Source organism: Eucalyptus grandis, chromosome 11 (assembly GCF_016545825.1).
Source record: "Eucalyptus grandis isolate ANBG69807.140 chromosome 11, ASM1654582v1, whole genome shotgun sequence".
Classification (NCBI taxonomy): Eukaryota; Viridiplantae; Streptophyta; class Magnoliopsida; order Myrtales; family Myrtaceae; genus Eucalyptus; species Eucalyptus grandis.
Window position 1 is genome coordinate 17,614,320 of NC_052622.1, and position 141,889 is coordinate 17,756,208.

The 141,889-nt window shown below is 39.8% G+C and overlaps 11 protein-coding genes and 1 non-coding gene across 21 annotated transcripts; 7 read left to right on the forward strand and 5 right to left on the reverse strand.

Moving 5' to 3' along the window:
- Positions 1 to 24,313: 24,313 nt before the first annotated feature.
- Positions 24,314 to 28,607, forward strand: LOC104416169 (alcohol dehydrogenase-like 2). Of its 2 annotated transcripts, none has more exons than XM_010027604.3 (11): positions 24,314 to 24,485; positions 24,609 to 24,748; positions 24,861 to 24,907; positions 25,517 to 25,693; positions 25,849 to 26,003; positions 26,105 to 26,187; positions 26,902 to 26,977; positions 27,145 to 27,209; positions 27,311 to 27,406; positions 28,053 to 28,214; positions 28,353 to 28,607. In XM_010027604.3, exons 1-11 carry the CDS (start codon positions 24,437 to 24,439, stop codon positions 28,467 to 28,469), a joined length of 1,167 nt encoding a protein of 388 aa, XP_010025906.2. In that variant the 5' UTR covers positions 24,314 to 24,436; the 3' UTR covers positions 28,470 to 28,607. The 2 variants fall into 2 exon arrangements, with proteins under 2 accessions (XP_010025906.2, XP_010025911.2); XM_010027609.3 differs by having other exon boundaries at positions 24,365 to 24,485; positions 24,574 to 24,748.
- A 1,427-nt stretch (positions 28,608 to 30,034) lies between these two features.
- On the forward strand, positions 30,035 to 33,775 carry LOC104416204 (cytochrome c oxidase subunit 6b-1). Its single transcript, XM_010027632.3, has 5 exons — positions 30,035 to 30,203; positions 31,116 to 31,442; positions 31,533 to 31,615; positions 31,711 to 31,792; positions 33,382 to 33,775. Exons 1-5 carry the CDS (start codon positions 30,162 to 30,164, stop codon positions 33,433 to 33,435), a joined length of 588 nt encoding a protein of 195 aa, XP_010025934.1. The 5' UTR covers positions 30,035 to 30,161; the 3' UTR covers positions 33,436 to 33,775.
- A 748-nt stretch (positions 33,776 to 34,523) lies between these two features.
- LOC104416216 (O-fucosyltransferase 7) lies at positions 34,524 to 40,577 on the reverse strand. 3 transcript variants are annotated; one of them, XM_010027644.3, is made up of 12 exons: positions 40,102 to 40,577; positions 39,689 to 39,784; positions 39,348 to 39,447; positions 39,198 to 39,265; positions 38,305 to 38,393; positions 38,014 to 38,194; positions 37,757 to 37,885; positions 37,532 to 37,665; positions 37,207 to 37,420; positions 35,894 to 36,078; positions 35,688 to 35,783; positions 34,524 to 35,069 (listed from the first exon to the last, which is right to left on the reverse strand). In XM_010027644.3, the coding sequence occupies exons 1-12, from the start codon at positions 40,345 to 40,347 to the stop codon at positions 34,919 to 34,921; spliced, it is 1,689 nt and encodes a 562-aa protein (XP_010025946.1). In that variant the 5' UTR covers positions 40,348 to 40,577; the 3' UTR covers positions 34,524 to 34,918. The 3 variants fall into 3 exon arrangements, with proteins under 3 accessions (XP_010025946.1, XP_010025951.1, XP_010025942.1); XM_010027649.3 differs by having other exon boundaries at positions 39,689 to 39,787; positions 40,192 to 40,576; XM_010027640.3 differs by having other exon boundaries at positions 39,689 to 39,787; positions 40,102 to 40,576.
- Positions 40,578 to 47,482: 6,905 nt separating this feature from the next.
- Positions 47,483 to 48,484, reverse strand: LOC104416238. Its single transcript, XM_010027659.3, has one exon. The coding sequence runs from the start codon at positions 48,454 to 48,456 to the stop codon at positions 47,821 to 47,823; it is 636 nt and encodes a 211-aa protein (XP_010025961.1). The 5' UTR covers positions 48,457 to 48,484; the 3' UTR covers positions 47,483 to 47,820.
- Positions 48,485 to 54,318: 5,834 nt separating this feature from the next.
- LOC104416249 (protein FAM91A1) lies at positions 54,319 to 66,044 on the forward strand. The gene is made up of 12 exons (XM_010027665.3): positions 54,319 to 54,781; positions 55,019 to 55,161; positions 55,476 to 55,593; positions 55,996 to 56,092; positions 56,442 to 56,548; positions 57,343 to 57,465; positions 57,655 to 57,808; positions 58,119 to 58,179; positions 58,263 to 58,642; positions 61,262 to 62,861; positions 64,559 to 64,954; positions 65,659 to 66,044. Exons 2-11 carry the CDS (start codon positions 55,034 to 55,036, stop codon positions 64,803 to 64,805), a joined length of 3,015 nt encoding a protein of 1,004 aa, XP_010025967.2. The 5' UTR covers positions 54,319 to 54,781; positions 55,019 to 55,033; the 3' UTR covers positions 64,806 to 64,954; positions 65,659 to 66,044.
- Positions 66,045 to 66,877: 833 nt separating this feature from the next.
- Positions 66,878 to 74,641, forward strand: LOC104416273 (protein FAR-RED IMPAIRED RESPONSE 1). 7 transcript variants are annotated; one of them, XR_005547707.1, is made up of 13 exons: positions 66,878 to 67,480; positions 68,067 to 68,168; positions 69,469 to 69,520; positions 69,864 to 69,937; positions 70,141 to 70,222; positions 70,713 to 70,800; positions 70,891 to 72,964; positions 73,055 to 73,179; positions 73,245 to 73,310; positions 73,411 to 73,473; positions 73,564 to 73,608; positions 73,708 to 73,817; positions 73,967 to 74,641. XR_005547707.1 is itself a non-coding variant. In XM_039304786.1 (13 exons), the coding sequence occupies exons 7-12, from the start codon at positions 72,412 to 72,414 to the stop codon at positions 73,795 to 73,797; spliced, it is 942 nt and encodes a 313-aa protein (XP_039160720.1). In that variant the 5' UTR covers positions 66,887 to 67,480; positions 68,067 to 68,168; positions 69,469 to 69,520; positions 69,864 to 69,937; positions 70,141 to 70,222; positions 70,713 to 70,800; positions 70,891 to 72,411; the 3' UTR covers positions 73,798 to 73,817; positions 73,967 to 74,641. The 7 variants fall into 7 exon arrangements, 2 of the variants coding, with proteins under 2 accessions (XP_039160720.1, XP_039160721.1); XM_039304786.1 differs by having other exon boundaries at positions 66,887 to 67,480; XM_039304787.1 differs by having other exon boundaries at positions 66,887 to 67,480; positions 72,368 to 72,964.
- A 2,853-nt stretch (positions 74,642 to 77,494) lies between these two features.
- On the forward strand, positions 77,495 to 93,437 carry LOC104416288 (isoamylase 3, chloroplastic). The gene is made up of 25 exons (XM_039305505.1): positions 77,495 to 78,045; positions 78,269 to 78,399; positions 78,775 to 78,829; positions 78,939 to 79,007; positions 80,952 to 81,109; positions 81,616 to 81,709; positions 82,218 to 82,454; positions 82,720 to 82,824; positions 83,376 to 83,480; positions 84,134 to 84,268; positions 84,388 to 84,474; positions 85,321 to 85,372; positions 87,007 to 87,070; positions 87,548 to 87,647; positions 88,837 to 88,937; positions 89,164 to 89,215; positions 89,925 to 89,987; positions 90,577 to 90,666; positions 90,738 to 90,810; positions 91,133 to 91,212; positions 91,442 to 91,546; positions 91,625 to 91,723; positions 91,818 to 91,879; positions 92,300 to 92,408; positions 92,904 to 93,437. The coding sequence occupies exons 1-25, from the start codon at positions 77,929 to 77,931 to the stop codon at positions 93,015 to 93,017; spliced, it is 2,457 nt and encodes an 818-aa protein (XP_039161439.1). The 5' UTR covers positions 77,495 to 77,928; the 3' UTR covers positions 93,018 to 93,437.
- Positions 93,295 to 93,375, reverse strand: TRNAL-AAG. The gene has a single exon. It is a non-coding gene; the product is annotated as a tRNA-Leu (tRNA).
- A 19,535-nt stretch (positions 93,438 to 112,972) lies between the features above and the next one.
- LOC108954977 (classical arabinogalactan protein 10) lies at positions 112,973 to 113,413 on the forward strand. The gene has a single exon (XM_018861761.2). It carries the CDS (start codon positions 112,973 to 112,975, stop codon positions 113,411 to 113,413), a length of 441 nt encoding a protein of 146 aa, XP_018717306.2.
- Positions 113,414 to 119,131: 5,718 nt separating this feature from the next.
- On the reverse strand, positions 119,132 to 120,091 carry LOC104416327 (blue copper protein). Its single transcript, XM_010027733.3, has 2 exons — positions 119,851 to 120,091; positions 119,132 to 119,768 (listed from the first exon to the last, which is right to left on the reverse strand). The coding sequence occupies exons 1-2, from the start codon at positions 120,014 to 120,016 to the stop codon at positions 119,347 to 119,349; spliced, it is 588 nt and encodes a 195-aa protein (XP_010026035.2). The 5' UTR covers positions 120,017 to 120,091; the 3' UTR covers positions 119,132 to 119,346.
- A 4,929-nt stretch (positions 120,092 to 125,020) lies between these two features.
- LOC104416317 (29 kDa ribonucleoprotein A, chloroplastic) lies at positions 125,021 to 126,887 on the reverse strand. The gene is made up of 4 exons (XM_010027724.3): positions 126,417 to 126,887; positions 126,196 to 126,294; positions 125,572 to 125,859; positions 125,021 to 125,471 (listed from the first exon to the last, which is right to left on the reverse strand). The coding sequence occupies exons 1-4, from the start codon at positions 126,816 to 126,818 to the stop codon at positions 125,337 to 125,339; spliced, it is 924 nt and encodes a 307-aa protein (XP_010026026.1). The 5' UTR covers positions 126,819 to 126,887; the 3' UTR covers positions 125,021 to 125,336.
- Positions 126,888 to 136,407: 9,520 nt separating this feature from the next.
- Positions 136,408 to 138,638, forward strand: LOC104416305 (RING-H2 finger protein ATL54). The gene has a single exon (XM_010027715.3). It carries the CDS (start codon positions 136,889 to 136,891, stop codon positions 138,125 to 138,127), a length of 1,239 nt encoding a protein of 412 aa, XP_010026017.2. The 5' UTR covers positions 136,408 to 136,888; the 3' UTR covers positions 138,128 to 138,638.
- Positions 138,639 to 141,889: the final 3,251 nt, after the last annotated feature.

Consider the following 141,889-nt stretch of genomic DNA (forward strand, 5'->3'; position numbering starts at 1 on the left):
CAATGTGCTTGCTTCTTCCATGTAACACCGAATTCTTGGAGAGTTTTATTGCTGAGTTATTGTCACAAAAAAATTTAGTAGGTTCCGGTTGCTTGAATTGTAGCTCCTAAAGAATTCTCCTTAGCCAAATAGCTTGACAAACACTGGCTGTTACAGCAACAAATTCAGCTTTGTACTTGACAATGTGACAATTGGTTGCTTCTTGGATGATCACGAAATAACACATGTCCTAAACATAAAAGCATAACCTGAAGTGCTCCTCCTATCATCTTGATCTCCTGTATAGTTATTATCAGTAAATCTCAACAAATCGGACTTTTCACTCTTCTTGTAAAATAGCCCAAAGTCTCTAGTTCCTTGCAAGTAACGAATGATTCTCTTGGTAGCTAACAAATCTATTTTTGTAGGATCCTCCATATATCTACTGATTAAACTCATAAAATACATTATGTCTAGTCATGTTGCACTTAAATACATCAAATTGCCCACAATTTGTTTATAAAGTGTGTTGTCAACCTTCCTCCATTCATGGTCTTTGTATAACTTTAAGCCAAACTCAACTGGAGTGTTTACAAGATTACAATCCTTCATCTGAAACCTGTCCAAAATTTCTCCCACATATTTCTTTTGAGAAATAAAGATCTAATCATCCGATTGTACCACTTCTATGCTAAGGAAGTAATGCATCATACCAAGATCAGACATTTCAAACTCATCCATCATAGATTTCTTGAACTCTTCAAATATGCCATCACAATTTCCAGTAAATATAAGATTGTCAACATACAAGTAGACAATAAGCATTTTCCCTTTATCTCCAATCTTGACAAAAAAACGTATGCTCATAGGACATTTTGAAAAACCAACTTTAAGAAAATAAGTTTCAATACGACTATACCAAGCCCGAGGGGCTTGTTTTAGCCCATAAAGAGTTTTTTTCAATCTATAAACTTTATACTCATTTCCAATCTTGACATAACTAGGGGGTTGCTCGACAAATACATTTTCTTCCAAGTACCCATGCAAGAATGCCGATTTGACATCTAGTTGGAAAATAGGCTAAGAATTATGTGCCGCCAATGTAACCACCAATTTGATTGTGTCATATCTTGCAACTGAAGAAAAAACCTTTGTATAGTTGATTCCATATTGCTGCTTGTATCCCTTGGCTACCAAACGTGCTTCGTATTTGTCAACTTCACCATTTTCTTTCAGTTTTGTTTTAAAGACCCACTTTACACCAATGACTTTTTGTCCATTCGGAAGATCAGATAGCTTACAAGTATCATTTCTTTCAATAGCATTAATTTCATCATCCATCGCGACCTAAATTTTCTTTCAACAGCATTAATCGGGTTCTCAAGCCCATCCATCGCGACTTAAGTCTAAGTTTTTTTAAACATGCAAAAGATTATTATCTAGGAGTCGCCACTAATCGGTTTATGGTAGGTCGATTAGACACCTAAGTAAAATAAAGGAAGATTTATTTTACTCCTACGAACCAGAGACTAAAGGTACGAGGACTTGGTTACACTAGAATTTTCTAATGCCCTTTCGGTACCATTTCTTTTTAATTTTCAAAAATATTTTTGAAAGCGGCTTGGATTTATTTTAACCTAAATCTCTATCATGCAAAGAGCGATCACACGCGTGTTCATCCATTATTAAACACTCAAATAAATAAATTGCGCAAGCAATTACTTTGAGCTTTTTGAAATTGGAAATTTTTTTATAAAACATGCATCTTAACTAAATGACCTAATTTCGCTAATAAATGAATTCTAATTAAATGAACTTATTATGCAAGCACTAGGTGACGAAAATTTTATAAACCTAATCCTACATGTCTGATTTATTAAACCTACATGCTTTGATGCAAGATTTTGATTTTTATTTTTATTTTTATGGTTTTTAGCATTTTTTTTAAGATAAGCAATTATATCTAAACAATCAAGATATTAATCAAATAAAGAATTAAAATAATCGAAAAAATAACCTGTTGTCTCACATGTCAAATTAACGATTACTCTAACCCTAAACATCACGACAAAAGATTCAAAATAATTAAAAATCTGATCCGAAGTCTCACGGATCAAATTAATAATTATGATGATTTAACAATTAAAATATTATCAAAAAGCACAAAAATTAATATAATTAAAAAAATGATCCGATGTCTTACGGATCAAATTAATAATTATAAAATTTATGGACAAAATCCGTACGGATAATGCCTACAAAATTCATGAAATCAATATTGACATACTAAGTTCTAAAACAATAATAACAAAACTTAAAAAATGATAATAAAATAACATAAAATAAATAAAAAAAGAATAAAACTAAAACTAAAACTAAACTACCTACAACGGGGACTCAACACCCTTTGTAGAAGGTGTGTTGTATTGAGTGGGTGGACCGGCGGCGTCAGCGGGCAAGCGAGGTTGCGGGCGGAGGCGACACGGGCTGAGGAGGTGCCGCCTTTGTTGGGCGATGCGAGTGCGAGGCGGCGCGGACGGTTGGGCGTCCTAATTCAAAGCGCACAATCCAATTCGGACTCAATGGATGACCGACGGCGGCTCATGGTCAAGAGACTCACATCGTGTCGTTGATCTTCCATTAAAGAATGTATATAACTCCACACGCTTAAACTCTTCACGATCTCCCGGTCAAAAAGTAATCCTTCTTCTTGCATGAAGTAAAATCACAAAGCCCACGAATTGTCAAATCTAGACAAAATTCAAGAGAAGACAAATCCACCGCTTTTGCCCTCACTTGGCGAATTGTGATTTTTTTACCAGAGTTTGAGCAGTTACTTTCTTCAAGCTCACCAATCTTTTTCACCCATGGTTTTTAACTTTCTTCTCTTCTTGAATTCGTGGGAGGCCACGGTTTCGTTCTTGGTCGTGGACAAAGGCACCGGTAAACCATGAGCAGAGAGTTGGTCAGTGGTAAAGACACGAGAGCTGCGGCGGGTGTGAGAGCATGTCGACGATTCACGCTCGTGAATGGCCGATGAGTTGGTGGCGCAAGGAACAGGCGAGGTTTGGGGGTTTGCGGCACGGAGGATGGCATATGGCTAGTTCTTGATTTGATCATCCGCTAGTCTCCTTCGAGATCCTTTTGAGTGGACGCCCCCCTTCTCTTGTCGTCTCTCTCTTGTCAATTATGGCGGAATATGGAATTGTGTGGCCTTTTGTTTTTGTAAATACCGAAAATATGGAGTGAATAGCACTTTTATCAAAAGTCTTTGGATGTAGGGTCATATGTCTCGCATTTGCTGGAATTAAAAACAAGAAACAAGAATAAAAAAGTTGAATAGCAAATTGAATCTCCAAACTTAAAAAAGGGAGCTCCACTTACCTCATGATGAATGTGGGATCAAGAGGACTTCCATCCAATAGACCAATCGGAAAATTCTCGAGATCGTCCACCACCCTTTTTTTTCTCTCGATTTTTCTTTGCTCTGAAAATTTTTCTAATGCGGAGTCAACCCCTTTTTATAAAGAGATTGCAATCAGCTCGATTTTTCGCTTCTTCATTTTTCAAAACTTCAGCGCTTGCATTTTGGTGCATACTTCAATCAAATCAATTTTTCCTTTTTATTTTTCTTTTCAAAATGCAATTTTATTTTTCCAAAATTAGGTGTCAACAATCGCTTTTCGCCATTTTCTTCTTTGATAGCACTCTCAAAAAGTTGTACGGTCATAGTCTAAAAAACAAGGCAAAGTGAGTTTGATTCCACTTACCTGAATCTTTTGGGGCATACAAGGTGCTGAAATTGACTTCAGCGCTTGTTGGTGAAATTTTATGTTCAACATAATTGTCATAAAAACTTGAAATTTGGTTCAGCATCATTGTCATAAAAAACTTGGGTAGCTTGCCTATTCCAATCCCAAGTGTTCTCTTCATCAAAAACAACATCCTTGCTAATCACAATCTTCTTTGTTAGTGGATTAAATAATTTATATGCTTTGGATGCTTCACTTACACCAACAAAGACACATTTTTCAGCCTTGTCATCAAATTTCTTCCTTTTTACATCCAAGACATAGGCATATGCGATGCATCCAAAAATTCTGAAGTGATCTATAGTCGGTCTTCTCCCACTCCAAGCCTTTTCAAGTGTCATATTCTGAATGCAAAAGTTGGACTTCTGTTCAAAACATGAATACTCCAATTTACTCTTTTTGACTAGAAAGTCTTTGAAACTCTTCCTCTTGCCAATAAGCTTCTCACCAGGTTGAGAATTGTTCTATTTTTTCTCTCAGATACACCATTTTGTTGTGGTGTATATGCAACAGTAAGCTCTCTTCTTCGAATGTCATGCTCTGCACAAAAAACTTCAATTTCTTTTGAGCAATATTCACCACCACGATCTATTCAAAGAGTCTTAATGGTCTTTTCTACTTCATTTTCAACACAAGTTTTGAAGTTTTTAAATGTGGAGAAAGCTTTTGATTTTTCCTGTAAAAAATAAACCAAAGTTTTTTTGGAAAAATCATCAATGAAGGTAATTAAGTATATTTTACCTCCATAAGAAGATGGGTTTATAGGACCGCAAATGTCTGAATACACCAGCTGCAAAACATCATTTGCTCTCCATGACTTTCTTTTTAAAATTGAGAATGATGTTGTTTGCTAACAACACATTCTTCGCGGACTTGGGAAAGAACAGTAATTTGAGAAAGACTTGTCATCATGTTTTTCTGTTGAAGGGTCTTCAATCCACCAAAACTCAAGTGACCATAGCGAAAATGCCACAGTCATAAGGGATCTTTCTTTTCAGCCATTAAACAAGATTGCATATTTTCAATCTTTAATGGAAACAATCTATTTGAACTCATAAGAACAATTGCAATAGCACCTCTAATAGAATCATAAACTTCACAAGCACCCTTCTGAATGGTGATTACATAACCTTTTTTTTTTTGTAATTGGCTAGCACTCAATAGGTTACTTTTCAAGTCAGGAACATACAATACATTAGAGATCGTTTCCACAAAACAATTATTGGTTCTTATCTTAATATCACATTTTTCCCATCACTTTGACAGTAGAATGATCCCCAAAACTCATAGTGGAATGAAAATCTTCATTTAGATGAGAAAAAGAAGACTTACTTTCACTCATGTGGTTACTACAGCTTGTATCCACATACCAAATATTTGACTCGCACTTCTTTTCATCTTGAACAGCCATCAACAACGTTTTTTTTTTTTTTTTTTTTTTTTTGGTAAAGGATAATGATATATTGAGCTTTAACCAACGAATATACAAGATCCGGCACCATAAAACTTACACTCAACAAGACACAAACGTCTCATCGAGTGAAAGGGCGCTGGACACAAAACACCGCAAAGCGGTCAACTCAAGCAAGGGCTGAAACAGGATGCCTAAGAAAACAGCTACGTAGGGCTGAGACAACAAACTAAAAAAGACAAACTAACCAAAAGGCCACGTAGGGCCATGAAGAACAACCCGCAAAGTTAGACTAAGGCGACCTAGGCGGTCAGCATAGGAGAGCTGAAGATAGACGAGTCAAGGCCCCAGTTTCTTTGTAACCTCCTATTTCTCGGGCAATCTTCCACGCTTTTGAAAGTTAAGGCTTTATCATTCACAACTTTAATAAGATGCTTCTTAATAGCCGCAATCACAACCGGATGCTCTCTAAAGAGGATGTCGTTTCTATAATTCCAAATGAGATGGCACAGAGCTCCAAAAGAGAAACGACCAATGGTGTGATAGAAATCCTTACTTGAGAGGATTCTCATCGCTCACTGAAGATTTTCTGTCCAAGTCCCATTTCTCCATGGGAGGTTGCACCTGGCCGCCCAAAAGTAAGCCATACTAGTCGTGATACAGCAACCAAAGAAGAGGTGGTCAATAGAATCCAGTGTGAGCTTGCAAAAGGCACATACTTCACTCCCAATTCTCCCATAAGACATAAGAAAAGCTTGGGTAGGAAGCTGGTTCTTAGTGATCAGCCAGAGATTGAATTGGTATCTCGGAGTGATGGCCTTGTTCCAAATAAAGGATGACCACACAACCCTGTCTTTCCTTCTTCTGAGTACATGCCAAGCTGAGGCGACCGAGAAGACACCGGAAGGATCATCCCTCCATATAAATCTATCCAGAACCCATGTGAGAACCGGAAGGGGCTGGTTCCAGGAATCCATCAATGACTTGAAGTCCTGACCTGCCGAAGAAAAAAGGTCTGCAACAACTACATACCAAGGCAGCCTCGAATAAGAGATAGCCTGCTCTGAACAAATAAGATCCAGCGGACCTCTCTGATGCCAATGGTCAAACCAAAGTGATGTCCCCTGGCCATCTCCAATCTTCCAATGGAAGTTGAGGTAGAATTCGGATCTCAGGTGGAGGATCCTCTTCCAAGCCCACGAGCAGCTGCCCGGCATCTTAGCCACCCAAAAGTTCATCTTTCCCAGAAAAGTAGAGTGAATACATTTGCACCAAAGAGACTCCTTATCCGTGAAGAGGATCTAGATGTGCTTAAGCATCGCTACCTTATTGTACTCTCACAAACTTCGAATCCCAAGACCCCCTTCTTCCCTTGGGAGACAAACATCCTCCTAGGAAACCTTAGCTCCTCCCTTACTAAGGCTAGGCCCCTTCCATAAGAACTGTCTAAAAATATGCTCGATACGATCCAGGATTGTTACGGGAATAATGAACACACTAGCCCAATAGGCTTGGATTGCATGGAGCACTTACTTTATGAGCTAAACTCTTCCTACAAAGGAGAGAAATTGATGGGTCCAGGATTGCACCCTAGCCATTATGCGATCGACTAGAGCTACACAATTCCCATTGCCGAGTCTTGAGGATATAATAGGCGCTCCTAGATAACGTACCGTCAATTTTCCTTCCGCAAAACTGAGGGTATCATTTATCTAACTTCTCAAGTCATCCGATCCCCCTGCAACAAATACCTCACTTTTGCTGTTGTTCGGCTTGAGTCCACTCCATTCCGAGAATGTATCTAGCCCATCCTTCAGCAGCAGGATGGAGGCCATATCCGCATGGCAAAAGAGGAAGACATCATCCGCAAAGAAAAGATGAGATAACTGAGTGGCCTTGAACCTCCAAGAGAACTTGAAGCCCGGCTGCTCCGCACGAGAAGTAAGGATTCCTGAGAAGACTTCTATAACCAGTGTGAAAAGATAAGGAGACATGAGGTCACCCTATCGAAGGCCGCGGCTACTAGAGAAGAATCCATGGAGATCCCCATTCAAAGAGATAGAAAACATAGGAGTACGAACACATATCATGATAAGACGAATGAAATGGTCTGGGAACCGAAAGGCACGAAGAACCAATTCAAGGAAATCCTAATCCACCGTATCGTACGCTTTCTGAAAGTCTACCTTCACTGCACATTTGGGGAGATAAGGCTGCAGGTGAAAGCCGACGAATAACTCCTGGGCCAGGAGAATATTATCCCTAATCCGCCGACCCTTTACGAATGCATTTTGAGAAGGGCTTATGGCGTCCTGAAGCACCGAGGCGATGCGGTTGGCCAATACCTTAGTAATACATTTGTAGATCATATTGCAGCAAGCAATGGGCCTATAATCATTTACCAAGGTAGCATTAGGAATCTTAGGGATCCATACCAGGATGGTGGAATTAATCTCCCTTAAAAGTCTCCTCGTAACAAAAAAATCTTTAACTGCTTCAACTGTCAAAGGCCCAACAAGATCTCAGTTACTCTTAAAGAATTCGACACCAAACTCATCCGGCCCCGAGGCCTTCCCACGTGCTAGAGAAAAGATAGTGTCATTAATTTTCGCCTCCGAAAAGGGACGGCCAATAGAAGCGATCTGATCCTCTGAGAGCGGACGCTAGATAACTTGCTGAAGGTCTCCGAAAGTCGGTCCAATAGGAGGAGATCGAGATGCAAACACCTCCTTAAAGTGAGCGACAAATGTATCCTGAACAAGGCTCGGTTCAAGACAAGGTCGCCATTCCTATCAAGAACCAATATAATCCTATTCCTCAGCTACCTTGTAGTCACAAAGTGATGAAAGTACTTAGTGCTTGTATCACCCATCTCAAGCCAACGGATTCTGGATTTCTGTTTGAAGAAAGCCTCCTCCTAACTCCTCAACTCGATGAAAGTCCTACAATGACTTTTTTCTAGCTCCGCTAAGAGGACATTGGTCTGGTCGTGCTGAAGGTCCACTTGAGCTAGTCTAAGAGCATTTCTGGATTGAGCCACCATCTCGGACAGGTTAGAGAACGAGTCTCTATTCAGTTGCTTAAAACGCCCCTTGAGCGCTTTCAATTTGGTAACCAGCCTGAAGATAGGTGCTCCATCACCCGGGGCCTCCCACACATGGGTAAGAATATCCTGAAAAGATGGGTGCTCCATCCAAAAATTAAAGAATTTGAAGGGCTTTCTTCGAAGAACTAGCTGGATCACCTTGACCACCATAGGAGAGTGGTTTGAAATACCGGACAGTAAAAAGGAAGCTTCTAAGAAAGAGAAATGCAAGGTCTAGAGAGCGTTAACTAGAACCCGATCGATCTTCCTCGCTTTCCGATTAGCCACCGAAGACGTCGACCAAGTAAGCCTAAGTCCAACATATCTCAAGTCCTCAAGCTCTGCCTGACGCAGACACTAATTAAACTCATCAAAAGAGGGCGGCCAAGCGTTAGAACCCCCTAGCCTATCAAACGGGTCTCTTAAGGCGTTGAAGTCACCTACCACCATCCAAGGTAAGTCGAAAATACAAGAACTCATCCTAATCAAGTCCACCCAAAGAGGTCTCTGAGAAACAAAAGAATTATGAGCATAGATTACCGAGATACAACAACAAGAACCCGTCAAAATTAGTCTGACTCTTCCATGAATAACTTGACCATTGGAGGATATCACCTCAAAGCAGACCAGCGAAGGGTCCCAGCCGATCCACACCCTGCCCCCCGGAGAAAAATCATAGTTGGCAATCCACGTCCACCCCGATAATAGAACCGACGATAGAGAGCCAAAAAGATATTCCGGGACCTTAGTCTCCAATAACCCGACCAAGCACAGGCCACTAGAGAGAGCCCACTTACGAACCTGGCTCTCCTCAAAGGATCCAAGAGTCCTCTAACATTCCAATAACCGAATAACATCTACAACTATGTACAAAGCTACTTTATACAGCGAAGAGTGAAGGGCAGTAAGGCTTACCTCCGTTTCTGAGGCTTGCGGTGCGAAGCTCCGGATGCCTTAACTGTCTCCACCAGCTCCAAGTCAGGGACAAAGGAAAGCAACCTGTCTTGGATTGTCTCGACTGATGTAGCTGCCGAGGGAGGAGGCTGAAACGGCGATCCAGGGGAGGAGATATCATCATCATCCGAGGAGGAGATAGTCACTTCTGAACCCTTTCCACGGTCCTTTAGAGATGGGGCACGGCAGGTCGGGACCCAGCCATGAGGGAGAGCACGACTTTAGGGGGGGCACTAGCGCCCTAGACCCCTTGCGAGCAGAGGCGGAAGGAGGGGGAGCGCAATCGGCGGTCTATCCCAAGAGGACTGGTCAGGGACCACAGAGAGAGAGGGTTCACCTGTCTTGGGGCCCTTATTCCTCTTCCTCTTGTTCTTCACCTTTCTCCAAGGTTGATCCTACTCGGGCAGAGGAGTTGGAGTCGATTGAGGAGGGTCGTTGTCCTCTACTGGAGGCATCTGAACAGAATCCGGGGAGGGCTGAAGCCGAATCGGAACTAACTCAGGTTGAGGTGGGATGGGGACATTTGCAGCTCGAGGCGGAACAGGAGCAGCTTATGGCCTGCTCACTACCTATTCCAACGCAACAGCCGGAGGAGGAGTGGCCGTTCTTAGTGGAGTTGGAGCATCCACAACCGACGGGGGAATGACCGGTTGAGTAGGAGCGATCGAAGTCTGCCTGGCCGGACGACGAACAACTTGTCTAGTATTCGGGGTGCGCCTAGTGGGGTTTTCCCAAGGAAGAGCACGGCAGTTATGGCCAAACATGTTGCAATCCGAACACGCAATCGGGAACCATTCATATTCAATGTTAATGGACCGAGAAACACCCTTCAAGGTGACTTTGGCCGTCTCAACTCTTGGCTGATTAGCCGTGACCTCAACACAAATTCTTGCGAAGGAGAGCATCTTCATTTGATCGATCCTTTGATCAATAGATAGCGGCTTCCCCGCCGCACTCGCTATCGCGCTCATTGCCGGCACCGTCCAACACTCAAGCGGCAAATTCCGCAGGCGAATCCAAATGGGAATGGCGGATTGGGCTTCTCTCTTTAGGTCCATGAGAGGCTTCCATTGCCGAAGTATTAGTAGCACTCTAGTAATCGTTACCAACCCCTCTTCAAGGATCTTTCTCCTAAACCCGGGGTCCGGGATTTGGAGGAAGAGGAATCCACAATCGTCGGCGAAGATTTCCCCATCTTGGAGCCCCATGTCTTCCTCAATGCTTGCTCCAACAAAACGAAAGGTAGCCTCCTTCTCCCAACCAGATATCTAACCAAGCAATCATGCCACTTCGGATCCATGGCATCGAGAGCTTCATCCGGGAGGTTCACAACAGCTTCTCCATCCTCAAAAGTGGGCGGAACAAATGACAAGTCAGAGCCTTTCACCGCTAACCGAGCCACATTTGCCCAAGAACGCGCCGGAGCATCATGGTGACCAGTTCGGGGCTGCGCCGGACGCTTGGAGACCGATCTCCTGCGGCTTCTTCCCCTGGATTGGTGTGGCCTTGAGGACGGGCCCTGCGGGCCTTTCAGCTTGCTGTTCGAATGAGGATATTCGGAAGAGGTGGCCATATCCACTCATGGCTGAACCGAAGGCTACGCATCCCCAAGAGAGGGGGACAGATGCCCCAAAGGGCCAACAGCCAATGGACGGTTAGAATGAGCGTTTCTAGCCAAAACAGATTCTGCAGACATTTCTACAAACACCTGGCCTGCATTCCACTCTCAACCGAAGAATCTGACCATCGTGCACTAGGGATTGAGTCTGCCAAGTTCCAGTCACCCTTACCCAGTCCAGAGAAGCCAGCCAACGCCACAAACGTAGCAGAAAACACACCAGCACAGGAAACCCGCACCAGCACAGAATCGAGCAGAACCAGTGCAGCCGCTACAAACAGATAAAGGAAGGATCGACTGACCTAGACTAAGTTGAGCGACGCCCCTAGGCTTGGTGAAAGATCAATCTCGGAAAGCAGAACCAACAGAAAATCATAAGAACACGAATCAAGAAGCTTGCTGCAGCAGATCGCAGAAGTCCGCGGAAACAAGGAAATCTGAAGCTGTAGGCCACGAAAAGAGACGCCGTTCAGAGGGTCGAATAAGGGATCCTATATGACCACCCTGTCCAAAAATGAGGCCAAACAACCAACCAGAACCAGCATAACATGAGAAGAACTCGATTCTAGAGGCTTGTTTGCAAAAGCTAGGGGTGAGCGGTTCCGGTTCGGTTCGGTTCCGTTTGGAAACTGGAACCACCTCCAGGGTACGGGTTCCTCAATTTTGGAACGGAACCTACCCGTTAGAATCGAGAACCAGGAACCTACCCTCGTCACGGGTTCCGGGTTCCAATGTGTTCTTTTTTCTTTTTTTTTTTTTTTTTATTTCATTTTCGTAGTCGGCGAATATTCGGAAGCCGAAATAATTCAATAGTTGGCCCTCCATTTTCAATACTTGCCAAAACACAGCAATATAAATCTTTTACATCCGAACAGACAACTAAATTCATAGTTTTCTAGAGAAAACATTGTCTAATGTATAATTTGGCCATGTTTCATAATAATAACTACGAGGCATGTTGTATGAGCATAGGCTTGGCATTTCGCTCTTGATTTGAGTGGGCAGAAGTGGGTGCCATGTCGAGCGAAACTTTTGGTCGCCGGAGCATCGAAAACAATACAATAACCGAACAGAATTGAAAAAGAAAGAAAGAAATGAAATAATAGATTCGATCAGAAGAAAGTAAAAGGAAGCTGCTCAGGAAAATCCAGAGACGACCAAGGCTTGCAACAATGGCGCTAAGTTTTTGTGCCCATTTTTGTTGGAGGGCTCACCTTGAGAAGAGGAAAGTCTTCACATCATCAAGTTTTGGCGAGATTCAAGCGATCCGATGTGTAAAAAGGAAACGACGACGTTGAAGAAGACATCCAGACAGAGTCTTGCAAAAGCCACAAAATCTATATGGATACGATATCATATTGTCTATCTACTCACAAGCTTAACCTTGATTCCCTTCTCTTTCTGGTAATCGGAGAAGAAGCTCAACGAGCTTGTCTCTAAGAACCAGCCGTCGGAGAGGAAGCTCAATGCGAGCAGCGTCTTGCCCCTGTTCGACGGCTTCAAGCTCGCATCGTTGAGCCCGACCCACTTCGCCCAAGCCCTCCACTACGCCTTATGATCCGTGAGGCACTTTGCGAAAGCCATGGCTCGCGAGATGGAGGTGGCGAACTGGAACCTCGACGAGGCCATCCCATTCATCAAGCCACAAGCGAGGTTCGCGGCCCGGCCACCGGCACTTCGCCATCGAATCGTTTGAGGCCGATCGATCTTCGAGGGCTTCAACTTCCCCGACGGAGGAAGAGCTCGGTTTTGGCGGAGGCGGTGGCGGTTTGGAGCAACGACGGCCTGGACGGCCGAGCAGCGGCGGCAAGAGGTGGTGACGGTGGCTTGGGGACGGCGGCGAGGGGCGGCGCGGACGGCGCGATAGCTCGTCGGGCTCAACGGCGAGATGGCTTGTCGGACGAGCGGTGGGTGGTGGTGGTTCGATGGCCAAGAGGTGGTGGTGAGTAGGGCGTGGGGCGGCGGTGTGGTGGTGGGTGAAGCGAGAGCCAGCAAGAGGAGGAGGAAGAAGAAAAAAAGAAGAAGAAGAAGAAGGGGTAGGGTTTCGGCCGAGAGAGGGGGAAAGAGAAAGAGAGAGAGAAGAAAAGAAAAGTTGGGGGCAGGAAGTGACGTGACGAGGGAAAAGGAGAAAAGAAAAGAGAGAGAGAAAAGAAAGGGAAAGGAGGGGAAGAATCTGTAGGGGGGGAATCTTGCGGGGTAACGTTAGGATTTTTTTTTTTGAATTATGACCGGTTCCGATTTTCTGGGAACCGGAACAGTCTCTTTAGAACCGGGAACCGAACCGGATCCTCCTCCGGTTCGGTTCCTGATTCCTACCCGGGAACCGTGCTCACCCCTAGCGAAGCAATTCGCAAGAGGTCATGAAAATAATGAAATCCAACGTTGTAGGGCACGAAATGAGATGCCGTTCGGAGGGCCGGATAAGGGATCCTATACGACCTCCCTGTCCAAAAATAAGGCCAAACAAATAACCGGAACCACTCAAACCAACAACAGCCTCAATAGACAGTCCAGGCGAATGGTTTCTGGAAAAAGGCAGATTTCGAATTCTAGCTCGACCCAACCAAATTCCTTTGGTGGGATGGAAGATGGTAGTGAGAGGAAGATGTCCTCCAAAAATCAACCCATTCCGACCAGAGGAGCTCTCGTGGGATGAAGAAAACCAGAAGAAAAGCAGTGCAGAAACTGGTAAAAACGAACCAATGCTAAGGTTGCGGATATATTTTGATAGAGATCATCCCATCAAAAATCCTTCGGTGGGATGGAAGATGAGTTTGAGAGGAAGCTATCCTCCAAAATCATCCCATTCCAACCGGTAGAACTCTCGGGGGATCCATAAAACAAAAACAAACCAATGCAGAAACCGAAAAACGAACCAGGGCTAGGGTTGCGGATATCTTTTGATCTAGATAAACTCTTAGAAATCCCTTCGGTGGAGATGTAGAGGAGAGTGAGAGGGATCCTCCCTCCAAAAATCAGCTCATTCCGATGGCTAGATCTCCGGGAATCACCATCTCAACCGGCTGATGAACAGTAGCTCGAGAAACCAGTTGAGAGAACAGCCTGTGAACAGTAACCCACCATGATCAACAACGTTTCTGCTTCCTTTTCTTCAACAAAATTTGAACTCTCTGTCTTTTCTTTATTATTAGGTAGCCTAGTATAACATTCAGATGTATAATGACCAAATTTATGACATCTAAAATACTCTACCTTAGATTTGTTAGGATCCCGTCATCTGCCTTTGCCTTGAAATTGGTCATTATTGGCTTTGAAATTCCTGCCAACATTTCTATTTCCTCGATCTCCCCTTTCTCTACCTCTACCTCTGAAATTATTGGAATGAGTATTGGTAGAAGCCTTCAACGCTTGCTCCTCTACTGTTGAACTTCTATTCATCTTCTGTTCATTGACCAATAAGGAGCTTTGCAATTCATCAAGAGAGAGCGCATCTATGTCTCTCGACTCTTCAATTGAGCAGACAACATAATTAAACTTTGGTGTCAAGGAACGCAAAATCTTCTCCACAATGGTGACATCGTCCATCTTCTCGCCATGGAATCGCATCTTGTTATTGATCTCCATTGTTCTAGCACAATAACTAATGACAGATTCTCTATCCTTCATCGCTAATGTCTCAAAATATTTTCTCAAGACTTGAAGCTATGCACGCTTCACCCTAACAGAGCCTTGATATTTCTTCTTCATAGAATCCCAAATATCCTTGGAAGTTTCTTTGCAAAGAATAGTCTCCAAGATGGGACGATTGATAGCCTGAAAATAATAATTTTTTGCCTTCAGGTCCTTCAACTTTCTAGCTTCCAATTCTGCTTTTTGGGGATCTGTCAAAGCCATGCCTGCTGGTGGCTCTTGAATTCCAGATTTGACAACCGACCAATACTCATTTGATCGTAAAAAATTCTCCATCAGCATGCTCCAATGATCATAGTGACCATCAAAGCGTGGAATTACTAGTTGAACAAAATTGTCGGTGGCCATTGGAAATATTGCTGCTACAATTTTCTCACGAAAGTATCTCACACCTCTAAACCTTCTTTATATATATTTTTTTAAAAACTCTCACGCTTCTCTCAGGCTCTGATACCACTGTTAAATTGCTAAAGAGATGAGAGATGAGGCTGAAACTTCATCTTACATACAAAACAACCAAGTCTTTTACAAAAGATAAAATACATAACGCAAAACACACCATAACTACCCATGTTCTGCATAAAGCACTTACCCCACTAACACCTAAAAACTAGGATAACCAACACATATGACTCCACTAACTCTAATAACTAAAAAACCAAATCAGCAACATGTGCAAAAGGAAATAACTATTATATCAACAGTTGCCATATTCACACCTAGTGTAATGGTCAACGCATCAACGGTCAAATAATAAGAATGGTCCCGTTCGGTTGCTTACCCAAAATTTACCAAATTACCTCGTATTTCCAGGAAAAAAGAAGTCGTGTACACAAAAATCTTATGGCTAAATCTCTCCCTCCTCCACCGCCAGCGTGGTTTGGAGTTGCCGGTTCTGTTCTCGCCTCGCTTGTCGGTCGATTATACCATGTATCTGTAACACGTCGATAAGTCGGCCAAGAGATCATTGGTGGATTGGTGTCAAGATTCAAAATAAGAGAGATTTTTTCTTCGCCGGAAAAAGATGGAAAATTGGGTTGGAGTGGTAGTACAAGGACAATGCGATGGATTGAATACACTACGTCAATCGTGCAATCAATGAATAAAACTAAGGATTAATATCACCAAAAACCTCAACACAATACATTTGCAACACATTTATTCAAAACTAATTTTTGCATCACCTGGAACACTCACGCCACATTTTCTTCAAACTAATTTTTCTGTCACAAAAAATTTCAAACCAATAAACCAATAAAAGATTTACCTTAAATTGATGTATTCAGGCCATAGTTATCCCAAATTATGTTAATCTGAGATTTGTTTGGGTAAATGTAGCATGGATATACCGATTTGAATTTCTTATAGCATAAAAATTAGTTCGGGATGGAAGCATGTTGAGTGGATCCCTCAAGTCCAAGAAGGTGGTTAATGTTAGCATGCACGTTACTGACATTTTTAATTAATTAACCATATTTGGGATAGGTAAGGAAGATACACGAAGAAGCTTAAGTGAGAAGAGACAATAAATGCACACATTAATGACACTGATAAAAAATTAGAAATGAGCAGCATATGGGGAAATAATTAATCGACACGCGCAATTAATTATTTGAAATTGTATAATCAATCGTGCAAGTGTTCTAATAATAAGTATTGAGCCTTTACTTTGCGAAGAGCGTTTCAAGCAATACTAGTCCCGATGATCCTGTAGATATAAGGAAGATATACGAAGAAGTTTAGGTGAGGAGAAAATTGTTAGGGAAATCCCTTATGATGTTTTGAAGATGACAAAATAAATCAAAGGCTACTAACATGTTTAATAGTTAAGTAATAGACCATGCAGATAATAGAACATGTAAAGGATATTGTCAAAGTCTGAAGACTACCGTGTCAAAGTCTGAAGACTGCCAGACTTTAGTGTCAAAGTCTGTTCTACATCAGAAATCTGCTCATTCTGACAAATTCCAGACTAAACATGAATGATGAACCAGAAGATAGACTCTATGCTGAAGCTGAACCAGAAGACAGACTCTATGTTGGAGCTGAACTTATTCAAACGGTGTTCAGACCTTAAAGCTAAATCTGTTCAGAAGCAGATATGTTCAAACCCAGATTGTAAAGTCTACAGACTCAGATTGTAAAGTTTATTGCTCTCAGACTTTACATCCAGATTCGATGAAACATAACTCAAGCCCAATCATATAACGGCTAGTGATCTGGTTTGGATTCAACATCAAGATTGATTTGATTGACTCAATCTATTTAATTGACGATTGGATCTTGAAGACAAGAACTTTCTATACGAAGAAGCTTTACTTATGGAAACCAAGATTCCGTTTGTATGAGCGATCGGAATCAATTTGGGATTTTACCTTTGTCACTCAACGGCTACCAAATCTTCTAGATACAGAGCTGTCCAATGGGTATATTGGAAGACGATTCTTCGGGATACTGTCCAACGGCTAGTTTGGAAGTGGAGGAGTATTTAAGGAGATGAAGGACCGATCAGCAAGTAAGAGACAGCGTAAAATTTATAATTCCAAAGTCTGAGCGACTTTCGATTATATACTTGTCTCTTGAGAGCTTAAACGTTTGTGATCGTGAGAAAAATACCAAGAGAGTGATTTAGTGAGATAGTGTGATCTACTACTAAGTGTTTGCACTCAAAGTTGTAATCTCTTATTGATTGTATAGTGGAATCCGGCCAAGAAGGCTGTTAGCGTGGGAGAGTGGACGTAGGCTTGAATTAAGCCGAACCACTATAAATCTCGTGTTCTTATTCTCTTCCCTAACTCCTTTATTTTACTTGAAGTTTATTTTATTCCGCATATATTTGCCAAGATTTATTTTATACACCTATTCACCCCCTCTAGGTGTTCATACTAGCACTCTCAATTGGTATCAGAGCCAAGTGCTCGGTTTATAAAAATGTTTTTACTTTTGAGCTAAAGATTCTTTATGGCTAGTATATTGGTACTGGGACTTATAGAAGGGCAAAGCAACACAAGGCCACCATATTTCGATGGAAGAAAATACAAGCAGAATGGCCAGAAAAGAACAATAAAAAAGATGATGAGCAAGGAAATTTATGCTTGATGGCACATTCCAGAATCGAGTCGACTCAAACACAGACTCGGAATCGAGTACGACTTAGACACGAGACTCAGAATCCGATGAGGAAATTGAGGAAATAAAAGAAAAGAAGAAGTTGGTAAGGAATGTTTTTGGGCACATAATTCTCATTATGCTTGAAATTTGATAAATCATTGATTGATTCAGATTTTATAATGATCATATTTTGTTTTATTGAAGAAAGAATCGCATGATTTGTTTTTGTGATTCGAAATTTAATTTGATACGTGTGATCATTTTTGATATTATGCTTAAAGACAAAAGAATTTATTTGGTTTAATTTTATACTCTCAGATTTAGTCATATTTTGCAAAGTGAAAATCTGTTTTACGTGATATTAATTTATGATGCAAAATATTATTGTACATAATATTCTTTCTTTGAATACTTTGTTATGATGAATTAAGAAAGAATATTTGATTATGGAGATTTCATATTTTATTCTAACGTCAAGGAAGGATCCAAATTGATGGATACCAAAAAGGAAATGAGTTGATTGCAGGAAATTCTTTAAGGGAAGGATGATTGCGAATCTACGCAAATTTTGGTGCAATCAGAAAATATCTCCTGCGACAATTGGTAATGATTTTTTTAATCAATGGTATATTGCAAATATATACCTTGGGTAAGAGAATATTTTTATCATCCCGCCTTGCAAATCTCTACGTGCATTTTGGATGATTGTTTATTATATTGTGAATATCTTCTGTCATAAATATAAGGTATTGCAATTGTGGCACGTGACAGAAATATTTATTTTCCTTTTGCAAAATGCATATCTGAAATTTATGCTCAAGGAAATCTCTTTGATCTTGAAAGATATTACTGCATATTCATGGATATTCTTGCCATATTCTTAGAAGATATATTATATCTAGCAAGTTTGATCCGCAAATCAAAGGAAGATATTACGTGACATTCTTGCAAAGATTATTATCTGTTATATAAGAATTTGCTGGTCACAAAAGAATCTTCCATATGGATTTTGGAAAACTCAATCAGAAAATCATGGAGATTCTATACTATCTTCTAGAGGTTCAAAAATATCCTTCCTTGTGCAAAATGTTTGCAAATTGTTGAGGAAATCCCTTATGTGTCATACGTAAGGTTGAATAGTTCTGAATTTTAATATTTGATAATTTTATATATGCTATTCAATTTATCTATTTGAAGAAAAGGGTATTCACATGGATATTATTACAGTTTATTTGTGGAAAAAGTTTGTTAAGTTGATGCAGGTTGAATTCGAGAAGAGCTTGATTGAAGAAAATAAATTTTTACCTCGAATTTCAAAATGCAAGTGATCATTGCGGATATTGTTGCTACAAAGGAAATATTGGAAAAATATTCTGTTCACCATGCACAAGCAACAATTCTATTCGCAAATATTGTCATGATCACAGGGGGAGAAAGCAAATCCAAAAGAAAAGGAAAAGAATCGTGATCATCTCAAAAATGCAACAAATTGAGAGGGAGAATTGATCAATTATGGAAAAATCTTTTTGGATTGATCGTGATCTTATTATGAATAGAAGGAAAGGTAAATGTATCAGAATTTGTTCTAAAAATCCGGTTAGTGCATTTTTTATTACCTTTTGTCATTAACAAATCTCTTATTGATATTATCATTTTATTATGACAAAAGGATAAGTGAATTTTATAATGCATCCAGGATTTTTATTGAATATTTGCTGATATATATGATCGAAGTGAGCTATATTGTATATCTTTAATATTCGACTTGCTTTATAAAAGCTGATATTTAGAAATTATGCAAGACATATTTGTTATCATTCTTTACGTGAATCCATTATTATCGCTTTTTGATTATGACAAAAAGGGAGAGAAGATATGAATATGCATATGTGCTGATTGGTTGATATTATTTATTGCATAATATTGAGCTGCGACTATTTCTCTATATATTGTTATGCTCAATCTATTTGTTATCTTATGATATCCTTTGATTTAAATTAATATTTTTAAAAGCGTGTTTACAAATCTGCATATTCAGATATTATTTTGTCATCATCAAAAAGGGGGAGATTGTTAGGGAAATCCCTTATGATGTTTTGAAGATGACAAAATAAATTAAAGGCTACTAACATGTTTAATAGTTAAGTAATAGACCATGCAGATAATAGAACATGTAAAGGATATTGTCAAAGTCTGAAGACGCCCGTGTCAAAGTCTGAAGACTGCCAGACTTTAGTGTCAAAGTCTGTTATACATCAGAAATCTGCTCATTCTGACAAATTCCAGACTGAACGTGAATGATGAACCAGAAGATAGACTCTATCTTTGAAGCTGAACCAGGAAGACGAGACTCTATGTTGGAGCTGAACTTATTCATACGGTGTTCAGATCTTAAAGCTAAATCTGTTCAGAAACAGATATGTTCAAACCCAGATTGTAAAGTCTACAGACTCAGATTGTAAAGTCTATTACTTTCAGACTTTACATCCAGATTCGATGAAACATAACTCAAGCTCAATCATATAACAGCTAGTGATCTGGTTTGGATTCCACATCAAGATTGATTTGATTGACTCAATCTATTTGATTGACGATTGGATCTTGAAGACAAGAACTTTCTATACGAAGAAGCTTTACTTATGGAAACCAAGATTCCGTTTGTATAGGCGATCGAAATCAATTTGGGATTTTACCTTTGTCACTCAACGGCTACCAAATCTTCTAGATACAGAGCTGTCCAATGGGTATATTGGAAGACGATTCTCCGAGATACTGTCCAACGGCTAGTTTGGAAGTGGAGGAGTATTTAAGGAGATGAAGGACCGATGAGTAAGTAAGAGACGGAGCGTAGAATTTATAATTCCAAAGTCTGAGCAACTTTCGATTATATACTTGTCTCTTGAGAGCTTAAACGTTTGTGATCGTGAGAGAAATACCAAGAGAGTGACTTAGTGAGATAGTGTGATCTACTACTAAGTGTTTGCACTCAAAGTTGTAATCTCTTGTTGATTGCATAGTGGAATCCAGCCAAGAAGGCTGTTAGCGTGGGAAAGTGGACGTAGGCTTGAATTAAGCCGAACCACTATAAATCTCGTGTTCTTATTCTCTTCCCTAACTCCTTTATTTTACTCGAATTTTATTTTATTCCGCATATATTTGCCAAGGTTTATTTTATACACCTATTCACCCCCTCTAGGTGTTCATACTAGCACTCTTAAAAATAAATGCACACATTTTATAACACCAATAAATAAATAGAAATGAGCAGCATATGGGGAAATAATTAATCGACATGCGCAATTGATTATTTGAAATTGTATAATCAATCATGCTAGTGTTCTAGTAAACAAGTATTGAGCCTTTACTCTATGAAGAGCATTGAAGCAATACTAGTCCCGATGATCCTATAGGTACTGCTCTTTGAAAAACCCTAGTCATCTCATGTCACGTTCATATGATTGTTGGGAGAAGCCGCGTTCAATGTAGAGATTTGGCCGAATGCAATCACAACTATCGCTTGTGTTATTCCTAGTTACAATTAATCCGATTTATACGAAACGGGCGTTTGTCCGGTCATGAATTTGCTTTGAGAGAAGACCCACCCTTCGTCTTGTCGAAATAAGAACTCGAAGCTGTACATATATGTCATATGAATCCAATTCTTTGATGATTGAAGGAGGCTTCGAGCATGCATGCGCGCATAAACTTGCCAATTGGGACTAACAGTAGAAGAAGGATCAAATCGATGCATCAATCAAATCAAACTAGACCCGAAATGGGCTTTTCGGGTTGAGTCGAGGTAAAAAAAAGGGTCTGGGCCAATGGATCTTGTTCCGTGTGACGAAAGAGATTAAGCAAAGGCCCTCGATCCCAAAACATTGCAGAGCGTTCAGGACTGGCGACTCACAAATCAATTCTTTTATAGGGTTGCATGGGAAGCTACCTTGATTGAGGGTGCTAATTGGAGATAATATTTAAAGAAACTAAGATTTCAAACACCATTCTCACATTTCACTCACCTACCACATTGCATTCCTAACCTCTACCGTGAATAAATGTTGAAGACTTCCCGTTTCTGGAAATGAAAGTACGTGGCCAAAGGGAATTTATTTGAAGACTACTCGATGGTTAAAAGATAGGAACAATCAACCAAGATCAAAGTAATGACGACTTTGAATCAGTAACATATGGTGAAAAATAGAGGTGATGTGGTCAAATTAAAATGTCAAAAATGACTTAACCATGTGGTTCCAAAGTAGATAGTTGATTAATGACCAAGATATAAAATAAATCGGTACATAGACAAGAAAATTAGTGGTTGTTCTAAATGTTCATAAGTCAAAAAAAAAACTTGTTGAACCCATTAAAAGGGATAAGTACACTATTAGTGCCATAAGTTATGTACGGCGCTCACTTTGGTGCCAAAAGTTTATATCAGATCACTTAAGTGCCAGAAAATTTGAAAAACGATCATTTTAGTGCCAACTCCGATCTAGAAATCCGACGTGGCACTTTTTTATTAATTTTTTAAACTGATGTGACTCGCCGGATGGTACAATCAGCATTTAAACAATAAAACAACGCCGTTTGGCGTGTCTCTCCTAATTCAAAACCCTAAATCTTCGGCCAGTTGCCATTCTTGACGGCCCCCGCGCTCGGCAGCCACGACTTCGACCCCGTCCTCGACCCCGACGACGGCCACTCAACGGCCAAGTTGAAGGCTGTGATCTGACCGGTGCTCAAGGAGGCCGCTGATGAGTGTGCCACCCCCGATCTCTCCCTCTCCATCTCTGATCCCCAATGAGTGCCTGGCCTACGTCTTCCAGTACCTAAGCTCCGGCGACTCGAAGCGGTGCTCCCCCATGTGCCGCCATTGGCTCGCGATCGAAGGCCAGAGGCTCACCCTCCACGCCCACTCGAAGCTGCTAGACGCGGTCTCAACTCGAAGAATTTGAGGACGTTGAAGTTGGTGAAATGTTACCGAGATTGGGACACGATGCTACGACGACGGAGGTCGAGCGACGGAGGCTAAGTGACTTTGGCCGAGCGACGGCAGCCAAGCGACAGAGGCTGAGCGACTTTGGCCGAGTGATGGCGGTTGAGCGACGGAGGCCGAGTGACAGCGGCCGAGCAACAGTGGCTGGCGTTGGGCGAGGATCGGACAAAAAAACCCTAATTTCAATCCCAAAAAAAAAAACCAAATGAGTTGTGCAACGTCGTTTTCTCAAGGCCATCCACTTAGGACAGCAAAACAACATCGTTTTCTTAAGAAGGACGGAAAACGACATCGTTTAAAGGCCTTGTCGATTTAAAAAAAAAAAATAGCCACGTAATCATTTTGGCCGGAATTTCTCGCCGATGGCACCAAAGTGATCGTTTTTCCTCCGATTTGGTACTTAAGTGATCCGACAGAAACTTTTGGTACCAAAGTAAGCGCCGTACACAACTTATGTCACTGATAGTGTACTTCTCCCCCCATTAAAATGTGCTGTGAAGTTTCCAAAAACTTGAAGAATGATAACTTAGTAAATTTTTTCCCCATCACATATTCGATACGTAAACTTGGACCTTTATCAATCTGCACAAATGTTCCGGAATTTAATTTTCTGTACTTATTTTTGCTTTCTTAGGTTAATATTATTTTTAGGAAAACTTCATTCGGAATTCACCTTTTGCTATATATCTCTATGATTTTTTTTTTTGAGCAAATATATATCTCTATGATTGACGAAGCATAATTTTTTACTTTCTTCTTTCCCTTTATCAATCTTCGACCTCCTAACATTACAATAAAGATACGAACGCTACAGTTCAATAACCTCGGCTCCTTATCACATCTCCTTTGACTAACATTCTCAACAATTCAAAGCTATGGAAAAGATATGCCTGCGTGAAGCACGAGTCATATATTACTTGATGACAGATCCAACTTAAAATCTAATGTGTAAAGATGATTTATCATAATTTTTTTTTGCAACCAAAAACTTCAAAATTAATACATTTGCGACAAATTTATCCGATCTTAATTTCCATTAAATTTGATTAATACCGTGAAAAACCACAAAATTAGTACCCTGTGACAAACTAAAGGTAAAACTCAAAATTGGTAATTACGTCAATTATCACATATCATCTAATTTAGCAATTTAACAATAAAAGTAACAAAAACTAATGAAAGGTAAATTTATCATAGGTATATTAATTTGAGATTTTTTTTTTGTGGTATTAACCCTTACACAAAAAATAAGTGAATTGCAAAATGATAAACAAATAAAAATCCAAAATGAATCATTTCATGATTATAATCAAGTTAAGAAAGAGTATGAAAAAGCATCGGCGCGCTTGCTTTCCACTATTATCGAAAATAAAAAGGGACTTCCCATAATTTAGATACAGCAGTTGTTCTCATTGCCACATTGGTATTATTATTATTATTATTATTATTATTATTATTATCAAGTGGTTGTGGTAGTAGTTAGTGGTCGTTGGTGGTGTCAAGATGAAAATTGTTCGTAAAGCTAGGCACGGGGGGATGGCGATGACGGGACGAGACCAAGGCCACAGCAAGACGACAACGGATCAAATCGACCGCCACCGAGATCCGACCGTGGGCCAATGTTCTTTTGGCTCCTGCAACCGGTGACTTCGCTCATTTTCTCCCCCCTAATAATGCTCTCCGTCAACTAAAGTACCAAACCAATCAGTGCATGAAAAGATTAAAATATCTTGGGGACCTATAACAAAGGGAAGTGGGTGTCGTCCCATCATCTTCCTCCTCGACCGGGCTTCAGCCAAGCAGAACAACTCCATCGTCCATGGAGACCAACGCATCAGGAACCGCAGGAAAACCCATCAAGTGCAGAGGTTCGCACTCTTCACGCACATGTTTCCTTCTCCTCCTTTTTTCTCTCGCTTTACTTCCGATTATGGTACTGGTGATGTGCTGGAATAGTTGAAATCTTGTCCTGGCGGAAAAAAAACGAGCAGCTGCAGTGTGCAGACGAGCAGGAGAGCCGCTGGTGATGGAGGAGATACAGGTGGAGCCGCCGAAGGCGTGGGAGGTTCGCATCAAGATCGTCTGCACCTCCATTTGCCACACCGACGTCACGTTCTGGAAGATGGACTCCGTAATGCGCACCATCTTTTGTTGGAAACTGTGTTTCTGTTTGATTAGAAGGTATTAACAAGATATGAACTTCAAGATGATGATGGTACAACGTGCTGCATTATTTTGTTCAGGGTCCATTCGCCCTTTTCCCGAGGATCTTGGGTCATGAAGCCGTCGGGTACGTATTTGTTCCCTTCTTTGCGTCAACCCTACGCGTTTTCCCCTGCCGTTTGCACCTTGTTAACTCGATCAGAATCATAGAAACGTCGCCTTCCTTTTCCCCTCTGTTTTAGCACTTGACTGTCGCTTTTTCTCTTTTTCCATGGGGGAGGGAGGGAGGGAGAGAGGGAGAGAGAGAGAGAGAGAGAGAGTAAACTCTTGAGTTCATTAATTAGATGATATGGGGACATGTCTTAGCTGGTCACATGGGTTAATCACAAGAAATCGTTAACGTAAGTTATATTAAATTCGGGATGCGTTCGAAAGTTGCTGTAGACAGCACATATCGCGAATTTGATACGAAGTGGATAGATATCCTTTCCTTTTTCCCTAAACGGGTGTGCCAAATTAATGTTTTTAACATATTCTTGTCCGAGCGGCAAAATGATACTTCGATCGATCATTAAAGTTAGTAGGAAAAAAAAGCAAGGATATAGCCGATATTTTAGCGAACCCAATCGAAATCAACCGGGTTTCTTGGAAACGAAGGTGGGGCGAAAGATGAAGGCGGCCCGGTTCGTGTGATGTACATGATGAATTTGAGTGCTGAAAACATTTGATTTTGAAGGGTGGTGGAGAGCGTGGGGGAGGAGGTGGAGGAGGTGAAGGCAGGGGACACGGTGTTGCCTGTGTTCTGGTCCAACTGCGAGAAGTGCAGACATTGCGAGTCCTCCAGAGGCAACAACTGCTCCGTTTTCGCGAACCGGCCTCTCGGTCCAGGAATGCCGAGGGACGGAACCACCAGGTCTTCTTTCTCCTCTTCTCTCGCCCCCTCTCTTCTCCCGTTTCGATTCCCGTTTCTTCTCGTTCTTCCTTCTCCTCTCCGTCCCGCCCGACTCGGGTTTCGTGCGGGCGGACGTGGCGGCCTATGGATCACTAAAGAAAGTGGTGGACCAGCAGGTTTAGTGCGGCCGAGGATGGGGAGGCCATACATCACTTCTTGGGAGTGTCCAGTTTCTGCGAGTACACGGTGGTGGACGTGGTCCACGTTGTCAAGATCAGCTCCCCCATCCCCGTCGACCGAGCCTGCCTCCTCAGCTGTGGTGTCTCCACCGGTGAGTTCTTCCTCGCCGTGCTTGTTTGATGTGGCCGTATAATATCCCGAGTTCGGAATCGTTTGAGATGAATTGATCGCCGTGGAATTACCGATTTGCAGGAGTTGGAGGTGCATGGAAGGTGGCCGACATAGAGCGAGGCTCCTCCATCGTCATCTTTGGTCTCGGAGTGGTTGGACTTGCGGTAATCTCTCATTGCCTTTTCGTCCATCGTCCATTTCCACGCTCCCTAAGTTATGTGGCTCATGACCTAAGTTGACACTTCACGATATGATCATGGAGATCGACGAGGATAATGCGTCCTTTTTGTCCCTTTTCCATTTCCACGCGCCATAGGTTATATGGCTCAAGACCTAAGTCAATACCTCATGCCATGATTTTGGAGATTGATGACAATATTGCGTCCTTTTTTATATGGCTCAAGACCTAATTCGATACTTCATGTCGTGATCGAGATTGATGATGATATTGCATCCTTTGTGTCCCTTGTCCATTTCCAAGCGCACTATAAGTCAGACGGGTCAATTCCAAAGCGAATAATTCATGCCGGGATCATGGAGATTGACAATGATATTGGGTCCCTTTTGTCCCTTTTCCATTTCCACACACCCTGAGTTATATGGTTCAAGAACTAAGTTGACACTTCATGTCATGATCATGGAGACGACAATACTGCGTATAGAGTAACCAGTATTTTCCTAAATTCAGGCATTGCGTGCATATATTTTCCTTCTTGATCCATATATAATAGCCAATAATGGTTTGCCACAGCTAGCATTTTTGCTCATGATAGAGGCAATTTTTCTTTCGTTCTTTCTATTTTGTTTTGTGAATCTCAATTGGGTTTATCAAAAGAACATCCCAAGTGCCATATCTCACGGATTCTTGAACATTATAGGTAGCAGAAGGCGCGAGGCTGAGAGGAGCTTCGAAGATCGTTGGAGTGGACTTGAATCCTGGCAAGTTCGAAATAGGTCAAGCTTTTTGATAGTGCTCCTCTCTATTATTAGTGATACCTAGAGATTTATCTATAAAGGGTAAAATAGTTCCAGTTATGTCAGGCGTCATCTACTCTCTTGACGCGTTAATTTAGGAAAATTGAACATACCCAATTGATATTTTTTGGGGGGGTTAATGCCAGGAAAGAAGTTCGGGGTCACCAATTTCGTCAACCCCGAGGCTTGTGGAGAGCGGCCAGTCAGTGAGGTTGGTGCCAATTTTTGGAGTCCTTCATTGTTCTTATACATATGGAGGATGAACATGAACGAGATCGATGTGCTTGAAATTCTAATGCTTGCCGTGATCAGGTGATTAAAGAAATAACGGATGGGGGTGCAGATTACAGCTTCGAATGCGTCGGATTGGCTTCAGTGATGGCGGACGCCTTCAATAGCAGCCGAGAGGTTCTTCTTCTTCTCTCATTTTCTCTCTTTCTAAGATCCCGAAATATAATCGGATAAGCTCATTTTATGGATGGTTTGTTGAATAGAATCACGATTTAGAAAGAGTATGAAAACCATATTTAACATAGGAATAATAACATAAATAATTCTTGAACTTTAACTTAATATGCAATGTGATCCATGAATTTAACTTAATGTGCAATGAGATTCCTGAACTTAGGAAAATCCAAAGACCACATTGAGTACATTGAAAGTTTATGTACAACATTATATATTAAGTTAAAATTCAGAGAAAATTCATTTGTCTCATTTTCACTTTTAGCATGGCTTATACTTCAGTTTAAATCATAAGGACAAGGACATGAAGTAATATAATTGAACGCGCCTCTCAATTTGAGCGATGCCCATAGTTGACTTTTTCGAAACATGTTGCCCGTGCCAAGTTGGCCAAAAGATTCCCATGAGCTGCAACGTTGAAAAAGTGTTGCGCAGCATTTCATGCTCTGAAACTGCAGCGGCTACAATTTTATTAAAAAAAACAAGCAGCAGCAGCTAAAGCTACAGTGTTGTGCATTGATTTCGTGAAAAACGCGCAAGGAATGCGATGCTTGAGTAGTTAATGAATTGTGGTTATGGAGGCGAGCAGGGCGGAGGGAAGACGGTGATCCTCGGGGTGGAGTCGCGGGGGGCGCCGCTGAGCCTCGGCTCCTACGAGATCCTGAGAGGCAGGACGGTGGTGGGCTCCTACTTCGGCGGCCTGAAACCCAAGTCCGACGTCCCTCTCCTCGCTCAGAAGTACCTGGATCAGGTTTGATCCCTCGCTTTCGTCGTGTCATGACGTTCCTCCGTAACGCTCGATCCGTTTGGTTTTTCGCTCCGTTTTTTTTCGGATGCCTGCCGAGATATCTCACCGGAGCACAACGGCATTGGCTGTTTTCTGAAGCAGGAGCTCAACTTGGACGACTTCATAACGCAGGAGGTGAGCTTCCAGGACATCAACACGGCTTTCGATCTGCTGCTCCAAGGCAAGAGCCTCCGCTGCATCATATGGATGGACAGATAGTTTTGCCGCTTTCCTTCGTTACCGCGATGTCGAATGTTATTCGATTTCGATTCTTGTTGCCATATTCACACCTTGTGTAATGGTCGACACATCGACGATCAAATAATAAGAATGGTCCCGTTCGGTTGCTTTGTTGGACGCAAATTGCGTAACCCAATCTCCATAACTAAAACAAAAACATGTATAATTGAGTAAAAAGATTAATGCAACTGTTTAGGATCCATTGTTCTTGAAGCGGAAGCGAAACACAATATTCCACGCGCAAGTCGTTCATTCTCCTCTTGCCCTCCGTATCACGGCTCCGATGGCGGCCCTCACGTGTAACGTTAGGTAAATGCCTATTAGGTGAGAATACATGTGAGAATTAGGGTTAGAGGAACTTGACTATTTATAGAGTTTGTGGTCCCTCTCATTACGGGCCAGGCTCAACTCGACCACACACTAACCGGCTCATATTAGGACTAATTAAGAAACATTCTATCTCACCTTAGACTAACCCCGTTTGAGAAGTAAAAATTATAAATTACAATATCAATTAATTTAGTCCACATTAGAAAAACTCTTACATGCTTACCCAAAATTTACCAAGTTGCCTCGTATTTCCGGGAAAAAAGAAGAAGTCGTACGCACAAAAACCTTATGGCCAAATCTCTCCCTCCTCTGCCGCCGGCGTTGTTTGGAGTTGCCGGTTCCATTCTCGCCTCGCTTGTCGGTCAATTATACTATGGATCTGTAACACATTGATAAGTCGGCCGAGAGATAATTGATGGATTGGTGTCGATTCAAAATAAGAGGTTTTTCTTCGCCGAAAAACGAGGGAAAATTGGGTCAGAGTGGTAGTACAGCGACAATATGATTGATCAAATACATTACGTCAATCATGCAATCGATGAATAAAACTAAGGATTAATATCATCAAAAACCTAACATGATACATTCACGCCAAATTTACTCAAAACTAATTTTTGCATCACCTGGAACACCCGCGCTACATTTTCTTCGAACTAATTTTTGTGTCATGAAAAATTTCAAACCAATAAACCTATAATAGATTTACCTTATATTGACATATGCGGGCCATATTTATCTCAAATCATATTAATCTGAGCTTTGTTTGGGGTAAATGTAATACGAATATACCGGTTTGAGATAAATGGAGTACGAGTGCACTAGTTTGGGGGTGAACATGATATAATTATATCAAATTGGAGATTTTTATGATACAAAAATTAGTTTAAGACGTGACGCAAGTGTATCGATCTAGGATTTTTATTTTTATTTATTGATATTTTACCCTATGAAAGAGTTACCGAAACAAAAGAAATGGGCCAAGTTGGGCCGATCTCTTCTTCCGCGATGCGCCCGTCCAGTCAATTCTAGCGACCGCTAGCTTCCTCTACCGTCATCGCCGGCGCCGCGCGGGTCATAGGGAGTCCCGATCTCGGGCGAATCAGGAACCGCCGCGTGGCGGTCCACCATTGGTCGGTAGGGTCAGCCCTCTCGAACCTTTTGACCACCCGTGGTGGGTAGCACAGACAAAACCGTGCACCCGGAGGCCCTCCCAAACCTAACCCCTCTCCTCGAAACCTCCATTGGTTCACTCCTTCTGGCGATTCACTGTTTCTTCTACATTTTGGGGGCCGCCTCTCTGAGAACACATCTCTCCTTCTCTCTCTCTCTCTCTCTCCTCCAATGGCGGAAGCTCAGGGCGAGAAAGCCTCAACCTTAGCTGAGGTAACTCCTCAATCTAAAGCGTGGATCTTGCTTGACTTCTGAGGCTGGAATTCTAGCTCTTCTGTTTGCCTCTGTGATCGATCTGATCGAACTGGATTGCGAGAGACGTGATGATGGGCGAAAAGTATCGAACTTGTGCCTCCTGAGGTCCGGTCCCGATATGGGTTTTGGTCATCTCGATCGGATGGGATGAAATTTCGAATTTTTATTTGGTGGGTTTGCTAGATTGCTCCGTATCATTCGAGGTTAGGACATTGAGCTGGAGAAATTGTCATTATCGCTGAGCTTGGGGAGGAAGGACCCGCGATTCTTCGAGGCCCTCCGTGGCTGCTTATGAGAATGCGTTTTTCGATTGTCGACCATTGCGGGTTTTACGCGTTTGGAGTGTGCTTGCTTGTTCAGTTAGTGAAGCATTCTAGGATTTAAGCAATTTTGTTAGTCTCCTGATTAGTTCAGGTGCTAAATTGTGTGGACCTGCCGTGTCCCCGAATATGGACTTCGTGAGCTGCACGTTGTCGGATCCTAAGAATTGCAACGAAAGATTTTGTAAAACAAATATGATTTATGAAATTCAATAAGTATGCCTTGCGGTTGAGTTTACAATCTTGAAACATATTTCTACCAAGATTAAACTAGATTCGATTTATATGAGACTCTAGTCTTACTGATCCTAAGGAGATCATTGTATTGTCAAGATCATAGCTCAATAATATCCTAGGCAATTCTGAAGTTCTTTACCTTTTGTGATAGTACCGAGAGATTCTGGAATCTTAGTTGGCATTTTGGCGACAAATAGTTCATTGTAGATATAGCTAGACTGGATGGTTTTCTCCAACTGTTAACTATTACCAGCTAGATTAGTTGGTTCTCTCCAACTGTTTCTTTAGCTTACAAATTAGATATTGTTTGCAGCAATATTTATTGGAGAAAGTAGAGAAGCTGGATGTGGCTGCGAAACCTGATAATGTGCCCGAACCTGAAAAACCAGTGAGTGCTGCTTCTGAAGAAGCTGTCAGTGAGAAAGCTGAGGGGAAGGACGATTCTGCTGCTGGTGCTGAAACTTCAGTTACTGAAGAAACCAGCAGTGCCACTGTTCCTGATGCTTCTGCAGACAAAACTGAAGAGGTTTCCGCAGTGGCTAGTGCTGAAACTACTCCTGCTGCTGAGGAAAGCAACGAAGCAGCTGAAGAGGAAAATTCAAGCAATGAGGAGGCCACTGAAGAAGCGCCAGAGATAAAGGTGAGCTCTCCATCATATGTTACTTTATTTGCTGGTGAGCATGTGGCATGGGGTCAGACTGTCTTATTGATCTCTCTTTTATTTTTCCAGATTGAGACTGCACCTGCAGATTTCCGTTTCCCAACCACAAATCAAACAAGACATTGCTTTACCCGATACGTTGAGTATCATCGGTATGGGAGACTTGCTAGGGTTCTCACATTTGTTTTGTTTTTTTCTTTTTCCTCATATCCAGTTTCTCTGGTCTATTTTATTTTGAAAATTTCAGCTGCATTGCTGCCAAAGGTGAGGATGCTCAAGAGTGTCAAAAGTTCTCCAAGTACTATCGATCTCTTTGCCCTGGTGAATGGGTATGTATTTTAATGCCTTTGCTCAGCACAAATTCTTTTCCCTGTAATTATGTGTTTCCTAATTATGTAATATTAGAGTTTTGACTGTCTTGTATCCAATTTCAAAGTAGTAATGCATCCCCATTTGTCACTTTTGGTTCTTTATCTCCTGCTTTCACTTAAAACCAATGTTTTCAAAGCCGTATTAGCAACCAGATTGGATTGCTCACTGGTGTGCAGTTCAAGTATTTCAACCAGTTGAATCCTATTTGAGTTTAATTGACTTGTTATTATATTTTTAAAGTAATAAACATGGATGACATATTAGAAACTTAGCCGAGATGGCAAGAGCTTGCCTGAAGGGCACGTGAGGTAGATGTTGGGGTCTTTCTGCCTAAGCTTCGTTACTAGAGACGGTAATGATAGTTTTGCATTAAATTACTTGTTTGCTCATTTTATAAGAACCGCTTTCAGCTCTGATGGATAAGCATGTGGGCAATGGTCCACCAGAGCAAGGGCTTGAATCTCTGTACTGCTAGTGAGGGAAATTAATTTTTGAGGCTAATCAAAACGAAACCTTATGCTGGTTCGACAGGTTTAAACCGGATTTTAACCCAGTTCTTTACCAGTATTGATCTCCATAGGATACTGACCAGTCTGGCGTTGACTGGTATTTGTTGAACTGGCCAGGCTGATACCATTGTGAAAAAGATTGCTTTGAACATGCAGGGATGATGCCATTAGATAGGGAAAGTAGATTTCACTTTCATCAGAAGCCAGGCCTGCAATATGCTGATTTAGTCTTGGTTTGAGTTTTGAGCGTCTTAAAGACAGCTTTGAGCCCAAAAGTTTTTTAAAGAGTTTTTATCAAATACTGAAACTTTTATCCAAGATCTTTGGGTGCTCGAAACTGCTTTGGAAATCATTCCCAAATGCACCCTCGATCTGCACTTGAGTACAGTGTCAGTACACACTGCCTATGGCAACTGAAAGGCTGTTTTCACCTGCTTATCTATTGGTGGGAGGTTTGAGTTATCTTTGCAGTAGTTGAGTTAAAAATTTCAATGCGTCCTGTGTGACAGGTAGGAGCCTACGGGGAAACTGGATGAGTTTCTGTTAGAATGGCTGTGTTTTGCTCAGGTGGCATGTGGGGAAAATTTAAAAGAAAAAGAATTAAGTGTTACTTATGTTAATTTGTCCCAAGTAAAAATTATCTTAATTGTTAAAACTATGAAAAAATTCTACACGACTTTATTTATCAATACTGCTTTATGTAAAATAAGTCTTTGTCACAGATACATGGTACATAGAACTCATTCTACTGAATACTCACTAAATGTCCACCGGTATGGCACTTAGAAGATCTTGTTTCATGCCTGAGTCATCGGTAGACCCACGAGGACTCCTACTCTTTGTGATGCTCAAAGTTGGTTGAGTTGTAGATTAGGTGTCTGATTACTATTCAATTACTAGCAATGCTTGTCTTAAGGAGCTAGTTACTTCTAATGGTGTGATTGACTGCAAGGAAACGGTCATTGCATTTCCTACTGCTGATTTAATTGTTCTATTTTTTGCTTGAGAGCTTACTATCTGTTTTTCGTGGCCTCCAGATTGATAGATGGAATGAGCAAAGGGAGAATGGCACCTTTCCTGGCCCTCTGTAGATGGGCCACGCTCAGAAAGTTGCCAACATTATTAAAGTCCATGGCCTCTGTTGTTCTCTCCTAGTTTTCTGCATGACCGCGGCAGATTTGTTGAGCGAGATGAACTCTCGAGTTAAAAAAATGAGTTAATAAATTTTTATGTCTGTTGCAACCAGTCCAAAGTCTAACAAAGAATTTTGTTAATCATAAGGAACTATTGCTCATCACCACCAAAGGATGAGCTTGTTAGTTTAAGATGTATGGTTGCCTGTCGTGCGACAATTCAATTTAAAGAATTGAGAGATAAAATGATTTGCTGTTACATCAGCTGAATAAAGAGATACTGGTGAGTTACCAAATTTGTCGGTGGCATGCTGCTTTCGTGCAAGTTATATCTTCCTTTGTAGTGTCGCTGATTCGGCTGACTGTTCTCTTAACCTGGAATTACCTGTCTATGGTGCGAGTTTGTTGATTCAAATTGAAGTCAGTGGCAGTCCCCATAGCATTCACTAGCCGAGGCTTCAGGTTAGGGAGGTTCTCTTTGGCAATGCAAGTTAGTCTTGTTCACTGATGATGCACAATTAGGTAGTTGCTTGCCCGTATGTCGATCCAGATGGCATCGCATGAATTTCTCATATGAAAACTAGATGGTACCCCTTGCATGAGAGGTGATCTTGTTATTTGATAGCAATGTAGCATCTTCAGAAGTTTGAAGTGATCTCATTACACCAACGCTTCTGTCCAAGTTGGGAGGAATTGGAAAACATCCCAGTTGTAAAGATTCTTTTCCCCATGCAAGAACACTAGATGACCTTAGAAGCGGCATAAATTTTGACAAAGGAGAAGGAAAAGATCGTGGGACAAATACTGATTTTAGGCATAAAAGCTTTGTAGCACACGTGAATGGCATATGGTTGAGGATGACCTTGTTTGCGTGCAGAGGAACGCAAAAAGTGGGAATCCTTGAAACCATCTTGCAACTTTGCGGAACGGGAGTCATTCGATGCATACGCTGCTCTATGCCTTGCTAATGTCGGCTTCATGAGAACTCGAATGTCCTCAAGCAAAGAAGATCTCACGCGATGTCTGGAAAGTTTAAGAAAGATAGATGGATGGAAATATGGCACTCTTTCATCACCTCCTAATTTGAAAATCTACACATCCGAAATGTTTCTCGTACATTTGAAAGGAGTAAAGTCAACACTGTTTTCCTGAAAAAAAAATAACCTACTTACAAATCCTAATTAATCAACCAAATCGTCCGTGGTATGCACTCCCTTTTCTTTTTGCTATCTCCCCATCTCCCCTCACCCAGCAAAATGTTTTCCGTGATATGTACATCCGATGAAGTGCCCCAGCGACATATCCTAAACTCAAATATACATGCTCCGCGTCCCTCCTATTGAGGCACCAGTATCATTAGGCTTGAAATACGGCAACCAATGATACGTGCCACCGTGAAAGGGAACTATTCTTGCATGCCTTTCTTCTGCAACTTATGTTGTTAGCTGATTTGCGAGGTATTCAAGCTTGGTGATTCCCTATGACATAAACAATCGGGCAAAGGGTTAACGTAAAAGGGTTCTTCTGACCGAAACCTGTCCGTGCCCTTTGTTCCAGCAATCGGCCCCTTCCTCTTCCTCGGAGACCCTTGCCTGAAACATGCAGAAAATACCATGTCTAATTCTACCCCAAATTTAGCAGATGAGAAGAAATCCATTACAGCAAAGTCTCAGAACTAGTGATGGTTCATGCTAAAAAACCAACAAATCGATCTCTAACATTTGCGAGTCCATAAAACCAATAATAAAATCAATAATATTCTCTAAAATTTGCAAGTCCATTAATAATCACTAGCAATTAGCCCCAACAGAGGTTGATTATGAGTAGTAAGTGGCATTAAGTTCATTTAGAAAAACAAATTGACTCTATTAAAAGCCTAAAATCAATCTTTTGCAGTAAAAGCAACAAAAATATATAAAAAAATCAATCTACAATAATCAGGCAAGACACCTGCATACAAATAGGGATGAAGCATACTGTACGTGAATATTGTACGCAAATGCAAATTCTTAGTCATCTTTAGGGGAGATCATATATGGGATGAAGACAAGAACCTCTAGAAAAGATTTTCGTACTCCACAAGCCAACTTTTCAGAAGGAAACTCTTCTAAGAATTTATGTATTGACTCGATCTTTGCATCTTAAATTCAACGTCAAAAGCCTAACAAGTAACAATACAAAAGCATTTGTTGAAAAGAATCCAAGCTCACCTTCTCTTATGCAGTTCAATTATTTGGTTTGATAACTTTTTCCCTTCCTTCCTGGTTCTGAGGTCAATTTTATCAAAGATACGAACAAGAGTTTTCCTGATGCACAAAAAAAATGAGTCAGAAAACCCCACACTAAAATGCACTTCAATCAATTACTCAAGTCAAATATCAGAAAAAAAAAGTGATTAGAGAACAAGCTAACTTGCCTATCAGGAGAAATCGTCTTCTTATGTCCGAGAAAGCGACGATGACCTTCAACTGCCCTTGCCATATTCCCAGAGTATGATGGAATAAAAACATCACTCTCAACTGAAACAATATAATCAAGAGCAGCCATTTGAGAAGAATGATTCGTAAAAGGCTGAAGTTCCTCCACTGAAGCCAAAAATTCCTGCATTGCCATCGAGAAAGGTATGTCATTTAAGCAGCAATAAAAGTATCAGTATAAAACAATTAGACAAGATATGGCATTGAGTTAATCACATGAAACCATCATACACTAACAACTACTTGCCATAGCACAGCTAAACAATTGTTGCCTGTAGACTATTCAAGCTTTTGGCATGCCCACTGGTGTTTTCTAATTCCTGACTTTTTGGGTGATCAAAGCCATAACTGATTAAAAAACCATACTAAAACTTTGAGGGAACCATCAAGTGATGCTGGAAAACCCAATCCTACAAAGAGCAGAAATAAAACAAAGACAGTGCACTTGCCATGAAAACCAAAATCAGCTTAGGGCCTGTATGTTAACCGGCCAAATAGTAACTATTTTTATTCTTTTGTTCCCTGCTAGATGAAGAAGAAGAAGAAGAAGAAGAAGAAGAAGAAGAAGAAGAAGAGAACGAAAAAGAGAGAAGGAAAAAAAGAGAAGTGTAATAAAATTATTTAAAAATTAAAAAAAAAATTCTAAGTCACGAAAAAATTTGAGGGTCGTACCAAAAGCATTCTTATTCCAGGAATATAAATTTTGTGCAATTACCAAACGTCTTTCAATGCTCAAAAACTCGTCCGGGGAATAGAATTAAAGAAAAAAAAAAGAACTAAATGGTTACTAAATGCACTCTTAGTGTAATTCTTGCCACGCCTATATAAAGTATGAGCATAAGTTTGAACTCCAATGCCAGGAGAACTAACACTACCTTTTTTGATGAAATTCTTTCAATGTATCATACATATGATCAAGTTCCCAACTAATGATCAGTGGTTTATATGGAGTGTGCAAGCAATCAGAGTTAAGATTTTGAAGTGTGTCTGTACAGTTAGATATAGATTACACTGCTTCTGGTCCATACTAATACTACAAATGCGCTCATCACCATGCTCTAGTTTTCAATTGGTTCATTTTGAACTTCTTCAAGAAATTGCAAAATGTACTATTCTCAAAGTAGACCAGAAGTGGTGTTTTATTGGAGAAGCAATATTCTCTCTTCTGTAACAACCACATTAAAGAGAGAATATTGAGTCAACTAAAAGGAAGAAAAAGCAGAGGCATCAAATTGCTAAGCTTGGTGATTACCTTTCTCCTTAACATGGGATAGCGAGCTCTCAGACCAGCCATACGAGAATCACCTCCATATATCTCTCCAGCAGCTATATATATAGGTGTGTTTGATGGATATCCCAGAGCAGTGAGAAAAATACCAACCTCCTTTGGAGTAAGCGGGCAATATCCCTTGGATCTTTGCTCCATGGGATCAATCTCCTTCACTTTCCAGTGCGAAGTATTCTCTCTGTTAATTGTCATAACCATTAGCATTCGAAAGTAAGGATAAAGACAATGAGACGTTGGAAGAAGAGTCGTTGGATGAAGAAGGGTCAAACTTTAGCATATGATTTCAGACCTGATCAACTTGAGCTCATCTGCTTCAGGTTCAGATAAGTCATGCGTGCATCCGCTAAACGCAAGCATGTCCTTCTCATAACGTAAATGAAGAGCGATGTAAGGACCATGAGCTCTCATCCGATCAACCAACATCTAGGGGAGTAAAAGCATTCATAATCGTCATTAGAGACATAAGGGTGTAGCAGTTCTGGAAACAATATCAGCAGGCAGATGCATTTCTTACTTTACCCATTGCTTCAATTTTAGGGGCAAAACGAAGGGCACCATAACAAGCACGGCAACGCAGCTTTTGAATGTCAGGTGGTAGATTGTTATTTGCCAGACGAGAATCAGATTTGGCCGCTCGAATAACCTATTAAAGTTGTGAGGAATAAGAGCCTTTGAACTAACTAATTTATCTGGACTAACAAAGAAAATTGGAATGATCTTAATTGAAAACATGTAGAAAGAAAAATGCAATGATCTTTATGCAAAACATACTTTGTGCTCGTCCCACATGCTAGCTATCTCATTCTGGTAATAATCCATGCCAGACCAGCTTTTGAAATACTTGACTGCCTTTGCTGCTGTCGCTAGTTCTTCAGGGAGCTTTCTTATAACTCTTATGTCATTAGCCAGTGCATTTATGAAATGATCTTCATCAAAAACATCAGAAAAGTTGCTGCAATTAACATAAAACAAACTTAGGGATATCTCTTTTGCTGCCTGAACAGTTTAAATGTTACTTATGAAGGAAAAGAGTTAGAATCTTTTTTAGATAAAGAAAATCACCTTGTATCCTGCCAAAATGACCTTTTATCAAGTTCCGGAATCACTAGAGTGGCATTAATTATACGGGCCACAGCAACCATGTCACATATCTGCATTCCATGAATATGAGCTACTCTTTAGATAAAAGGTCATCTGTTTAGATAAAGGGTCATGAACCAAGTGTCATAACAATCCATTCTTTGAACATTATGGCTGATTAAAAGACCACGTTGCCAGATTAACAATTCAATTTTTCGCAATTCCAGTAAAGTAGATCTACAACCTGTGGTGTATGCAATGTTTCTCAGAATAATGACGAATAGTTGATGCAGTAAGACTCCTATAAAAAAAAAAAAAATTAAAAATAAAAATCTGATGTAACAGATCGAAAGGCACTCAATTGAAATCTTTAGCAACTCCAATCAATTAGACCTGTAAGCTGCAGTGTATGCAATGCTTCTACACTAAGAATAACAAGGAGGGGTAAGACTCCTAAAAGAAGAAGATATAAATCTGATTTAATAGATCAAAAGGCACACAAGAACTTGAACTTCATGTCACTGTCACCAAAACACAAGCCAACGAATAAGGTAAAATGACGAAGTTCCAATAACTAAGAAGATTGGTAGTTATAAAACTTTTAAAGTTGCCTCCACAGCCATCGATGCACGTAGATTGAGGGGGAAAATCATTCTGTACATGAAGGGTCGTAGATAACTAGCTGTAGGAAGTAGAGTAATCCCCACTTTTTCTCATGAGATATGGTGACAGATCTCCAGTTTAGCATCAACAGACATTGCCAGACATCACATTCACTCGCACATATTATCTGCTTTTCATAATTCACCAAAGATAATTACAGCTTCAGTTTACATAAATTAAAAGAAGATAAGCAAGGGAAGGATAAGACATACCCCAGCTCGCATCTGGTTAAGTCCGCCATTCGTACTAACCAGAAGATAACCTTGCGAACCTCGAGGAGCTAACAAGACAAAAATAGGAAATTAATTGTGTTGGCAATGTGCATTACCACAACGAAAAATCACTAACGAAGACCAACTCACATGTATAGTCTAGACCGGGTTCTGTACACGGCACGAAATCACGATTCGAGGGAGGTTTCCAAAGCTTGACAGAATGTGAACTCCCATTCGCGCCATCTAACTGTCAAGTCTAAGGGAGTGAATAACGAAAGGCACATGACTGCTTTGCATCATTGCTGATCTAAAGTTGTCAGACCGAACAACTAGATAGAAATTTTAAAATTTTAAAATCGTCAACTCAATACAATCAAAATTAAGTTATAAGCTCATTAATGCTCGAATCTTTCCTACACCATAAATATCAACCCATTTCTATATATATGCTCCGACAAGCGAGTTCGATCAACGGGAAGGGAAAGAACCTTGGCAGAAGAAGCTGGAGGTTTCAAAAAATGGGGCGGCGCGAGCTCTCGCGTCCAGCTCTGCCCGGTGCCCTGCCTCTGATATTTAAGCTCATACTGCTGAAAGTTTCGGGTGAAAAAAACATAAAAAAGGGTGAGATCAGCAGCAAAAATAGACATTGCCATCCCGAGATGACACATTCATGATAGTCAACCTCGAATTTAGAAAGAGCTACCAAAACCCAGTAAGGAACTTTCCCAATCAAGTCGACATCGTAATCTCAACAATCGCGCAAACCTAATCCCAACCCCAGTCAACATCCGTAAAATAAACAACCGGGCCCAAAAGACTCTTCTTTTTTCTTTTTTTTTTTTTTTTTCCCTTAGGGAAGGAAGCAATTTACAGAATGGAAGGCTAATCGACTAGAAACTACCCGCACGAAATCCTCATCGAGCTCGGAAAACCGGCGGGCCGAGCGGCGGCGAACGGAAGGGACAGAGAATCGCGCGGGCGGGGACGTTACCGCGGGGAGCTTGCGGGGGTCGGCGATCCCGGGGAGGCCGGAGAAACGGGAGGCGCGGAGGTGGACGGAGAGGAGGGCGAGGAGGGCGATCGCGCAGATGGCGCCGGTCAGCAGGCGGCGGAGCGCCACCAGCGCCCTCCACCTCAGCTTCTGCATCCCCGCCCACTCCCTAAACTCCCCCTTTTCCTTGCAGAAAGAGACGGGAGGGGGAGGGAAGCTGTGGAGAGGTTCGAGGTGCAGGCGGTGATCAACTCGCCATTGCTGCGGAGCTACTGCGAGAGAGATTGGTCGTGGGAGTGAGTGACGAGCGTGGTGGAAGGCTGAGGCAGACTCAACATTTTTGCAAATTGGGCAATTTGGGAAAGATGAAATTGATCCATATGTAAATCTCTAATCCAATGGAGGACCCATGACATGCTCTGTTATAATCCGTGAATGGGGCTTCAAAAGTCAAATTCATTTGTTTGACCTTATATTCGACACCGAGAAAATGATACGTACAGTTGTTGTTGTTTTTTTTTTTTTTTTTTTTTTGGAGGAGAGGAACCGGCTTGCAGCCGACAATTGCATTTGGCGCCAGTAAACCCCTGCGTGACACTTAAGTAGGAGGATCCACCACCCATGAAGTCATCTTAATACACCTGCGCCTCCTGGGCCAACCCTTCACTTTTCGTTGAGGATCGATCAAGTAGCCTTAGTGGGTATGGCCACCGCAGCCGTTGTTGAACTTTAGCTTATTGTAAATTGTGGTGTCTGAATTCTAAATTTATTCAACTTACTTCTTAAACTTTAATCAATATATAATATCGTTTATGAACTTTTAATTTATTCAATGTGGTCCATAAATTTTTTTGTACACGTTATATTTTCATGATTGTATGAAAATATTCAATGTTGTACCTGAACTTAAATTAATGGAATGATAGAATTAAACGTTTTCATACAGTTTATGGACAATATTTTATATTGGATTAAAGTCTAAGAACGCACTGAACTTTAAGATTATGGTGGGTAGTACTAGGTTGGGCTTTATCGTTAATTTTTAGCCAAGTATTAACACATAATGTAAAATTGACTATTGAAGATTTGATGTGCTTTTTACTAATGCAACGAAAATATGCCCAGAATAACTTAGACTAATCAACTCGACTAAGTTCTAATCCAATAATCTCATCTTATGTATAAACGCATATATACACACATAAATATAAGTGAGTTTAGTCCACTAATCATATAAAATAAAGGATTAAAATCTGTTTTAAGATAAGATAATTTATTATGCATTATATAAATCTGACTTTTTTGTTAATTTAGAATTTTCACATACCTAATTACAGTCATTGCAAGACGTTCTCTAAGTTTACAAAACATTATTACGGACATGAACACCATTCCATCATATCATCATAGGTTGAAAATTTTTATAATTCCCACATAACAATTTATTATGCTTGAGATGAAAGCATCGTATAATAACTTCTAATCCAAAAGATGAGGATGTTTTGTAACGATCCGGTGAATTATGATAAAAGGAAAAAAAAATTATTATACTTCAAGTTTTGTTATCATATAACGGTTCAACAATTATTAGATTAAGATATGCAATGCGCTTTTTGATTGTAATAGTATACCACCAATGATGTGTGATGGGAAAATCCCATTTGGTGTGATGAAATAGGATTCCTTACTAGTAAAGGCATGTCTCATTACTTTTAAGACAAATTGAATTGCGCATGTTCTCTTCCGTCCTTTTACTCAACTTTTTCTGGTTGGAGGGGGAGGCTGTGATTTATCGCACCGCCTTTTTGTTATCAATGCTTTCTTTTTCGGTTCATTTTTGGGTAAACGGCCCATTTGCTAGAACATTCAAGAAACTGTCAGCACGAAATTGGGGAAGTCGCCATCACCGACACGTTTATTTTTTTGGGTTTCGTTCGCTAACCCATATTATTTCGCCGTGCCGCGTGCGTTTGGGAGAGCTTTTGTCCAAAACCTTCCCATAAACGTGGAGGATTTCAATGTCGAGGATTTTAATGTCAAGGGTTTTCACTAACTGCAAGAAATGTTTAGTTAAAACTATAGATTTTCCGTAAAGCTAAATAATAATAAAAAAGACAGAATGGAGAATGGAGAGGATCGGAGCTTTGTGGAAGCAAACTTGACGGAATCAATTGGAGCCGACAAGGATTGAATCGATGAAGAGGCTAGGCAAGGCGACGCTAAGGTCCCGTAATTAAATGGCAAGACAATGTTGAGGAGGATCGTGTGTTCTTGATGACCAGGTCTCAGTGACCTCCCACCCCTCCAGAACTTGCCCAAAAGACTTGCGGCCATCGACCTTGAACCTCAGTAATTCTCATCCCTCGATGAACGTTAACTCTAGGCTCATGTCAACCAGAATTTGGAGTCACAATGGGTGCATTTAGTTAAGAGAGAGACGATGAACAATAGAGTGAGGGCAAAACAAGAATATAAATTTATTAATGAGGACAAAGTTGGATGAAAAGAAAATTCATGAACCCTTGAATAGCATTTTGTAAATGCTAGGTTACAAATAGTCGGTGGAAGTTGTGTTGAATTAATGAACTTTAGATTCACCGTATACCTTAGCTTATTGCAAGAGCCTTTTAATGCCCAAAGTCCTCGAAAAAGTTGAACCAAACATACCCAAGCATTTTTTCGAACTTGGATACGTGTTTTTTTCCGCATGACATGCAACTTTTGAGGTCCATGCTCATAGATTGAATTTTATTGGGCCTCAAGATCCATTAATTGTACATGTACAAAAGAGTAAATACCGTAAATATCTCGATTTTACAATAAAATTTTACTAAAAATAAATAAATATAAGTTATATAGAAACTTACAATTCAATTAAAAAAAAAGTGAGAAGTATGAAAATGGAATAAATTACTTTGATTTTACTCGATTATCGTCTAGATTAATAAATTTATCTTGATTTTTTTGAGTTAAATAAGGAGACGAAAAAGTAATGTTAAATTCTTAAATTTATTTTGTAAAGCTTCCTATTTGTGAAGGCCAGGCCGGCCACCCAGGACTTGGTTATTATCCAAGCGGCCCGGTCATTTCCTGTAATGCGTCAGGATGTTTGGCGGCATCATCATCGAGGATCAGGTTGGGCCCCCTTTCCTTTCGGGAGTGGCCGGGGTAACCAGTGGGGTTTACCTTTATTTTTTACTGGGAAAGGAACCAAAGGGAACAAACAGGTTCTCCCTGCTTCCCTATTTAAACCCAGGAGCAGTTTAAGAAGGCCACTGCTACTATAATCGCATCTAACATGATTTTACTTTGGATAAAAAGCATGAGAAAAAGGTAAAAATTGGCAGATCCATCTTACAAAAGGTGGCCCTTTTGATAGCAACTTTCGAAGGGGTAAAGCTTCCTATCGTCATAGGTTGAAATTTTTTATAATTCCCACATAACAAATTATTATGCTCAAGATGAAAGCATCGTATGATAACTTCTAATTCAAAACATTAGGATGTTTTGTAACGATCCGGTAAATTATGATCAAAGGAAAAAAATTGTCATACCTCAAGTTTTGTTACTATATAATCTTCCGACAACGATTAAGTTAAGATATGTGGTGCGATGGGACCGCCCTTTTGATTGTAATAGTATACTACCAATAATGTACCATGGGAAAATCCCATTTGGTGTGATGAAATAGGATTCCTTACTCGTAAAGGCATATGTCATTACTTTTAAGACAAATTGAATTGCGCATGTTCTCTTCCGTCATCTTACTCGACTTTTTCTGGTTGGAGGGGAGGCTGTGATTTATTGCACCACTTTTTTGCCATCAATACTTTTTCTGTTCTTTTTTGGGTAAACGGCCCATTTGCTAGATCATTCAAGAAACTGTCAGCACGAAATTGGGGAAGTCGCCATCACCGACACGTTTATTTTATGAGGTTTCGTTCTCTAACCCGTATTATTCCGCGGTGCCGGGTGCATTTGGGAGAGCTTTGGTCCAAAACCTTCCCATAAACGTGGAGGATTTTAACGTCAAGGGTTTTCAATAAATGCAAGAAGTGTTTAGTTAAAACTAATAGATTTTCCGTAAAGCTAAATAATAACAAAAAGACAAAATGGAGAATGGAGAGGGTCGAAGCTTTGTGGAAGCAAACTTGACGGAATCAACTGGAGCCGACAAGGATTGAATCGATGAAGAGGCTAGGCAAGGCGACGCCAAACTCCCGTAATTTCAGGCAAGACAATGTCGCGGAGGATCGTGTGATCTTGACGGCTAGGTCTCAGTGACGTCCTACCCCTCCAGAACTTGCCCAAAAGACTCGCGGCCATCGACCCTTGAACCTCGGTAATACTCATCATCCCTTGATGACTATTAACTCTAGGCTCATGTCAACCATAATCTGGAGTCACAATGGGCGCATTTAGTTAAGAGAGACAATAAACGGTAGAGTGAAAGCAAGACAGGAAGACAAATTTATTAGTGAGGACAAAGTCGGTAACATTAACTCTAGGCTCATGTCAACCGGAATTTGGAGTCACAGTGGGCGCATTTAGTTACGAGAGAGACGATGAACGGTAGAACGGTAGAGTGAGGGCAAGACAAGAGGACAAATTTATTAGTGAGGACAAAGTTGGATGAAAATAAAATTCATGACCCCTTCAATAGCATTTTGTAAATGCTAGGACACAAATAGTAGGTGGGAGTTGTGTTGAATTAATGAACTTTATATTGGCTATCTTTAACTTAAAGATATTTGGATTATGTCACCATATACCTCAGCTTGTCACCAGAGCTTTTAAACGCCGAAGGTCCTCTAGAGAAGTTGAACCAAACATACTCAAGTATTTTCCGAACCTGGATATGTGATTTTTTACGCATGAAGTGCACCTTTTGAGGTCCACGCTCATAGATTGAATTTGATTGGGCCTCAAGGTCCATTAATTTTACATGTACAAAAGGAGTAAATATTGTAAATACCATGATTTTACAATAAAATTTTACTAAAAATAAATAAATAAAAGTTATATAAAAACTTACAATTCAATTAAAAAAAGTGAGAAGTATGAAAATGAAATAAATTACTTTGATTTTACTCGATTATTGTCTAGAGTAATAAATTTATCTGGATTTTTTTAGTTAAATAAGGAGACGAAAAAGTAATGTTAAATTCTTAATTTATTTTGTAAAGCTTCCTAATTGCGAAGGCCACTGCTACTATAATCGCATCTAACATGATTTTACTTTGGATAAAAAGCATGAGGAAAAGGTTAAAATTGGCAGACCTATCGTACAAAAGGTGGCCCTTTTGATAGCAACTTTCGAAGGGGTGGAGCTTTGATCCGGTTGATGAGTTTAGCCATTAGACTGCCTTTTTTCATAAATAACTTGGTAAACACTTTATTTGGTTTTCTTCTTACTCAATAGATAATATCATCTACGACGTGTCCTTAAAAAAATTGACATTTTATATTATAGATGAGAATAAATACATGAGAAGATAATTTAAGAACATATCCACAAGTAATATAATTGATTTTTTTTTTTGGTCCTAGATTTTGAAGCCCGACTTTATTTGCTTAGTTAGAAAATGAATGATTTAAAAAATATTTTTAAAAAATTGATCAGATAATGAAAAATATTTTCAAACAATTCATATTTAAACATTCTCGTCGACGATGAAAATTGTTAATTTTTTTATAAGTGATATAAGCGGTTATTTATCAAATAAATATTTTTAAAATTATCCACCTTCCGCGAAAGGAGTTGAGCAAGAAGAGATCATATTTGACTTTTCCTTTACTGAGGACTCCCACTCCATTTAGCCTTCTTTCATCTTCCTTCGGCGGAAAGGAAATACTTTTCACCACCCTTTTTTTTCTCCTCCCTAAAAAGAGCGCACGTCTCGCCGTGAGATGATGATAGCCGAGGATGACGGATACTTGGTTCTCAGCCAACCTTTGAACCCATCATCATCATCACAGTTCCTATCCAATTTGCCCCCGAAGGCTGCACAGGGAAGTACGAAAGCCCACCAGGAAACTGCCGCGAACTGATGCGATCCCCGAGTTGACGACTGCCCAAGAAAGTCTCCCTCCCTCTCTCTCTTTCTCTCCGCACGAGCCACGACCGAGAACGCGAAACATGGAAAGGGTCCATCTACCCACTGAGGACAGCTCGGGAGGCTTTGAATGCAATGACCTCGAGAAGTTTCTCGGACGGGTCGTGGACGTCTCGTCTCCAGCTTGGCTACGAGCTGCTTCCAGCTGGTCGGCCCACGGTTTCTCCCTGTCAGTCGGATATTGTTCTCCGTCAAACCATGTCTTCTGCCGTCCTACCGCATTCTCTTGAGAGATCCTAGCATTTCCTCATTAACAAATTTTTATGGGTTTTTTTTGCTAACAACCGCTACTTAATGAAGGCATTGTGATTTGAAGCTTACGTCTTAACAGCACTCTTATGTTATCGGTCAATAAGGCAATATATATGACGGGGGTCTAAAATTACCAAAGAGCACGAAACCTAACTCTGGGGGAGGGGGATAGATAGAAAATGGCAATGCCTAAGCTCAAAGAAGCTAGAGTGACGTGTATGATATGAAATCTTATAGATTATAGCTTTTATTGGGGGAGTAAGAGAAATTTGCAATGCCTAAGCTTAAAGAAATCAGAGTGACGTACATGATATGAAATTATAGATTGTAGTGTGTATTGGGAGAGATAAGAGAAATTTGCAATACCTTGGTAAAGGAGTTGAGGTGACACATACAATATGAAATCTTATAGATTTTAGCGTGTATTGGGGGGAGATAAGAGAGATTTGCAATACCTAAGCTCAAGGGAGCTCGAGCAACCTATACAGCATGAAATCTTCATGGATGGTGGCGTGTATTTGAGGAAAAGTTATAGTAAGCAGCAAGAGGCTGAGCGGCGACAACCCTCACTAAACTCGCCTTGGTCGGTTGTTATCTAAATGTACATGTCACGCTATACTAGTTCGAAATAAACAGATCTTAGACGATTGATAAAATATGAGTGATCTGACCGTTTCTAAAACAAAATGATTTAATGTTATGATGTTATTAAGGAAATCTACTATCTAATAAAATGTAATTATTGATAGTTCACACGGTAAGATTATCATGGCAATCAAAGAGTAAAGAGAATCGAACGATATTATTGATCTTAGTCTATTGCAATTTTCTTAAAAAAATTATGATAGATTCGACAATAGTTTGCCCATAATTACAGGGAAAGCAAATGCTCAATCAGATTGATCAAATCCCTTGAATCCCCGTATCAAACATCTTCTTCCTTATTTAACAAACAAAACCGACAATACCAGAACCCACAAAAAATCACCAGAACGAATTTAACCAGCACAAAGCAATTTGGCAAAGCCCTTCTGCTAATTAAATTCCTTCCTATTAAGCAGCAACAATACAACGTAATTAATTTACAATCAGCAGTGGAAAACCTTGTGCATTTGGTTTTCCCCCCTTTGGTATAACCATCTCTCCTTTTTTTTTTACTCGTGTAGATCTACAAATTTAATCAATTTCTAAGAAGAAAAAATGAAAGAGGAAAAAAAAAATCACGACAAGGCTTCGTGCACCGATCGATGAACCGAAAATATTACACGGCCACCCTCTCCCTCAGCGTCGAGGAGTGCTTCAAGCTCGTCAACTCGCCACCTTCCGCTCCATTTTTCTTCCTCCTGGACGGGATCAGCTTGGACCAAAACCCGCCTTTGCTCTTCTCCCCGCCCGCCCTCGTCTTCGGCGGCGGCGGCGGCGCCGCGCAGGCGACGGAACGGCTCTTCTTCAGCCCGTCCCTGCCCCCGAAGAGCATCGACACCGGCCCGGACCTCGCCTCGTGGGCGAACCGGCCGTGGCGGTGGATCGGGCTCGCGCACGAGGACGACTCCTCGGAAGAAGAGGGGTAGGACGACATGGAGGTGGACGACGACGGCGAGGAGGAGCAGGAGTAGCGCCTTCTGTTCGCGCTGGTCGAGCCGCGTAGGTAACTGCCGCTGGAGAGCTGGGAGAGCCGCTTGCTGAGGCAGAGCGAGCACACGCCGGCCGACTGCCGGTGCTTCGGGTGCTTCCTGCACCGCCAGGCGGCGGAGGATCTGGATGATTTAGCGTTCGCCATCTTCACATTCCCTTCTCCGTCCATTGCCTTAAGACCCTCTTTTCCAGTCGGCGTGCCGCGATATAAAGGGGTGGGGAGGTTGGTGGTTGTCGTTCGCGGTCGCGGGGCTACTTCCATGATAGTTCACGCGAGCTTCTTTGGCGCTTCTTCGAAATTTGCCTTTTTGACGGGTTCCAAGGGGAGGAGGTTTGAAAAGTTGGCCGTGGACTAAACGTGCGGCCGCGATTGGATCCGGGTCCTGGGGCGGGGCCCGGTGGGGCGGGATCGGACGGCTGAGATGGGGTCACGGGGGGAAAAAGACGGTGAAGTGTAGAACGGGGAGCATGAAACTTTGTTTCTGCGGAGGAGGGGCGGCGTGGAAAATCTCGGGATTGGGCGTGGACACCGTGGACGAAATCAAACGCACGAGAGCGGCGGTGTGTCTTGTGAAGATACATTTTTGTATTTTTTTAGTTATTTAGGCGGTGCGAAGGAAAAGCTTTACAAGTAAGCACATGGAATTTTTGCATTTTTCGAGGGTAATTTGTTAGGAAATAATTTTTTACTCAGAATACTTTCGTTATATATTCTTTCTTTTCTGGCATGCGTACGTATAAATATCCAATATAATTTTTTATTTGGGTGGAGCATGACTCGGGTCGGGTGGTAGGGTACATACACAAACCTGTCTTCTTAACTTCATGAGGTTAAGTAGTCAATTAAATGCCATGGAGGTTAAAATGATTGATTTTGAAAAATTGGTCTACAAAATGTTTGTTTGTGACACGTCGTCATGAGAAAATATATTTTTTTTAAAATGAACTTATGAAATATTCATTGCCTACTGAGAGTCTATTAATGATGCACAAGAGCGGCAGTGTTTCTTGTGAAAAAAATATTTTTGTATTTATTTATTTAGGCGGTGCAAAGGAAAAGCTTTACAAGTAAACACATAATAATTTTTTATTCGGAATGTTTTCACAATATATATACCTCTATCGTGGTACGATCCATAAGACAAACCCGTTTTTTAAATATCAAGAGGTGCAGTCAATTGAATACTCATGGGGATAAGAATGACAGGCTATGAAAAATCGATTTATAAAATGTTTGCTTGTGATGTGGTGCCGTGAGAAATACTGTGAGAAAAATTTGTCAATAGTCATTGCTTGATGAGAGTCTGTAAATGACGCATCAGCCCAACACATAATTTTGTTAATTAGTTTTTATATCTTTTGTACTGTTCAAGTATTTCACGCAAGTAATGCTGAAAGTGGGTAGTTCACTTAAATCTGATGGAATAAATCCAGCTGCTGGAATTAAAAATACAAAGGTCGTTGTTTTGGCATTACCACCGACGGTATTCCTTTTTTCCTTCATTTTCTTGTCAACCTCTGCCACATTTCTTTTTACACGAATTGTCGCTCGATGGAAATATATAAATAAATAACAGAGGAACAAATGTATCTTTTTTTATTATAAGCTTAGTTGTTATCTTAGCTTTTACTCTTCGTATTGACATCCTAAAATTGAATATCACGAGTGAATTAACTATAAATTATAACTACAAACCTGAAAATTAATTTAAAAAAGGACACTATGGAAGTACGTTCCCCGCGTGTTGAATGGAATAACTTTTTGTTTATTTATAGATCCTTTTTATTTTATTTTATTTATGTGTTTATTTATATTCTACAGACTTGAACCGAAAGAAAGTCCTGGCACGAGGTGTCTGTGATCTGTCACCTCGATCGTACGAATTTAAAAATCATTCCATCTTCTCTAGGAAGCAACCTTGGACAGAAATGGTTTCATTGGATATATATCCAATTCTTCTGTCGGGTTTTTATTTTGTAGTGTTCAATTTATCTTTAGCATTGCCTTTTGTCGACATGCCTGAGGATGTATAGTATGGAGATAGAAAATTCAACCAGAGAATAATCGATCCGATTTTTTTAAGGAATTGAATCGAAATGCTTGTAAAATTTGTATGATTGATGCCTGCAGATGCTGCACATATCAAGATAGAAAATTCAATAAGAGAATAATCGATCCGGTTTTTTTTTTTTTTAAGGTTGAATCAAAATACTTACGTGATTTGTGTGATTTTAAATTTCTTCCACTATTTAAATGTTATAAATGTTTGTCTTGGCATGCATTTGAATACCAAAGTCAATTCTAAAGGCCCATGGGAGAGTGGAACAATCGAATAAAACTATGTAGAATACTAGGATTGATACCATTGGTTGAGTCAATGAGAGGTTGCTTATGCAAATTTTTCTAAGTCCGAATTGCGTATATAATTTGTATTTAACTGTTCCACGCAACCTTAAAAGGTGTTGATGTGCCTTCAAGAAGCTAAGCTTTGCGCTTGTGCACCGATTATAATTGAAAAGGGCCGTGTTGATTTCTCACCTTCCCCCAAAAAAAAAAAAAATGAAAAAAGAGAAGGATCTAAGGAAAAAGCTATGATTTGTAATGAGTATTAAGAATTAATCGTACCATTTAGAAGCTTTAACATTTTATCATATTTCAAATATAAATTCCTGAAAATCTAGCATATGCATCTCTTTTTAAGAAGACATGCATAAAAATATCTAAAGAAATGATCTACGAAAGCAAGGAAATATCTTTTTTCCAGTTCAATATAGATCAAATTATGAAGGATGCTTCGAAACTCAAGTGCTTGCTCCATAATATTTTTTTTATTCATGCAAAATTCTGGAAATCTTTCAACAATTATAATATCTCCGAGGCCTTCTTCTTTGCTATAGTCTTCTAATTTTTCCCCTTTGAAGCAGCCTATGATTCAAATGAGTGAAAATAATAAGGATAAGTGCACTGAAAATCCTAAAATTAGTTATGAAAGGGTAATTGAATTATAAAACTTATAAAAAAGTATAATTAAGTTTTAAAACTTGTCAAATTAATGCAATTAAGTTTTTCTATTAACTCCGTCCAATTTAACTAATGAAAAATGCAAATGTGACTTTTTGAATTATTTTTACTCTCTTACGTGACTAAAAATGAAACATAAGGCTAAAATGACATTATTTTAACAAATTTTATGATTTAATTATATACATATATATATGTATTTTTTTTTATAAAAGTTAGGGCGCTTCTTGAAAAGCTTTAGAACTTTTAGTGCACTTATTTTAAAATAATTCTATGAAGTGTTAGAGAGTGGCGGATAAAATGCAACTATAATAGATGTATTAGTGGTTCAATCATCTTTATAATAGATTTTTCAACTTTAGAATAAAGACCTGAAGTGATTAACTAGGTGAAGCATATGCTTTTGCCCTATAAAAACTTCAACTTATCACGATGATAGTCGTCCCTCATTGCAAACTATTTGTATTATTCAATAGACGTAAAATTACAGCTCCATTTATTTTACAAAAAATGTGACATTTCTTGAAAATGTTACTCATGAAATAAATTTTTCAGGAAAATGCGAATATTATACAGTGTCAAGACTTGAAAATGAATTGAAAAATACCTTTTGTTATTTGGTAAGCAAAATCTCATGTGATTTTCTCAAATAGACATATTATTTGGGTGTTGATGACTTATGCTATAAGTAGCCAAAGAACCTGACACGGACACCGGGGTCTCAAGCCTAGATCCCCTAGTCCTAAGCATGAGCACCTGCATTGGTCATGGGTCCACCGAAATCGAGCCTTGGAACTCAATGCTCGTGCCCGACTCCCTAGCAACTCGACCTAAATCTACAAAGGCCAAGCTTGGGTCCCTGGTGCTCAGGCTTGGAACCATCAAGGCCGAGCCTCGGACCCCAACACTTATGACCAGGACCGGGTCCATCAAAACCGCGTTAACTAGAATCGCTTTTGTTTATTCATAGACCATTTCGTTCATTTATCTATTTGCTTATTTATAACTTGTAGACTTGAACCGAAAGAAAGTCCATGCACGAGGTGTGCTTGTCAGGGGCAACCGAGAAATGAGAATATTCTGTGATCTGTCGCGTGATTCGTAGGAATTTAAAATTGCTCCATCTTCTATTGGAAGGGGCCTTAGACAAAAAGGGTTTCACTGGATATACATCCAATTCTTGAGCATCAAGATAAGAGAATTTGACCAGAGCATAATCAATCCGACTTTTGAAGGGCCGAATTGAAATGTTTATTGATGGCATGATTTGGTTTTTCTTCCTCTATTTACTGGTCCGAGACGACGTTGTCTTGGTACGAATGTAAATACCAAAGTCAACTCCGAAGGCCAATAGGAGAGAGGAACAATCGAAATAAACCATGTACAACCTTAAGGCTGACGCTATTGGTTGGGTCGATTTGGCAACTGAAGATCATTCATGTAATTTTCTTTGAATCCCAGCCACATTTATAATTGATATTTCATCGGTTCACATGACCTTAAAAAAGTGTTCCATGAGCCTTCAAGAGGTCGGCCTTTGCGTTTGTGCCGTGCGATTACAAATGAAAAGGACCGTGTTAGATTTTTCCTCATCAAAAGTATTTAATGGAAAAGCCATAACAAATGAAAAGGACCGTGTTAGATTTTTCCTCATCAGAAGGATTTAATGAAAAAGCATAACAAATGAAAAGGACCGTGTTAGATTTTTCCTCATCAGAAGTATTTAATGGAAAAGCCATAACAAATGAAAAGGACCGTGTTAGATTTTTCCTCATCAGAAGTATTTAATGAAAAAAGCCATAATTATAACGTGTATTAGGGATTGATTGTACTATTTAGAAGTTTTAGCATTTTGAGGCATTTCAAATATAATATCTGGAAAATAAAGCATATGCATCTCTTTTAAAGAAGATATACATAAAATTATCTAGAGAAAATGATGTATGAAAGTAAGGAAATATATTTTTCTAGTTCTATATAGATCAAATTATGAAAATTCATGTGCTTGCTTTATATTCCATTTTCCTATTATAAGATCTCCGCGGCCTTCTTCTTTGCTATAATTTTCTTTTTTTTTTCCTTTGAAGCATCCGATGATTCATGTGTGTAAAAATAATACTGAAGTGTTAGAGAGGCAGACAAAATGCAGCTACAACAAAGATAATTTTTGTTTGAAACAAATTGACTTTCAATAATTTCATATGTATTAGTGGTTGAACCATCTTTAGATTAGAATTTTGAGTTCAGAGTAAAGACCTAAAGTGATTGATTAAGTGAAGCATCTGCTTTTGCCCTATAAAAACTTAAACATCTTTAAAAAAAATGCACACTTGAGTATCAGACGATTTACTTTGTTGGAGAATACATGTGGTCTTAATTTAAATAACATTTGACATTACTAGCTAGAAAGATGAAATAGCAAGCGAGAATTTAAACAATGTCATTTACAGATTTAGTTAAAGTATCCTGATCTAATCTAAAGAATCGGGGCAGAATTCTGTCAAAGTTGAAAAAGTTGGTGAAGAACTCTAACATTGAAACTGGGGCAAAATTTTGTCAAAATCAAAATTGGGGTTCTTAAAGCATGCGCAGGAGAAGAAGAGGGTTAGTGCCATTCGTTTGCGAATAGTTCTAACTCAAAAAAGGACTATCTCATACTCCAATGGATCTTGGGCTCCAAGAGCAAGCGCAGGGACCAAGAACGACAATGGACGCCAGAGAAGGAGCGGCTGAACAATTTTTCACGTAAGAGTTCATTTTCCTATAAAAAAAAAACCGCGTCTGATTTGAAATATAATTTAAAAGGTCATGTAAGATGAATTGTCAAAATAGGCACTCAAGTGAATAATTTTATATTGATGTAGCACTCAAATGAATGAAAAACAAATTATAATACTCGAGTGAGCATCGTATAAATATTACGACACTTCAAATGTTTTCTTTTAAAAATTAATGCTTACTTTATAATGAAATTAAAATTATGTAAAAACTTAAGGCATCGTGTTTGAATTTCTCTCGATAGGTGGGAGCACTTCATTATAAAGGAGAAAAGAGAAAACTCTAAAGGTCATGGCAAAGGTCAAATTGCAAAATCGAAGTAACTCTGAGCCTTTTTCTCGTCTCAAATTCATCGTGAAGCACCTCAAGGCTCTGCAAAATGACAGTGTCGGACGAGGCAAGTCCATGGGTCTTCAACTTCTTACCCAATTTTTTGCGAAGGGCCTGAACACGGGTCGGGCCGGGTCGAGCTAACGGGCTTGCTCGAACCGAATTAATCCCACGATCGTACAGGTACGGAAACTTAGCAAAGCTTTGTAACGACCAGCAGGAGATCATGCACTGAATTCACAATTCGGTCGAGCTCTTCCTCCTTCGTCTCGTCCTCCACTCCAGATCTCAAATCTCCCGCAGTCGGTCCGACGATTTCAAACGCCCGAACCTTCCTCGATCCGGCCGGGCGCGGCGGCTCTCCGGCGGGCGTCCAGTTCCGTCGCCGTCTCCGGGGCTTCTTCCCGCATTCGAGGCGGCCGTTCCTCCGTAGTCGATCGTCATCATCACCGATCAGGTAATTGCGCCAGAAATTCTCGCCGGTTGAGGATATGGACTCGGGGCGATGATGCATGTCGGCTGCATTAGCGCATTGCGAGCTCGCATTTCTGGCCTCCGTCCGAAAGCGACGCCGTCTAGATGCGGCCGCCGTTTCTTTTTGCCTGGATTCGTTCGCGATTTGCTGCGTTCGGTGGATGTAGGGATGTAGGTATGAGGTTACCTTCTTGAACGGTTCTGTGATTGATTTTCCCAGGAAGTGGTGGTGACGATGCAGCGAGCTCCCGCTACCGTCGAGGAGCAGTTGATCCTGAAAGCGGTCAAGGAGGAGTGCCCCTGGGAAAGCCTCCCTAAGCGGCTCCAAGCCACTCTTTCTTCCAAAGAAGAATGGCACCGAAGGTCAGTGTCGATAAATTAAAGTTCTTTTTCCCGTCTTTCTTGATTCATTCTAATCCTTATTGGAGGGATCTGATCATAATGGCTAAGGGCACATGAAGCTGCTGAAAAACAAAAATTGGTTTTGTGAATGAAGCAGATTGAACCACTGTAAAGGGTTTTATGAAAGAGCAACAATTTGATCAATGTTTGGTTTGGCGATAATAAGGCTTCCCCTTCCAATTGTCTGATCCCTTCTCGATGATTTGAAGTTTGTGTGTTGCTTACATAAACCTTCCAGCATATTCACGCATTTTGCTATGTTCTTGCTCTTGTAGGATAATCGAACATTGCATAAAGAAAAGGCTACAGTGGAATACCTGCTTTGCTCGTAAGGTTTGCAAAGAAAGTGAGTATTATGAAGACATGATGCGGTACCTGCGAAGGAACTTGGCAGTGAGTGTCATTATGGATTTCTATGGATCTCTTTAATTCAGATATCATGGTCTTGTTATTTGGTCTTAAAAAGAACTGTGAGCTGGGCTGGTATCAGATGTTCTTGCTTCATAAATTGTTAAAAGAACTGTTGTTAGATAGAGATTTGGAGTTTACATGACTATAAGTATCTTGGCATGTATAACTATTTTCTCCTTTCACCGTAGCAATAATGTGTCAGCTAGTGACGTTGATTATGACAATCTTTTCTAATTGGTGAGGTTTCCTTGCATTTGACATTGGACTTTTTTTAACAGTATCGATACACTGCATTTTTGACTCGGAGACACTTTTGTGGTGATACACCTTTTTTACTTGCAGTCAGCAGTAACACCATTTACCTGGTTAATTTATACTTTGCAGCTGTTTCCCTACCATCTGGCAGAGTATGTTTGCCGTGTCATGAGGATATCACCTTTCAGATATTACTGCGACATGTTATTTGAGGTCATGAAGAATGGTAATTTTCTATTTACTTTTTGAGATTCTGAAGTGAGGAGCAAAAAATGTGGAGTTGAAACTTTTTCTGTGCAAGTATAGTTTTAATGTTAAGAAGCTGAGGCCTATGATGTCTATTGGAAGTCCTTGAACTTACAACTGCCAGGTGTCATGTCTAATTCTGTGGTTGGTGATAAAAAGATCACAAAAGCAGTAATTGACTGAGGATTTGTCTGATAGGGGTTGCTGTTGCTCCACCAGATAGTGTAATGGATATGATCTTATGATTTGGTTTTTCCTAAAAGATTCTGTATATGATTATCTAAACATGCTGAACTGACACCTGTTTTATTTTTTCATTTTAATTGTAGAGCAACCTTATGACAGCATTCCAAATTTTAGCGCTGCGGATGCCTTGCGACTAACAGGAATAGGGAGAAATGAATTCATAGATATTATGAACAAGTGCAGATCCAAGGTACCGGATTGCATGTGTAATTTCTTTGGAGTACTTGGTTGGAATAAAATATATGAAAATACTTGGAGACCTATTTCCACAATATTCTTCCTCATGTTCGGCCTCACCATGTTATAAGAATTAAAAGTATGGCCATGATGTATGTATGATTTTACTACTTCAGCTTGAAGCATGTAAGGTAGTGAAACTTATCGGGATTCTGACCTTATAGAGAATTGGGAATCTGCCCTTTTACAATATTGGAGTGAATGACCTGAAACTTTGAAGTAGATAAGAATACTCACATATGATTTTCCAAAATTTGTAATTCATAGTATAGATTTTTGCTCACTCTTTGAAAATAATGACATCGTGTGTTTTCTTTGTTGTTTACTTCTTTTTGTCTCAGTATAAGGTTGCATGTTTTCTTCCTCTTTATGGACAAATTTTATGCATTGCTAGATCTCACTTTACACAAGTCTTACTTTATATTGTATTAGCTTTCTGTAGTACAGTGTAATTCAATCCTGACCATCTGCTCCAATTAGGGACCCAATTGTGTATGCTACATTTATGTGACACGTATTCAATATCTAGGTCTCGTTTGTTTAAGGACTACTGCGTAAATTGGATCACAGGAAAACTTATGCTCTCTAGCTGCTGATGGCTTCTTATATGCTGTTTTGAAGGGGCCTTAGAGTCACTGATTTTCTCAAAACTCGTCTCTTTGGCTATTGCTAAGTTGCACAAACATATTCTGATGATGAACTTGAGTGGATATTCTAGTCATTGCTTGTCTGTTTTGAACTTTCCAGAAAATTATGTGGAAGCTGAACAAGTCCATTGCAAAAGAAATGTTGCCTACGCAACCTGTGGATTTTACCATTGAACCGTGGTGGGGAGTTTGTTTAGTAAACTTCACCCTTGAGGAATTTAAGGTGTGAAATCTTGTAATCCTTCCTTTTTTCGTTTGTTTAGTATGAGAGTGGTTGAAGATGGTTTTTGCTTTGGATTGGATGCATATTCTGCTTACTTAGCCTGAATGGTGCATGCTGCGGTTCCTGTATTTATTTTTAGTCTGTATCTTGCTCTTGAGCTGATTGAATTGTGAACGCACTTCCCTTCAGAAACTCTCAGAAGAAGAAGCGGCAACGATCGATAAAATCTGCAAGGAAGAAGCAAATGCATATATTTTGTTTGATCCTGACATTATAAAGGGTCTATACAGGCGGGGACTAGTTTACTTTGATGCTCCAGTTTACCCTGATGACCGTTTCAAAGGTAATTTGCATTTTATTCTCCTTTCAGTGTTCAATGCCAGTCTATCCATCATATCTTAAGAGAATTGATTCCATGATTTATTGCCATACTGGATCATTGAAACGCAATTATCTAAAGATCCCTGTGTTTTACCTTTCCTGGGAAGGCATGCATAGACTTCGCACATTTTCCTAAAGCTTCTAACTCAGTGATTTGTTATAACCTCTTATAATGTGACTCCATTTGAGGCTTTATTGCTCTTTTTGCTTTTAAAGTTGCCTGTTTGTTTATCATGTCTGTGCCTTAAGTTGTTAACATATGAGCATGCCAGTTGCCAGGCTTGAAGGGTTTGTTTCCAACAGGGAGCAGTCGTACGAGGACCCTATTGAAGAGTAAGCTGGCAGTTCTTGGTTTTGTTCCTTCTTGAATTATTGATTTAATAGTTTTAATGAGATCTCATCTTGATGTCTGCTAGGTTGCTTTATGCTGTTTTTGTGGTCTCAAGTGAGAATGCCACGGTTGCTGAACTGGCCACAACGTTACAGGCTGACCTTTCCCAGCTTCAGGCTGCTGCTTCTTTTGCTTGTCGATTGGGATGGGCAATAAAAGTGATTGATCCAGCCTCTGTTCTTCAGGAGGCAAGCGTTCCAGGAACTCCGAGAAACATATTGAGTGAAGAAGATGATTCTCATGCTAATATTGGCCCAGAAAACATGTTTGGAGACAGTGATGCTGCTCAACATGGTGATGTCTCAGGGTCAGAAAACAATAGGCTGGCTAGTGGCCATGTTTGTGTGGCTTTTGTGGTTGATGCCAACATCACCTCTTACCTCATGATGGGGTCCGTTTCACCAGGTATCTTTGAACTTCTAATTCTTAAAAATTTCCATCTTCTAGGAATGTAAAATTTCTTTGCTTTGTACTCTTGATTCACGTTTAGCTCCAAAATTGATGTTTAAGCAGTCAGTTAAAGAGGTTGAAATGACATCTTAGAGTGATTTTGGTGGTGGAAGCAAATTGAAACACTAGCTTTCCCTGTGTTACTACTTGAGTAGGAGCAAAAGACTCCGGCCTTCATTTGGCTTATGTTTTCTTACTCAACAGAGTGCTAACTATGGCCTGAAAGCTAGAAAAAAACGTAGAAACAGGTAAAAGGCTAAAAAGCTTGGTTTGGGTGGTGCTGGACCTGTGCTTTAATGTGAATGACGATGTGGTAGCAATTGCCCAGACACCCTCTTCTGTGCTTCATACGTAAATAACATGGTAGCAATTGCCCAGATTCTCACTTAGGCCCATGAGATACGCAGCATATATTTCTTCTATATAAGTTTCCTCTTTTACTCAAATTCTAATAGCACTAATTTCGAAATACTGCTTTCAAATACTAGTTCGTTGTGAGGCCAAACAGAAGTTGCTTGCCAATAAAAGCCTGATGAGCTTATGCAAAAGCAGGGGCCATGTTTCTAGAGAAGTTTAAAGTGTCCAGCTGAGTGCACAATTCCTCCCATCTCTCTACTTGTTCTCCCTGCATCGAATGCATATCGAAAGGAGCAAAACACTTTCCTTATCAGTAGAATATTATTCATAAGAGGCCCCATGGAGTACTGACCCGTTAAATCATTACAAGGTTAGGAGTCCAGTAGGTTGAGGATAGCATTCACATCAAGACTCATCATATTACCCAAACCAAATCTATCATTCACTAAGCAGAGGCTCAGTTAAATTTTTTGTGGTAGGTTTTTTCTGGTTGAGCTAACTTGAGGCAAAGCTTGTTTTGTTAACCCAAATATATGGCTTAAGAAAAAAAATATAGCCGTGTGACCTTTTTATGAACCATAAGCTGGTTTTGCAAACACATTCTCTTTGTATTGACTGTCATTGATTTACTTTGAAATACTGTTACTGATTACATGGTGCTGGCATTTTCTTGAACTGACGTTCATTAAAGAATTCTTCTATGCTGGGAAGTACACTTGCACATGGGAAAGTATCAATATGCAACCTTACTGGAATTGAATTAGCCATGATGTCCACGAATGAAAAAAGAGGAACTTTTGCGGTTCATAGTGTACTATATACATGAAATCTACATGATGAATTTGATTGGTCAAGCCGTTTAATTTACTCTAGCTATTAATTGTTGTACCTTTTTGATGCATGGATATAATATTATTAGCTTTTTAGTAGAATGTCTTATTTCTAGGAGCATAGACAAGAGAATGGCAATTAGACAAAGAATGGGGCTATTTCCACTCCCCACATGACTAAATCCTCCTTGTTGCACCAGAGAGACAAAATCACCTCTGATGGTTTCCATATTTGCACAGTATCCTTCAATTTAGTTATTTCGTATTATGGGTTTCATTCAAATTTAAATTTATTGTTGTTTAGAATATAAAAAAGTAGTATCTTCTTCATCATTGCTCTTACCACAATGTGTCCATTCTTGTCTCACTTTTATGGTGAATTTGTTATTCAATTAGTCCTAAAAAATATTAAGTTTACAATATCAAAGACTTTGTGATTTATTTTCTACTGTCGATGACAACCTTTCACACAGGGAACATCAGAAGTTATATGAGCATCAAGAAATACATCAAAAACAATGACTTTCAAAAGTGATGCACATTGAGGCATCTTGATTTCTTTTGTTGTAAATATTCCATTAATGATCAATCCAAGATGAATGGAATTTAAGTATTAGTTTACAATCTTTTCTTATATCATGGACGACTTTGATTTAATTGTTCATCTCTTTCTCATTGGGAAATGTAATTGTGATTTCATTTTGTCAAATCTTTAAAGAGGGCTTTTTGGTTGTTTCATCAGGAAATCCCATTATGCGCCTATAAAAGACAACTAACAACAAGAAAGAGTTTTTGTGAGTGATAGGTACTTCAAAAATAAAGTTTATAATCTATAATTGTGGTAGTTGCTTGTGTCTAAATTTTTCTGGATTTTTGTTGACAATGTGGAAACAACTAAGCTTCTTGAAAATTGCTTTGTTTGATGTATGCATGGTTATCCCCACTTAGAAATTAGAAATAAAGAAAGCATATGCTATTCTTAATTATGCCAATTGTACCCCCTCGTAAAAAAAAAAAAAAATCAAAAAGAAGAAGAAGAAGAATAACAAAGGAAAGTGCTTTGTACATTGTTGGTTAAAGCTCATTATATATTTAATTACCAAAAAAAAAAAAAAACAAAGGAAAGTGAATTAATTTACCATCACTTTATTTTTGAATTGAATGATTAAGGGAAAATCTCTCTTTGGTGAAAATGGAGTGGCTTTAGTCATATATGGGTTGGAAATAGCCCCACCCTTAGACTTATTTGGTCAACTTTTGTCTTTTAGTCCATTATGAATTCCACTTGCCAATTCTTGGAGTCTTTTACTCATGTTGAATATTCTTTTGTTGTCCTTGTGTTTGTCATTCTCTCATACTCGTGTCCTTGATTGAATTGTATGCTCAGGTTTGAAATCTCATGCTGTGACACTATATGAAGCGGGAAAGTTGGGTCATGCTAGTATAGCTGATCTCTGCAAGGATCTAAGTACTTTGGAGGGTACTAAATTTGAGGGAGAACTGCAGGAATTTGCAAATCATGCCTTCAGCCTTCGCTGTGTTCTTGAGTGTCTGCAATCAGGGGGCGTCAGTCTGGATGAAGTTTGCAGTGAGATGGACAATATTGGTCCAAGCAAGGATGTGGCTAATGCTCTTGTGGTTGAGATCTCTTCCGATGACAATCCAGGGCAAGCATACACAATTGAAAATGGGCTAAATTTGGACGATTCCACAAAATCTGAAACCCCTCAGGACCATTTGCCTATTGTAGAGCCCAATAGTATATCAGAAGATATGTCATCCATCAATATATCAGAAGACAGTAATTATGAGAACGAGGTTGCTATGTTGGAGACAACCATCCAGAATGATGACAAGTTGGCACCAGATGAAGCATTAGACACAGGAAGAAACACTTCAAAGAGGTTAAAAAAGTATCGTGTGGATATTCTGCGCTGTGAAAGCTTGGCTTCTCTTGCACCAGCCACTTTGGATCGACTGTTTCTTCGTGACTATGATGTTGTTGTATCCATGGTTCCTCTTCCATTTTCTTCAGTTCTTCCTGGACCATCAGGTCCAATTCATTTTGGTCCTCCTTCTTATTCATCGTTGACTCCTTGGATGAAATTGGTGCTGTACTCAACTGTGGCTAGTGGCCCTTTATCTATCGTTCTGATGAAAGGACAGTGTCTACGCTTGCTTCCTGCACCACTGGCTGGTTGTGAGAAAGCACTCATATGGTCCTGGGATGGCTCTACTGTAGGAGGTCTTGGAGGCAAGTTTGAGGGAAATCTAGTTAAAGGAAGTGTACTTTTACACTGCTTGAATTCACTCCTCAAGTATTCGGCTGTATTGGTTCAACCATTAAGTAGGTGTGACCTTGATGAATCTGGTAGAGTCATCACTATGGATGTCCCTTTGCCATTGAGAAACTTTGATGGTTCAGTTGCTTTTATTGGTGAAGAATTGGGGCTATCTGCAGGAGAGAGTTCAAAATTGAACTCTTTGTTGAATGTTCTCGCAAACAAGATAGAGTTGGGAATGATTGGTTATATCCGTTTGTTAAGACTTTTTAAAGAAAAAGACTCAGACTACTTTTCTCCTGATGATGAGAAGTATGAATGGGTCCCTTTGAGTGTGGAATTTGGCATTCCACTTTTCAGTCCAAAACTATGCAACCTTATATGTAAAAGAGTAGTCTCATCTCAAGTTCTTCAAACAGATTCACTTACTGAGCATCATGACGCAATGCAAGGATTAAGGAAAAAGCTGCGAGCTGTTTGTGCAGAGTACCAAGCAACAGGTCCGGCTGCTAAACTTCTCTATCAGAAAGAGCAATCTAAGGAGAAATCTCGACAACTAATAACCTATGCTAGTGGAAGGTGGAATCCACTAGTGGATCCTTCTTCACCAATTTCTGGTGCCTCTAGTGAGCGTCAGAGATTGAAACTTGCTAACAGACAACGTTGCCGCACTGAAGTCCTGAGCTTTGATGGCAGCATCCTTAGGTCTGCTTTTGTGAACCTTACTTTACAGTCTCTACATGCAAGACATGTTTTGATATGTTCTGTCAGCCTCCAGCATCAATTCCTTTTCTCTTTGAATAATTTATCACTGCATAAGTTTCCTTGTGGCATCGGAATGCTATCTGTGTGATATCTTAATAACTATTTACTTCCCATAGAATTGATAGTTTCTGTTTTAAGAAAGCAAGGGACCAAATATTTGGGAATCCTCAGTTTGGCCCGCTGAACCATCAAGCGTTTTAGTGTTCTAGACTTCTTTACTAGCCTTGAGTTGCTTACATTCCTGCTTTGATGCTAGTGAGGACTTTTGTGTATATTTTGTGGCAATCAATTTGATCGGGCCATTATCGTATCTGTGTTAGTAGTGATTACTAATTTGAATTCAGTATCTTCATAGGTAATATATAGGAAGAATAAGTGCCTACACATGTGAACTTTCCCTCCAATTGGAGGGAAATACTATTTTATGAAGGACTGCAAATATCTTTTGGCAACTCTCCTATTTAAATGATAAGTATTTTGAACTTGAGGAAGTTACATGGGTTATTCTTGCAGATACTCTTGCTCAGGATTAATGGATGGAACTTGTACAAAATGTGCTTCTCCTCTGCTTTTTTTTCTCATTCTGATTTGCATGTTCTGCTCACTATGGAGTTAATTGAGAGCTTTTGGCGAAGCTAAGATGCTATTGACATTAACATCACTTTTTTTAATAGATAAGTAACGATAGAAAGGATATTATCAAATCCTTGTTCATAACGTGTGGTTGGCTGTATATTATCTTATGCCATTTGATTATATCTCTGTATAATATTTTCTGCAAATTCCACATGGTTTCATTGAGGTTGTATGCATATGATTATAAGATCCTACCTGTTTTGAAATAACTTGTGGGCGAGAGGGTATTAATGATGATACTGGAGGAATCTTTAACCACTAGAATGTTGTTGCTTGTTGCATTGGCTGATTGCTTTTGGCAATGTAAACTTGGAGCTGTTTGCTTAGATATGATGCTGAAAGCCTCAAATTAGGGGTTCTAAAATCCTCGAAAGTTTGCTTAAGCTAGAAGCCAAATGGGAATGTGGCTTGTGCTGCTTTAAAAGATGTTCCTAGTGATTGGAATGGACGATGAGTTTTTAGAGCTTTGCGGGTAGAAATTTTCCTTTACATGTAGAACATCCAGGTGTTTGTTTCCCTGAGTTGGATGCTGGATGATCAGGAAATGATGGAATTTGATAGGGAAGGTACTTTTTAAACAGTGCCTGTGCTTTCTGCACTTGTATTTCATTGCTTGGATACAAGTTTAAAGTTGAATGCAATTGCCTTACGTGATTAAATATTAAAATTATTTTCTCTTGATGAAACAGGAAAATCGGTGTAAATCAAATCCATATATTTTTCTATTACTATATTTTTCTTTGCGGATAGCATACCTATTGCTTGCACCTAGAGACATGTTCTATAGGATGCTGCTTATGTGCTTATATGTGGAACATGAGGTGTTACGAACGAAGTGTAGAGAAATTACAGCATGATTTTTTGGATGGAATCATTTCACATTTGTATTTGCTCCATTCACATGCTGGTATGCTTTTTGCAATCATAGAAGCAAGAGTGACCATGCTTTGCCTTGATGGATATGACAATGTCTAATGTCAGTATTTTGGATAAATCTCCAGATCGTATGCTCTAGCCCCCGCCTATGAAGCAGCCATAAGGCCTGATGAAGAAGCGGGTTCAACAACCGCAATGAAGGTTGAACCGGATGAAGCTGATGGCAGAGAAGTGATACTTCCTGGTGTAAATCTCCTTTTTGATGGTTCTGAGTTGCACCCCTTTGATATTGGTGCTTGCTTGCAAGCTCGCCAACCAATATCACTAATAGCAGAGGCCTCAGCCGCCTCTGCAGCTTTTGCAATTAAATAGGCTTTCTCCTGTGTTCTAGCTTGGATGACATTGATGAAGAGTATCGTGCCAAATTCTCAGAAGATACGGTTTTGATGTCCCTCATGCTACGGGTTACTCTGGCTCTTTATGAGGCTGGCCATCTACTTTTAAGCTTGACAGAGTGCAAGGTGAAGATATTCATTGTTAAAAATCCAGTTCATTTAATGCATTTAGCTTCTACTAATTGATCTCATTTGCTAAGTCACTTTTAATGTACTTTACGTAATACACATGGAATAATGCAGCTTTTGCATTGTTAGGTGATTACCCTTACTGTTTCCATCATCTGGAGTCTGTTAGTTTTGACTGGGTTTGCACCTTAGCTTTAGAAAAATGGTCAGGGATGAGATGGATCGTTTTATCTATCCTGTTCGTATTCCTTGCTTTGATGTTCAAGTACTCCTTTCAATTTACCTAGTGAATAATGCTTCAAAGGAAGTTGCAAACTTTTCACTGTCGAGAATGAGGATATTAGTTTGCAGTCTACTTTTCTGACTTGAAAAAGATCTGGAAGTATTGGTGTCTGAACGAAACTTGCTTTGTACTTTGGAAAGACTTTCGGGGCTCATTAAATGCTTTCAAATCAATGGAATTTTCTTTCCCAGAGAAGTTCTTAGTGACCCCCTGCTTAGTGTGGACTGGAATGGGATCTCCTTTCTTCCGTCTAATTCATCCTCCCTTTCAAATTTCATCAATCTGGAGTATCTCAAATGTCTGTTGGCGAATTGCTTGTGTCTAAGCTGCTGCCGACAGTTGAATATATTTTTCCTCATTGATTTTTGGCTACCTTTTCAGCTTTAGCTCTGATGGTATCTTGTGTCTGTTCATGCAGGTCGCAGCAATGGTTTGGTTTTAAGCGTGTATATATCTGGTGGCGCTAGTGTCCTTCTGGTGATATTTTGCGAGCTGGAAGGAAGATTCAATTTGCATTTTTCCCCTTGTGAGACAAAATTTCCTCATTTTGTGAATTTCGGGCCTCAGACTGCACAATCACCCGAATGAGGAAGATAGAATCCCATAGGAAAAAAGTCCCATAATATACACATGATTGAACAATCGCGTTTGAAACGTCGCTGTTATGTCTTCTGTTTTGGAATCTGTCAATTTAAGTGTCTCTTGCTTTTGGCTTTGGAGAAGGTACCGGACACACGGAAAGTTGGCTTGGGTTTTTGGCTTTGCTTATGTGATTATGTGAATTCTGAGATGAAGCTGGCAAAATCTCTCTCTCTCTCTCTCTCTCTCTCTCTCACACACAATGGATTGGTTTGGTTTGCTTTGTAATTTTAACCCTGCCGTATTTCCTTTCCCCATTAATATGTAGAAGCAAATAAAACACAAACGAAGGGGATTTGGTGTTCAGCATCGATGTCATCTTACGGTAATAAGAAAAAGGAAAAATTGAAGTTCTGCGGATAAGTCCGCAAGAAGGAACTTTTCGGGCTGTGAGTCAATGGACCCAACCATGGATAGATTAAAACACTCGACGTAGGCGAAAAATTATAAAGAAGAATGTAGGTTCTTAAGTGGACCTTGAATATCAGATAGATTTTATATTTTACCACCTCAACCGAAAAGCTTGAGCCTCTTCCGCATTAAGAATTGCCTTACGGTTAAAGGTGTATGGTGATACAATTTTTTTTTTTTGTTTCTTCTCATTTCGTATAAATTAAAATAATTATTCTTATTTGATGTGGAAAATGTTTAAACCTTTCAAAACGCACTATTTACTTAGAGTCACTGTATTTTTGAAATAATCAATTTGTTTCTATTTCAACTTTTTGAAAGGACCAACAAAAAAAAAAGAAAAAAGAACTCTTTCAAAGGAAAGCGAAAGGTCCTTTTCATACTTTAATAAATGAACTTCCTGGTGAAGTCATCGCATTCTGGCTACATAGCAGAAGTTGTGGGCTCCGTGTCAATTGAGTGGAGAAAATATTGGGTAGGTTCTCTATGCAGGTAAAATGTAAAACCATACAAAGTCGACACGTGGAATTCAAGACCTGGCCCACCTCTCTGCACACACGCTCTGACACTCTCTCTCCTCTGCTCTCCTCTGCGGGCCGTCTCCCTCCTCTCTCTCTCCCCGTTCTCCGTTCCGATGCGGTGAGAACTGAGAACAAAATCGCAGAGAGGGTTGAGAGAAAAAAATTAAAGGTTGAGACCCTCCTCCGCCTTTGCCTCCGCTGGTTGCTTCCATCGCCCCCCCACTCTGACGCCGACGCTGCCGACGCTCCTCCGCCTCCCTCTCGCGACCTCCGCTCTGCTCTCCCTCTCTCCCCACTCCGCGAAGTCGTGCCTCTCTTCCAGCGAAGCGCGACCCCGACGCCGACGCCGACGCCCCTCCACCTCCGCCTCCGCCGGTTGCCTCCCGTCGCCGACGCCCTTTCGCCTCCCTCTCGCGACCTCCGCTCCGCTCTCTCCCTCTTTCCTCTGCGGAGCGCCCTTGCTGGCCAACCCCGACGCCGACGAACCCCTGCTCGCGTTTTGCCCTCCCTCTCCGCGAGCGAAGGTCGCTCTTCTCGCTCTCTCTCTCTCTTTCCTCCGCGAAGCGCCCCCTGCTCCTGAACGCGGACTCCGCCGACGCCGTCGCCTCCCGCCGTCGCCTTCCCAAGCCCCACCGATAGGCACCCCATTGGACTCCCGTACGTCCGAAGGTTCGTTTTTTTTTTGGATTCCACTTAGTAGAATTCGGTGCGATGGTAATGTTTAAATTTATAGATACATCTGCAGCAGGTATTGCTTTATCTCTTGTACGTGCGTCTGCGGCAAGTATCTTGGGCCATTTGCAGGCCATCTTGCCTTCAAATGGTGCTGTTTTTCTCAATTTTTCTGGCTGTTGAGCATCTGCAGATATTGTAGGTCCGCCCTGTTGTGATTTTGTCACAATATAGAAGTGAATAAATAATTGCGTTGGTCAATGCAAGATGATATATTTCATTTGTTGTTAAAGCTTTTTTTATATGGAGTTCTGTGAAGAATTTGCGGTACATGCTTACAATTAATGTGTCTTCAGGCTTGGATTTGGTACAAGGAATCGATCTTTTTTATTGCTTTACTTTGGACAGTGCTTCTTATCTGCCTAGGCAAGTATGACTTAAATTCTCTCAATGGGATTTCGGCTTCTTATTTTGTAGTTGCAAGTGACACAAAAGCCACTTTAAGTTGTTTTAATAGGAAAAATGCTTTCAATTGATTTCTCAGCTGACATTTATGTGCATTATGATACGATTCTTATCTCAGTGTCACAACGTGCTTCTACATTCTTTGGCAATTTCTCAAGCTCTCACCTCAAGAGTCTTCACAAGATCCCATCTACCATGTTCTGCTGCAGCATTCTAGCAAGTATGTTTGCACTCCATTTTATTATATCATTGTTGTTTCTATGGGATTCTGGACACAGTACTTTACGGAGACATTATGAGCTCATGGTTTCACCGGACTACGGTAAACGAACAATTTTCTGCTCTGGAGCTATAAATCTTAAGAGTCTTTCAGACATTATTTAGGTCTACAGATTCAGTTTTAATAACGGGTTACTAATGTGCCCAACCACTCCAAAATTATGCTTTCAATTTTGAGCTGCGGTCTCTTTCTTGAGGAGAACAACAAATGGAAAGTTTTGATGTGCTAATTCTGTCATTTCCAACTATGATTTTGGGTGTGCTGGAATACCTTTTTATCTGAGCAATTTCTTTCTTCAGGGATGGCGTAGAACAGAAGAAGTAGCACTTTACTGTTATAATTTCTAGAATCACTTTCATTGTTTTGGGTTGTTTGATGCTGGCGACTCTTCTCTACACTATCTTCACCAATGGTAGCCCTTTCCGGAAAGAACTTTTTAACTCCGTAACTTAATTGTTCTGTCTTCAATGGGTCTTTGTCATTTGGTTCCGTAACATTTGGAGTTACATTGGAGAAGGTATTAAAATAGGTTGTTTTTTACTTGGTCATGGTGTACTATGAGGAATACTCAATAGGATTATTATAAGTGCCCGTGCATATTTTTCTATTCATGCATCTCGAAAAATGGTTATGGACTTGGCAGTATTTGGTTTAAATACCTTTTGTTGCATTAGTTTTCTTACTTATTCAGCTGTTAGGAGCCGCCATTTTTTCCCCTCGTATATACGGTGCATAAATCATCTCAAACTGTACTAGAGTAAAGTGACGTGTCTTGGATGCTGGTTTGAAGAATATCACTGTTTATGGAAAATAATTGTTGGGTTTTGGATTAGATATGCGAGTTGTGAGTAAGAAGAGTTTACTGATTTAAAAATGTACCTTTGACCCTAGCAATATGTTGCCTGCTTCTCTTTTTGTTTTGTGGTGTGCTGTGCCCTGCGTATGTCATATATTATAATTGTCATAGGAGTATTTTCACTTGCTAGAACCAAACTCTCCCTTGGGATATTAGATTGACGTTCTAAGTATGGAGGTTTCTATGCTTTTCTTTCTGTACTTTTATTCTTCAATCATCAGATGATGCAATTTAAGTAGGTCCCCATGCTAGGACTGGACTTTTTTTTATATATAAATATGAGGGGGGCCTACTTCTTTTATTTGCATCTGAGTCAGTTTTTTAACATGTAAGCATATTAGTCTCTGTCCTATGAATGTACTGAATGGTGCTATCAATTTGCAGGTGGATGATAGCGACGCTAATCGACTTCTACATCAACGTTGTTGCTCTTTCTGTATGTCTCTAATGCTTATGTTGGCTAACTTTGGTGCATACAATTTTTTTAACTCATCTGATAGAACAGAGGACATGCATAAAAAGGACTCTGTGTCTGTTAGAAATGGATAAGACGATTGTGAAGCAATTATCATATGGTTTCATCAACTTCAGAGTTTATCCTTCATAAGCTTATGGAACCATTGCCTGCAATCATGCCTATTAGATTTGAGAGCAACACCTTTGGTTTTAGACGCCCACAATTAGGAATTCTTGTTTGATGGCCTTCAGTTTGGGGATGAGACATTTGTCTTGTTTAACCTTGCGTAACTCATTTCTATTTCGATCTCATGGTCTTTCAGGTTTGGGTTGCTTATAAGGAATCGAGTTGGCTTAGTGCATTTGTGTGGATCCTTCCCTTGATATGCTTTGGCAGGTAATATATCCATATTTACCAAGTTTATGTTATTGATATGAGTATTGTCCGGAGCATTGAAATGACCGGTTAACAAGCATTAGAGAAAACTTTAAAATTGTTGGATGATTATTGATCATATTATGCGGCGATACTCAATTGTCTTTTTTTATCGTTTATATGCCAATGATCAATGACAAAGACCACCTATCTACATTTTCCAGATTTCTATTGTAGCCCAATGATGTTGTATCCGTACCTAAGCTTCAATATATTGGATTCATAGCCAACCATTTGGTATTGCCGGTAGGTATAACTTTGCAGCATGTATGCAATAGACTACATATATTTGGCTTTTTTCTTAGTGAGGATAGAGAAATGAGCATTTGAGATGGAGATTAATTGGTTTTTCATGATTTTGCAAGTTGTTATAGATGGAAGCAAGTTTAACTTCACCATAATTATCAACCTATACAAATTAAAATTTTTCTTATGAATCACAAATGTGCATTCTTATGAGAGTTACATATTGATGCATGTTTAAGTCGTGCAAAACTATCTTTGAGTTCTTTCAAATGCTTTTAAATAAATATCTTTTTTCTTTTGTCATGCTTTAAAACTACAAGAAGAATTGCATAAGTGAGTGTAAAAAAAAAGAAAAAAAATCTTTGATCACATTCTAAAATTGGTTAATGACATTTGCATTCAAGGTTTGAACATAACCTAGAATTAATTGGTTGATATGTACAAGTGTGACTGATTATGTTGTAAAAATGTTTGTTTTGTATTTTATTAGAAGGGAATTCTTGAAGAATTATTTCTATTTTGAAGACATCACCTCAGTTAATTTGCACGTGTAAAGTTATCGAATGGCTGAATTAGAGGTAATTTTTTACTCATACAATGTGAAATATATTTTCTTTTCTTTTGATGTTATTTTTCTTATTGATTACTTATTATTCATTTGGTTGCAGCATGAAACTTCCCATCTTGCACATGTAATGCGTGATATGGAAAATGATTTTGAGTTTGCCATCGGGATGGTTTTTTCTAATGAACTTGAAGCATATCATAAGTATGTGGCTTATGCAATTAATAAAGGATTTGGAGTGAGGAAGGGTCATACTGTTAAAAATAGAAAAGGAGAAATAACTCGGCGAACTTTTTTGTGCAATTGTGAGGGCCATTCTGTCACACCATTTGATCAAGAAAAGAAATTTGAGAGGCTTGAAGTTAGATGTGGGTGTATTGCTCATATCAAGTTTAAGGTTGATAATGGTATCTATGAGGTTATAGAGTATGTTTCTGAGCATAATCATGCATTTGTATCGGAATATCAAAAGCATTTGATTAGATGTGGAAAGATGATATCCGATACTGTTGTAGTTGATATCATTAAAGCAGGCATTGGTGGGACTACGGCACATAAGTTTTTAGCAAATGAAGCAGGAGGAGGAAGTAAAAACTTGGGTTTATGTCAAAATTTTTTACAGACAGAAAGCAATAAGGATGTAGATGGGAGAGATTATCAAAATCTTTTGAATCATTTCAATTGCATGCAAATGCAAAATCCAATGTTTTTCTACGCTGTACAAGTAGATCAAGATGGTAGATTGACAAATTTATTTTGGAGAGATAGTTTGTCCAAATTCGATTACCATTGTTTTGGTGATGTAGTGGTGTTTGATTCCACGTATCGAATTAATAGAAATAATTTGATTTGTGCACCTTTTGTTGGGGTTAATCACCATTGGAAAAATACTCTGTTTGGATGTGCATTTTTGTTGGACGAGACTGCAGAATCATTTACTTGGTTATTTGATGTGTTTTTGGAGTCTATGGAAAATAAGGCTCCTAAAACCATATTTACTGATCAAGATCAAGCTATGGCAAAAGCCATTAGAAGGGTGTTTCCGAATACACAGCATCGTTTATGCCCTTGGCACATAATAAAAAATGCCAATCAAAACATTCCACAACTATACCATAAGTCGGGTTTTAGAGATAAGTATTTTTTAAGACTTATGTATAGATGCAAATCGGAGGACGAATTTGAATCTACTTGGATGGAAATGGAAGAGGAGTGGGGTACTCAGAACAACAATTGGCTTCAGAGATTATACGGCTTTAGACATAAATGGAGTTCAGCTTTTGGTCGTGATATTTTTTCGTGTGATATATGGTTAAGCCAAAGGAGTGAGAGTACTAATAATGTCTTCCAGCATATTTCGAAGAAGACATCATCCCTTGTACAATTTGTCAATTATTATGAAGAGCAATTGAAGCACATGAGAGAAACTGAAATTTAAGATGATTATAATTCTCGTGGGAAGCCCAAATTGCAGGTTTCATATAATGGGATTTTGATACATGCTGCTTCAGTTTATACCCGTATTATTTTTCAGAAGTTTAATGAAGAATTTTTAGAATGTCTCTCTGAACAAATTTCAGGTACTACATTTGATGGATCGGTATATTTATATATCATAAGGTGTATGGGAAATCGACGTGAACACCTTGTCAGATTTAACCCTGTAGAGTTATCAATTTCTTGTGAATGCAAATTATTTGAATCAAAAGGGTGGTTGTGTCGCCATGCATTGCACGTGTTGAATAAGAATATATCGGTGGTTAAGAGCATTCCATCTTCCTATATTTTGAAAAGATGGACTAAGGGTGCCAAAGAAGGGATTGTGAATGATGAATCTTTGCCACCTGGTCCGTCTAAATTTGATCGATTTGCCACGTTAATGCAAGAATCTTTTGAGCTGATGATTTTGGGAGCCAAAGATGTAAACACTATGCAGATAATGATGGAGAATATGAAAATAGCGAAGGGTCAAATTTCATCATACAAGTCAAGTATAATTGTGACTGATGATGCTGGTGATGATGGTGATAATGAGGATTCTTTGTGCGATATCTCGGTATTAGATCCCATTCGAAGGAAAGGAAAGGGAATAAGTTATGGAAAACTAAAAAGTTCAAGTGAGAAAAAAAAGAAAAAATCTATCAAAGGAACACCCCCAATGCAAATAGACAATCGAGGTAACATATTATTTTGGTTAATGTGATCAGTTAAATTTTCCATTTATGTTGCATGATGCTAATTAACATATTTGTTGCTTTCTAATGTAGAGTTGGTTTTTCAAGCAACACATAAGGAAACTCATTTTTCAAATCATTTGAGTAATTCGAATCAATTTGAAAGTATCTTTTATCCCAGCAACATTGGTGGTCCTACCGTAAATTTTAATAATCAGGTATGTTGTTCTTAGCTTTCCATTTTTATTTACATTTTACTAATTTGGTAAAAAAATTTGTATAGATGCAACAACCGCCATACATCATGCCATTGGGGATTATGAATGGATTTTGTCAATTTCATAATCAGGTATTGAAACACTTTCTCAAAAGTTACAATCATAAGTTACAATCATTATGATAATTTAATTGCATTATGGTAATGGGGTCTTTTTTTTTTTTAAATGTAGATGCAATCATCATATATCATGCCGCCAAGCAATTTGAATGGATTTTCTCCATTCACTAGTCAGGTATTTATTATGAATCATTTTATTTGTTAGTATCATTTCAACTTTTTGTTACAATTGTAATATTTATTATTAGTAGTTTATTTTGGATAGATGTTGGAGCATTATAATAGATCTCATGGAACCATTTTGAGTCAGGTACAATTTACTTTTTATTGATGTGGGATTACTTGAGATATATTTATCTAAGCATATTATTTAGTTAAATATTAATATATTTGTCATTTTCTTGTATAGGGGTCATCAAATTCTTTTCAACATCTTGGGATGAATGAATCCGGAGGCCCCTCTAAAAGCACAGATAATGCACAGTCACAACATAAATAGCCTAGAGGAACCCTCATATAGTATGTGCTTTTTTGGCAGTTTATCTATTAGGCTACTAAAATTTTCTCCCATGATAGTCATCTATCAAAGAGATCAACATTAGACTGCATGAACTTTTAACTTCGTTCAACTGACAAAGAGCCACAAATGGGCGAGCTTTTCACTGCAGGGAATAATAAGTGAAGAGCAAGTGGATTGCTTCAACATGCCACTGTATCCTGCGTCTCCGGCGGAGATTGCACGGCTAGTCAAAATGGATGGTAGTTTTCACATAGAGAAGATGGAGTTGCTCAACACCCAAACGAGGTATGAAGGTGGAGTCCATGCACAGGATATTGTGATACACCTAAGAGCGGGCTTGGAGGGGATCATCAGCAAACACTTCGGAAGCAAGATCATTGACGAAGTAGCTTGCCATGAACACACCACGGAAAACTTAAGAAATGATCTTCATGAGCCTCCTCCTTATAGCAGCCCCAGAAATTAGGGTGGTAGGTCACATGATACCGAGCTGATGCCTTTGCATAAATGTTAACACCACCAGAAGCTTATCCTGACTCTGTATCATCGAACCATGACCTGGCTTGCTTTCTCAAGGACCTCGCAGCAGAATTTATACCTTCCAGGTCTCTTCTTTTATCAAAATATTTCGACTTTGTCAGGATATTGCCACTCAGCATTTCGGCCTTGGTTTTGATGTCATAATAATGCATCAACCTCCTCAATTTGCAATCATACTCAAGTTTGTACTGAAAGGCTTCCATGACATAGTCCTCAAAGCCTTGTATTTCCATTCTACAATTGTGAGCTCAGAGCAACTTCCCTCGTGAAGGAATTTATAGAATTAGTGTGGTGCAATCCCCTTGACCTCTCTGTAAAGCTTCCCAATCACATGCTGAGACTCATAGGTGGACTTATCAGACTTTTCCATAAAGTCTGGGTATTCTCTAACTCGCAGATGGCATGGAATTTTAGCAGGAACACCAGTCTTCGGGAAGTCAACTGCTATGGAAAATAACTCTGCAAGCTCAGTACATGATTTGCTGCACGCCTTCCTTGGCTCCTTATCTACAAACACGGTGTGAGAGTTTGCAATAACTCCTAAACTATCGTTGACCATGTAATCTGCAAAGTACTCCACGACTTCCTGGATGGTAAAACATTAAGTTGGGTTAGCATGAGTTTATCAGTGGTCCACTAAGAAGGTATGTATTAGCAGCAGATGCTAACAAATGAAGTTCCTCATGAAACTAATACAGAAATGTCAAATGAGAAAGACTTTGCAATTAAAGTTTGAAGAGACACCCTACGGAACAGGACACATTCTTTAACAAGTCAAAGAACTAGAAGATTCACATGCTGAGCAACAAGAATTACACTATGCTAATAAAACAGAGTAGATGCTCAGATATCTGCTTTGTAACAAACATTGCCAACTAAGTTCCCCAATAAATTAAATTAAGCAGTGCCATCCATATGATCTAGCTTTCATGTATCTCATTCCTTCATAAACTACAAGGGGATCTAGTGATGTCCGACACTTGTGCATCTACTGGTTTCCTTGATAGATGACTAATGGTTGCACATAGAAACTCTCCATTCAGAAGTATCGGAACATAGCTTATCCCGTGCTACATATTGTATTTTAGGACTACATATATATTTAAAGAGCCAAAAAGCATGGAATGTCAATGCCAAAGATGACAACTATAAGACATTCAACTCAGGAATGAGAAGAACTGACATAATAAAAAAATGAGTACCAGCAGGCAGCAGTAAAAGGAAAAAATTTACCTCTTTCCTTTATGAGGAAAAACAATGCAATCAACCAGATGGTGCAGAGATGGAACATCAACAGCCTTTAAGACACGGACATCTCGAGGATGCAAGCAAGGGTTTTCCGCAACCACCAACTCTCCCTGAAAGATAAAGGTGTCGAGCGGTGACTCACTTCTGCTCGACTTTAGCATGGTATTGCTTCCAATCTGCAAATTTCCGACCCTAGAGAGTTGTACAAACACCTGACCACATTCCAAAGTCCTCGTTTCATCCAAACATCCCATCATTGATCTTTCATTTGGCACAAAGATCCTTGCTTTGGTACGCAAGTCAAGCAACTTTGATGCACAGATTGTTCGAAGCATCATTGATAGAAAGGGTTCCGCATCTGGCTCATAATCACAGATAAGCATTTCTAGAAGAACCTTCGTATTCTTAGATGCCAGATCTGGCGAGGGAGGCCCTCGCCTGACCCAATCGAGGGCCGCCCTCGCTTGACGCCGGTGAGGGCGGCCCTAGCCAGCCTAGGCGAGGGCGACCCTCGCCCGACGCCGGTGAGGGTAATCCTCGCTAGATGCTGGCTTCCCTCCGCCATGGCTGGCGGAGGGAAGAGAGAAGAAGAAGAAAAAAGAAGAGAAAAAGGAAAAATAGAAAAACATAAGATGAAAATGCCTTTGATAGGATACATGTATCACAGTTTGCAAAATTTGTGGTTTTCATGTCAATTTTTTTTTTTTTTTTTTTTGGAGTAAATTTATTACTTTGAGCAAAATTTAGGATTTTTTATGGTCATTTTCTTTGAAAAATACAGTGACTTTAAGTAAATATGGTGTGTTTTGAAAGGTTTAAACATTTTCCACATCAAATAAGAACAATTATTTTAAGTTATACGAGATGAGAAGAAACAAAAAAAAATTGTATCACCATACACCTTTAACTGTAAGGCAATTCTTGATGCGGAAGAGGCTCAAGCTTTTCAGTTGAGGTGGTAAAATATAAAATCTATCTGATATTCAAGGTCCACTAAAGAACCTACATTACCATAAAACTGAACATTTTTTGTTGACCAATTTTCACGTGTACACGTAAAGCACCTTATTCATTAGTATTGAATAGGACTCCATCCACATTGATAATAATGAATGACCCCCAAAGTTAATGCGAATGGTAGACATTTGGTCTGATTTAAACATGTAATTGGATACATCTAAACGAAGCATTTAATTACTTAATCAATTTGACCAAAAAAAACCACTTAAATCTATTTCGAAAACTCCCACAAACTCAACATTCTTCCTCCTCGATTGCCATAATCACCCAAGCGTGCTTCCCACTAAATGGCAGCAGATACCGTTAGATTAGCTACGACCCGAGGAGCACTATCTCTCTCTAATTTTGGTCATGGAATACTCGCACTCTTCCTCCATATTGTCACTCCAATGTTATAGTTCTCATGTCTGACCCCTGCCAAACGCTGATACCAGAATGCAACGCAGCCAATCATTTCTCAACTAGCAAAAAGTCACAGAAGAGGAAACACAAAGATAGAAAAAAGAACAAAGGAACCGCGGGCCCATGTTGAATTTAGCCCTCGAATTTTGATTAAATTCATCTCAACTTATGGTTTTTTTCCATTAAAGATGAATTATTGGACTTGTAGCCACTCACTATCTCATCGAGGTGTTGATTGTACCAATCGACTCACATGACATCAAGAAAAATGGAGCCTAAAATCTTATTGAGACTAAGAGAGAGAAGGGAGATTGAGCTATTACTAATCATATATGACTTTCTTGATAGCATTACCACCTCATCTTATTTTGCAAGAAAAAAATATTTAATATGAATCGACCACCCGAATTAGAGATAGAGGAAGGATATACCCTTCCATGAATTCGATGAGGGTCGGAACCCTCTCCCGCCCCTTTAGCCAGAGGGGCGGCAGCCGTCACCTCGTTGTCGCCCCCTTAGAGATCGGCGGCACTGAACAGTAGACCACCTCCGGCGAGTGGAACATCGTTCATTCGACGATTGAGTCGGCGGATGAAAATCATTAAATTCCCGCATTCTCGGAGCGGCTGTAGAGGTCCCGGTAATTCCTCCCCCCTCGCCGTCGATCTGTACGTTCACAGCTCGCCACGCGTGCCGCCACCGACGAGGCGCTGCTCGGTACGCGCTCGATCGGCGCGAAAGGTCGCGTCAGCACTCGACGACAGAAGAAAAAGGCCAAAGAAATTAAAGAGGAAGAAGGAGAGAGAGACCTTTTTGCGTGGATTTTTTCTCTCGTCGCGGAAGGCGGAACGATGCATGCGATGATAATAAATATCAGATTGGATAGATTCCATCCATGCGATGCCCGAGAAAGATCGAAAGGCTAGAAAGGCAAACGTGTTTCACCGTTCACGTGGCAGACAAAGTCGAAGCAGAAAGCTTTGGACTTCGGAGCGTCTCTCGAATCCCAATTCAACCGTAAGAAAAGAGACTTCAGAAAGACTCTTCCCCCAGACGAAAAGCAGTCTGCCCCCACTTCGCAGTTCTCTCTGCTTCCTCGCTTTAGCCTCATAAAAAGATTAAAGATCGCCTTTTTCGTTCCACTTCCCTCCTTCCTTTCCTTTTTTCTTGATACCCTCCAGTTGGATTCGGTCCTCGCTCGTTCTTTCCGTTCATGGGAACTTTTCTTAATTCGCGGCAGCTGCTGAAAGTGCACCGCCCGCCTCCCTGCGGTTCAGACTCTGCTTTTTCTACCAAGTTCGCTCCTTTGGCTTCGTCTTCGTCTTCGTCTTCTTGCTCGGGGGTTGGAGCTTCCCACGTTGCTGTAATGGGGTGATTATTCATCATCTCCCTTTCTCTTTTCTTTTCATGTTTTACTTTGCTTGTTCTTGATCGTTCGGACTTGTTCTTGATGGGTACTCTGGCATTATAAGTCCCCTTTTGCTTGTGAGTCTTCTTTCTTCCGTTTGTTTAAGTAGTCCAGTTTGATGGGATTAAGTCAAGTGAACAGCAGTTCCTCAGTTGTTAGAATGATTTAGGATGGGATTTCCCATGATTGCACTATGTTTACATTGCCCTGTGATGACCTGTACATACATATTCACATAGTATCGGCCCAAAAGCATGTGAGTTTTCTAAAATGTGAGCAGTGCTAACCTCAATTCTATTGCTGGATCGGTCCTTAATTTTTTATTGATGTCTTATCAGATTGAAACTGAGTAAAAGCTCAACTGGGGGCAGCGGGGGAAGCATTTTCAGAAAGGCATACATCGAAGTTTCATCTCTTTTTATTAAAATTCATTTTCTGGTGTAACATTTACTGATCTATGTTTCATTCAGAAGTATTTACTGGCACATTTTGCATAGGTCAGACAGGGGAAAGTGCACATCGAGGAAAGGCTAAAGTTTATGGGCGTCAGGCTCAAGAACGCGTGCTTGAGGTGATTACCTGTTAGAATTATGCAAATCTGCAGCTTTCACCTGCATTTCCAGGTTGCTATTGTTGAAGTTGACACATATACATAAAGATAGAAGTTGGGAGGCTTTGTAAATTTTTTTCAGCTTACCTGGGATTTGATGGAGTTCTGCTATTGAAAAAGAATATCGATACCTTGAATTTTGTAAGAGCTTGCTTGAAGTTCTTTAACTCTGTTTGCTGCATTTTGTAAATGAAAATTGTGGGAGGTGCCGTTATTTTATTTTATTTTTAATTTTTTCCTTGACTAGACTCCGAAACTTAGCCTGCTCGTTTCGAAAGGTTGCTCTGTTTTGGAATGATATCTCTATTCTGTGTAGTATAACTGAAAGCTTAAGGGAAACATATAATACCAATGAATAGCTTCAAGAAACAACATTCACTGGACTTCTTCCCACATTGCAGAGCTTTTGAAATTTGAAGGACTTACTTTAGCTTTCATCCTATTGATTAAGTTAGTTTGACTTTTTTATGGATAGCAACTTCATTCTCATGCTGCACTTTACTCATTTCTGATGTCTGTGCCTCATGCAATTAATTGTTGTTTTAATATGAATTACCCCTCCACATATCCTCTGCATTATTTTGTTGTAAGGATATGATAGATAGACATTGTACTAACCACATGGGCAATCTGACTTGTGGGTGGTGTTTTTCCTATGCTTTTGGCTGAATATCATTTAAGTTTTTAATCTGGAACTCATTCTCTTTAGATGAATAACTTCAGTTTACCCCAAATAGAAGGTGTAGAACTAATTTTCATTTAAGTGAGCTTTTGATGTACAATGACGAGTACCGCAACAAAGAATAAAGTTTTAGGCTTAACGCTGAAAGCTTCCTAAGCATCGGACCTAACGTTTCTCAAGCGTCACACCTAAGAGAAGAATTGCATTGCACATAATCATCAACTCCAGTGAAAAGAAAGAATTGCAACCACATAAATAGACTCTCTAAAAGTTCTACTCTCAGTTGCAATAGGAGGAAGCTTCTAAGCAAGAATCATAAAAGAAAATAAAAAATTGATAAAATGGAAATAAGAATTAAATACTACTAAATTATTTATGGGAAGAATCCCTGTCCTAGGACTCTTATTTGATTTGTGAATTAATGCAATGTTTGATCTGTCCCACAACTTGGTAGAAACGTTAACAGTGGAACAAATATCATCTCGCTTGATTTTGTTGCCTGCATCATTCTCCCCTGGTTGCAGAAAACTCATCCTAGAGTTTAGAAGTGTTGAACAATTTAATTCATCAGCTTCATCCACACAGTTTTTCCCGCGTGCCTGTAGAAGTTCAATAACAGCATGCTTTGAGAAAAACTCCCGATCAAACTCCTTGTGAAAACTAAACTTTGGTTCCAATACCAAAAACTGATGTGAGGCGATGAGTCCCCCAACAAAGAGCGAATCTTTAGGATCCACACCCTAAGCTCTTATCACACCTAGAGTTTCTTAAGCATCACACCTAAGCGAAAACTTGCATCACACACTCCCAAAGCAAATACTTGCAACATTCAATAATCATCAACTCTATTGAGAAGAGAGAATTACAACTATAAAATAAGACTCTGTAAAAGTTCTACTCCTAGTTGGAATAAGAATCTTCTTAGCAAGAAACATAATAGAAACAGGAAACTTGATAAAATCCTAAAAAGAATCAAATCGTAAATATAATATTACGAATTGGTCTATGAGAAGAATCCTAATCCTTTAGGGCTCTTATATGATTTGTGAATTGATGCGTTGTAGAAACGCCAATGTTGGAACAAATATCATGTTGCATGATTTTGGCTGCATCAGCTTTTGACATCTTGAGTTTATAATTTTTTCGGAGTTAGGTTGCTATGGCTATATGCATTCTCTTGTGGCTTATTTTAATTTGCTACATTCGTGGTCTTGGATTTTTAGGAAGAAGTCCCAGAAGTATCAGAGATCCAAAGGCCATTCAAAGTTTTTCCAGGCCAGGCATTTCCATTAGGGGTATCGGAAATTGATAATGGAATCAACTTTGCTATATTTTCGCAGAATGCAACTGCAGTAACGCTTTGCTTATCACTTCCCCAGAGGTGAGTGAGAAGGCATTTGCGTCTTCCCTATGCAATTGAACATTTCTTATAATTATATGCTTCCTCAGGTATACACATAGCACTGGAAAAATAATTCCATTTCATGATCTGTCAACAACCTTCAGTAACTTTTTCCTTCAATTTTGCTTTTGTCTCTGGGTAAGGCCTCATGATGCCTTAGCATATTCTTTGTCAATAGGTAGACTTGAAAATGCATATGGTCTCCTCGACTTTCCAATTTATCTGTCTTTGTAGACTGATTCATTATCTTGGATACAATTTGTTTTCTATGTAACTTTAGAGAGTCAGTCTCGTTTTGATGCGAGGTGATTTATGTTACTTCTCCTTTTCTTTCAAAAGGGAAGAAAGAAAGAAACTCTAATCACAAGTTCTGTAATTTCTGACTGGATCTTGCCATTTGTCTGAAATATGTCCTAAGGAATGATCATTTCTCATTCTGTTGTAATTGGTTTGCCATACTTAATGCTTCTGGTTGGTCTTGTCAGTGGGAAGGCTGGCAGAGTGGATCAGGAACTTATTGAGCTAGCTTTGGATCCTCACGACAACAAAACTGGAGATATTTGGCATATATGCATTGAGGTAGTCCTTGCTATGCTACTTTATCTAGTTTCTTTCTTTACAGTACCTTGACTTGAGTAAATAGCTTCTGGTCTCTGTCTTCCGCCAATATGGGGTTCTTAGGGGTTGTGTAATTGGAATTTTTGTATTAAAATTTAAGTGTTTTCAATCTTGGTAATGTCATACTTATATGACATCCCTTTTGGAAATTCAGTTCCTTTGTCATTCGTATATGTCTGCCAATTCATTTGCAGACATCAAGATTTTGTAATGGAACTATCATGTGACTATTTCTGATTACAACACATCATCACATCATCACATCATCTTCTGTTAGGGTTTCTAACTGAAGATGAATGGAGGGGGTACCTGCACAACTATGAACTTTCCAAGGATTTTTGTTCCTTGGGCGAAAAAGTGCAGTGTTCACATATAATATAATTTATGGGCATAAGTTTTTAGGTTTGCTGGAGGCTTTTTCTATTTTATCCATACTGAACAATTTCAAACTGATGACTTTACCAAACAGGGTGTGCCTCGTAGCAATGTCCTTTATGGCTATCGCATGGATGGTCCCCGAGGTTTTAATGAAGGACATCGATTTGACCGCAATATTGTGCTTATCGATCCTTATGCAAAACTCATAGAAGGTCGTCGGTTTTTCGGAGATACCAACCATAAGCTGTCAAAATTTCTTGGAACTTATGACTTTGATAGTTTGCCTTTCGATTGGGGAGAGGACTACAAGCTTCCTAATATACCTGAGGTACGTTGGTTGTTGTATGGTGTTGTGAGTATAAATCATCTGACACCTTAAGTTTATTTTTCACACTATTTCTTCTTTCTTCTGTCTTACGTCTATTATGCTTTACAACCTGTGGTTCATGAGCACAAACTGATTTAAAACATCTCACATCTCTATGTAGCTGTAGGAGATTTTATCATAATAGACGATGGAGTAAACTTTTATCAGTTGTTTGCTTCGTCACTTTACATCTCAATATCTTGGTTCTGATACTTTTTTCTTGCAGAAAGATCTTGTTATATATGAAATGAATGTTCGTGCATTTACAGCTGACGAGTCTAGTGGGCTAGATTCTGATATACGAGGAAGCTATCTTGGAGTTATTGAAAAGGTAAATACTGAAGCAAACTGCTCTTTTGTTGTTCAAATTTGAAGTGGTAAGTGCTGGGATGAAAACTGTGATCCAATTTCAGTATTTTGCTTTTCAGTTACAACAGCCTGAAAATGTTGTAGATGTTAGTTATTGTGGCCACGTTGGTGGTGGTTGTTTTTGTTGTTAGCAAAATAAGCGAATGCATGGAGCTCGAGATATGTCATTCGTGCTGGAGCTGTCAACTGCACTCATGTCTGCTATTAATTATAAGGAATTGGCATGTATTTGAAACTATAATAAGGAATTTTAGATGCTTCTACGGTTTTTATGCTTTTGTATGCTATCAATTTGGTGTAGTAAGATATGGGTAATACTTTGGGCTTTCTGCCTTCTATTTTCTTTCCAAAGGAAATTTTTAATGGTTAGTTTGAGGTTTCCTTCTCATCTCACCACTCTCCTATAAGTATCCTGAGCAATATCTTTGTATGAACTTTAAATGGTGAACTTTTTAACTATTATCGTGATGTTTCCATGATCTTTCTGACTACATATTTTCGTGGTGTCTACAGATACCCCATCTTTTGGAGCTTGGAGTAAATGCAGTGGAGTTGTTGCCCGTTTTTGAGTTTGATGAATTTGAGTTTCAAAGGCGAAGAAATCCAAGAGATCACATGGTAATATGATAATCAATTGATCCTTGCATTATAAGTTTTTTGTATATGATGAGTAAACTACGTCATGTGCATCTCAAGTATATGATAACTTATACTTAAATTGTTGTTACTTCACTACTACTGCTACCCACATATTTGTATAGAATGCATTTGCCTAATGAGGTTTTACGGGTAAATTAATGTTATATGTGGCATTAGATAAAGTGCTACATCATATATCTGCTAGGGCCATGTAAACTTTTTGTTATTTCTTCCCCGACATTTCTGTGATTGGTAAATTTTTTTGTAAGTATGGTGACATGATAATTGTCTAGGTTACTGGGATTATTATTTCCTACCTCCTTACCCTGAGGAGAAAAATGATCTTTTTCATCCAGAAAACTTTGAAATACTACTTCCCCATTGTTGGGCCGTCTTTTTTCAGATGTTAGATAGCAAGGCTTGTTATAGCACAGAGAAGCAAACTTCCTTTGCTGCCATATAACCTGGGTGGGATTTTATCTGTTCGCAAGATTTTGCTGCCATGTATTGTTTCCCTTTGCTTGCAAAAGTTTCTGTTCTCTTATGTTTCAGTGTCCGTGAAATGTTGTGTTCTTACATCCCAATTGTGTCACTTACTAAATGATCTGGTTCACGATGCATGAATTTCCAAGATTAATACATGGGGATACTCTACCATAAATTTCTTCGCTCCCATGAGTCGTTATGCTAGTGGTGGTGGTGGACCTGTTAATGCTTCTCAGGAATTCAAGGAAATGATAAAAGCTTTGCATGGTGCTGGCATTGAGGTAAATGATACTCCCTTTGCCTAAGTACGGAATTGAATGTTCTTGATGGTTTGCTTTGTTCTTTCTGTTTGCTTTTTGGAGGTCTAAGTGACTTTCTATCTGTGCTATCATCTTTGCAGGTCATTCTGGATGTTGTGTACAATCACACTAATGAGGCTGATGATAAGAATCCTTATACGACTTCTTTTCGTGGGATTGATAATAAGGTCATTATTATGCATGTTCTCTTGAAGCTTTAACATGGCTGTGCAATAATTGCTATTTTTCAACTGCAGTTACGGTTGATACTCTGCCATTTGCCATTTATGATCTGCCAGCAGTTAAATGATTTACAAACAACTGAATCTAGAAAATAATTTATTTGTTCCAGTCAATTTTTGAGACTGATTAAGTGGGCATATTTTATATCCATCCATACCCAGAGAATGTTGGTGTTGTAAGGATGGGGGAAGTTTTCTGAGCTAGAGGAGGAAAAAGATCACCCATGGTGTTGTAGGACATTTTCTTGAATAAGGTGATGGTGGGTTTGAAATGGAAAAAAAAAAAAATTCTGAAGTTATACCTTACTGGGAAAGCTCCCATCGAACTTTTACCAAGGAATTAACATATCATCATGTGGATCTGTGCTAATTTGCTTGCAAATAACTCAAGCAAACCATAAAATTCTACATGTGATCTCTTCCAAAATGTTTGAAGCCACAGAAGCTTTACTATTCCATAGGATAGGCTTTGGGAAGAGTCTCTTTGGCAGGATCAACTTTAGATTTAGCGATGGCAATGAACAATCTTTTACATTTCTCTCAAAGAAATGTATCTGAATTTCATCAAGGCTCTTTGCAACTGATTGCCAAGGATAGAGCGGGATGATGGTGTTCTATGGGAGTGGTGATCACATCAAGTCCCATAATCATTGTTCTAAGGATGACCTAATTTGTGATGTTCAATTCATTTTTCCTTTTATCATACTTTTGCTGTATAGTTGTAAGCATCATAGAAATGTTTTCTACCATATGTTTCCCAATGCCCTTAGAATTATCATTATTTGTGGACAGGTTTATTACATGTTGGATTCAAATGGCCATTTGCTGAACTTCTCTGGCTGTGGTAATTTGTTGGCCTTTACTGATTTCTTCTTTTAATTGCGTTGCTTCAGTCTAGTTGCTAGGGAGACATATTTTGCAGTATGTCCCTCTTGCTTGCCTGCTTAAATTCTATGTCTGTGTGTATGGCATTTCTAGCTTCAAACTGTTCATTGCAAATGCAAATTTGACTTTTCAGCACTGCTGCTTGTGTTCCTCGATTTCCCCATAGTTGCTAGTAGATCCAAACTTTAAAATGGTTCAAAGAGTTCTGTTGTTGAGCAAGAAAGAGGGAGAAAAAGACTCTACATGATACCTTTTTCAGATTGAACAGTCGTATAAGTAGAAATTCCACATGATCAGTGGCTGTATGTGCGCTGTGCCTTTTAAAAATATTTTAATTTGATGATGGAACTTCCAGATCCTCACATTCTTTAGAATGGTTGTTTCTTTTCTTCTGCCACCTTTTTTCGGGATGATCTGACGTAGCTTTTTCCAATAATACTTAACCTGTTTCTGTCCAGGGTAGCATTCAAAATACCATCCCAAACAGAATTTGAATCTCTAAGAGCCAAGAAGCGCACTTTGCTAGTTCAGGCCACTAGAGATTACCTACGGTTGGAGTAATTAAATGTTAAACTACGTCTTAATCTAATAGTTTAAGCTTTTAAAAGAGTTGGTTGGGGATCCACCAATTCTCACATTGTATCAAAGTGTGGTGGTCTCGAGTTCAAATCTTTCCAAGCCCCCTTTGTCTCCCCAATTAAATATGTCCACGTTTAGTACTAGGCAAAAAGACTAGACTAAGTATAAGGAGGAGTGTTAGAAAATTTAAATATTGAACCACGTCTTCATTTTACACCTTAAGCTTTTAGAATAGTTGGCTGTGGTCTCACCAATTCTTACACCTACAATGCAGAGGGTGGTGTGAGCTTAATTTTCCAGGATTCATAACTAAGAGCTCCTTGGTGCTTTAATCATCTCTGCTGGTTGTGGCTCCTCCTGGGGAGTGCTCAGTGGTTGACTTGGTCTGTGTCTCTGAAAGATGGGCTTTCTATTCGCTGTGATCATACATTTGGAGTAGCTTTGCACAAAATTTGTTGTGAAGAAATCCCAGCATTTTGTTGACATTGTTACTTTTTTGGAGCAAATTGGTGCTCATCAATGGGGTTGTGTCTAGCTTTTTGTTTAGATGTGCCAACTCTCTTTTTGGCTATAACTTTGCAGGTGAGTCTTAAGTACATTTTTTAAAATTGGTTTATTGGAATAAATGATGGTTGAATACGAAATCATCAATAAAAATGGAAGTACATGAAAGAAATGTGAATTTGGGGGGATATTCTTTCTTCAACAGCTTTTCTTTGTGCTGGGAAAGCATTTTTCCCTACCTTATGTGGTGCCAAACTGCTACTAGATTTTTGGGTGATATTTTATGCACATCTTTGTGGATTCAAAGTTTGAATCTTCCCTGGAGATAACAAAGTCTATGGCTGTCAGAATAACACATCAGCATTGTATTTGTCTCTCATTTCTTTCTGATCTGCATGAAGCACTGTAATTTTTTCTTGAATGGTTATTCAAACTTTTTTTGATGACTTTTGGTACCTATCATAATGTCATTTTATCATTCTCAGTTGCATTAGTTCTGGTCATTCACAGGAAACACGTTAAACTGCAATCATCCCGTGGTCATGGAACTAATTCTTGACAGCCTGAGGCATTGGTGAGTTTAATTTCCCAATACCACGGACATATTCAATCAGGCTTTGAAAAGGCGCTAACATATGCTCTAGTTTTAATATTATCCTTTGCTGTATTCTCAAATATTTCTGCTGATATGAAATGACAGTGATGCATCTCAATGATGAACTACATATATATTAAAAGCTTGAGAAACTTAAGGATCAATGTTACCGTGTCTAATCAATGATATTTACTTACTGTAGTCCCTCCCTATGCAGAGTTAACTTCATCATTCATATTTTTCAAAATATCTACAGATCTAAAATTTGTTATCATCTCTGATGTTTGACCCTTGGTTGGGTGTAAAGTCCTAAACTAATACACCTGCTATCCTCACGAGTATGGCTGATTTAATTACATAGACTCCTTTAAATTTCATATGCTGCAAATCTTGTTGCTTGACTTTGTATCATGGAATCCTGTAATGATTTTGTTTGTGGTCTTACATCAAATCCAGGGTTACTGAGTATCACGTGGATGGATTCCGATTTGATCTTGCAAGTGTCCTTTGTCGAGGAACTGATGGTTCTCCCCTTAATGCACCTCCGCTAATTAGGGTAAGTACCTATGGCAATGCTTGGTCAGATAAGGTTATTTTCTTTAATTTTTTTCTATTTGCACTTGGATGCCCATTTCAGCACATTTTCTTTGGGTTTGGGAGGGATAATCTATGTTCAAGTCTCTGTTTAAAGAAGGATTATATATATTCGAGAACAGATGTTTATATAGGTAATTTGCAACTTATCTGAGTCAAAACATGGAGCGTAGATGTTGGAGTATTCAAATGTAGGGAAAATACCCAAAACATACCTCTACTTTTAAATTACTGGTTTGCACCTTTTTGTTGTTGTTTGGTTCCACTTTGCACCTTGCTGTTAAGTAATAGTGGTTAACTCTGGTTAATGTAGTCATGGTACTAACCAAATTGCCGATTTTATTCCAAAAATATTGCTTCATCCTTAAGTTTGCAAATCAAGGGTTGTGAATTTCATACTTTTGACTTCTGAAAAAGATGTTGGCCATCTAATATTCATATTCCTTTTACATAACCCTTTTCTTTTGATCCTTATATTCCAATATGCAGCCACATACCGTTATTTGTCACTTAATTGCGTGAGATTTTTCCACTTCACGTATGAGGAAAATGAATGTTTTAACTTGCATAATCTATTTGCCTTCAATTTAATCTATGGACATTGAAATCATAAAGTGGGAAGGTGACTGTGAGAGGTTATTTGCGAGACCAAGAGCACAAAAAGAGAGGCACGGAAACAAGCACGTCACTGATGGAGAGTTTATGTGAAAAAAAGAATTGTAAGTCAGAGAGATGGAATATTTAGAGAAAGATGAGTTTAAGATATAAGCGCAGAATGGCCTTTTTAAAACCCCATTCAGTTAGGCTAAAACTGCAGTTAAGTCACAAGGTGCAAACTTGTAGTTTGTAAAATAGAGGTATGTTTCTGGTATTGGTATGAAAAGTATGGTATGTTTTTGGTACTTTGCCCTAAATATATAGACCACATATTCTTCAAAGAAATTATGCTTTTAAAATCAAATGGCTGTTCACTCAACTTTTAACATTTTTTAATTTTTTTTTTTCGTTTATTTTGTGTGTAGTTATAGTTTATCTATTTGAACAGAAGGGAAGGTAAAAATGCAGGAGATATGTTGCCTAGTCATTGATACGCTAGAGTGTGGATTGAGAATGTGTTGATGTTTCTCATTTTATCACTGTTGAATATCTAGGCGATTGCAAAAGATGCTATGTTGTCAAGGTGTAAAATTATTGCTGAACCATGGGATTGTGGAGGCCTTTATCTCGTTGGGAAGTTCCCAAACTGGGACAGGTATTGATCATTTCTTCTCTCACTGTTAAAGTAGTAGCCATCCCTCAAAAGATTTGCATCTGCTAAAATTTAGTCAGCATTTTACTCAATGGTAGTTTTCTTTGAATAGAGCACATTTATATGCTAGCATCTATTCTGCAATAGCTCAGTCAGGGAGAGAAAAAAGAAGTGGTATCAAATAGCTAGAGATCTTGCTTCATTTATGCATGAGATGTTTTTGATGCAGATGGGCTGAATGGAATGGAAAGTATCGTGACGATATAAGACGGTTTATCAAGGTGAGAAAGCAGAAGAAACTTTATTGGTCCGATTCTGATATTTGAGTACATCAGGGAGGAAAAAGGAAATCGAAAATGAAGAAACTGCCAAAATATGTAGAAAGTGCAGTGGATTAATGTTGCACAACTACTCATTGCTGTCATCAAATAGTAATAGAGCGCTGCAGTTAGTTTCATGCTTGACTTTCAGAATGAGATGTGGTCAAATATGGTTTGTTGTAGCTTCATATGGGCCTGTTCGCTTAGCTATATCATTCCTTGTTTAGACATATGTAAGTCAGATGAGCACCTAAGGAAGATTACAGACTGGGCTTAGCTTTCTTTGTGCATACTACTGGTGTTTTAACATTGATATTTTGCACGGAAGGTTTCTGAACAAAATGAACATTTTTTTGGTGGATGTAACTCTTGATAGTTGGATATTTTTTTGTTTCCTCTGTGCGTGCGCATGCATGGAGAGGCTGGTGGGTGTGGGTTTGATCTTGTGTACTTTGAACTATTATATGTCCAAGGTCCAATTTTGAAAGAATTTCAGAGGTTATAACATTCTCTTATGCATTCCTGTTTCTTCCACTTGTAATGCCTTTGTCGGTAATATGCATGAGCATATTTTGTTTCTGAATAGTGCGTACCTCGTTGATTCTCCTGAAATTTTACTTAATGGGGATTTTGAGATTTGTGTTTCGGTTTCCAAACTTGTTTGATATAGGGTGACCCTGGTTTGAAGGGGAGTTTCGCTACTCGACTTGCTGGATCTGCTGACTTATATAAAGTATGATCCTAATCTTGATCATATTTGGCATGTTCTTCTTTTATGCTGGATGCTTCATATTTCAGTTTCTCCTTTGTTGATAAACAGATGCCTAATTCACTGATAATGGGTTTGTGGTTTACCTGCTAGTCTAATGCTCAACTATCTTGAACACAGCCTGATTTTCATTTTTTCTTCTTTTCAATTTCAGCTTGGTTTTCAGTTAAAATGTGATGAAGTGATTCCTTCCAAAAAATGGATTTCAATGCATGACCCCAGAGAACATGAAACAAAGAGTAATATATGTGTGTTCAACATCCATTTTTTCCTGTAATTATTGATGTAGCAAGAGGCTAAAGGTACTTTTAGATGAATGAGAACATCTGATTAAACAAACTATCTGTGACATAAAATATGTGCAAGTGCAGAAAGAAAAGGACAAAATTTAACTGCTTAGTAACTGACAGTAGGAGATAGAACCAGGAGACCATAACGGTTAAAGAACTGAGAATTGCATGAAGAGAATTTTTGTTACTAGGTACACATCAATTCTTAATTTTGGGCTGAAAGCAAATATGGATCCTCGTATGACTTTTCCCATCTTCCGCAGGTCAATAAGCGCAAGCCCTATCATAGTGTCAATTTTGTCATTGCACATGATGGATTTACACTGTATGATCTCGTATCATATAACTTTAAGGTAAACAGACATAAGCTTATTTTCAAATTACACACAAAGCAGCAGTTTCCCATTAATTGGCGGTTTTACAGCACAATGATGCAAATGGGGAAGGTGGAAATGATGGAAGCAATGATAATTTCAGTTGGAACTGTGGTTTTGAAGGTGAGACCCAGAAATAAATTTTTCGCTTCCTCTTTTCCTAATATGCCATCCAAAACTGTCAGGCTAGTTGTACTGCAAAGCTTGAAGGCTTGAGATATCAAGAGTTGAGAAGTTTGCGATGGTGTCTTTTGGAAATCAACTCGTGTTATTCTTCAAGCTTACAATTTTCTTTCCTTTGTGATGATGTTTATGATTGCTATGTAGATGTTGCCTTGGATGTGTGTTCTGCTAAATTGCTTTGTTAGAATGTTAAATGCAAGCAGAAAATCTTGCAGGAAAGTTCTCATAAAGTATGGTGCATTTTCTGCTCTTCTTTTAATAGGGGAAACCGATGATGTAAAAGTCAAGGCCTTGCGTTCCAGACAAATGAAAAACTTTCATTTGGCACTTACGGTTTCTCAGGTATATACATCTAGCATCCACTTGGCAATGTCTTTTGACAATAAAGTTTCATCTCGGGGGAAAAAATTAGAAAAAAAGTAATAAAAAGGTAGAAGAACAGGTCTTATTTTGGATAATGCCTGTGCCAACTGCTGTCGATCATTTTCCGTTTTTGTTTGTCAGTCTTGAACTGGGAATGCATAGGAAAAAGATTTACTCCTCTCATGTTTGTGTTGGTAAATGAATTCAGGGAGTCCCAATGATGCTAATGGGAGATGAATATGGGCATTCACGCTATGGAAATAACAACAGCTATGGACATGATACTTCTCTTAACCATTTTCAATGGACACAGGTGAGTTTTCACTTGCAGTTTTACTTTTCATGATTATGGCAAAGTTACTAATGGGTGGACTGAATTTGTTCCGTGCAGTTGGATGCAAGAAGGAAAAGCCATTTCAGGTTCTTCTCGGAGGTGATCAAATTCCGGCAAGCACATCCTCAGTTTTGTCATGAAGATTTTCTTAGCAAAGTAAATCTCAGTAAATTATTCTCTCCTGCCACTTTTATCCATCGTTTTGTAGTTATTTCTATCCTGAGTTTCATGAGCTCTCAAATGCTGGCAGAATGATGTGACTTGGCATGAGGACAATTGGGACAATCTGGAAAGCAAGTTTCTTGCATTCACGTAAGAAATTATTCAATTTGGAAGTAGCTTCATATGAATGCTTGTTTGGTAAAACATTAGGGCAATGCTCAATTTTTTTCAATTGGGCATCAATGCTGCTGTTGCTTGTTAGATCATGATGTCCTGAGAACACTCTCTCTCTCCTCTCTCGCGTGCACACACGTCACTGCTGTTCTTAGCATATCTAGCATATCATGACTTGTAAAGATTGGGTCATCAAGTACTTTAACTTTCTTCCTAGAGAAGTGTAAAATGTGTTTGGACAATTGAATGGAATTTGTTAATAGATCAGATGCACATAGCCAACTGTGGTGTATATCTGCATTCAGTTTTTAAGTGTATTAACAAGAAAATTTTCTTTCGTTTCTTGTTTTGCTTTAAAATCATAGTTGCACTTTCTGATGACAGTTTTACCTGTAGGCTTCATGATAAAAATGGAGGAGACATCTATTTAGCCTTTAATGCTCATGACTTTTTCGTCCAAGTTGCAATACCACCTCCACCAAAGAATAGGGGCTGGTTTCGTGTGGTAAGTTCTCATGTTCTCTGCCTCTGTATTATGAACTTTATTTCATGTCCTTTGAGATCAATAGATTCTCTGCCTTGTGTAAACTTACTATCAGAGAAAAAAAAAAAAAAAAATTTACAGGAGTCGGGAGTTGCAGTAGTATATTATTTTGGAGGGAAATGTAGGTCATTAAAAACGAAGATTGTAGTACCAATTCAATGAGAATTGCTTCAGTGCAGGTGCTGATCTTTCGGTTTCACTCACTGTGTCAATACTCTTTATTTGATAGAAACTACTCTTTACTTGGAAATGATTTTATACACGTGCGGTGTTCCGCCTTGGTGCCCTTTCTTTGAAAAATTGCGAAATGAAAAAGGGCAGTCTGTTCACTTTTATGACTATATCAAATTGTTAGTACTACACTCAGTGTCATTTGATGCCTGTTGCCTGGAAGAAGTAACTTATCCATATGTTTAGTGTCATAATTAGACAAATCCCGTATCTTAAACGGTGCAGGTAGACACGAACCTCAAATCGCCTGATGACTTCATCTCTGAAGGCGTCCCTGGCATAGGAAGCACATATAATGTAGCTCCATACTCGTCTATTCTATTCAAAGCGAAGCCATGATGTGTGAATTTGCTCAAGAATGAGTACATTTTCTTCTTTTCCCTATGGAGTGAAGCGAGAGTGTTGGAGCATGGAGGTCTGCAATCCTACCGCGTCTGTCATAACTCAAAAGTTCTGTCCGGATTTGTAGAGTACAATGTGATTCAGCCGGTACTTGGGTATGAGATACAATGTCAGTTCTGATATGTAGTAATGATGTACGGTGTACACTACTTACAAGTAAAGCAGAATTCTGCTGTCGCCACCGCGGGGTGGGTAAAATATATATCTTAAGGATTGTTGAGAGTGGGATTTGAACCCACGCCCTTTCGGACCAGAACCTTAATCTGGCGCCTTAGACCAACTCAGCCATCTCAACTTGTTTGTTGTTTATGCTGGTAATTTGAATAAGAGTTAAGAGTAAAAAAATTGTTGATTAGACGAAGAAATAAATTGACAATTTTTCTTGGGCAACTTATTTGTAACTTTTCAATACTTATGAAATTACCATTTGTTTTTTTGATTGAGGATCCGCCGAAGCATGCTCTTGTCGGCTTACACCGATTCGGGGTCTCATAGGCCTTTGCGATGGAAGTCTAACATCGACTATACCTCGGGGGAAGTTGGCCCAGTAACTCACTGCTAAGGGCCCTCCACTTAAATCGCTAGCATTACGGGGATTCGAACTTTGACCGCATCGAAGTAGGGGAGAACGAATACCAGCGCGGCTGCCCACGGATGGGTACCATTCTTTTGTAGTTCGCAATTTAACAATTTTTGTAATAATTTATTGACTTTTAAATTGCTTAACTTACCAATATTTCGTATTTACATACTCTTTTATGGAGCTACCAATCTGTATTAGAGCGATTTATTAAGTTTTTTCATTTTAAATTATCAACTAGTTTTTGCATATTACTCGACTGAGTTACCAACTGTTAATTCTTTTTTGTTTTCCAACTCTTATATTGCATAACGAATTTTATTCATCTTAGTTAACAATCTTGTACATCTGATTTTTTTTAAGAGATCAACAACCTATACTAGTATGACTTGTCAAGTTTTCTTCCATTAAATGACGGTCTACTATTGGATTAGCAATCCTATTTCAGTTATGTACTGGCATTTATTCGATTTTTACTGTTTACAATATTTTATATATGTTTGTTCCATCGCCTTAAAATTACCAACCTGGTTTAGAAATCAATAATCTTGATTAGTTTGAATTACAACCTTTATTTTGATGAAGTTGCCGACTATTTTAGGGTTGTTAAATCTCATTACAGTTACTTGTCAAGTGTATTTTTCTATAAATTACTAACTTTTATTATCTTTTGTTATTCTTCATTAACCTTTTAGTTATGCCTCAATTTACCAAGTATTATTTCCATTTATAATTATGAATAGGGTTTTCATTACCAACTCTATTTGAGTCAGTTACTGGTATTTGTCTAGTTTTTCTTTTTTTAAATTTACCAACTATTTAATTAGGTTACTTGATTATGAATAAAGTTGGTATCATCAAGTTTAAGTGGGTAAATTTAAGGCGCCGATAAGAAAGTTAGGTACAAGTTTCGTAAATAATAAAACAAGTTATCTTTTGGGGTGGCGCTAATTCCACACCTTAAATGGCTTAATTAACATTGGGTAAGAACATTTTACTAGATGAAAAATAAGAAGCTCACATCTTTGATTTTGGCGTTGCTAAGGTTCTAGAACCTTATTCATCCAATGGGACTTCCTTTGCTGGCACCTTTGACATGCGGCTCTAGGTAAGTTGTTTCTTCATTTAAAACCATAAATTAATTAGAATTACCAAGAATTAGGCCAAACAAAGATAGCATTAACAAGAAGCAATATTTTTATTGTTTTTCCTCTTTAGAGCTTTTATACATGATGGAGATAAAGGATAAATGTGATGTTCATAGCATTGGAGTGGTGACATTGGTCATTCAAGCGACTTTCATTGTAAAGATGGCATTTTCGTGCCTAAGTGCAATACCAGAGCATCATAAGTGTCTCAAGACATATCAGCACGTGGTTTGATGCAAATGAGTGCGTTGGAGGACACCAAATTGGAAGAATTAGTCGGTCCTGGGTGCTTCCCTTGTTAATATTTTCGTCTTTCTGTTGTAACTTATGTAGCAAGTTCTTTCTTTGGTTTCTCTTAAGCATGATTTGCACTATTTTGCTTAAAGTTCCCTTGAATGTATGTGATTTTGTATAAAACTTTTGTCTCTTGCACATTTGCAGAACTTATAGAGAAATACTCGCTCTTTTAAAATAAAACCGGATTTTGCATGTATTAAATACACGCTATTATACTTAGGTAAAAATACTTCAATTTTAGGTGTGTTTGTTTTGCCAAAAACAATTTTAGGGAAAACGTTTTCCTCATTTTCCAGTGTTTGGTTCATTGAAGAAAATGAGTCAACGGAAAATGTTTTCCTTCCAAAGCTTAAATTCAGGAAAATGATTTCCCCTTTAAAAGAATCGGAAAACGTTTTCCAAAATGTTTTAAGGTCCCCGTTTAATGAAAAATTTAGTATTAAAAAAAATTTCTAACTAAAAATTTTGAATTTGTTATTATTACATCTTTTCTTTTCTTTTCTTTCTCTGCCAATGTAAACCTAACTCCTCCTTCCCTCTCTCCTTCTCTTTCGCCCCCTTTTGTCACCACCGCCTCCTCCAACCTTAGCCCCTCCTGTGCTCCTGTTGGCTTCGCTCCCTCCTCTTCCTCTTTATCGGCGTCTTCTACACCTTCATTCTCCAATGGATTTGGCTCCATGCCGGTGACTTCAGGGCCAATGCTCTTTAGTACACTATTGTTGGTCGCATTCGGAGGATTGTTGCCCTTTGGAATGGCTCAGCCCGCGAGCTCTGGTTCGTCACCGTTCTTGTCGAGTTCCCCTTTGCCATTGTTTGCCTCGTTGGGGAGCTTTGTTGCTTCTCTATTCTATGCGCTTGCGCCTTCTTCCAGTGCGAGCCCAGGTTTGTCCTTGTTTGCGATGCGTGCGCCTGCGCCTCGGGCATGGTCAAGGCTTGCTGGCTTGTGCCTGTGCTTGGAGCTTGGCTGAGCTTCGGTGGATGGAATCGTTGTAGAGGGAGGTGAGGTCGTCGAAGATAGCGATGATGGTGGTGGACAGGAGAAAGTAGGGGTGAGCATGATTTGGGTTGGGCTAGTCCACCTCCTAATCTTAGGATCAATTTGCACAGAGTTGGTCCTCAATTTTTGGGACCGAGGATCAACCCCATTAAGCTTGGGATTGAGGACCAAATCGACCCAATGGGTTCGGTCCGGTTCCAGGGTCAACCCGGGACTAATCGATAAATTTTTATTTCATTTTTTGTACTCCTTAAAAAAGCGATTAAGGACTGAATTGACCCAATGAGTTCGGTTTGGTTTCAAGGTCAACCTAGGATCGATTAATAATTTTTTATTTCATTTTTTGTACTCTTTTAAAAAGTGATTGAGAACCGAACTGACCCAATGGGTTCGGTCCGATTTTAGGGTCAACCCAAGACCAACTAATAATTTTTTATTTTAACTTTTGTACTCCTTAAAATGGCAACCGAGAACCATACCGATCTAATGGGTTCGATAATGAGCAAGGTTAGTTAAGAAAAGCAAGTGGTGAGGATCAAGTGGGGTGAGCATCAAACATAATTAGCATTGAATGTCGAGCGGGAAGTAACAAGCCAAGCGAGCATCGAGCGGCAAGCAGCACGAGTGACCCAAAGCGAGCGAGGCGAGTGTCAAGTGGTGATCGGAGAAGTTGTTTCTTTCGATTTTGGCAAATTGAAAATGCAAATAAGATAGAAGATAACGAATACTAGAGGATGATGTCATAAGAAGCTATGATGCCATGAGGACTCTTCACAAAAACATTTTCCTCCTTTGTAAATTATTACTATTGATACTGTAAAAGACATTAAAAATCTAAGTTATTGAAGAATAATGTAAAATTACTTGAACTCATCATTAAAGGGATGTTTAATATTGTTGACACTGTTTATTTTAAGGTTTTCTCTATATAAAAAAATTATAAGTAATATAAATATATAGTTAGGATTGATTCGGGTTAGACTGATATGGAACTCCTAGGACCGAGAACTAACTTGCACAATGTTGGTCAAGGAATTCTAGGACTAATGACCAACCCAATCTCCCTAGGAGCTGGACTAGGACCAGCAGGGTTAGGCCGGTCCAAGGTCGGTCTAGGGTTGACCCTAAACCGATGCTCACCCCTAGGAGGAAGGGGCGATGGGTTAGGTGGAGAGGCGGTTGGGAGAGAAGGAAAACGAGGAAAAAATGAAAAATAAATATTTATTTAAAAAAATTATTTGAGAGAAAGCATTTTCCAATGAGGTCCAAACAGAAAAGAACGTTTTCAATGATATATACCAAATAAAAGAAAACTAATCGTATTCCTAAAAAGTATTTTTCAAGAAAATATTTTCCTTAATCATTGAGTTTTCCATGAAACAAATGCACCCTTATACTTATGCAATGTCTTTTCTTTTGTCAATTAACAACAAAACATATCGAGAATAATAATTCACGTTCGCTAAAAAATTATTTTTTTCTTATGAAAAAAATAAATGTAATATTCTTGTGATTCTTGTTAAATAACATGAATTTGTAATAACATTCAACTATTAGATATGACATTCCCATAGAATCTTTCACCTTGAATAGTCCCATGATCACATGTAAGCTTTTCGTCTTTCTATATAATGCGATTGGTGTATCATTTTACGATTCTATTATAGCAATGTCAAATTTTTTGACAACTCTTAAGAAAAATGATAATACATATGTATCTGTATTGCAAATTATATATTTTTCATCCCAAAAATTACCGATAGAGGTTCCTTCTAGTGGGATTTTTCTTATTACTTGTCTCTATACGTTTCGCAGCATGAGTTCATGTACGACAATCCAACCATTTCGATTGGCTCGTTTCATATAACTCAAGTACGACCAAACATTCCTCTCTCGTGCAAAGTTTGTTTTCTTTTTTTTGGGAAAAGATTCTCGCGTAAAGGTTGTCGTGCTTAATTTTAGGATCCTCCCTAATCTTGGTGGCTTTTATAAAGCACCTGGCATTTTCCTAGAGCATCCTTTGGGTTCCACTCAGTAGCTTTGAACCTTTGACGCACCTAACCCTCCACAAAAGTTGTGGCCATTGAGCAATCGTTTTCAGAATCCGAAGTGCCTTACGAGACTCGGCACATAAAAATATAGCAATAAGAATAAAGCAAATGGACACCCATTTCTTTCAAAATGCACTGGATGCTATTCCTCAAACACCAAACTACAATCAGATCACCACTTACTCTAGTCTAGAAGGAAATAATCAGAATAATTTAGAATAATTTGGAGGGAAAATGGTAGGTCTTCGAAAAGGAAGATCGTAGTGTCGATTGAGGGAGAGAGGGTTCATGGTCTTTTGGGGAGGTATAATTTGGTCTCTCGATTAGTTCGGAAGTAAAAGGATGCAAAGCTTTGAAGTGCATGTCAAAGGTGAGGATGTACTTTGATTGTTTTTTTCCCTTCATAATGTGAAATTTCTGGAACAAACGACATTCGAGATCAAATCCATCAAGAAGAATTTATAAAAAGGCTTGAACTGCTCTAGTGAAGTTTATCTCATATTTGTGTGTCTATATGAAAGTGCAAATAGGGTTTTTCATGGTGGGCCAGGTCAAAAGGGGGGATAGGCGTTTTTAGGGAAAAAAATGTTGGTTTGGTTTACATAGGTACTATATGTTAAAGTGACGGTAGGCGCAATTAGAGTCATGTAACAAGATCAAGCTGCACATTATAGTTTCGGAAAGTGTAGAATGCAAAATGAAATACACGTTAAAAGTGATTATGCCTTGAAAGTTTCCTCACAAACAATGAGGTCGATTAAATCTTCTTCGATTGGAGGTAATGCACTTGAACAACCATGCTTCTTTGGTCATTGATATTGGTAGAATCTACTATAGAGTTTCCCTTTTGAACAATCAGAGTTTCACTTTGAGTTTTCCAATAGATGAGCCGAAAACGTATGCTTAGAGAAAAAAGCGCACTTCAACCAGAAGATTATGGATGATTGTTAGGGAAAAAAAAAGCACAGGTCAAAATTGGTGAATGAATATTTATGGAGACAAATGGAAAGTGCTTAATTGAGTAAAATAAAAATGGCATCGAAAGTTTTCCCAACTCTAATTTTTTTTTTTTTCACTTTTTATTTCACCTGCGTGATTCCTGTGTGGAACGAGATTAATGATCATGGTGGTGACCCGAAGATAGGTGACACCTTACCGAGATACCTGGTACAACTACAATCCAATTTTCCTATTTCAAACAGTATACTTCTTTTGAAATATGATATTTTGGACAATATCTTAAAGATAATGTTTACTCCAAGCCATTCCAATACCCGTGTGAAAAAGATAGTGGCACGTTCGAGTTGCCAACAGGACACAATTAAACCCATCTCCGAGGGATCAATAACATAAAAGTAATGTGTTCCATTTTCCAAAAAGAAGAATGAATTATTTTTCTGTTGTTGATAGATGTGTCAAAATGGATTATATGGATGGGTTAGAGACTTTTGAAAACCTAACTAGAACGACATCCAAAAAGTGAGTATGATTTAAATGAGTCAGAACTTGTGACTTATTTTTGACCAATTTAAAATATCAAGTGGATTAGAATAGAACCAATTTCCAAGTTTCCAATCCAAGTCTAACACACTTTTTCCCTCTTTAACTTTATAAAAATGTTTTCTATAAAAATTGAAATTATAATTATTTTTATATTTCATTTCTTTTTTTCATTTTTTTTTTTTCCTTCCTCCTTCCTTATTTGGTGGTCGACATGGTGACGGTTGGTGATGGACCAGGCAAGGCTTGAGCTCGCCGTTGGCCTCACGCGAGCTCGGCTGATGCTTGGCAAGGCTCGATAGATCCAACGAGGTTGAACTTGCTGACCTTTGGTGAGGCTCGATCTCGCCGATGACTAGCGAGGCTTGAGCCTCGCCAATCTGGGCGAGCTCGTGGCTGGTTGCCAATTGTTGTTGTGGCCAATAAAGAAGAAAAAGAAAAAGAAATTATATTTTTAAAAAAAAAATAATTAAAATTATATTTTTAAAAAAAAAAAAATTAAAATTATATTTTTAAAAATAAAAAATAAAATTTTGATTTAAAAAAAAAAAATTAAAATTTTGATTTTCTAGAAAATAATTTTAAAAAAATTATAAAAATGTCCATTGAATTTGTATTTCATAAAAGTGTTTTAACAATATCATTTTTTAAAATATCATAAAAATAAGTTTTCTTAGGTTTAGTTAAAGATTTTTCACGTTGCAATTTTTTAGTTGCTTATTAATATGTTCACTTCATACAAGAGAATCATGTGCATGGTCTAATTATTTATAAATATTTCAATTTATATATTTTTTAAACATTTTTTATTTTATTTCCTATTTTTAAATTTTTAAATTTTCTTTTTTATTTAATTTAATATTTCAATCCAATTAGCATATAGCTTAAAGTGGGCGTGTGATTTTCTTAGAATATCAATGGGTTTTAACAATACAAGTCAGGTTGGATATAGGTCGGTATGAATAATTGCATTTACAATATATGAATATGAGTCAAAACAAGTTAAATGAGTTAAATGAGTTAAATATGGATTGACCCATTTTCGACTTGAGAAAACTCAAGTCTCTTCTAAAGTTTTCACTCGATGATATCATCTTGTAAACTACATACCTCCAGAACTTGGAACGTCTGATATATCAATAATTAACATTGTTGGAAATAACCTCAGTATCTCAATTTCTAGACTACTTAGGGAGTCTTCGAAGCTTTAGTTTGTGAATTTCAGCAAAAATAATATTGATGGAAGTATTCCCATTGAGATCAGCAATCTTCAATCTTTCCAACTTCTCAATTTGAGCTATAATTTGCTTATGGGAGAAATACCTAGACAACTTGGGCTATTACCATAACAACCTCAGTTTCGGGCCATGAGAATTGGGTTTTCTTGATGAACTAAATCCAAGAGCCATCATTAGGATAGTTCACTCACTTGCTTAAGTGTCCCTAGAAGTTTAGGAACATCATTACTCTTAGACAAGTCACATGCCTAAAAGAAAGAAGGGGGGAGAACAACTTGAAGAACAAGTTGTCTTGTAGATAAGCTTCCCCATTAAGTCATTTGGAAGTTAGTCAATAAATGCAAGAGATGACTCATGAACTTATGTGTCCATAAGGATTTAGAACCATCATTTCCCTAAAGTAAGCCTTGGGAGTGAATCAATTATTACAAGATGAGTCACACCCCCAAGGGGAACTCCTTGAAGATTAAGTTGTCTTGAAGACCAAGGTTAGACTTAATTATCTTTGGAAGCTAGTCATTCCATGAACCACGGTGAATCACAAGTTTATGTGTCCTTCTAGGCTTAAGTTATAATGGCACTAATATAAGACTTGGAAGATAAGTTTTACCCAAGAGCAAAGAGAGGGGTTACATGCCTATTTGAAGGGCAAAGAGATCAAATACCAAGTTGTCTTGAAGATCAAGATTGGTCTTAAATATTTTTGGAAGCTACTTATTTAATGCCATTTAATGCACTTTGATGAATCCTAAGCTTATATTTTTATCTAGCCTTAGGCCATCGTGATTCTAATTTGAGACTTGGGAGTTAAGTTTCGCCAAGCTTAGATAACTTAGTGACATATTGTCTCATTTTCATGTTTAACTTATTCTTTAGAAGGGGACAAAATAGAACACTCTAAAAGACTTGGCTTACCTTGGAGAGCAAGTTAGGGACAAGATCAAATCCAAACCTTATAATGGCACAAATCTAAGCATTAAATGGGGGAGGGTGAGTCATGCACTTACATGTCACCTAATGGACATGGCCATCATTAGAGTTATATTAAGACTCCAAGGAAGATTTTAGAGAGGCTAAGCTTGGAGAACAAGTTTTGTTTAGGCATGTGATGAATATCTTAGCCTAATGATTACACTAAATCTAAGCATTAAATGAAAGGGGTGAGATGTATGCTCGAGTGTCCTCTAATAGAATAGGTCATTAGTACACGTAAACTAAGCCTTGGAGAGTGGGTTAGCCATTTCATTATTACGAATGTCATCCTAAAAGTCTAGTCTTGCCACCTCTTCCTCCATAGCCTTGCCACCTTCTCAACCTAGGTTTGCCACCTAGAGAAATCCTATTGATCTAATTAGAAGGGTAAGGATAAGAGGCTTGCCTATAAATAGAGATACCCCTCCTCATTTCCTCACCATTCACACAATTCCTCTCCCTCTTTCTCACATCTTCACCCTCACCACTAACCCTCACTCTCTCTCGGCCGCCCACTCTCTCCGCTCGTGCTCTCTCGAGGTCGTGCCGCTTTTTGCTTGACTCTTGCCGCGCTACTTGCCCACATGTCACCATCCTTGAACTGTAGTAAGCATAATTCATAACCCTTGGCTAGAGCGATATGTTAAATTGTTGAGTTTAGTCATATAATTATCCATTGTTTACATGTTGCGGGTCCATTTGTATGGTTTGCTCATGTGTTAGTTGATTCATGCTTGAGACACAAAAAAGTCTCACTTGGTCTTGAACTGGTGCTAAGATGTGACAGACAAAGTCTCACTTGGCCATGGATCAATATTGAGATGTATCGATCCAAGCCTCATTTGGTGAAGGGTCAACATCTAGACGGGTTGGTTTGAGCCATACATCCTAAGTCATGCCTGGTATATTATGTAGTTGCGGTATTGTAATATATGACTTGCATTTGTATGAGCATGCCCTTGGGTCTTGTATGTGTGATTTAAGACATAAGATAATAAATCGGTTTATGTGACACATCATATGTAATCACTAAATGAAAGAAGAAGACTATCGTCCAATAGCGCTGGTGGTGATGTCTCATTCGAAAGAACATGATACCCTAATTGAGTCAGAATGCTTGAGTTGAGCTTGGATGCCTTGGGTGAACTAGCACCAGGATACCTTGATTGAGCCGAGATGCTATGGTTGAACCAGGATATCTAGATTGAAATTAGATGCCTTGGTTAAGCCAAGATATATGTTAATGAATCTTTTATGCATGTCGGTTTGTTTATTACTATGTGACTTATTATGTTTATAGATAAATCGAAGGTAAGTATGCATGAAAGTTATGTCAAAGGGACACACATACGTAGTCGAGATGAAGCAGTAATATTACTATCAATCTATGATTGATATTGTAATATGAGTACTATACATGCTAGATTTGATGATGACATGTCATCCTAGTAGAAGATTAAGGGTTTTTATTTACCGAGTTGGACTCACTCCTTGTTTTTTAGACTTGTAGGCATGGAAGCCGCAACCAATTTTGGAAGCTGTAGTCATGCTAGAGGAGATGGGAATTCCCTTGACCTACACAGATATATAAAGATGATGTGAAAAGGAGAGGCCTGTAGAAAGGGTTTGTAAAATATACTAATGTAATATAAGTAGTGTGTTTGTAAAGTGTTTTTTCCTAGCTAATTGTTGTTGTGTACAAGTGCTTGATATATGTATGCTTCTGCATGCTCGTAAAAAAAAGATTAAAGAAATGGGATGGTGACGCACTTGGGATGTCGCAACAATAACTCCATGACCTAGAGTCGGGTCGTTACAATTACATAGATTGAAAATACTCAAATCTCTCAAACAATTAGCTCTCGAGTTTAATTGTGTCGACCTTTGATGACATGATAAGCTTGACATCCATTGACATATTGTATAATGAGTTAGACTATCATTTATCAAACATTCTAGCCTTTTGTAATGTTACAATTGAAGTTGTGAGGGGGAACAAATGTTTGTGTGGAGTTATTGCTAGTCTTAACCCCTGTATAGGAAAAATGTTGAAAGGCAAGAACAAAAGCAAAAAGTTGCCACTAATTTTGATTCCTACTTTTTTTTTTTCACAACATTTTGATTCCTACTTTAGGTTACCTACTTTCTTAGCTTTTTGTTGTGGGAATTTTAAGTATTGTATGTTGAAGAGTAAGGAAAGTGGAGGCTACTTCGATTTGATGGAAGCAATGGAAACCTATGGGTAATATTAAGCTTTGACAGAAGAATGGTGTATGAAAGCATTATAGAAGCCACAGAGGAGTTTGATGCCAAATATTGCATTGGTGTGGAAGGAGATGGGAGTGTTTACAAGCTCTAGTTGCAAACAGGTGAGACTGTTGTGGTAAAGAAATTTAACTAAGTAGTGGAAGTCCAAATTGCTGGTTGAAAAGCATTTGAAAGGGAGATTCATTATCTAATGGAAGCTTGGCCTCGAAATATTGTCAAGCTATATGGCGTTTGCTCAAGTTCTCGATATTCATTTTTGGTGTATGAGTTCTTGCAATTTGGCAACTTGAAGGATGTATTGAACAATGAAGCAAGGATAATAGCATTCCACTAGAATAAGAGAGATTGTTAAATGTATGGCTTATGCTTTGTCTTACATGCACCATGAATGCTCTCCTGTGATAATTTGGCGAGACGTATCAAGCAAGAACAATTTAGTGGATGAAAAATACGAAGCTCATATCTTTAATTTTGGCAAGGCTAAGGTTCTACAACCTTGTTCATCCAATTGGACTTCCTTTGCAGGCACCTTTGGATATGCAGCTCTAGGTTAGTCGGTTTCTTCAATAATAAATAATCAATTGAATATTATTAATAATATTTTTGCCAACAAAAGATAGCATCAATAAGAAATAGAAAAAATATTGTTGGTTCCTCTCTATAGAGCTCGCATACACGATGAAGATGAAGAAGTGTGATGTTTAAGCTTTGGAGGGTGACGTTGGAAATAATCATAGGGAGACATCTGGACGATCTCATATCATCACTGGCATCCTCATCTTCATCATCATCAAGCAAATCACCAACTTCACGTTGGCTACTAAAACAAGTCTTAGATTAAAGAATTCCATTCCCAAAAGGTGATGTACTAGGGAAAGTGGGCCTTCATTGTGAAGATGGCATTTTCGTGCTTAAGTGCAAAACCAGAGCATCATCCAAGTATGCAACAAGTGTCTCGAGGGATATTGGCACATAGTTCGATCATGATAGACGCATCGGAGGACATAAAATTGGAAGAGCTATTTGATCCCGGGTGCTTCCCTTATCGATATTATGGTCTTTCTGTTGCAGCTTGTGTAGCAAGTTATCTTTTTCTTTTTCTTTTTTTTTCTCATACAAGCATTAGATGTACTATTTCACTTAACTTCTTTCTTTAATATAAAATACACATAAGTATGCCATTTTCAATAAAATTTCCGTCTCCTGCAGATTTGCTAAACTTACGAAAAATTCTTGATCTTTCAAAGTGAACGGGGTTATACACGTACAAAAGACATGATGTATTATATTTAGGTAAAACTACCTTGTTTGTAAACTTATTTTATACCTTTTATTTAGTCAATTAACGATATAACATGTTGAGAATCATTTATTGAAACGATCCTATCTTTTTATCTTTGTGAAAACAAATGTAATATATTGTTATTTCTCATTACATAACATAAATTAGTAATAAAGTTCAACCATTAGATATGAATTTGTATGAAATCTTATTCTTGTATTAGTCCCATTATAGCATGTAAGTAATTCTCGTTTATAGATAACGCAATCGAGGTAACATCATGATAGCATCGTTTTATGATTTTATCATGACAACCCGAATCCTTTTGACATACTTATAAGAGAAAAACGATGATATATACATATCGGTACCCTGAATTATATAATTTCTGTCTCGCATGTTATTGACTGAGGTTCCATCTAGCAGAGTTTCGTAACTGTAACTCGATTACGACATAACGTTCTGTGCTCGCGCAAAGGTTCTTGTGCTTAATTTCATGATCCTCCCTTATCTTGGTAGAGGCTTTTGCAAAGCACCATGCATTTTCCCCAGACCATCCTTTATGTTCCACTTAATAGCTTTCGGACACACCTAACCAATTTATCTTGTGTAAAACGAGTCCTCAGAGGCACAGTTAGTATTTCACCTACTATTTGTTCGTCAAAAAGAGCTCTAAGCAAAGAGAGACTTGACAGGGCATTATGCTCACATCAATGGAGAATTACTTACCCTGAGGCAGACTGCACTGCACTCCCAGCAATAGGCTCGGATCACTGTCCTATCCTGATATCTCTGGATCAACCAAAAAGAAGAAAGCGAAAGCAGTTCAGATATGAAGCTTATTGGTCTGATGAAACAGAAAGCAAAAACATTATCACAGATACCTGGAATGACCCTGCTGCACAGGACCTTAATATGGTGGAAAAATTGCAGCAAGTACAACAGAGGTTAATGCAGTGGAGCAAGAGCAAATTCGGCCATGCAAAGAAGAGAATCACCCTGCTCAAAGGAGAACTCTAGAACCTGATGAACAGTAAACAAGCACATGAAGAGACAGCTCGGGAGAAAGAAATAACTAAAGAAATCGACCAACTATGGAGACAAGAAGAGATGTATTGGGGCATGCGATCGAGATTAAGTTGGATTAAGTGGGGCGACAAAAACACTCGTTTCTTTCATGCAACGACAATTCAGAGGAGATGTAGAAATCAGATAAGAACGCTGAAAAATGAGAGTGGTGAATGGGTAAGAGGGGAACAGCAGGTACGGGGATGACGAACAGTTTTTCAAAACTTATACACATCGGTGGGAGACCGTAATCGGCAACCTATCTTACAACACATCCCTACTTTAGTGGATGACCAGATGAACCGTACCTTAATGGAGAATTTCACTGAGGAGGAAGTTACCATAGCTATGCAGCATCTTGGAGCTTTTAGGGCACCCGATCCTGATGGGTTCCACGGAATATTTTATAGAGAACATTGGCCAGTTGTCTCCAAAGACATCCATCAAGCACTGCAGCTCTTATTCACCACAGGCCATCTAGATCCTGCACTAAACAGAACACAAATCACACTGATACCCAAAGTCCCACAGCCAGAAAAACTAGAGCAATATCGCCCTATCAGTCTCTGCAACTTCCTATACAAAATAATCTCTAAAGTCCTTACAACAGACTCAAACCTATCCTACCCCATATCATCGCAGAGGAACAGAGCGCTTTTGTGGGAGGCGAGGAGATTCAGGACAACATATTGATAGTACAGAAGTGCTCCACAGACTCCGAACTAGCAACGGGAGGAAGAAATTTCAAGCGAGTCTTAAACCGGACATGCAAAAGGCTTATGATCGCATCGAGTGGGATTTTCTTAAGGCATGCCTAACAAAAATGGGCTTCTGTGACAAATGGATAACATGGATAATGCAATGTGTGAGCACAGTATCCTTCAGCATAAACCTCAATGGAGAACCGTTACCTTTTTTCAAACCTACCCGCGGCCTACGCCAAGGAGACCCACTCTCACCTTACCTTTTCATCATCGTAGCCAATGTGTTGTCAATTCTGATGAAGAAAGCTATGCAGGAGGGTACGCTCACTGGGATCAGACTGAACTGTCAATGCCCTACTCTGTCCCATCTGCTATTTGCAGATGATTCAATCTTTTTCCTGCATGGAACAGTTATGGAATGTCAAAACCTTGCTGACATACTTAATCAGTACAGCTTTGCTTCAGGCCAGGCAATTAACCTCAACAAATCAGGCATCTACTTTAGTAAAGGATGTCCTACAGATCTAAGAAGAAATATGGCATCTGCTCTTAGGGTTCCAGAAATCGCAAAGACAGGGAAATATCTGGGCATACCTTTAGACTAGGGACACTCCAAGAAGGACATGTTCGCTTGGATCCTAGCTCGGGTAAACTCCAGGTTGAGCAGCTGGAAGGAAAAACTGTTATCAAAAGCTGGAAAGGAAATTCTCATAAAAGCAGTAGTACAAGCTATCCCTCAGTACGTGATGTCTATATTTAAAATTTCTATATCAATATGTAAAGCAATAGAGAAGAAGGTTGCATCTTTTTGGTGGAAAAGCAACGAGAAAAAGACTGCAATCCACTGGAAGAAGTGGGATTTGTTGAAAACAGGGAAAGGTGAAGGGGGATTGGGATTTAAAGATCTACAGACTGTTAATAAAGCACTGCTAGCAAAGCAGATGTGACGCATAATTCAAAATCCAGACTCTTTGTTAACCAGATTATGGAAAGGGCTATATTACTCACAGGGAGATTTCTGGACTGCAGGCAGAGGGTCAAGGCCTTCGTGGGGATGGCAGAGTATCATCATGGCAAGGGACTCGGTTGCTCCTCAGGTCATGCATAGGATCGGCAATGGCAAAAACACTCCAATTAGAACAGTGAGATGGCTAAAGAGTGGTATAATAGAAGGCCCAAAGATCACAACATGAACCAGAAAAAGTCGCAGAACTCATATATCCGCACACAGGTACATGGAATGAACCCTTAATACATTCTATGTTCGATGAAAGGAGAGTGCAGGAAATTCTAGCCACACCCATTGGCTTACCCGACGAGAATGACAAGCTGGTATGGATGCACACAAAAATAGGAGAGTACTCAGTAAAGAGTGGCTATTTCATGTTTAGGAAAGTCTCTGTTATCACACAGGACAATCAAGCAACATCATCTTACCGGGCGGGTCCCAATCTATGGAAAAATATATGGCAGTCCACAATCCCACCCGTAACAAGAATTTTTTCTCGGAATGCATGTAACAATGCCCTAGCTACAAAGGAAAACTTGCACCACCGCAAAATCGTACCTTCTCCCTTGTGTCCTCTCGCAAAAAAAAGAAGCTGAAACGCCGGAGCACACCTTTTTCTCTCGCCCATGGACTGTAAAGGTCCGGAGTTCGGCCCCCTTGCATATCTGATTCCCAGTCGGCCTTTCCCGATTTGAAGAATGGATTCGCGACATACAAATGATCTTCAAGTAACCTCGGGTAAATTCAACCTAATTGCTGAGGTATTATGGAACATCTCGGAAGGAACGAAATCGATTCATATTCAATCGCAGATTCCGAGACCAAAGTCAATCATAGCCAGAGAGCGAAGCATTTCTGTAAAAGCTATAGATCCGCAAATGGCGAAAAGAACAACAAGAAGAAAACCGAACACTTATCTGACTCTTGGCTTCCACCTCCTCCAGGAACGATTCGTATTGATGTGGATGCAGCTTTCGACCCGAGGATCGGAAAGGAACACAGCAAACACCGATACGACGTAACCTCCCACCGAGATGACGAGACAGACTCGACATCGCGCGGCCATAGCATGTGTATGCAAAGATCACCGAGGCCTCATTGTCGATGGTTTCGCGAAGCTAGTCGCTGCGACTTCGGCTCTCCAGGCAGAGACGATCGCGATCGTCGAAACCTTAAATTTCATCGAGACCCGGAACTTTCTCTCTCCTCAAGTACACTCTGACTGCTTATCTCTTGTGCACGCTTTGAAGACTTCAATAGAGTTGAGTTGGGAACTGAATCCGACCGTGAGCCGGGCCCAGGCAAAATTACTTCACCTTCCGGGCCTGACGTTGGCCCACTGTAGCAGAAACTTAAACCGCCCCGCGGATTGGATCGCGAAGGCATGCCGAAACAACTCTCTACCCCAGACCGGATTTATAATCCCCCGTTTTTATTTGATCTACTATGCTCGATGCTCGAGTGTTTTGTTTCATCATATGAAGTAGTAAATAAAATGATGATGGTTTACAGATCAAAAAAAAAAAAAAAAATTCTCCATCCCACTTATCCTCCTCACATCAAATTAGCAGGCTACTATAATTGGATCGCTTAAGTTAAGCTGGCCCTCCAGTAGTGCCTCTCTTGAGTAATCTATCTTCACGAATTCTGATAATTTCTGATTTTCAACTGACCACATAATTGATTTCTCTATCAGTTCTCTGTCTATCGAAATGCTCTGCCAACCTTAGGAGGGGCCACACCCCTTGTCATCTTGCCAAAAGGATCCATCAGGAAAATAAATTCCTTTTATAACTTGGCTCCATAAGATTCTTAGTTACGTGCTAATTTCCATGCTTGTTTGCGAGCATAACTTTATTGAAGGATATCAAGTCCTTGAAGCCCATTCCTCCTTTTTTCTGATTTTAAACATCTTTCATCTTTTCCAATGACGGCTGGATCTCGATTCACTATTTTTTCACTAGGTATCTAGCAACCTTCTTTTCCTTCCACCCCTCTTGTTTGATATTTACTCTTGCTAATGTCCATGCATATGTTTATTTCTTGAAAGCACCCTAACGATTTTGATTGGCTCAGTTCATGTAACTTGAGTACCACAAACATTCTGTTCTCACGCGAAGGTTCTTATGCTTAATTTCATTATCCTCCCTTACCCTAGCAAAGCTCCTGTAAAGCACCATGCATTTTCCCAGAGCATCCTTTGAGTTCCACTCAATAGCTTTTGGACTCACCTAACCCCCAACCCCCCACAACAGACGCCGAAGTATTTTCAGATTTGGATTTCAAAATTGGCAACTTAAAGACAAGGACCGAAGAAATTGACCTCAAAAGCATTTGCTTTTTTCTTCTTTTCCCTTTTATTCTTATAGTATTTTCCTATGAAAAAAACTAATAATTTCCTCATCTCAACGTCTTGTTGGGGCGGTACGATTTTCAACAAAACCGTGGAAAGTTCACGTAATTATTAAAATACTAAAGTGGAGCAATCGCTTTCGGAATCCGAAGTGCTCCACATGTCACAGCACATGAGCAAAGCAATAGAAATAAAGCCATTTGGACACACCCCATTTTCTTTATGATCACCACGATAGTCCACTTTCTTTAATCACTAAAAATTACAACAACCCCACACTTACTCTATAAGTCTAGAAGATTAAAATTATAAAAGTTTAGATCGCTAACGTGCCGATCGCAACGGTACCCGACAAAAGACGCGTTTCTGTCGTACAATCTAGGCCTCGGACTCTGTAACCGTAGACATTACTCCACCGTGTTTATGGATAAAATATTTGGCACTGGAGAAGTAGGACGAAAATGAAAGTGATCATCCGCTGCACGCTGAAAAAAAAAATTATAAGCGAAATCGGTCGGATATTTGAAAGCCCTTTGGATCTCGTATTATTTGTTGGATTGTGCTAGCTAGGAAGATACCGTTTTTCAAATTTGTATTACTAATTTAATTTGGTGATAATATTATCTAGGAGACCGGTCTTGACTTTGCATAACGACTATTTTCGTGAAGTATTGGGTTTGATGCCTGACAGGGTGTTTCCCTCTTTTTAGGGCTTTGGGTTCCAACTGCTTCCATGTGCTTTTGAATTAAATTTCGAGCCAAGATGATGTTGTACAGTCACATTATTGGCAACATAAAATCAATGTGGCTTGTTAAGAACAGAGCCTACTTGGGCAGGTTAATAAAAATAACTCTACAGATATTGGAGCGCACGGGAGTTAAAATTTTTTATAAAAAAACTGATCATGAATAATGAGTAGAGTGTTGAAATATCATAAATCACTTAACGATAGAATTCGTATATTTTTTATATATGTATGGTTTTCCTCCATTTATTCATTTTTGTTATTGGACTTTTGATATATCTATGGTGGCGCCGATATTGGTGCCAATGACAACTATGAAAGCACGCAATTGAACTGTTATAGTTTGATCTTTTCCATTCCATGAAGGGATGGAATCAAGCTATGTAAAATCAGCTAGAAGAACGCGATGCGAACGATAAAATTGTAGCGCAACACCAACCTGCAATGCAACGTGCACAACGTGATCGGCAACAAGGCTTCTCGAGCATGATAATGGACGAGGAGTTGAGCACTGATCAAAGCGACTCTCAAACAACCTAAGAACTATAACGTATCATCCGCCGTCCACCAACCCAGCAGACACACCGAGCGTTCGACGAAATGCACAAACGGACGCCGGGAACGTTTTCACGCTGTCACCACTTGTAGCGTTACACTCCACGACGTCGGAAACCCATTCTGACTTTCGTCACGCCAGCGTCGCCCACATGATACGGACAGTCAAGGCAGGGCCATCCCGGCGGACAAAGGCAAGGCGTCATGGCTGGAAAACTGGGTTCCAGACAGGCAGATGTCCCTCTGCTTCATTCGAACGGTGCCGCTGTCGCAAGCCTTTTCGCGCACGCAACGCCACCCGTCCCCTCCCAGCAATTCGCGCCTTCCGCGTGGGTGGAATTAGGTTCGGAGGACCGCCGCCCACCGTCCATTCCACAGCCCCCGTGCGCCCAGCTAATACGCGGCTCCAACTCCATCGCGGTGGGCTGAAAAACAAAAAACTCCGAACCCGCCTTGAATTTCCCATCGAGTTGTCGCCCAATAATTAGCCCATCTGCCACCACGTGGTCAAGCCCGCAACGTCTTCCCCGAAATTTCCCACGCTCGGTCCCTCTACTTACGTGTTATTCTGCCCGTGCCTCCTTTAAGGTTCGTGCGCAGCTTCTAATGAGGCGCGATCCGACGTCATTCGAGGACCATCCATAAGGTGATTCGACTTGATTTCAACCCATGCTGAAGTCACACTATGAGTCCGACTTTCGCTATATTTGACTTACTGCATATTTGGCTGTCGCAACCGAGACTAGATTAGCCGGATATTTCAGGAGCTCCGAAAACGCTTGACCTTGTAACTTTGACGTGCCGCGTGTCCTAAATTGAAATGAAATTTCCAAACCGCGCGGGTCACGAAGAAAAAGAAGATAATGGAGGGACCGGAATGAAAATACACAGAAAACGGCAAAGGGTCAGGTGGACTTCTCCTCAGCTTCCGGTCTCTCTCTAGAACTGACTCACCAAAATCCGTACTCTCTCTCTGTCTCTCTCTCTCTATATATTTTTGAACTCCAGTTCAGTTGCTGTCTACCCTACTACGCCCCGATCATCTCTCTCTCTCTCTCTCTACTTTCTCTCTCTACGCGCGCAGCTGCAACACGACTCGGCGAGCGACAGAACTACTGCGACCGATGGCCAGCTCGAGCTTCGCGTGCCTCTTGCTCTTCGCCCTCCTGGCCTCCTCCGCCCTCGCTCAGTCCCCGGCGCCTTCCCCGTCGAAGTCCCCCGCCGCCGCCCCGACCAAGTCCCCGCCGTCGGCCGCCCCGGCCCCGTCCCCGGTGGCGACCCCACCGTCCCCCACGCCGGCCCCCACGCCCTCCCACGTCTCCACGCCGGCCCCTGCCCCCGCGCCCTCGACCCCGAAGGTCCCGTCTCCGTCCCCGTCCTCCGGCGCGTCCCCTGGCGCGTCCCCGCCGGCTCCTCCGGCCTCTGGGCCCGGAGGGGCTACCCCGCCTGCCCCTGCTGCCTCCACGCCGGGCACGCCTAGCAACAACGGCCCGGCCTCTCTGGACAGAGTCGCGATCGCCGGATCCATGGCCGCCGCGGTGGTGGCCGGCGCGCTGTTGATGTAGATGTAGATTTGGGAGATCGGCTTCGATTTGGAGATAAGTAGGTGTTTTAGGCTCGAGTTAGTTCTTTTGATTTTGTAGCCTCTTCTTTTTAGTAATTTGTTCCTCATTTATTGCCTGTTTTTGCTTTACTTTATGGTGGAGGCCGACGATTTCATCAGCAGGAGACTTGGGGGATTTGATTGGTTTTTACTGTTTCTATGATTGTTATTATGATCACTTCGGATTGATTTTTTTTTGCTTGTTTCTCTCGGTCACATGATGATGATGGTAATAGATGATGATGATAGATGTTGGTTACTTATGCAAATCTTGTATCTGGCGGTGATATCCGTGATTTGCCGTTCGTCGAACTTCGGTAATGATGGATGAGTTGGGTCGTCACTGATTGATGCGTTTCTACGGTAAAATCTTTTATCTTTCCTTCTTCCCTGTTGGGAAGCTCTGCGATTGATTTAGAGAGCGAGTTCAATGCTGGAAGCTTCCTGATTAAGGAGGAGCGGAGCGTCGTTGGTGAGGACTTTTTGAGAAGTGAGTGCGGAAAATCGATGCGCGATCGAGGGGCGTTTTCGTCTTTTTCTTCGATGTTGAGGACAGCTGTTGGAAGTCTCCTTTTGGAGGGGCGGTGGAGGGGACGGGGGGGGGACGTGTTGCGACGCCGTTTCAGGGGGATTCTTCTTCTTTTTTGTTGGGGGCCAGGTAATTTTTCAATTATTTATAGGTTTTGCTTTTGGGGTATTTTTGTTAAAGTGATGGTGGGGAAAAGGGACGGGGGGTCACGTGATTACCAACTGTAAGGAAGGGGGGGGGGAGGAGCACATGGGCGTCTGCCACGCGGCCCATGTGATCGTGACGTACGGGAGACAGAGAGACACAGTAACGTTCTTTTTTATTTATTATTTATCGGTCGAAAAAGAGAGATTAAGGTTGAAAGGAGGAATCTGCTGACGTGGCAGAGACTCCCGTGTTTAGTTCAGGTCTTTTGCTATTTGGTGATTATTTAATATCGGACTTAGGGCCGTCTAGTTCAACTTTAGAGCAATGACTTTGCATTTTTTTCAAGGTATTTTTGAATGAATGGGCATTTTGTGAAGGCATGAATATTTGGATATTCATTTTTTTTTATATATTTTGCAAAGCAACTTTAAAGTGAAAAGATAAAGGGAAAAAAATAAAAAATAAAAAGGGAAGAGGAGATACAATTGTGTGCATGGTGGTGGCGCCGACCTCAGGCGATGCTCAACTCGGGTGGCGTCACTGGGGCGCTCAACCCAGGCGATGCCCCAGGTCGCTCGACTTCAAGTCACCTCGCTTGAGGTTACCTCAGGCGAGGCTTCTCGGAGGCTAGATCTGGCCCCTTGACGGCCAGATCTAGCTGCTCACAACTGAGCGTCGCCCACTGGCTGAGCTTTGCGATGGAGCAATAAGTCCAAATCTAATGAAGAAGACGATGAACAGTGCTTTTTAAGGGCAAAAGAAGAAAACATAATTATTAATGAGGGCAATATTGGAAAGAAAAAAAGCTCATTAAATCCTATATTAGCATTTCGAAAATGCTAAAAGCCCAAAATAGGTAGAGACTTGCTTTGAGCTTTTAGAATTCTAAATGCTAACATTTGACAAATAGAATCTTAAAAATTTGAATCAAACGCCTAATATTTTTCTCAAAGGACTTTAGGGGCTCAAAGTCCCTTGAGAATGTTGAACTAAATGAGACTTTAATAGATTTTTGCATTCGAAGTACAAGCTCACCTAATTTTGAATCGAACTCAAGTTGTTCCGCTATCATGTGAGACGAGCTTGAGCTGATCGAGCTTTTTATCATTTTGGGAGAATACTTGACCATTACAAAAGTAAGTAGACATAGTTACCTCTCCACTTCCAATAGTATCCTCACATCTATAGGAGATTTAGCTCAGATACGTTAGTAGTGCGGAATTCCAAGTCGAGTCGAGTTTGAGAGTTTAGATAATCTTTATTTAGTTGAGCTCGAGAAGAAAATTGAGTTTTAACAATGTATCTGATAATTTCGGCTTGAGTGCGCTCCCTATTTAAGTAGGAATTATTGTGTAACAATTAGGGTAGTTTTATAATTCATCATAAGCTTATCAGGCTGTTAGACAAATTTCACATTGTCCTATACGTTAAACCTAATCGAGGACGAGGTTGGGGCATGTCAGGTTGTGCGTTGAGCCTAAAAGTCCTGATTCAAACTTCGCTCGTAATTAAAAGTGCGTGCTTTCTACATAAAATAACGAAGATTCTCTCTTGTACCTGCTCGATTGTGCTTTAACCGTTGTGGGCTCGGGAAGGTGGGGTGAGCCGTCCTCTCACGGTCAAGTCTTCAGAGGGTCCCAAATCCGTTTTTGCACCCTGCCAAAGCTCGAATTATTAAGGACGGAATGGATTGATTATTTGATTAGAAATTCGCACGAATTTTGTTTTAATTCGAATTTGAATTATTATGTACTTGCTCTCTCTTGAAATAATTTTCGAGAGTCCAGATATGTATGTTGTGGTCCCCCTGTTATTGATTGCGCCATTGAAAAAGTACGGCAAGCCCTCGTTCTCAAGGGGAAAATGATAGTTGAGGAAATTTCCTAGTCATTGCAAACCATCATATCATAATGGAGTGAAGGGCATATTCTTTTTTTTTTTTTTAGTGAATTGAGGAATCTGAATCAGATTCCTCATAGGTGTGATCCACGTGGTCCGGTGGTCATAAAGGGCTGAAAAAGTGGCAGTGGGCCAGCAAATCGCTTTGTGACTCGACAAAAGAGAAGGGGATTCATCGACGGCCCAAGGCTTCTACAAAAAGACCTCCAAAAGGGATAATTCACTACTGACACATTTATTTCTGGAATCCATGGATTGGCTCACAGACGAAGTTACGGCATTTTTATCGGTTCGATTAATCAACTTTCCAAAATGTTATTTAGAATTTACTTGCTTGAACATACTACGCAGAGATAAAAAAAAAAAAAAAAAAAAAAAAAGCAGCTGGGACCCCGTGATTAGCATAGCTGATTGGGAGATGTCGGGAAATTTTTAGTTCGAAAAAGTAAACGTCGTGTGAAAAGATTCAGTCAACTGTATGAAAGCTGCTTTAAATCAGGGTCATTAATATGAGTCAAATGCATGGACCTCCTGAATCATTCATGAGATTTGTAGGGTATGTTTGTACCTAGAGATAATCAAATAGATAAAAACTTTGATAATTGAAGTGAAAAGAATGTTTCACATGACACAACAGAAACGATCAACAAAGAGGGATCAATCAATTCGCAAGACGCGTGAACGTGCAACTCACCTACAAGTGCTATTACTCTCGTTAGGATTACTATCAAAATTAATGTTCCAGTTCGATTAACAATGAAAAGATAATCAATAAATAGTACAATAGCCCTAAGCCAAATACCTAATCGAAGAACTCCTAAAAAGATGTAGAAGTATTTCTACTGAGTCATAGGGAATACATCTAAAACCTGAGGAAGTAATTATTGAAAAAAGAAATGGAATCACTTTAAATATTCAAATAAAGCTAATAAAATTACAAACTTGGCTAATTCTCGGGTCCCACGTCAGAAACGAAATGAAATTGCAAATTTGGATGAAATGCTAAAACAGAAATTAACTACCCCACAAACTCTACTTTCCACCAAATTTCTTAGTTTCTTGCTGCCATTCCTTCCACATTCACTTTTAATTTGAAATCAGTTTCTTGTTTGCCACCCCGAAAGGGCTTAGCCGGTCTGGCGGCTGGAAGAGTACCGTTGATCACATGGCATTTGGTGTCCTGTGTGCCCCTGGCGGCTCTTGAAATTTTAAAGGACTGAGAGCCGTCCGCATCCGTTCATACTTATAACCATATCAAGTCTTCAAGGTGAATAGGCTGTGATCGATAGACCAATGAAGGTAAGGGAAGTCAGTAAAATGGTTTTGTAACCTCGGGGAAAACTCTATAGATTGGCATCCGCTAACATCTAAATCCCAAATTGTGTATGGTTCAGCCTCAAATTTTCCGATGAATTTCGGTCTTAACCTTGAAAATCACTATCTAAATTCATTGCAGTCACGTCCGACCATCTGTAAAGAGATGTGAACCTGGCAAGACCACCTTGTTCGTCTTCAATATCTTTCGCATGCCTAGACTAGGCCCATCGTATGCTACGTGAAGGCCTTAATCCCATGTTCCAAGGTCCAAGGGCCCAATAATGCTACAAAAGTGTCCTTAATCCCTTGTGAGACATTTCAAATTAAGTGCAAGGAGCTTGCCTAAATTGGCATTGTCACGTCAATTTATAGACGAAATGTTTATAAAAAAGAATCGAGTTACATCAGAATTAAGAGATATGGCTTTTCTTAAGTTAGGGAAGGTAAATTGGCTAACTTTAGTGCTGCCAAAATAAGTGATTGAACATCACAATAAACAGGGTATCAGTATAAACAATATTTTATATTGACGTGATTTGGTTTGTGAGACCTATATTCATCAAGAGAGCAGCACGAGATTTTACTATAAATTGAGCGATATGATTAGATTACAAAACCTACTCGAATCTCTCAAATACTCTTGATGTTTCCTAACTCCAAATAACTATAGTAAATTAGTCATTATAATTTCTAGGAAAATAAAAAGTCAATTTCACCAAGAAATATGCAAAATCTTAGCACAAGAATTAATCGGCTTTAACACACTTCGAATCTCCAAAGAAATTCTCCAACTGGGTGCGATTTATGTCGCTGCTGCACGTGCACACAAGGCATATTCAAACCCACGAATTCAGCACATAAAACCGAACTTGCACGTGAAGAATCGAAAATGGACATGATAATCTCGTACCTTCACGTGCGAGGCCTCCACACACTTGATTTCATCTCGTGTTTCATCCAATTGGCGCAAACTGGAGACACGTTCTAATATAATAAATCTCAAATTTAGCTTTAGTTTGATCCAAGTGACGATCACTTCTCTGGAAGCTAAACTCGTTGCTACTATTCTCGCACAACCTTTCATGGACTCCTCAATCATTAGAGACATCTCCCAAGTTCATATCACGCTAAAACTTTGTGATAGATGTGAGCCTCAACAGAATAATAATTCCAGGTGCACCTTTAGCTACTGGACAAAGCTTTTTGGACAGAGTCCTCTACTATAAATAAACCAAAACTAGTGTTAATATCAACATTGGTCAAACTTAGTAATTACAACAATCGTTGGCGTTGCAAAGTAGACCTCATTACGAGCCCCACATGTGTTGATTATGGTGCTTATCACCCTTTGCCTCTAGAATTTGTCATCGCAACTCCATCTTGATCTGCATACTATCCAAATCATTATTAACACAATTGCTCCTACCGAGAAACAGTGGAAACTCATCAAATGTAATTGTTTTGATGACGTTAGAAGAATTTAATTTTGAATGTCACGAGCTGTCGTCTTGCTTCCCTTGTGCATACTCAAAAAACATGCACTTTCTTGCTTGTCACCATGCACTTGTTTTGGAGCCAGCTCTGACTTTTGTACTACTGAAATTGCCTATGTACCCAGGACAACTTAACATGTAATGTGTAATTCGAGACTATGGACAAGATTTATAACGCTGGTCAAGTGTTGTTTTTTAGTTCGATTTTAGGGTGTATTTTTCTGTTGTGATTTGGCTTGGTGGGCGATTATGATTGCGACTAAAGGTCTGGCCGAATTCGCAAAATGATTAAAAATTAAGCTTTTAATGAGACTCACGTTGTTTCTGATACCAACGGAATAATTTACAATACTCCCACGCCTTATGTTCTCATCTCGTACGACCAACTACTAAATGATGATTGCAATTACAGTAAAGCAAAGTCAACAAAAAATCAAATCGAAATTCAAAGCAATGGAACCACAAATACTATAATGAGATGACCATGTGCACTGCCCCTATCCTGGCAAATCACGAAAGAAAAGCCAACTCATACAAACAGACCAGACTAGCCATCACCAATGCCACGACCGGCGACACAATATTTTCGGAGCTGGACTTCGTCGTGACGGTAGTGGCCGTGGTGGTGGGAGTGGTGGGGGTCGCGGTGGTGGTCGAAGGCGGCGATGGGGTGGTGGTGGTGGTGGCAGGGGAGCCCCCGGAGGTCGGAGGCGTGGCGGTTGGTGACGACCCGGCTTTCACGCTGACGGCGAGCTTCATGCCGCTGCTGCAGTGGCCGGCTGCCCCGCAGATGAAGTAGTGGGTCGCGGCGGTCTTGAGGGGAATGGTGGTGGCACCGCTGCTGTCGGTGCTGATGACGTTCGCGGCGGTGCACGCGTCGTAGTCGCTCTTGCTCACCTCGTCCACGGTGTGGCCTCCTCCGTAGTTGAACACTGTCGCATGAATTTGAGACTAGAGAATTAGCAACAAGAAAGCAAAAAAATCACCATGTCCTAGGAATCCTAGAGCACTAACCGAGGCTGTCGCCGACCAAGAAGGTCTTGCCGCTCGTCCAAGTGGTGTAGTCCGTCCCCATCACCCAACCCCCCGTGTCACCCACCGTGTAAACCGTCGCCAAACTTGGTAACACCAGCTGCAGCAGTACAGTCGCACCAAGCATCAAAAGACCAGCTCCTGCCATCTTATGTTTATGTCTTTTGAGAGAGAGAGAGAGAGAGAGAGAGAGAGTAATCGTTGAGTTTCGATGGAATGCCGTCCGGGTTTTTGATCTTATATAAAACAAGATGGTACGAAGGAATTGGGGCCGCCGGAGTTGGTAATGTTTGGTCTACTTAATCACATCATGATGGCGCAGTTTTCGAAAGGAACTCAATGATTTCTCACCTAATGCCCCTAGGCCCAAAAAACAGATAGGTCTCATCTCTTTCTTTAGCCTCTTTTGTCCCTTTGTATGATGATGTCCGGTCCATTTCGATCGGCTAAAAGATTTACCGATAACCATCATAGTCCAGAGAATGTTCACAAAGCTTTAAAGTTAATCATGTCACTAATTTTCTTGACGGATAAGAACCAACCCATTCGTCATTGCCATGAGAGCAATTTGACGCTAGTAAAGCTCACCAATTACAACCTAGTCGTTATGTTGTACGAGTACTTAAATTCTACTCAAAGCCTCAAAGTAACATTCAAGGTAAATGAATTGGTGACCTTTTCTTTGTTTGAATTACCACTATTATTTTTGGGAATGTTGGATTGATTAAACTGGTGAGCTGTTGAGCCCTTGGAAACGGGACTCCTCACATAAGAGGGATGCGATGTCATTGCACCATTACTGATCGAGGTTAATGAAACCGATGCTAATTATGTCCCGGATATATCAATGCCCATTAAAAGAGAACTACCAATCTCAAAAGTAGACACGAATTCCTCATTTTTGGACACAAATACCTTCGATAAGTCCTAATAACTACAGTACTCTTTAACATATCCCACATCTTAAAATGTCGGGGAAATGGCCGTCCTTAACAATAGATCGAGTGGTTTAACCGAGATTTTCTTGGCTTATATCTTTGATTAGTGAGCTACAGTAATGACATGCTTGCAGTACTCGCATGGTTTCAAAGTTCAGGAAGTTGCTTAAATTGTCATCAATTGCTTGGGGAATTACGCGCTACGCTCCAATAAGTTGGAAACTGAAAATCAAAACCAAAGTAGGTAAGTGGCGACAAGCGGATCAATCCTTCTGGAGAGGCATGATAAGTGGGAGACGCACAGGGTCTCATTGCTTCAGTTTGAAGCATAGAATTACACGATCTTGACATCAGAGTTCAGACAAATGGGGGAAGACATTACTACCACATGTCAACAGCAGGATCATGTAGCATGATTTGATCCCCCTTTTCCACCAAACCACGATCGCAACCATCCACCTAAAAGGAGATAAAAAGGGGTCGTCACGGACATCGATTTTTACCTGCAATGGGGCGGTGCGGGGATCGAACCGAGAAGCGGAATTACGGGACAAAACGGGGTAACGCCCACATGGCCAAGCTCTGAGAAAGTGAGAACACACTGATGAATAATGATGGTCACTTTCGATCGGATCGGACGAGAGATGGAGGAGGAACGGAGGGTTGGTGATGACTTGGGGTTTGGTGGAGCGCATAATTGTGTGAAGGGTCCGGTTGATTTGGCCAACTGCTCGCTCCCTCTTTTACGTGGGAATCTGTCTCAAAGACGTGTGTACATACACCACCCACTTGCTTTCTAGAAAGGGTCTATATGAGGAATGATGAGTTGTGACCCTTCTACATCTTGATTTTTTTAAAAGGGGTAGAGAGAAACTTTGCTGCTCGTACCTTTTCATGAATCTCCTTTCGTTTGGGGGGGATTCTTATTATTGTATGCGGAACTTGCGTACGAAGAACCAAGGAGAGTTTAATCTAGAAGGACGTGAAGGAAGGACGGGGTAACAACACGCAATCGCAATTCGCATTCAAAGAGACGAAAGCTGGATAGTTCCTTCACCAGTCATGAGACGAATTGTTATTAATGTTCTTCGCGGTGGCTAAACATAGGGACGGCATGTCGTGCATGGATGCGCTCGAGATGTCTGACCATGAACCATGGACCTGCGCCTATTATATTGTCCTGAGCAATAACTGACCAACCTTGAATTGGTCGTTGGCCCGCCATAGAGCCTGAGCCTCATGAATCAATTCTTTTTTCGTCTGACCAGACGAAACAACCATTGTTCGTTAACATACAAGTCTATCACCATCGATCAGATCACAAGTTGTTAGCCCCTTCATTTGTTTATGCTATGTATGAAAGCATGCATTTCTCTGAGCAAGAAGAGAATAATTCACGTCAGTTACTAATTGAATTTTGAAGGGTTTGGTTCAGGAGGGCAAAAGTAATTTGCAAATTACGAACGCCAGTGCGAGTTATTCAACTCTCCCATACCAGACCGAATTTGAACGTGAGAAATATGAAAAAGACTACCCATTTCATGAGAGGATAAATTTTGTGCGCCCCACTTATGTGAACCCTATAGAAACGAGCATTTGAATATGACTGGCCTCTCGCGGTGCCCATGATATGACGAGTCTTACTCAAATGCAAGCACGTATTGGATCCTTTTTCGGCATGCATCTAACCAAGAGCTGGTTAAAGGCATTAGATTAAGTTCAGGAAAAGATAAAAGAAGCATTTAAAATTTAGCAGTATATCAACATAATCCTGGCTTAGTCAGAACAAATAGTGGAAAAGCACATGACAAACCATAAAGCTGAACCCTTCATCTTGGGGTAACCCAACCCATCGGTTAGATCTTTCCCATCGACATTAACTATACACAGACTGTACCAGATTCAACTGGTAATGCGTTCAAGAATAATATTCCTGAATTCTGCTATATTTTCTTGATTCTGCAATATTTTCTTGATGCCATGGTATACTGTAAAAAGCTGAAAGCTGAAAATCACTCGTTGACCAGTATATCAACCCAAGAGACAGCTAAGCTAAGCATTCCGACAAGATTAAGCAGGTGGTTCAAATGATACAGCAACTCTCTCTATTTGCGTATAATGATATGAGAGCCAATCAAAATCAATGTCCCCTGTTCATAGCTCCTCAAGCTCCTCAGACTAGATGAGCACTCCAACAGCAGGGAGGAATATGCTACTAAATGCCACGGAACTATCAGAGAGAACAAAGCGTGAAGCCACCGTAGGTTAAATTAGGGTAGCAAATAAGTCTGAGCTTCTCATGAGTTCCTTGAGCTCAACTCACAGACTATTCAAGTCAGCTCGATTCTTTTCAAATTCGAGTTGAATTTGCGTAGCTTGAGCACTTATTGAGCTCAAAGTTAAATGTACTAGACAGAGTCACCAAAAGAACAAAATATGTTAAGACTCCAAGTAGCATGAGAGCATAGCTGGCAGAAATTTTTTCCCATATTCTTATTGTAATCGAACATTTTTAAATACCATAATGAAAAAGAAAATCTTATTCAGCTCAAACTCGAACAAAAATTCACCTTTGAGAGTTTGAGCTCACTCAAGCTCAAATTTAAATTGAATTGAGATCAAATTTGTGCAGTAAAGCTTGTTGCTCTACTAGACATCTGATAATGAATAAGGTCGACCTTTAGTGTGCTTAACTTCATAAAACTTCTCATCAATTCATGGTCTAGCTTTAGAAATGGAAGAAAAGCTCAATCGAGCTCAATATAAGTACCAAGCCCTCGCACAATTCAAAAGGAGTTGCGCTGGAGTAGTAAACTGTCCTATTGGAATGAACTCGATAGATTCTCCAAGATCACCTTACCCTGAAGCATGTTTGTATGAAAAAAGGTAGCAACATAAGTGCCATATAATTGGATGGAAAGTCCAAATTAGTCACAGAAACTTAAAATACTTGGGATGACCATATAGGACTCATAAAAAAGGGAAAAGGGGAAGAAAGAAGATCTTACAAGCAGAGCATGATTCATTACATCCACGCACCCTGATGCAGCATGGAGGTGGGGAAGCCAAAAAATGGGGAAATCAAAAATAGACTCCGAAAGAAATTAATTAGAGTTTGATATAGATTTTCTCAATTGTCATGCATGCCAAATAACTTATTCTAGTGAAACATAGTGTTCCAAGGAGCAAACCGCTGGTTAAGCAATAATTAATTCCTGTGGAACATCAAGATGAAGATCAATGCATTGATCAGTTCAGTTGGATCAATTCGCTAAGATTAGGCTAACGGACAGAAATTAAGCTATCGAATCCAATAATACAAAACCAAGGTAGGAGCGGCAAAAGAGAAGTTCACCTCTATGGAAGCATAAGTTTCTTGTTTAAGATCACCTAAGAAAGAGCATGGATTGAAAAGAAAACACAAGCTACCTATATCACATGTTATGTGATACCAAGTTCTGCTAATAGCGAAAAGTAATCAGATGGTTATCTCATTAGCATTCCCATCCAACATTATACAAACTCACAGACACTAGTGAACAACTTCCAATTGATAGTTCCAAATGGAAAGGAAGGAAGCATAACTATCGAAGAATAGGGAAATTAATTAAAGCTAATTCGATCGACAATGAAAAACATTCATTCGCAAATTTGAAAATACAAAATAATAGCATTGAGCAACATATGAGAAGCATAATTAGCTACAAATTAAATTATGCTCTTCAAGACATTGGTCAAAATTTTCAGATAGACTTACACTTCTTGCCCAAAACCTCATATAGGAACTATGAATAAAAATTACTTCCGTTCTAACCATGATAAACATAGAGAAAAAAATGAACTGCTACATGCAAGGAACAGCCGGACAGCCCATTGCTACTTTGGAACCACAAAGAAGCAACCCAAATATGCAGAGAAGATACCACAAGGAAAAGCAAGAGAGAACGCAAGACTGTACAATTGAAGGAAGCAAGAGGTCCAATCACCCATGAGGAGAAAAGTAACCAAAGCTCCTTGATCAGGATATTCATGACCTAAATGTAACTTCCCTGTTCACTTCTAACAATCCCTTTCACACAAAGCTCATAAGTGGGGAAAGAATCAATCACTGAATACTTACTCGATATCTAGTACATAAACCATGCAGATCCTAAACAGAGGTAATAAGCTCTGGGCGCGGTTCAAGCATAGAAATCTGTACAGACAATGACTAATTGGCCAGAGAAAGCACACTCTCCATACGCATTCATCTTTTACTGAGGTGTTAGTTGTATGAAATGCAAAGTTACATATGTATATACATGCTCTCACTCAATGGTGATACAGATGAAGGATTACACCATCCGCTATAACTGCTTCATTCAGCTTGGGCAATAGTTTCCAATGTTATGCCAAAAGCGCACATTACAAAGTTACAGATACCACCGAAAAAAAGACAGCTTGATAAATGAAAACTGAGTGCCTGTGTTTAAGAGATCTCACTGACTATAACCAAAAACAGGAAGTGTCTCTGTGTTTCCAATTTTGATTCTACTCAGCTTCATCCACCTGCTCAGCATCAGGTATCAACTCTTCTGATGCATCATTGGACTGCAAGCTTTCTTTATTTTGTAGCTTCAGAAATTGCTTACTTCGTGCCACTCTTAACGGTCTCCCCATGAAATCCTGAAGCAATTCGGCCAAAATACATGTTACAATATGATGCTTACACTCCAAGTACAGATCAGCAGATGATGAATTAAGTGTGTATCAACAAACTGCTCACCTTCCCCTCAAAGGTTGTCAAGGCTGCCTCAGCCTCTTTCTTGGATTTGAAGGAAACAAATCCATATCCAGAAGACCTTCTTGGATTGTCATGAAATATAACTTCCGCAGAGGCAACCTTACCACTCCCAGCGTCGAAGAACTCCCTCAGGTCTTTCGCTCTAGCCTCATACGACAGGTTAGCTATGAACAAGTTGAATGTTGCAATTGGTCTGGGTTGCGCAGGAGGGGGCGATTTCTTCTTTCGCAGTTTCGCATAGTTGACTTTCAACACTCTACCCTCGAATTCCTGCAAAATATTCATAAAAGAACTAAAATTTTAGCCCAGGATAAAACATTTCCATGACGATACACTTGAAACACATCTTGCACCACCTGATTTCATCTTATGGGGGTTCAAGCGTGTAACTCAATGGCAATAAGGAACTGAAAAGCCAGATATACACGAATGAATCACATTGACACTGCATATAGGTTTGACTTCCCCTCGGTCAGTAGTCAAGTAACTTCAGATTACTCTTACACTACCATAAAACATCAGGCAACAAAACCATTACCAAAGAAGGAAAATTCAACACCCAATCACTACAAAAGGTACATGAACAAGAGAGAGAAACATGCTTACGGACGATTCGAGACTGTTGAGGGCATTGAGAGCCTCCTCAGCTGAACCCATCTCCACAAAAGCTAGACCCCTGTTCCTCATCTTGTTATGCATCGAAAGCTGAAACGGAAATAACGAAATGCACAACCCATCATCACCCGACGAATTCCTCATTCCAAGAAAAAGCGAAATCCATCCATCCACGCGACCAGACAAACAACGAGAAGCAACGGAGCACAAACCTCGACTTCCACGACCGTCCCGTGCTTCTCGAACAACGACCGAACGTCCTCGGCAGTACAAGTCCAGGGGACGTTCTGGGCAATCAATCTGGTCTTCGAGAACTCCGCTTCCTCCTCTTCTTTTTCTACTCGGGCGCCACCGTCGTCATCTGCGGACGACTGCGTTTCGACGGACAGAGTCGAGGTCGCCGAAGGAGCGCAAGAGAGGCGGAAAAGGAGCGACGGCCGTCTCGACTTGGACTCGAGAGAGCGGCGGAGAGGAGAGGAGGCTGGGGATTTCGGCAGGGGAAGAGACAGGAAGGCTGGAGAGCGTGATGGGTGGGCAGGAGCGGAAGAGAAGGCGTCGCCGGAGAACGGCGAGGTCGAGGGAAAGCATTGAGGGTGGCGAAGCAGAGAAGCCATCGGTGGTGTTGAAGGTGGTCGCGACTCGCGAACTGCCCAGGAAACGGAAACATCGCTTCGGATAAGGGGAGAGGGAATTATCTCGATTGAAGAAGACGATGGTTTAAGCCCCTAAGACGACGCCGTTTGCCCTGAACTTAGGTTTTATTTGAGATCCTGTTTGTTTTGTGGGAAATGTTTTACATAAAATTATTTTTAAAGGAAAATTACAATATATTTCGGTATTTAACCAAACTTTGAAAAAGAACTAAAAGATGTTTTTCATTTTATGAAAAAAAAAATATAATTTGGTTTTTATAAATAGATATATATATTATTTGAGTCAGTTGAAGAACTGGGTATATACATTAAGATCCCAAGTCCAGCTTTAACGGACCACGACTTGGGCATGGGAACTTGGGTCCCAAGCAAGAGCATGGGCACCGGTCATGGGTCCAGCCCTGAACATTGGTGCTCTTGCTTGAGTTCTTAGCTTGGCCTTAATGGACATGGGCCCAAGTGCTAGGGACCTGGGGGTTGGCATTAGAGTCTTGGGCCCAACCTTAATAGACTAGGGCGCAAGCAACGTGATCTTAGGGCCCGTAGTGGCACTAAGCACCTAGTCTTGTGTATTGACAAGTAAGCATGGGCATTGTGGTCCTAAGTTCAACCTCAATGAACTCAGGCATAATCACTAGGGTCCATAGCCTCAGCCTTGATGGACCTAGGTTTGAGTAGGAGAGATCTAAGCATAAGCATTAAGATCTCGAGCTCAACCTCTGTGGACTTAAGCTCGACCTCAATAGTCATACGATGCAAGGGATTCGAGTAGGGTCTCAAGCTTGACCTTTGTGGACCTAATCTGAGGTGTCGGGGAGTTGAACAAGGGTACTGGGGACCTAGGCTTGACCTTTGTGGACCTGGGCTCGAGTGTTAGGGAATTGTGTACGGGCGTCGAGAGCCACATGGGCGTCGATGTCCCTTGCTCGAGTTCTTAGCTTGGCCTCAATGGACATGGGCCCAAGTGCTAGGGACCTGGGGGCTGGCATTAGAGTCTTGGGCCCAACCTTAATAGACTAGGGCACAAGCAACGTGATCTTAGGGCCCGCAGTGGCACTAAGCACCTAGTCTTGTGTAGTGACAAGTAAGCATGGGCATTGTGGTCCTAAGTTCAACCTCAATGAACTTAGGCATAATCACTAGGGTCCATAGCCTCAGCCTTAATGGACCTAGGTTTGAGCAGGAGAGATCAAAGCATAAGCATTAAGATCTCGAGCTCAACCTCTGTGGACTTAAGCTCGACCTCAATAGTCATGCGATGCAAGGGATTCGAGTAGGGTCTCAAGCTTGACCTTTGTGGACCTAATCTGAGGTGTCGGGGAGTTGAACAAGGGTACTGGGAACCTAGGCTTGACCTTTGTGGACCTGGGCTCGAGTGTTAGGGAATTGTGCACGGGTGTCGAGAGCCACATGGGCGTCGATGTCCCTTGCTCAAGTTCTTAGCTTGGCCTCAATGGACATGGGCCCAAGTGCTAGGGACCTAGGTGCTGGCATTAGAGTCTTGGGCCCAGCCTTAATAGACTAGGGCACAAGCAACGTGATCTTAGGGCCCGCAGTGGCACTAAGCACCTAGTCTTGTGTATCGACAAGTAAGCATGGGCATTGTGATCCCAAGTTCAACCTCAATGAACTCAGGCATAACCACTAGGGTCCATAGCCTCAGCCTTGATGGACCTAGGTTTGAGCAGGAGAGATCCGAGCATAAGCATTAAGATCTCGAGCTCAACCTTTGTGGACCTAAGCTCGACCTCAATAGTCATACTATGCAAGGGATTTGAGTAGGGTCTCAAGCTTGACCTTTGTGGACCCAATCCGAGGTGTCGGGGAGTTGAACAAGGGTATTGGGGACCTAGGCTTGACCTTTGTGGACCTAGGCTCGAGTGTTAAGGAATTGTGCACGGGTGTCGAGAGACATATGGGTGTCGATGTCCCAAGCTTAGCCTTTATAGACCTAAGCCTAGCCTCTTTGGACCCAAGCCAAGGTGCCATGAAGTCGAGCAAGGGTACCAAGGCCTTAGGCCTAACCTTTGTGGATTGGACTCGAGCATGGCGAGCTGTGCATGGGCGTTGAGACCCCCTACATGGGTGTCAATGTCCTATGCTCAATCTTAATGGAGCTAGGCCCAGTCTTTTTAGACCTAGGCTTGACTTGGATAAACCTCAATGGATTAGCCCTATCCTCTAGACATGGGTTGGTTACCAAGAGATTAGGAACGAGCATTAGGGTTTTCGTAGCTATTTATAGAATTTCTTATTCAAGTGCCGATATCAAGTCATGTTTTAGATAATGAATTTTGATTTTTTAAAGAGGAAGTCAATTTCCTGAATTTAAATATATCTTTTTTATTGACTAGAAAAATATTTTCCATTATCCTATTTTCTAAATGATCTAAATGCTGAAAAATAAGGAAAATATTTTCTCGAAAAATGTTTTATGCAAAAAAATAGACCCTACATTTGTATTTGGACAAAAGTTCATCAAAGGTCCCATAATGTTTTCGATTTATAAACTGCATATTTATCTATTCAAGTAAGCTACAGAACATTTGATGCTACTACCTCGTACCACTTAGACTCGCGTGCACAACTCTAATCTCTTTATTTCTTTGTAGAAGTATTGCTTGTCGGTTTTTTAGACTGCGCATGATAAAATTTCTGAAACAGAAATTGATTTCGGCCGGAAATCAATTTCTTAATTTATATTCCCCGGACAAGTTTCTGAGCAAAGAAACCCGTTTGATAACGACTCAAAATTTCTATTTCTGAAACAGAAATCCGTTTGATAACATAATAAAATTTATATTTCTAGGAATAGAAATTGATTAGATAACAACATAGGAAATTCTCAAATACAAAATAATAGTCGAAATAATACTAATACATTACAAAATTTGAAAATACAATTTCATGGAATTTCTGGCATATTGTTATCCCTTACCATTTTATTAGCAATTGTTTTCCTAAGCGTATTTATTTGGTTTCCCTCCTCAGTCAATGTATCGATTGCAAGCTCATCATGCGTAGGTTCAGACAAGTACTGCGAAAACATGAATATGGATGCCATCAATTGCGCCTATATAGCCTTGTCATTTTATCAAAAACTAGTATTATACACGATTATCAACAAAATAAAATTAATGGTATAAATGAATATATAAGAATTCTACCTTAAAGTAACGTTTATGGTTAGGAACCAATCGTAACGTTTATGGTTAGGAACCAATCGGGGGAAGGTCGGTTTATTTTAATTCTCGAATTGAATCAGTCCAATTGCTTATCCCTAATTTCTTTATTGTTGCTCAATGAACCTTTAATGACCCTTGCATAGCAAAGAGAGAGAGATTCTCTTGAATCTCTTGCCTTCGAATTAAAATTCAAGATTGTGTAACAATCTAATTATTTTGATTTTGCAAGAATTTTGAATCCGTAAAAAAATAAGGTTAAATTTCTAGGCACGTTTTTTATTCATCTATTACGTAAGAACTTTTTCTTCAACTGGCCATGCACGTGCCTTTTCTAGGAGGAAAAAGCCCCATTGTTTTTAAGTAAGCATTTCAGAACTTTGGTCGTTTTTGAAAATTGGGGACCCATTCGATTGGTTTGCATCCTAAAGAGGAAGTTATAAAAAAAAAATTGAAAAAAAATGCAAAAAAAAAAAAAAAAAAAAACACGAGCAAAATAAGAAAAAGAAAATTAGCAATAATTTGTGAAATTGTGGTTATGAGTGAATTAAGTTAGCAAGAAAGCGCAAGGTTCTTTTATGTAGTTTGATTTCAGTTTCTAATTTTTATTTCAGAAACTAAGAAGTTAAAAATTTCAGCTTCTGATTTCTTCAATTTCTCTATTTTTGGAAAAGAAATCCGTTTCAGAAATAGAAAAATCAAATTGTGTTACCAAACGGATTTCTGTTCCAAACCTGTTTCGGGAAACAGAGAAACAGAGAAATCGAGAAATAGAAATTTTGTCATGCGCGCTCTTAGGATATAGATCTCCATCGCCACTTCAGCCATCATTACTAAATTGGCTAATAATGTCAACTAGATGGAGATGAATAGGTGATTTAAAACAAACTTAATAAATAAATGTGTAATTAAAAGAGTCAGGTAGATGAAAGTGTGACTATGAGAAAAAAGTGTTGATATGACTAGAGTTTAGAAATATTCAGCAATGCAAAAACTACAATCGAATAATAAGTGAATATGAACAAAATGTTAGAAGAATGTGCACACAGAAATGTATGGCGGTTTGGCTTAAAGTAAGATTACGTCCACTTTTTCATGCTGACAATCTACTAATTAAATTTCACTAGTAAATTAAAGAAAAATTATAGTAATGAGTGTTGCTATTCACAACCTGAAGTTGGTATTGCTCATGCAAAAGTTGATATGATTCACAATCTCATACTAACAGTTGTTGATACTCCTTAAATGATTACAATAGTAAGCTATTTGAAGACAATGAAAAGATTGTGAAGCTCTCTGGAACTTTGGAGTTGTTTTCTCTTAATCTATCTCTCTCTCTCTTCAACACTTAGTCTTCTTTTAGACATCTCGATATCCAAAACTTCCTATTGGACAATCTACACAAGAATCAATTTTCAAACTTGGCCGTTGGACAATTGATGAGAAGATTAGGGTAGCCGTTGAGATAGAACAATCAAAGATTCCATTGATTTGGTCACTCATACAATTAAATCTTGATTTTCATAAGTGGAGTTATTCAACTAAGGAAAAAATTTCGTCTCATGATGATTTCCAATTGGTTGAAATTCCTTCTGTGGTTATGTATATTGCAAGAATAATCATAACAAAGAAAGTTCATCAATGTCTTCTAATAATGGAATTCATACCAGGTCCCAAAAAATATCTAGGGATAAAATAATGGTCTTGAAATTCGCAATAGGATTGTCATTGTAGGTAGAATAAGTATTCTGCTAATATCTAGTCATTATATAACTATGATTTTGATAATATCCACGCCGTTGCTTTGCTTATATCCAGTGTTTGCTTTGCTGATATTCAGATGCCATCCTTGATAATATTCATGTAATAGGTCAGTTGATATTCATTGAGCATTCAAATATAATCTTTGATAAAATTTACCTAATGGGTCAGCCAATATTCACTAAGTAGCCTTGTTGATATTCAAGCAGTACATTTGTTGACATTCACGCATTTTGTTGCTTCTTGGATATGATCATCCATTATTGTCAATGATAGTGATGTAGATATAAAAACTTACAATTTCCAAGTTAAGATAAACCTCTCATTCCTCTAGACTTGTTCATATAAGACTTTTAGTCATAAAGAATCTTTTCAGCATGATCATCACCTCAAATGTTGCAACCTACCCCTCGGGGAGGAAATAAGTTTAGAGGTATTATCTAAAGGACGAGTCTATGGCCCATGATTAGGCATGGGCTCTCCCAAGCCCATACCTCGGGTGACATTGGGGTATTCTTAAGAATTTTGTAATAAATAATTGCTACTAGTCTATAGGGGTTGGCTAGAAACCAAGTGAGGTATTGGGAGTGTACCTTATTTCCTACACAATTAGAGAATCTGGGGTCAGGGACTTGATTACACTAATTGACTAATTAGTGTCATTTCGATACCTAATATTGTTCATTTTAAAAGAAAAGATTTTTGTCAGGCAGTTTTGATTGATTTTACACCTATTCACTAACATGTGAGGTGATCATGCAGGTGCGCAATCATTAAAGTAATAATTTACAGCCAAAATCGTAATTGCAATAAACTTTAGCACGTGCAATTAAATATAAATAAAATATACAAATTAAACATATGATATAATCAATATATGAGCAAATCAAGGCCTAATTACATTAAGAATGCAAGATATAATAATTCCTAACCAAACCCTACATTTTTTGGATTTTAGAATTTTTTTTTAAATATAATAAAATATATATTTTTGGGTCGGGTCGGGTTTGACCAAACCAGACTAGACCTAGGTTTGACCCGATTAGAGGTGATCGCGCCCTCACTTAAATTGGGGTTGGGCCTAGCTGGCGGGCCTAATCACTCTTTTGCAAAAAGGGGTTCATTGCAAGCCCAGAACCCACGTCCTAAAACAGCCTAGACCCAACTTAGGTATGCCTGGCGCAATTCGCCCAAAATCCTACTTGGTTGACTGCACCCAGCCCGACTCTTTTGACTCGGTTCGTGCCTCCTCTCTCTCCTGCTTTTTCGCGGTGTCGAAGGAGGATGGTCGGGACGCCGTCGAGCGGTGACTTAGCGACGGTGGGGACGTGGAGGGTGACGACGACGGGCAGCGAGGGGCGACAACGATGTCAGGGTCTGCGAGGATGGGTGGCAATGATGCCATGTTGGTGTGATTGGTGGCGGCATAGCTCGAGGGATCGACACGGGTGACACAAGGACAACGTAGGGGCTGAATAACGGCAGTGTTGGGCTTACCGTGACAACGTTGGAGGCTGAATGGCAGTGGCGCTAAGTTGGTGCTATGATGGGGCTGGATCCCACGATGGCTCGGCACAATAGGGATAGGATTGACAGCATGGCGTCAGGACGGGCGGTTGCTAGAGAGGTGTGGCCTAGCGGTGGGGCTTCTTGACGTCGCCGGTGGCCGAGGCGGACTTGCGGGTGGCCTTGGTGGCGAGCTGCTTCCTCGGGGCCTTGCTTCCGGTCCCCTCTCTCCCTCGGTTCTTGTTTTTCTCTCGGTCCCTCACCTCTCTCCCTCGGATCCCCTCATCTTCCTCTGTTTTCCCCCTGCCCTCTTTTCCCCTTTGCCTTGTCTTCTTTCTGCAGGTCCCTAGGCGCGAAGATGGCTGGAGGAGGCAGAGCTAGGGCGTGGGCCGGGCCGAAAGGAGGTTGGGCTGGGCCACGTGCAGAGAGAGAGAGAGAGAGAGAGAGAGAGAGAGGAATAGAGGAGGGGTGGGTTGGGCCAAGGCCGGATTTGGCCCGACCCGGCCCCTCTCGCGTCCCTTTTTTGTGTTTTTGTATTTATTTATTCTTTTATTCTTTTGTTGTTATTTTTTTATATATTTAAAAATAGGTGTCAATCCTTGATAATATTCATGTACTAGGTCAATTGATATTCATTGAGCAGCTCTATTGACATTCAAATATAATCTTTAATAATATTTACCTAATGGGTCGGCCAATATTCACTAAGTAGCTTTGTTGATATTCAAGCAGTACATTTGTTGACATTCACGCAGTTTGTTGCTTCTTAGATATGATCATCCATTATTGTCAATGATAGTGATGTAGATATAAAAGCTTGCAACTTCCAAGTTAAGATAAACTTCTCATTCCTCTAGACTTGTTCATGTAGGACTTTTAGTTATAAAGAATCTTTTTAGCGTGATCATCGCCTCAAACATAAACACTAGTATTTATCAAGATTACTATAAATTATTGATAAGTTTGTCAACTTCAAAATATATTACGAAATTTTCTCAATAATTATGATGGGTTTTGACTTGACCAGCCCGAGGATATGAATCGGAAATGAGGGTTGGCTATTACTCGATTAAATGTCTATTGATCCCGATTATGAAAAACATTTCCTGGACGCCCTAATTCTAAGCCATTGGGCCGACCGTGCATTTAATCTACCATTTATAATGTGCACTTTCAGTTTTATATTCTATTAATTAATTTAAAATATCAAAATTAGTGCCTAGCGTGATTTCGCCAGAGACTTATTATTATACTCGCGCTTCTGCATTACATAACTAGACATAAAGTTTCATTAGGAGAAGAGTTTCTAAGATACTGGGCCGACCGTGCATTTAATCTACCATTTATAATGACCCTTTCTGATTCCAACTTCCCTCATGTTGATACCCATATCTAGGTGGTAACGAGGCAAAGGGACGTTTGCTTGATCTTTTTTTTTTTTTTTTTTGGAGAAGAGATCACATCATATGTTAGGAATCGGGGAGAATTACCAAAAAAGTCCTAAACCTATTGCAATTGTGCAAATCCAGTTTTAAACTTTTTTTTTAGCCAATTTAATCATAAAATTTTTACAATTGTGTCAATTCAGTTCATTTGGCCAAAATTGGCTGGTCGGCGTTGACATGGGCGTCGGCCGAGACAATTGGGCGGCGAATGCTGATGTGGAAATTTTTAAATATATATTTTTATTTATTTTTCGAATTTTTAAATATTTTTTGAATTTTTTTCCCACCTTCTTCTTCCTCTGATCGGCAAGGTTAGCCTCACCGACCACTGGCGAAGGCGAGCCTTGCCTAGCGATGGCGGCCTCGCCGGCCACCAGCGAGGACCATTGCCAGATCTAGTGACCTCTTGCGCTTCTAGTCATTGGCGACCCAGGCCAGGGCCCTGCCACCCCCTTCGGACTCGTCCGCCGTCTGCACCCTCTTTGGGGACACTGTCAAGATCTGGCAATAGTCCTTGCTGGTGGTCGGCGAGGCCACCATTGTTAGATCTGGCGAGGCCGTCGTTGCCAGATTTGGCGAGGCTCGCTTTTGCTAGTGGCTGGCGGGGGCGAACCTTGCCAATGGCTAGCGAGGTTCCTTGCCTTTGGCCGGAAAAAAAAAAAAAAAAAAAAAAATTAAAAAAAAATTAAAAATTGCCACGTCAGCATTTGCTAGCCAGTTGTCCCAAGCCGACGTCCACGTTAGTTCCGACCGGCCAATTTTGGTTGGATGGACTGAATTGGCACAATTGTAAAAACTTTAGGACTAAATTGGTAAAAAAAAAAAAAAAAAGTTTATGGTTGAATTGGCACAATTGCAATAGGTTTAGGACTTTTTTGATAATTCTCTCCTAAGAATCGCTAAGCCCATACATGCCCATTTCACACTTTTAAAAAGTTAGATTAAGAAGATTATGGTGTTAATCTCCAAAAAAAATGTGGTGTGAAGTGTGATTTTGCCCCCATCTTGAATTTCCTAGATTCCTACCAAAAGAAATGAGCGCTTGTTATTTGGAGTCACTGGGACTCGGATATTTCAAAACTTCTATTGACTAGTTAACTTTAAAACAGCTCTAATCTTCTATTTGATCATCTTTCTTGACAGTATCAGACAAAATGTCGTTGCAAAATAAAGGAATGATGACTAGTCGAGAAATGAACAAAGAGTCAAGAAATTTGAGACGCGAAATCACCAATCCTGGGAGATTTAGACAATCTCGTACGAACCCTATTTCTCTATTGTTTTTTTTTCTTCTTCTTTCTTCTTGATTAGATGCGTTCCTACTCGTGTGATGTTGAGGTTTTGGTAAATTATTGGCAGCTGTTTAGTGTGTGTGGGTTAGAAAGCGAAGAGGAAGAAGAGTGGGTAAAAAAGATGGCTTTGGTGGAAGATCATTTTCACTTCGAAAGGTATTTACCACCTTAAGCATGATGCCGGCCATCCTAAACCTGCCTTTCACGATATTTAAATTATCATTATCGTTGTATCTCGATCGGGACGTGGGAGCCGACACTGATGGCTCCTCCAACACCTACACGCAGTAATATGGATTAAGAAAATCGAAAAGATGGAAGAGGAAAGCTCGCTCTCGTCAACGAAAGGTGCCTAACTGAGTTAAAGGGAATGAATACAAGCTGATCTGCTCTCTATGCAAAATTATTAATTATGCAATTCTGCAAACAATAGCTTAGATTTTAGTTGGTGCAATGCCTTCGAGGGTTCGTCCATCGCCTTTATGAGGCGATGCGTCGTCATTCATCAAAGTTATCGTCGCTCTCTTTCGATTCAGTTTAGTTTCTTCTCATGAGCAAGACGGGTCGATAAAACCTCTCGAGACACGCAAGTCACTTCGACATTTGCGCATCAAGCGAGGTCGAGAATCGCGTGGTTTTTGAGAAGTCGAACCCGGAATTTTGTCTGAGGGGCGACGCTCAGCTCTCACCTTCACCCAAACTTCGCTCAACATGAAAAGAAACCTATTTGCCTCTTCACTCCACCCATTACTTTCCGCAGGCCTCCTCTCTCTCTCTTTCAATTGTTTTCTAGGCTGAGTAACATCTTCACTTAACCTTGAAAGAGACTTTCTTCCTTAATTTTCATGCTTTCTTGTCTTCCAATTCAAACAAAAAGAAAACAATTCCGTCCCCACTTTCACACCCCTCCACAATATTCGCACCCTCCTTCTCCTTCTTGGTTGTTTTTGGGTCTTTCTTCCATGGCGATAAGAAACAGGAAGCTCTTTCCAGCTCTCTCCAATGCCAATGAGACAATCAACTGTCCCGACTTCTGCGACCCGGCATGCCCCTACAACTGCCCCGACTTCTTCTTCTTCCCGCCGCCCCCATCATCGACGCCGCCTCCACCACGGCCTCTGCCAATCTCATCCTCTGATCATCCCAGCCAAGACAGCCGCATCCCTCCATCTTTGATCATCGTAGTTGCATTGCTCTCGGGGTTTTTCCTTCTCATCGGCCTCATCATAGCAAGGTCCAATTCCTGGTGGCCGTCCAGGAGAAATCCACCGAACCCTGCAGCCCCGGCTGATGGCGATGACGATGAAGATTTCCTGGACGAGAACCGCATCGACCACCCCATATGGTTCATAACCACCGTGGGCCTGCAGCAGTCGATCATAAACTCGATAACGGTTTGCAAGTACAGGAAGAGCGAGGGGTTGATAGAAGGTAGTGATTGCTCTGTGTGCTTGAACGAGTTCCAAGAAGGCGAAACTTTGAGGCTGTTGCCCAAGTGCAGCCATGCTTTCCATCTACACTGCATTGATACCTGGTTAAGGTCTCACACGAATTGTCCACTCTGCCGCGCCAGCATCATCTCTGCCACAGCAAATCTCAATCCCCCGGGGCCAACTTTGGAGATGATGGGACTCAACGAAGACGCCAGGGTAGAGAATTCTACACAGGGTGTGGAGTTGGGAGGCAGCCACGACAGATACGGTGCTCCTGAAACCAGAACAGAAACAGAGGATGAAGATGAAGTAGCAGCTGCTGATGGTCAAGTGATCTTGAAGGTCGACACAGAAGTCAACAGAGACCCTGCTACTGATCAAGCAGCAGCTGATTCCACCGATTCTCTAGGAACTCTGTCACCCTTGTTTGTCCTGAGGAAGTCTCGCAGCGAGAAAGATCAAACAGTTGGTCCGCAGGGGACGGCTGATCAACATCAGAAGGTGTTTGATGGAAGAATGGGCGGTTCTTCAATTGGGCAGTTCCTGAGCAATCCAAGTTCGGCGACCGTGACGAGATCGCATTCGTGCAGCGAAGGGTTCCTCCTATCAAGAGACAGTCGGAGCTGCTGTGATTCAGCTCAACCTTCCTAACACACTCGCAAGAAATTTTTCCGTTTCTGATCAAACGGGCATAAGATCAAGGTGTTCTCAAGTACGGATTTCTGCTTGGGAAGCAGGCCCAAATGGCTCGCGCAGCAGAAATCCGGAAACGGAGTTGCAAAAGAGGAAAGCTGTCGACTGCAATGTTCATAGAGTCATCTTGAAGGTAACATCAAGCGCACAATAAGTACAATCAAGTAGAACTTTGTTTCTCTCTTGATTCCTAGAGTACACGTAGTTTGTATCTTGTTCCATGTGTGAAAAGTATCGAAGTGATTTCTTCGCTAAAATCTCCCAATGGAAGTGATTAATGGCGATTCTGCGAAAGATCATCGCCGTGTGAAACTGCTCTTTCTTGAGATGAAAGGGCCTTAAAGCCAAGGATGGAATTTGTCCCGGGAGAAAGAATTGTACATAAAGTCGAGGGATGTGATTGTAAGAAACGGACAGGAACTTTGCGTTCTTCAATAAAACCCGATGTATGTTTCATAGATTCTTACAACGTGACTGGCTTAATATGCAATACTCTGTGAGGACGTCCCAATTTGTGCCTCGAGTATATGTCTTCATCATGAATTGCGATGACGGAATCATATACCTATGGTTGGGTCAAGTAGTTCCACTTGGCCCGAATATTTAGTAACATGTGTAAAGATCCTTAGGGTAGCGCCCATACGAAGTAGCTACGCTGAGTATTTTCCGACATCACGAATTGTGATGATGGAATTGTAGATGTGCGGGAGAAGTGAGCAGTTTGGTTTGAACTGGATATTTAGTAGTGTACGTGCGTGCGTGTGAATCCTTAGGGTATAGCCCAAACGAAATAGCTGTGCTGGTTGCCTCTCCCCACCTTTTATCACAATAATAAACAAAAGTCGAGGCATCAATCATTGTGAATTTCTTTATATTAGACGCATGTTAGTCCACGCACGCGAAGAAGAAGAACATCATCTATTAATTAAGAAGGCAATTCATGATGTGCTTAATGTCCACTATTAATGAGCTTGTTGTTGCTATGATGATTTTTGAACTTGGTTCTATATATTATTGAAATTTCTTTGTTTTAAAAAAAGTAGGAAAAAAGAAACATATATAAGGTCATCTTAGTTTCAAATTTACTAGTATTAGTGTCATCTTATATATAAATTGAATAAATAAGAAATGCCACATGGACACATAGGTTGCATGGTCCAATTTTTGGGGTAGAACCAGTAACATACTTGGCCCCAACTAATTCTCGGATAATTGAATCCACAACTAAACCAACGGATTTTGATAAGTTAGTTCAATAGATTGTTCTCAGTTCAACCTTGCGATGTGGATTTAATACTCCCCCTCACGCGTAAATCGACCCTTACATGTCCCGTGTGGGTCAGGGTCCCGGTGGACCGTTGCCCATGCCTAGCCCACCCCTAAGTGGCCACCCAACGTGTGCTGAGAAGATGGGCAAAGGGGGATAGAGTCCCAATTTCGATGACATTAGGGAATTGGCGCAGGTCATTTTGGGCCCACTAAAAGATAGTGAGCTAATCTATCTTTTCGAAGACTTTCGGCTCTCGTCTATTGTTTCTAGCCCAAGACCTGCGTGTTTCCAATTTTAATTTCCAAATATAGGTTGTATTGAGTTTTCAATAACAAACATGGATATAATATCTATAAGAAACTAAATTAATACGTATCTTTTGCATGTACAGATAATAGCAAAATAAGTACATCCGGCGAGGCGGATTGGCAGGGAGGGGCAAAATCTATTCTGGCCCTGCCAGTTTTGCCGCTTTTGGCCCACTCCACGTTCAGGGTTCGGCACCGCGGAGTGGCGAAGCGCCGTGTCCAATACCCAAGCTATATAAGATGGAAATAAAGGGCTATATTTTCCTCCGATCTGGATTTTGGAGGTATTAAGCTAAGCATTTCCAATCAAGTGGACCACCAATGTCACGTTCTTTTCACTGCGCAAACTCCTACTGCATTATATCGTATTTATAAGTTAGGCGCTCAGTGAACAAAACATTTACAAATCGCATTACATTTGTCCAAAACAATCTTACTAGAAATTTGCTGGACTTGGTTAACATTTATCAGGCGCCTATAAGGGGTCAACCCGATCCGACTCGATGAAACGCCTAGCTTATCGAGCAAGATGATTTTTATCTGATTTTGAGTTTGGATTAGTGATGGAATTTAAGGAGATACAAAGCTCTATCTCATCTCAATTTGCTTCCTAACATCCTCAACAATCTTATCTCTGACTTGATATCTTAGCTGTTGAGAATGCCATGGAAGATAAATATTTGTATCAAGATTGTGCACAAGTGAGCGCCTGAGAAAAAGCCATTCTAGACTGTCATTTTAACTGCTTTTATGCAAAAACATGAGATCTTAGGTTGTGATATGTGGGTGTAGTTCCTTTCTATGATTATATTCCGATCATAAACAATGTAAAAGGGGATTGTCAATTAACCATGTTCGTGAACTAGTGAGTTTCAAATTAGATCAACTTATGAAAGTTGTTCGAGGTTAAGGTAGAGACACGATGAACTCATAATTACTCATGAATGTGAACGTTATACTTGCACTTCCATAAAAAAAACTATGTTATGTACAAATTGTTATACCCCAGTAAAATCCACAAATTTTTTTTTTTTTTTTTTTAGTCTCTATGTAATTCCAAGTTTAAAAAAGCTGAGATATCTATGAAGCAGTGTGTCCAAACCAATAATCATTTCCCTAGTATCAATTCCTAATGTCGTTGTAGTGACACAGAAATAGCTTGAGCAACATCACGTGATGATTACAATCAAATATTAATAAATGACCAAAAAGAAACCAACCGAACACTTTTTTTTTCCTCAATTAACATCTAGTGCAAAAAAACAAATTTTTTTTAGGTCCCCAACTCAAAATAAATCCTATTGGCTGAGCAATGTTCCAATCAAGAAAGTTGAAAAAGCCTTTTATGCACTCCAAAGCATTTTTTTTCTTTGTTTGTATTAACGTGGCAGCAAACGGTTGCACTCCCAGAAAGGGGAAAAAGGAGAAAGGCTTTTAGGGTTTTGCCTTTTCCTGAAAAGCGGCCACCATGCGGTAAAAGATAAAAGAGCTTTTTCGAGAGTCATCTTAGTAAGGTTTCTCGTATCCAGGAAGATGAAAAGGAGAGTGAAAAGGCCATCCCGCTTAATATATATGAATATCTGATGTAAACGACAACTCTCTGGACCACCATAGGTAGCAGGTTCGATGGCTTTTCTTTTCTGGAATCATCTTATTCGCTTTATCGCACCAAGGAAGATGAAAAGAAATTGAAAGAGCGATCCCGCTCAATATATTAATGTTACAGATTAGACAAATATATATGTGCTCTTCTTCTTCTTTTTTCTCATGTGGAACTAACGGATTTGATTTCATAATTAAAATATACTTTTGAGTACGTTAATGCGTTCTTATATGAAGCATTATTGTTGAGAACTGTATGTAAGTTGTGTTAAAAAAAACTCTCATATCAAGACATTGGTGTAGCGTGGATTAGTTAACGTATTCTAATCGGCATATAACTCATTAGCATAAGTTTTTAGGTAAAAGTATGTTTAATCGGATATAACAAATAACTTAGTCTTGGGATCCTTTGGTCAAAATCTATTACGCAACAAAGTTTTTGGACATTTTTCATAATTCACTCACATGTGAGAAGGAGATTATTAAGATGCATGTATGAGGTGTGCTAGAAAATCCCACATTCAGATAATTTGTGTGGTG

Coding starts and splice junctions, on each gene's coding strand:
- LOC104416169 (XM_010027604.3), top strand. CDS start 24,437: ATGGAGACCAACGCATCAGGAACCGCAGGAAAACCCATCAAGTGCAGA. Junction 24,749..24,860: donor CGTTCTGGAAGATGGACTCC/GTAATGCGCACC, acceptor TATTTTGTTCAG/GGTCCATTCGCCCTTTTCCC. Junction 26,978..27,144: donor TCCTGGCAAGTTCGAAATAG/GTCAAGCTTTTT, acceptor GGTTAATGCCAG/GAAAGAAGTTCGGGGTCACC.
- LOC104416204 (XM_010027632.3), top strand. CDS start 30,162: ATGGCGGAAGCTCAGGGCGAGAAAGCCTCAACCTTAGCTGAG. Junction 31,443..31,532: donor AAGAAGCGCCAGAGATAAAG/GTGAGCTCTCCA, acceptor TTATTTTTCCAG/ATTGAGACTGCACCTGCAGA. Junction 31,793..33,381: donor CTCTTTGCCCTGGTGAATGG/GTATGTATTTTA, acceptor CGTGGCCTCCAG/ATTGATAGATGGAATGAGCA.
- LOC104416216 (XM_010027640.3), bottom strand. CDS start 40,347: ATGCAGAAGCTGAGGTGGAGGGCGCTGGTGGCGCTCCGCCGCCTGCTG. Junction 39,266..39,347: donor ACCCGGTCTAGACTATACAT/GTGAGTTGGTCT, acceptor TTGTCTTGTTAG/CTCCTCGAGGTTCGCAAGGT. Junction 35,070..35,687: donor ATTGAACTGCATAAGAGAAG/GTGAGCTTGGAT, acceptor TGCATGTTTCAG/GCAAGGGTCTCCGAGGAAGA.
- LOC104416238 (XM_010027659.3), bottom strand. CDS start 48,456: ATGGAAGTAGCCCCGCGACCGCGAACGACAACCACCAACCTCCCCACC.
- LOC104416249 (XM_010027665.3), top strand. CDS start 55,034: ATGCAGCGAGCTCCCGCTACCGTCGAGGAGCAGTTGATCCTGAAAGCG. Junction 58,643..61,261: donor GATGGGGTCCGTTTCACCAG/GTATCTTTGAAC, acceptor TTGTATGCTCAG/GTTTGAAATCTCATGCTGTG. Junction 62,862..64,558: donor TTTGATGGCAGCATCCTTAG/GTCTGCTTTTGT, acceptor ATAAATCTCCAG/ATCGTATGCTCTAGCCCCCG.
- LOC104416273 (XM_039304786.1), top strand. CDS start 72,412: ATGGGAAATCGACGTGAACACCTTGTCAGATTTAACCCTGTAGAGTTA. Junction 73,311..73,410: donor TTTGTCAATTTCATAATCAG/GTATTGAAACAC, acceptor TTTTAAATGTAG/ATGCAATCATCATATATCAT. Junction 73,609..73,707: donor ATGGAACCATTTTGAGTCAG/GTACAATTTACT, acceptor TTTCTTGTATAG/GGGTCATCAAATTCTTTTCA.
- LOC104416288 (XM_039305505.1), top strand. CDS start 77,929: ATGCCCGAGAAAGATCGAAAGGCTAGAAAGGCAAACGTGTTTCACCGT. Junction 84,269..84,387: donor TGCATGGTGCTGGCATTGAG/GTAAATGATACT, acceptor TCATCTTTGCAG/GTCATTCTGGATGTTGTGTA. Junction 89,988..90,576: donor GATCTGCTGACTTATATAAA/GTATGATCCTAA, acceptor CATCTTCCGCAG/GTCAATAAGCGCAAGCCCTA.
- LOC108954977 (XM_018861761.2), top strand. CDS start 112,973: ATGGCCAGCTCGAGCTTCGCGTGCCTCTTGCTCTTCGCCCTCCTGGCC.
- LOC104416327 (XM_010027733.3), bottom strand. CDS start 120,016: ATGGCAGGAGCTGGTCTTTTGATGCTTGGTGCGACTGTACTGCTGCAG. Junction 119,769..119,850: donor CTTGGTCGGCGACAGCCTCG/GTTAGTGCTCTA, acceptor TTCATGCGACAG/TGTTCAACTACGGAGGAGGC.
- LOC104416317 (XM_010027724.3), bottom strand. CDS start 126,818: ATGGCTTCTCTGCTTCGCCACCCTCAATGCTTTCCCTCGACCTCGCCG. Junction 126,295..126,416: donor GGACGGTCGTGGAAGTCGAG/GTTTGTGCTCCG, acceptor TTTCCGTTTCAG/CTTTCGATGCATAACAAGAT. Junction 125,472..125,571: donor TGACAACCTTTGAGGGGAAG/GTGAGCAGTTTG, acceptor GAATTGCTTCAG/GATTTCATGGGGAGACCGTT.
- LOC104416305 (XM_010027715.3), top strand. CDS start 136,889: ATGCTTTCTTGTCTTCCAATTCAAACAAAAAGAAAACAATTCCGTCCC.